This window comes from Leuresthes tenuis, unplaced genomic scaffold (assembly GCF_036924035.1).
Source record: "Leuresthes tenuis unplaced genomic scaffold, fLeuTen1.0.hap1 SCAF_21, whole genome shotgun sequence".
NCBI classification, from domain to species: Eukaryota; Metazoa; Chordata; class Actinopteri; order Atheriniformes; family Atherinopsidae; genus Leuresthes; species Leuresthes tenuis.
This window is the reverse complement of record NW_027325375.1, coordinates 11,652,924-11,797,102: the sequence shown is the minus strand read 5'-3', so window position 1 is coordinate 11,797,102 and position 144,179 is coordinate 11,652,924. Positions and strand designations below refer to the sequence as shown.

General features: G+C 40.8%; 1 protein-coding gene across 1 annotated transcript; it reads left to right on the top strand.

Moving 5' to 3' along the window:
• Nucleotides 1-25,019: 25,019 nt before the first annotated feature.
• galnt10 (polypeptide N-acetylgalactosaminyltransferase 10) lies at nt 25,020-138,227 on the top strand. The gene is made up of 12 exons (XM_072374894.1): nt 25,020-25,416; nt 67,969-68,071; nt 76,965-77,103; nt 84,517-84,683; nt 101,306-101,491; nt 107,699-107,882; nt 121,412-121,529; nt 124,384-124,491; nt 127,242-127,463; nt 127,764-127,880; nt 131,897-132,046; nt 132,643-138,227. Exons 1-12 carry the CDS (start codon nt 25,258-25,260, stop codon nt 132,805-132,807), a joined length of 1,818 nt encoding a protein of 605 aa, XP_072230995.1. The 5' UTR covers nt 25,020-25,257; the 3' UTR covers nt 132,808-138,227.
• The last annotated feature ends 5,952 nt before the right edge of the window (nt 138,228-144,179 follow it).

Here is a 144,179-nt window from a genome sequence, read left to right as displayed (position 1 = left end):
GCTTCCGCTTTTGATGGTGTATATTCGGGCATACGAACCTTTTCTTACCCGCTTTTTACAAACCATGGTCGGACTTTCACACCGTGTTACTGCCGAACACCTCCGCTTCCGCTTTTGATGGTGTATGTTCGGGCATTCGAACCTTTTCTTACCCGCTTTTTACAAACTATGGTCGGGCATTCAAACCTTCTTGTAGCCGAACACATCCATTCGTGCTTTTGATGATGTATGGTTGGGCATTCGCACCTTTTCTTACCCATTTTTCAGTAATTATGGGTGGACATTCACACCTTCTTGCAGCTGAACAGCTCCTCTCCCGCTTATGATCATGTGCGGTTTGATATTCGAAAATTTTCTTTCATGTTTTCTAGCAATTATTGATGGATATTCAGACCTTCTTGCAGCTGAACACCTCCGCTCCCGCTTTTGATTATACATTGTCGGGCATTCGCACCTTGTCTTACCTGCTTTTTACAAACTTTAGTCGAACATTCACACCTTCTTGCAGCTGAACACATCCTCTTCTGCTTTTGATGACGTATGGTCCGGCATTCTTACCTTTTCTAACACATTTTTCAGCAATTATGGTCAGACATTCACACCTACTCGCAGCCGAACACTTCCGCTCCCGCATTTGATGGTGTATAGTCTGGCATTCTCACCCTTTCTCATCAGCTTTTTGCAAATTATGATTCTGACATTCACACCTACTTGCAGTCGAACACCTCCGCTTCCGCTTTTGATGGTATATATTCGGGCATTCGAACCTTTTCTTACCCACTTTTTACAAACCATGGTCGGACTTTCACACCTTTTAGTAGCCGAACAACTCCGCTCCCGCTATTATTTGTGTACAGTTGGGTATTTTAACCTTTTCTTACCCGCTTTTTACCAACTATGGTTGGAAATTCCCATGTTCTTACAGCCGAACACCTCCCCTTCCTCTTTTGATGGTGTATGTTCGGGCATTCGAACCTTTTCTTACCCGCTTTTTACAAACTATGGTCGGACATTTAAACCTTCTTGTAGCCGAACACATCCACTCCTGCTTTTAATGATGTATGGTTGGGCATTCGAAACTCCTTGTTGCCCGCTTTTCATTAATTATGGGTGGACATTCACACTTTGTCGCAGCCAAACACCTCCGCTCCCTGTTTTGATAATGTATGGTTTGACATTCGCACCTTTTCTCACCCGCTTTTTAGTATGGTCGGCCATTCACAGCTTCCTCTCCACCATACTTGTATGGTGGGATATTCACACCCACTTGCATCCGAAGACCTCCGCCCCCACTTTTGTTGATATTTAGTCGGTCATTCGCACCTTACCAGCTTTTGGCAAACTATGGCCTTCTTGCAGCCAAACACCTCTGATCTCGCTTTTGATGATGTAAGGTTGGGCATTCAGACCTTGCTTCACCTGCTTTTCACCAAATATAGTTGGACATTCACATCTTCTTGCAGCCGAACACTTCCGCTCCACCTTTTAGTGTTCTATGAGGCATTCACACCTTTTTTTTCAACGCATTTTATAGATTATGGTTGGAAATTCTCACCCACTCTCATCCGAAGACCTCTCCTCCCGCTTTTGTTAATATATAGTCGGGCATTTGAACCTTTTCTTACCCGCTTTTTACAAATTATGGTCGGACATTTACACCTACTTGCAGCCGAATACTTCCGCTCCACCTTTTAGTGTTGTATGGTTGGCATTTGCACCTTTTCTTACCCTCTTTTAATACTGATTGCTGAAGATTAAGTTGTTCTTTCTCAAACTACAACATTTTTTTAATTGTTGAAACATGATTTGAAGTGATTAAATAAGGAGGACAAACAGTTTTAAGTCAAGCTGATAGAAGGAATTCATTTTATAGCAAAATCTGTATTTCGTCATATGTCGAGAGATTCTTATTGCTGAAGAAGTTCTTTCTCATTCTACAAAGTACAACGTTGTTTATCTTTGAAACTTGATTAGACATGAATAAATATGAAGGACAAAGCAGTGTTAACTTGGTTTGAGTTAAGAAATTTGTTTTATAGGAGAATCCGAATTCGTGCATAACTCGTAAAATAGAGCTTATTTTCGGATTCCTGAAGAATGAGTCTGGTTCTTTCTCATAATACAAAGTTTGTTGTTTATTGTTGAAACTTCATCAGAATAGAAGAAATAAGGACAAACCATTTTAAGTCAGTTTGATAGAAGGATTTCATTTTATAGCAAAATCTGTATTCCTTCATATCTCCTCGAGAGAAGCTTATTGCTGAAAATTAGGTCTGGTTCTTTTTCATACTACTAAATACAGTGTTGTTTATTGTTGAAACTAGATTAGAAGTAGATAAATATGAAGGACAAAGCAGTTTGAACTTGGTTTGAGAGAAGGAATTAATTTTATTGCAAAATCCGAATTCATGCATAACTCGTCAAATAGATAGTTTTTATATGACTTGGGAGTAACGAGTTGTCTCAGTGAGTGATTCGTTCATTTTCATGCAGTACCCTTCCTCACCATATGGCAGGCGGCAGCTTCATAAGCTCAGTCAGCAGGACAGGAAACAGTATTGATTCGTTCACGACTCAACTCCTCGGGTGACGGGTCCTCGCACAGGAAACAGTATTGATTTGTTCATGACTCAACTCCTCGGTTGACGGGTCCTCGCACAGGAAACAGTATTGATTCGTTTACGACTCAACTCCTTGGGTCTTCGTTCATTTGTCACGTTTCAAATTCTACATTTCACTTGACAGGCTGAAGAGCAGTAGGCACAACAGTTCGTTCACAAACCGGATCATTAATCTCATAGACTATTCTACCATCAACAACTTGGAAACCACAATCGACTCTCTAGATGCAGAGAAAGCATTTGATGGAGTGAACTGGAAATTTTTATTCGCAGCATTAAACAAATTCGGGTTTGGGTCACACTTCATTAACTGTATAAGAATATTATATATCTCCCCAAATGCAAGTGTCAGGACAAATTATCAAACTTCTCCAAGCTTCAGTCTGCAGAGAGGTACAAGACAGGGTTGCCCACTTTCTCCCTCACTTTTTGCTATTTTCATCAAGCCTTTAGCAGCTGCAATCAGACAAGATAGAAATATTAAAGGTATCCAACCCCAAAATATTGAGCATAAAATAAGTCTTTATGCTGATGATGTATTACTTTTCCTTCAGAACTTACAGACGTCTCTCACTCACACGATCACACTCATAAATAAATTCTCAGCACTTTCTGACTACTCTATCAACTGGTCTAAGACCACAGTTCTGCCCATTAACTGTAGGGTCCAGAGTATACCTGTGATCACTTTACAGTCAGGAAATATTAGATATTTAGGCATAAACATTTCTTCCAGGCTCTCAGAGCTAACAAAGCTAAATTATGTGCAATTATTAAAGAGAGTAGAGGACGATCTCTCTCGTTGGAAGTCCTTACCTATATCTCTTATGGGGAGAGTTACAACCATTAAAATGATGATACTACCAAAAGTTAGCTATTTGTTCTCAATAATCCCCATAAAACCATCTGCTACTTGGTTTAAGTCACTAGATTCATGCAGCTCCAAATTTCTGTGGAAAAACAAACCACCACGTATTAGTTTAAAAACCCTACAGAAGACCACGGACAGTGGTGGATTAGATTTACCTCATTTTCAGCACTATTCATTAGCCAATAGGTTACAATATATATCAAAATGGTTTAAACCTTGTTGTTGTCACAGTTCCCAGAGACGTTGTAATCGTTGAGAATTCTATATTCCCCCCGGATTAGAGGCACGTGTTGCAGATTGATGACACTTAATCTTCTTCTCTGTTTGTTGCTGGCATCATTCCCAGCATCGTAAGTGTTCGTGGCATTGTTAGCCTCTTCTTCTGGATCTTGATATCGAGCATCCTTTTGTATTTCTGGTTTGTCAGTCCTCTCTCTCCGTTCACCGGAGTCTTCGTCTCTTTGTCCTTGAGTTTGGTGATTTTTTCTTCTTTTGATGCCTTGACACAGTGTGACAGGTGATACCACGTGGGAGATCCTTTAACTTGGACTGCTGTCCCTGTACTGCGAAATGGCTGTGCTGCTCAAATGGTCTCTCCTTCATCATATACACAGTTATTTATACATCACCTTCCACCATGAAGCGTTGTCCCTTTTTGTTTCTCTCTTTGTTCTTAAAATGCATTTATGCATGTATAAACCAATCCATTAAATTAGATCATTTTGGCAGTAAAGCGATCTACAATGTGTTTGGTCGCAAAGGCATTCTTCAATTGATTTCACTAATTGTATGTATTAATTTTGTGATTTCCTACAAAACTACACTTCTTCTCCCATCTGTCTGAATATTTAATATTGTCTGGGTGCCGTTAAAACATGTATTTTTCCCATCTAATTCCTTGTTTGCTTTGAAACAAGTATTCCCCATTTTCTATCCCTTCAGTAGCCAACCAGTTTGTATGGAGTACACTGGAGCAACTTGACTGATCAGTAAAACACTGCTTTTGTTGTCACCGCAAGGCTTCCCCCGTCGGTTGTTTCACTGAGACACTACTGAGTAACTACAACTCAACACAGTTTATACACATAACATTCATATACATACTAACAAACAAACAAACAATTATTTATCGCAATTTTCTCATCTCTGTTTGAACGTACACCCAGGTAAATATTCCTGTAGTCTTCTCATACCGACTATGGACCCATTCATTGTTTAACTTCACTGTTTTGCAAATCCTAATTGAATATTACACATTGACATTGAACTTTACTGGATAAGCAGGTCTTCATTGCATTCAGCAGCCTATATGTGAGCATCTATGTGTAAGCTGTTCTTCTTTGCATTTATCAGCAGCAAGCAATTCTTCATTGCACATGCATATGAAAATAGTAAAACAATTCCAATGCGTTAGCGAAACCTTCTATATCAGGAGTGTCCATCATGATGCTGGGAATAGAACCTCTTTCCCAGAATAGTTCAACCTTCATTACTCAACTGATCATAACTCCGCAATGAGCATATTTCAAAGTATCATTCCTCTACATGTATTCAAAAATCTATGTGTAAATGTTTAATATTTCTTATATTTGTTGATGTCATTCTGTGTGCATGTGGCCTAAACCCAATCTCTGTGTGGCAATTTTAATTTAAACAAGTTGAATTCTGCCTCTGATCATTTAAAAAAGGTGTGTACCAATATCAACCTTTCTCAGGTAATTACTGATCCTACAAAATCAAACTTAAGAGATCCTTCAAGGTTGTCCCTGATTGGCTCAATCTTAAGAAATCAAAGGTAGAAAATCCGCAGTATCTGAACTTGGTGTTAGTTATCACTGCTTAATAGCCTGTATCAGAATTGCAAAAATGAAAACATTAGGTCCACGCTTGGTATCCAGATCCTGAAACATCTCCATGAGCAGGCTTTTTATTAACTCATCTGTTGAATAGTTATACTCATGACACTGTTAAAATCCCAGATGAAGATCTAGCACTTGACCATTTTTGTAAATCTTCTAATTCCATAGTTGATAAACACGCCCCTTTTAAAAAGTATAGTAAGTATAGTAAGTTTTTTTTTCCCCTTTCCTGTTCAGCATTATGGCAGCAGAATTGTAGTCTGAATACCTTTGATGCCGAACAGATTTGCTTTGCCAAGGGAAGTTTTATAAATGTAAAGCTCCCCTTGATGCCCATTTATTTATTTCTGTTTACAATATATGACATGTAATAGAACTGAACCGGACCGGGGGACAAGGAAAGAAGAAGAGGAAAGAAGAGGAAACAGAACAAAAATAGAAACAAAAACCAGACAACCAGCTGCTACACCTGTAAAAAACAAAACAGACAACAATCCATGGCCTCTGAGGGGATTCCAGCCTTAGCGCCACCAGGAGCACCTGAAAGCCGACAAGCAGAGAAAAAACAAACACACAAACAAACAAAAAAAAGCACAAGAAGCGGCAATCGCATACAACACAGCTGTGGATATAGATGACCTGAGACGACATGATAATACATCAACTGCTTAGCGACCATGCTACTGGACTAATGAATGTGTGTGTGTGTGTGTGTGTGTGTGTGTGTGTGTGTGAGAACATGCAACACCCATGGCACAGGACCTACATGATAACCGTGCTTAGTTATGACTGTATAAGCATACAGGGCCACAATCCACAGCCCCCCCCAAGCAGAAGCAGGCAGAGAGGGCCACAAGACCCAGGCCACCAGCAGCCCCCACAGAGCATAGAACCCAGGAAGCCCACCGCAGGGGCAACCACGCATCCACCCAGAAGACTGCAGAGGAGCCCCCATAAGCATAGGGCAGAGGCCCTCCGGGAGCCAGGGGCAACAGCCCACCGACCCCGCCAGGCTCTAGCCGCCCAGACATGGGCCGTGCACTGGACCTGGGCCCCAGGAGCCCGAGCGCCCCCAAACCCCCAGGCAGAGGCCCCACCCAATACCCAGGAGGGCCAAGCGCCCCACACAGCCACACAGTGGGTCAGCGCCTGCCCCTGCGCCCCTGGCCAAGTGCCCTGGGAGTCAAGACGTGCCCACAGGTGGGTGAAGTCGCGAGCAGCGGGGAGACGCAACGCCACCCCCCCATCGGGAGAAGCACAGGCAGGCCAGGCGACAGCAAGTCCCAGATCCAGGCCCATACATCCACACATCCACACGTCCTCCCTCCCTCGACTCCGCTGGGGTGTAGTGCAGCGGGCACACCAGGGGGCCAGCAGCCCCCCAGCCACCACAGACCCTGAACCAGCAGAACAATTAATTAATCCTCCTGGCCCCTCCCGCCCCGAGCAGCATCCAGGAAGCAGGGATGTGGGAAGAAGACCCCTCCCCTCACCCTCCTGGCTCTTCAATATTTTCTAATAGTGAGCGATTAAAATTGAGGGGCAGCCAAACTTGTAGAACTGGGAGTGCGGCCCTCTGGGCAGCCTACATACCCAAAGAGCCCCGCCCACCAGATGCCACTCAGTGTAACCACCCCCCAAGACCTAATGTGTGTGTGTGAGTGTGTTTGATAAGTAGTAATGTCTAAGGTGTAATTAAAACAGGGGCGGGGAACTGCAGAGTGCAACCCGGTGGGTTTCTTTGCTCAAGCTGCTGCCCCCGCGACCCGACCCCCGGATAAGCGGCAGATGATGGATGGATGGAAGAAGCGTATTGCTCAACCATCAATGTGGTACTTTCTCATACAATGTTATAAAAAGAAGTTTATCCTTGAAACCAGCTTAAACATTTATAGATATGAAGGACAAAGTAGTTTTAACTCAGTTTGAGTGAAGCAATTCATTTTAGAGCAAAATCCCAAATCGTTCATAACTCCTCATAAGAAGCGTATTGCTCAACCATAAGTGTGGTACTTTCTCATACAATGTTATAAAAAGAAGTTTATGCTTGAAACCAGCTTAAACATTGATAAATATGAAGGACAAAGTACTTTTAACTTAGTTTGAGTGAAGCAATTCATTTTAGAGCAAAATCCCAAATCGTTCATAACTCCTCATAAGAAGCGTATTCCCATGGGGCTCGGTCGGGCATAGCCCGAAATCATGACGTGGGTCCCTCTTCCGACGGGCTCACCACCCGTGGGAGGGGCCAGGGGGGTCGGGTGCCATGTGAGCTGGGTAGCAGCCGAAGGCGCAGGCCTTGGCGGTCTGATCCTCGGCTACTGAAGCTAGCTCTTGGGACGTGGATGTCACCTCTCTGTTGGGGAAAGAGGAGCTCGTGCGTGAGGCTGAGCGGTTCCGGCTAGATATAGTCAGACTCACCACGACGCACGGCTTGGGCTCTGGAACCAGTCCTCTTGAGAGGGGTTGGACTCTCTTCCAGTCTGGAGTTGCCCATGGTGAGAGGCGCAGAGCAGGTGTGGGCATACTTATTGCCCCCCGGCGTTGTGCCAGTACATTGGGGTTTACCCCAGTGAACGAGAGGGTAGCCTCCCTCCGCCTTCGGGGGGGACGGGTCTTGACTGTTGTTTGTGCCTATGCGCCAAACAACAGTTCAGAGTACCCACCCTTTGTGGAGTCTCTGGGGGAGGCACTGGAGAATGCTCCTACCGGAGACTCCCTCGTTCTGCTGGGGGACTTCAATGCTCATGTGGGCAATGACAGTGAGACCTGGAGGGGTGTGATTGGGAGGAACGGCCCCCCCCGATCTGAATCAGAGTGGTGTTATGTTGTTGGACTTCTGTGCCAGTCATGGACTGTCCATAACGAACACCATGTTCAGGCATAAGGGTGTCCATATGTGCACTTGGCACCAGGACACCCTTGGCCGCAGTTCGATGATCGATTTGGTGGTTGTATCATCGGACTTGCGGCCGTATGTCCTAACACTCGGGTGAAGAGAGGGGCGGAGCTGTCAACTGATCACCACCTGGTGGTGAGTTGGCTCCGCTGGTGGGGGAGGATGCCGATCAAACCTGGCAGGCCAAAACGTATTGTGAGGGTCTGCTGGGAGCTTTTGTCAGAATCCCCCGTCAGAAGGAGCTTTAACTCCCACCTCCGGCAGAGCTTCAACCATATCCCGGGGGAGGTGGGGGACATTGAGTCCGAATGGGCCATGTTCCGTGACTCCATTGCCGAGGCGGCTGATCGGAGTTGTGGCCGTAAGGTGGTCGGTGCCTGTCGTGGCGGCAACCCTCGAAACTGCTGGTGGACACCAGTGGTGAGTCAACACTGTGTACAGTGGGGACGGGGCTTTGTTGACCTGAACTAGGGATGTTGTGAGTCGGTGGGGGGAATACTTCGAGGAACTCCTCAATCCTACCAACACGTGCTCGGAAGAGGCAGAGTCGGAGAGCTTGGAGACGAGGCCTCCCATTTCTGGGGCTGAGGTTGCCGAGGTGGTCAAAAAGCTCCTCGGTGGCAAGGCCCCGGGGGTGGATGAGGTCCGTCCGGAGTTTCTCAAGGCTCTGGATGTTGTAGGGCTATCTTGGCTGAAACGCCTCTGCACTATCGCGTGAACATCGGGGACAGTGCCTCTGGACTGGCAGATCGGGGTGGTGGTCCCCCTCTTTAAAAAGGGGGACCGGAGGGTGTGTTCCAACTATAGGGGTATCACACTCCTCAGCCTCCCTGGTAAGGTCTATTCGGGGGTACTGGAGAGGAGGATCCGTCGGATAATTGAGCCTCAGATTCAGGAGGTGCAGTGTGGCTTTCGTCCTGGCCGTGGAACAGTGGACCAGCTCTATACCCTCGGCAGGATCCTGGAGGGTGCATGGGAGTTCGCCCAACCAGTCTATATGTGTTTTGTGGACTTGGAGAAAGTGTTCGACCGTGTCCCTCGTGGAGTCCTGTGGGGGGTGTTCCGGGAATATGGAGTGCCGGACCCCTTGATAGGGGCCGTTCGGTCTCTGTATGACCGGTGCCAGAGTTTGGTCCGCATTGCCGGCAGTAAGTCGGATACGTTTCCGGTGAGAGTTGGACTCCGTCAGGGCTGCCCTTTGTCACCGATTCTGTTCCTAACTCAACCATAAGTGTGGTACTTCCTCATACAACGTTATCAAAAGACGTTTATGCTTGAAACCAGCTTAAACATTGATAAATATGAAGGACAAAGTAGTTTTAACTTAGTTTGAGTGAAGCAATTCATTTTATTGAAAGATCCGAAATCTTCACTATCTCGCGAAAAGAGTCAATTTCGGATTCCTGAAGAATAAGTGTGGTTCTTTCTCATACAAGATAACATAAAGAAGTTTATAATCAAAACGTGCTTAAACATTAATAAATATGAAGGACAAAGCAGTTTTAACTTGTTTTAACTGAAGGAATTCATTTTATTGCAAAATCCGAAATCTAAAAGGTATTCAGAGTACAACTCTCCTGCCATAATGCTGGACAGGACAAGGGAAGAAAAAAAAAAGTCGATGTATTGTTGGGCATTCGCACCTTTTCTTGTCCGCTTTTTGCAAACTACAGTTGGACAGTCACGCCTACTTGAAGCCGAACACCTCCGCTTCTGCATTTGATCATGTATTGTCTGGCATTCGAACCTTTTCTTACCCGCTTTTCAGAAACTATGGTCTGACATTGACACCTTCTTGCAGGAGATCACCACCACCCCCTCTTTTTAGGATGTATGATTGGGTATTTGCACCTTTTCTTACCCGCTTTTTGTAAAGTATGGTCGGACATTCACAGCTTCTTGAAGCTAAACATCTCCGCTCCCACTTTTGATCATATATGGTTGGGCATTCATACTTTTTCTTACCCGCTTTTTGCAAACTATGGTCGGACATTCACATCTTCTTGAAGCTGAACACCCCTGCTCCCGCTTTTGATGATATATTGTCGGGCATTCGAACCTTTTCTTACCCGCTCTTCGGAAACTATGGTCGGATATTCACACCTCCTTGCAGCCAACTACCTCCACTCCCGCTTCAAACATGTATAATTGGGCATTCGCACATTTTCATACCCACTTTTTGCACACTATGGTTGGACATTCACACCTTCTTCAAGCTGAACACCTCTGCTCCTGTATTTGATGATGTATGGTCGGGCATTCTGATCTTTTTTTACCCACTTTTCAGCTATTATGGTCGGACATTCAAGACTTCTTGCTGCCAAAAACCTCAGATCCCGCTTTTGATAATGTATGATAAGACATTCGCACCTTTTCTTACGCGCTTTTTGCAAACTACGGTCGGACATTCACATCTTCTTGCAGCCAAACATCTCCGCTCCCACTTTTGATCATATATGGTTGGGCATTCGTACTTTTTCCTTTTCGCTTTTCGCAAACTTTGGTTAGACATTCACATCTTCTTGCAGCTGAACACCCCTCCTCCCACTTTTGATGACGTATAGTCGGGCATTCACACCTTTTCCTAACCGCTTTTCGCAAACTCTGGTCAGACATTCACTCATTCTCACAGCTGAATACCTCTGCTCCCGCTTTTAATCATGTATAATTGGGAATTCCCATCTTTTCTTTCCCGCTTTTTGCAAACTATGGTCGGAAACACACACCTTCTCGCAACCGACCACCTCTGCTTTTGCTTTTGATCATGTATGGTCGGGCAATTGCACCTATTCTTTACTGTTTTTCAGCAATGATGGTCGGACATTCACACCTTCTAGGAGCCAAACTGCTCCGCTCTCGCTTTTGAGGATGTATGGTCTGGCATTCGCACCTTTTCTTACTCACTTTTTGCAAACTATGGTCGGACATTCACATCTTCTTGCAGCCAACTACCTCCGCTCCCGCTTCAAACATGTATAATTGGGCATTCGCACATTTTCATACCCACTTTTTGCACACTATGGTTGGACATTCACACCTTCTTGAAGCTGAACATCTCCGCTCCCGCTTTAAATGATGTATGGTCGGGGATTCGCACATTTACTTACCCGCTTTTTGCAAACTATGGTCGGACATTCACACCTTACAGCCGACTACCTCAGCTCCCGCTTTTGATCATTTATAATCGGGAATTGGAACCTTGTCTTTCCCGCTTGGTCGGACATTAACAACTTCTAGGAGCCAAGCACCTCCGCTCCGGCTTTTTATTATGTATGATAAGGCATTCAAGCCTTTTCTTACCCGCTTTTTGCAAACAATGGTGGGACATTCACACCTTTTTGCAGCAAAACACCTCCGCTCTCGTTTTTGAACTTGTATATTTGGGCATTCGCACCTTTTCCTACCCGCTTTTCGGAAACTAAGGTCAGACATTCACACCTTCTAGGAGCCAAACACCTCCGCTCTTGCTTTTGATTATGTATGGTCGGGCATTCGCACCTTTTCTTACTGGCTTTTTGCAAATTATGGTCGGACATTCATACCTTCTTGCAGCCAAACACCTACACTCCCGTTTTTGATGATGTATGGTCGGCCATTCAAATCTTTTGTTACCCGCTTTTTGGAAACTATGGTCAGATATTCACACCTTCTTGCAGCCGAACACCTCTGCTCCCGCTTTTGATGATATATGGTCGGGAATTCGAACCTAGTCTTTCCCGCTTTTCGGAAACTATGGTCGGATATTCACACCTTCTTGCAGTCGAACACCTCTGCTTCCGCTTTTGATCATATATTATCGGGCATTCGTACCTTTTCTTACCCGCTTTTCAGAAACTGTGGTCGGATATTCACACCTTCTTGAAGCCAAACATCTCAGTTCCCGTGTTTGATCATGTATGTTCGGGCATTCGTAGCTTTTCTTACCCGCTTTTTGCAAACTATGGTCAGACATTCACACCTTCTTACAGCCAAACAGCTCCGCTACTGCTTTTGATCGTGTATCGTCGGGTAATCGCACCTTTTCTTACCCGCTTTTCAGCTATTATGGTCGGACATTCAAACCTTCTTGCAGCCAAACACCTCCACTACCATTGCTGATCATGTATAGTTGGAAATTAACACTTTTTCTTACCTGCGTTTTGCAAATTACGGTTGGACATTCACACTTTCTTGCAGCCGACCACCTTCGCTCCTGCTTTTGATCATGAATGGTCGGGCATTCAAACCTTTTTTTACCCGCTTTTTGCAAAGTATGGTCGGACATTCACACCTTCTCGCAGCCGACCACCTCTGCACCCGCTTTTGATAATTTATAATCGGGAATTCAAACCTTGTCTTTCCCGCTTTTCGGAAACTATGGTCGGACATTCACAACTTCTAGGAGCCAAACACCTCCACTCCGGCTTTTTATTATGTCTGATAAGGCACACAAGCCTTTTCTTACCCGTTTTTTGCAAACAATGGTCGGACATTCAGACCTTTTTGCAGCAAAACACCTCCGCTCCCGTTTTTGATCTTGTATTTTTGGGCATTCGCACCTTTTCCTACCCGCTTTTCGGAAACTAAGGACGGACATTCACACATTCTACGAGCCAAACACCTCCGCTCTTGCTTTTGATGATGTATGGTCGGGCATTCGCACCTTTCCTTACCGGCTTTTTGCAAATTATGGTCGGACATTCATACCGTCTTGCAGCCAAACACCTCCACTCCCGTTTTTGATGATGTATGGTCGGCAATTCAAACTTTTTCTTACCCGCTTTTCTGAAACTATGGTCGGATAATCACACCTTCTTGCAGCCGAACACCTCTGTTCCCGCTTTTGATGATGTATGGTCAGGTATTCGTACCTTTTCTTACCTGCTTTTAGCAAACTATGGTTGGACATTCAGACTTTCTTGCAGCCAAACACCTCCGCTCCCGCTTATGATCACTTATGGCCAGGCATTCGAACCTTTTCTTACCCGCTTTTCGGAAACTATGGTCGGACATTCACACCTTCTTTTAAATTTTCTTGGAGCCAAACACCTCATCTCCCGCTTTTGATTATATATGGTCAGGGATTCACTGGTGTATGTCCTTCTAAACATTCTTCCACATGAATAAATATGCTACCTAGATAATAAGTTTCGCCTTTTCCCTGTTTTTACGACATGTAGTCTTCAAGAGGTATTTTATTTTTAAAATCCACCAGATTCTCCTCACTTTGTCTGTCTCTGGCTTCCGCCCTCTTGGTTTGAAAGGCTAACAGGATCGCCAGAAATTAGATGGCGTAAGCTTTTGGGATGCCAGTTTCAGAAATAAAAATAAACTTGCTCAAAAAGTAACTTGAAAGTCTGCATCTGGGTCCTCCCTTCCTGCACCATCGTTCCTGACGGCCAAGGGGGCCGACATGTGGGACCAGTAGAGGGTGTCTGGTGACATCTTGGACATGTTCCGGCGGGGGCTGGTTCCAGAGATCCTGCACTCCAGGAAGTCTGGAAGGCGGCGAGAGAGATCCACTATGAGGCTATGGTGGACATTTGTGGTACGGACTCGGTCGAGGTATTGGCTGCGCTCCACCAGACTTTCACCTCTCCTTTTGCCTCCCCAGTGTCTTCTCTTGTGTTGCCGTTCCCACAGCCCACCGCTATGCCCAAGCCTGCTGCTGCCGCTATACTCCAGCCTGCTGCTACCTCTATGCTCCAGCCTGCTGCCGTCATCCTGCTCCAGCCTCCAGATGACCTAGTCTTTTCCAATTTAGTCAAACAGTTGAGTGAGTCAAACCCAATTAGCACAGCTTTAAGAGCTGATGGTCCTCTTGCCACATCTTACAGAAGAGGGGAGTTTTATAAGAAGATTTTTGTTGTGGTTGAGCCAGTTGAATACATTCTGCCCAAGATGGAAGGTAAAGCATTACAGTATGTTCCCATTCTTTAGTCATTATCACAGATATTGAGCCTAAACGACATACAAGAGAAAGCTTTCAATTCTTCATACACTACTCACAAGGGCAGATACGAATCATTTCTACGAATATACGAATTATAACAATTTATCTCCTTCTCTATGTTGATGATTTTGAGGTTTGCAATCCTCTGGGAACATCTCGAAAAAACCACAAGATTCAATTGGGTATTGGCAAATGTTCCACCACAGTTTTGCGCTACACTGAAGTCAATTTATTTAGCTCTGCTTTGCAAAGCTGCGGATGTAAATAAGTATGGTTATGAGGCAGTACTTCAGCCACTGTTGAAATACCTTGTCCAGCTGGAAGAGGAAAGACTCTTTATCCCTGTTTTTTGGAAGGAAAAATCAAAGGCACTACAGTTAGTCTAATAGCTGATAATTTAGGTGCCCATTCAATTTGTGACTTTTTGGAAAGCTTTTCTGGATCGCATGTCTGCAGGTTTTGTTTGGGGCAGCTCTCCGAGTTTCAGGAAAAATAAGTGAGAACTGGATCCTTCCAAGCCAGAACAAAACAAGAAAATTTACTTAATCTGCAAGCAGTTTTAAAAATTCCCACTCTCACTCACTGCTTTGGTGTGAAAAGGCAATATGCCTTAACTGATAAATTGAAATATTTTCATGTTTTGTCAGGGTATCCACCAGATCTGCTTCACGACCTGGTCGATAGAATCGTACCTCTGGAGTTGACTTTGTGCCTTAATGTTTTGATCAAGAAAAAATAGTTTACGTTCATTCAACTCAAAGACTTAATCAGACAGTTCCCCTACAAGTGGACTGACAAAGCTGACCTGTACCACTGAATTTTGCCAGCCGGAAGAGCATAGGTGGAAATGCTCATGAAAATTGGAGCATCTTGCATTTGCTGCAACCAACATTTCATCTTCTAATGGATCTGAAAGACGTTGTGGAGCTAGTGTTTCTCCATTTCACACAGATGACACAATTAGATACTTGGACACCAAGATAATAGAACACAGGCATAGATACTTGCAAGTTTTCCCAGAGGCAAAACTTTTGCCAAAGCACAATTTTCTGGAGCATTATCCTTAACTGATCAAGGCATTTGGACCCCTTGTAGCTTTGTAGACGATGCGATTTGAAGCAAAACATAGATTTTTATTTTTTATTTTAAGCGAGTCATTCGACATACCAGCTGTTTTCGCAACATTTTCTCTTGCTGTCAAGCATCAGTTGATGCTGGCTTACCGATTGCCTGGCACAGACATACTCAAACCTGCCTTCAGTGTCTCAAATCTGTCCACAGTGCCTTTGGATGTCCTCAAGTAAATGTCCTTACAGTAAATCCGTGCAAAAAAGGTTTCCAGGAGAGACTTGTGTTCAGGTGGCTAATAAAGTGACTTGTTATGACGCTAGTTACTCAGTGGGAATGATCTTGACCTATGGATCCACAGGAGGACTTCCAGATTTTGTTGAACTAAGTCTAATCCTTATTGTGCAAGGCCTGCCTGCATTTGCTGTCAAATGTCTTTAAAAATACCCCCAGTTGTTTTCCTGTACATGCCATGCTTGTATGAGTTTTGTTTACCTTGCATGGTTTACCTTACAAGTAGTAGTAGTATGAGATTCTGACGGTATGATAACCTCAAGGAAAAATATCACGGTTTCACAGTATCGTGGTATTGTGATTGCAGCTCTAAAATGCTCGAAATATATGTTGTGTTATTTTGAAATGTCTGGTTTTAAAAAAACAACAACTTTTCCATTGAACACTACTTCTTTTTAGCAACAACATATAGAACATGGAACATTTCAGCAATACATCACGACAGGCTGTGATATGTGCTCATTATATCACAGGTAAGGGGCGTTGTTCGGCCTGTCGCATAGTGGAGGTCTATTGCATACACTGATGATCCACAACATTAAAATCACCTGCCTAATGGGTTGTTTTAGTGTTAAATGTAATGATTTACTTACCTGAGAATGCCTCTTATGTGTTTTAATACTTTAATCTCTCTGTAATAAGATGTACATTCATTGTTTGCATGCCTATATTCAACATATTTTTTTTGGCTTTTTGTCTTGTTTTCCTTCTACAGAATCAACATGTCTGTCAGACTTTGAGTCATATTGCAAGAATATATGGAATCCCTCAGACTGTGGGGGAATTGAAGAATATTTTACAAAAGACATTTGCAATTGAACAAGATTTTAATATTCAGTTTCAGAACCAAGATTTTGATGGTCAGTTTGAAACTAAGGACATAAAGGACAAAGACACTATCAAGGTGGTTCTTATTGAACCAGTGATCACACTAACATTTGAGGATTCTTTGAATGCTAAAGGACTCCAAGAGAGCATTGATAGCAGTTGTGCAGAGTCATCGGAAGATGTCTGTTCAACAGCATCCACCATAATTCTGTCTTCTCCAGAGAGCATCTCTGAGTGTTCTGAGTCCTGGCCAGCTCAGTTTGAGATACCTACCTTCTCCTTTGACACTGAACTCATTCTACAAGCTCCAAGAAGAAGCTTACAGAAAGGATGGAACCTTACTCAACAATTCTGCAGTAAATTCCAACATTCTGGACAAACTAGCAGATAGCATCTTTGTCTACACTGCCTATCCTTCACAAGCACAAAGGGAGCAGGTTGCTGAGGCCCTGGTTGCAAAGCACCCATGTTTAAAGGATCCAGTATCCTTCAATGGTTTATATAGTTGGCACAATAGCTTGAAGTATAAACTTGGCAATTACAGAGCAAAGATGAGACACCTTGGACCACCAGAGCTAAATGGAAACTCCCGAAAGAGAAAAACGGCTGCAGACTCCAGCACTCCAAGTAGAAACTTTAAAAAGGCGAAGAAATCTCCCACTTCATCCTCAAGGGGAAACTGATGCAATGCTTCAGAAGGAGCGAGTGGAGCTTCTCCATGAGTACAAGAAGAGAGACGATAACAAACTCATAAATGAGAAGATGGCAAAAAAACTTCTCATTGCGCCAAAATGATGTAATCCTCAACAAACCACCTGTGATTAACTTGAAAGCTTGATGGCCTACCTTGTTTGAGTTTTCCCAGGTATGTTGAACATTTTAATCATATCTTCTCCGATACACGTTGTTGTGTGGCAAATTTTCAAAGCGAATATTGCTATTTTGAATTGATAATTATTTCCTTGTTTGACAGTATCACTGCCATTTATCCTGTAACCCACGTGACAGTTTCTGGAGTGAAAGTCAGACATCTTCCTGTTTTTTTAAGATTCAACAGGGGATGAGCAACATATTTACTTGATGAGGCTGCCAGAATGAAAGCTATTCTTACCTGATTACCTGTTGAAAAAAATAGCAGTATTCTTGCTCTTCTGGTTCAGCATCCCTTATCACTTAAGTGTCAATTTCAGTGTAGTCTTTGGATAAAATTTTCTGTGTCTTATTATGTTTCTCTTGTGTGTCTGTAATACTTTTCTCCCCCATTATCTCATTATGTTTCCACATGTTTCTCTCTTGGTCTCTTTCAGATCGAGGAGGAATTACGCAGGATCACACTAAAGTTACTGCAGTCCACATTCCTGGGCAATTTGGACCAATACACACTCAAGCTGTTGAGCCTATACAGGAGGAAGGGTGGAGCCGTTGGGAAGAAACTTGATGAGATCCTTGACATGTTAAATGAGGCATGTATTTACAACAGTGTAGTAGTAGTTAGTTTTATGTAATTCCTTTCTGATGTCTGTAATCTCATATTTTATATTAATCTCATACTAATGAGTAATCTAATTTCATATTTTTGTAGGACAGCAGCATTGAGTCCCGAAGAGTTGTGATCAGAGGCCTCATTCTCTACCTTGGTGAAAACACTGGAGAGTTAATCAAGGACTACCAGGTAAATATAACTCTGACTCATAGCCCTGTCAATATTAGACAAGTGCAAAAATAGCATTTTGCTGATGATAATTTGACAAGATTTTTTAGTATATTTTTAATAATGTGCAGATGTAGAAATGAATGGGATTTGATTTGATTCATTTAATTGTTTCAAAATTGCCTTACACATGAAGGACACAAAGTACAATTGAGGATAAAAAACATTAAGTCCAGGACTTATTTCTATTGTGGTCTTCATAATATTTTAGCATCTAATTATTAAGAATGCTGCAGTGAAACATGAAAAATCATCACAGATATCTAGAGACTACTTGTACTCTATGTACAGCAATATCCTGGGGTTTGCTGATAACTGCTGCTAACAATTGGATTTGATTATTTTTTGGAATTTAGAAGATTGGAATCTATTGGAATATGATTTCACTTTGCTATATGATTATTAAAAATGCTGTAGTGAAAGAACAAGTAAGTAATGAAGCTAACAGAACAGATATGATACTTTTTATATAAAGCTGCATTGCATTATTGAATGAATGGAAGATTTCTCCAACACTATGTCTTAAATGGCAGTCTAGGAAGCCATTAATACATTTGTCCTTGGCATCTTTGTAGTCAGCAAAGCCAGGAATGGTCTCTCCAAGCAAGCTGGAATAGCCATCGAGGGAGCAGAAGTCCTTTTTGATATCCCAGATGTGGCACATGCTTTCACCTATCTGATGGGCCTTATCTATGCCTTGGAACTAAGGTACCCTAATAAACTTGAAATACACATTTGAGGTCTTTCAGAAGATCTTTCTGGAGCTGGAGGATGCAAACCAAAAAATGTCCTCTAAAGTCCATGATCTCAAGATCTGTTTGCATGCTTAAAAGCCATACAGTTGGTGTTGGAGGTGTACCCTACCCTAACCTATTTTAAAATTTTGAGAGCTGCTGGATTTTGATTTTTCTTTTTTGCCTCATCAATGTATCTGAATGTAGCTGTGAATTTTAATGTAGTTGTTTTGACAGCTAGGATTTAATTTTATTATGGTGGTCTGACCTATAAGAAAGACTGTCAGTGGGGTTCTGATAGCATGTCTTGTGCTGACAGCTATTATCCTTTCAGTGTTTATGACTCTGTGGAATGGAGGTCATATTTTATTGTTAAATAAATTTGTTTATTTGAGCTTAACGACTTCCAAGTCTTGTTTTGGGTTAAGATGCATAATTATATCTGAGATTGTTTGACTCATGTGGGTGTTGTTCATAGTATACAGTCTGATAAATATATTTGTAGCAACCTAGCAACCGCAACCTAATATGTCTTGTTTTGTCCTGATCAACAGTCCACAATTTAAAACATTCACATCAGAGAATCTGTGAAAAAATGAGTCAAAGAGAATTATCAAAATTGTTGATGAATTTAGATGTTACCAACTAATAGATTAATCAACTAATCGTTGCAGCTCCTGTCTATTTACCAGTATGGTCAACACTTGGCTCCACGGCAGCACATCTTGACATGTGATAAGAGGATTGTCATTTCCAACACATAGATAACACTTACTCAACTTTTTAAGTAGACCAAGCATGATACAAAATAATAAAACTATTTTCTTACATTCAAGAAATTAAGTAGCCTATACAAAGACTAGCCTTGCATTATCTACATAATAATCTGATGCAAAAAGTTGCCTTACCTTTTTTAAGTAGATCAAGCTCAATATTTGTATCAGTGTTCCGAAGAACAATCTCCAATATCTTGCTTATAAGCTTATGAGACCTGCCTCATCTGACATGGTTCAGAAAAATAATTAAAATAAAATAATTAATACAATGGTACACTTGAAAGATACATTTTAATGTGCATGGGTGCATCTTCATCCTCGCCTTCGCCAATGGTGGGCGCATCTTTGTCCTCGCCTCACGCCAGTCCTCGTCTTCGCCAGTCAGCGAGGGCTGGCTCACGTCTGCCCTCGCCTCTCTTCGCTACCCTGAAGGGGCGTCCGGGTCGCCGGAGGTCTGGCCGTCCGCCAGACAGGACCCAGCACTAGGCCCTTCAGAGCCCCTCCCTCCCACCCTTTTTGGATGTCTGGTAGCCATCCTTGAGAGGTCACAGTTTGTGTTTTAATATTCTTATTTTCAGGTCATTTGTTATGTTTTCAGGTTCTTATGTTTTCAGGTTTCAAATCATGTTTTTTCCCCTGTCACGTTAGATTCACTCATGTTACCTGTTTTCCGTTTCACAGCCCCACATCATCACCAATCACCTCCCCACAGCATTTAGTTTCCAGCTTCAGTCACAGTCTTTGCAGAATCCTCACTTTCCCTTCATACCATAATCACGTTTTGAGAAGTCAGTTTTTGCCGCTATAGTTCTATAGCCACAGTTTGTTCATAGTCTTGTTATAGTTTCATTGTCTTGATATTCATTCATTCATGTTATTCATGTTTTGTTTCACAGTTGTAAAATGCTTTGCTCTGTTCACTAGGGCTGACCGATATGGAAAAAATAATCTAATTGCTTTTTTTTTCAAAAATATTGCGATTTAATAAGTGATTATCCTTTAAGTTCGTTGTCTTTTGTATTTTTCAACAAATATAGGGATTATATTTTTCTGTTATAGTAGACAAGCTCAGCTGTTTTCAACTCTGCAGTCACTCAATGCGGTTACATGAGTGCCATCGGATCAGATTAATGGCTAAATTACAATAAGATTGAGTTATTCAGGTTATGTAGACACCTTGATCTGACAAGAAATCGAATCGGATTGGGTTACTTGCGATCAAATTAAGACCCCGAGATAACTCTATCCATATACCCACTGAACGTGCATGTAGGCGACAGTGGATCCGATCGAGCATTCTGCGCACGCTCCAGATTTTTTCTCGTCTCGCCAAGGAGACGATATTACTGTTGTTGTCGCCACTGTCAGAAAGAAATAAACAACGCGATGGAGAATGCGCCGTTGTGTATCGCGTTTGTGCCATAACCATGCTCATCACAAATGTAGAGGGACGTAGCTTCATCTTGCTCTTCGTTCGCCATCTTTCTCGAATGCCTTCGTTTTGTTGTTGGTGGTGGTGAAGACGTGCACCGGAAGTGGCTCTATTAGCGATAGTTGAAATGGGTACAGCGCTACCCATCGTACTGCGGTATGGCATGCTTTGTACCAGTGATTCGATTAATTCACCGCCATATATCCAAGGATAATTACCCTTCCTCAGATAAGGAGCATAACCCAACTATAGCTATAATCGAGTTAATATCATCATGTAGACCCACTGAGTGTTGCATTTCCGGTCCAGTTCGCTGTCCAGGTAAACCTCTGGGTATCTGTATTCCTCAACCACCTCCACCTCTTCTCTGAGGATGAAGACACTGCTTGGCTTATTCCCGGTCATCTTAAAATTGTCAATGATCTATTTTGTTTTGTTTGTTGAGTGAAGACAAACTGTGCGAGTACAGGCTCCTGTAGTGCTGACCATTTTTTCAGGTACACAACTCTTCAGTCTCACAAACTTTGGTCTGTGTAGTGTACTCACTATTAAATTAAAGAAATCAGGGCACCATCCTTTGACAGAAGGAACAATATTATAATTAAACTTAAATCATTCTCACAGTGTTCTCATTTGAATTGATCAAAGTTACATAAACAAACAGTGGTAACAACTTATAAAACAGATGCTAAGTATTGATTCCCGATTCAGTCCATACTGACATAACAACACACCGCACCCACTTCAATAAATCATTTATTTAATTACCAGTCTTTGTTATGGTCTGCTTAAGAGGCCATTTAATTGTGGCTTTACAAGCCATGACACTCGGTTCTTCCACCAGTATGTGTATATGTTTGTGTCAAATTTGTCACTGTAAATCGTTTCTTCACAAACCAACTTCGCCACACGTGTGGTTTCTGCCGCTGTGTCCACAAGCTTTGCACTGAAGGGGTGGGATTTGGTACCTTTAACCGTTTTTAACGTAGCCGTTTTAAATGACAACGTTTGAGCTGATGCTGTTTTCTATGAGAACTTTTGAGCTGATGCTGTTTTATATGAGAACTTTTGAGCTGATGCCGTTTTAAATGACAACTTTTGAGCTGAAGCCGTTTTATATGAGAACTTTTGAGCTGATGCCGTTTTAAATGAGAACTTTTGAGCTGATGCCGTTGAGTCTGACAACCTTTTAGCTGAAGCCGTTTTAAATGAGAACTATTGAGCTGATGCCGTTTTAAATGACAACGTTTGAGCTGAAGCCGTTTTAAATGACAATGTTTGAGCTGAAGCCGTTGAGTCTGACATTTGTTTTTCTGAGGCCGTTCATTGTGAAAAGTTTTTTTATGAAGCCTTTTGGTGCGAGTGTGACACCTTTTCATCTGAGGTATGATGCTGAATTGCCTGATCCTGAGGATGTCCTAAAATGTACACCGTACCGCTGGCACAGAGGAGGGGGCGTATCTGCCTTTGTCCTAATTGATGCGCCAAAACAACAGCAGAGCATTATGGGATTTGTAGTATAAGCGGTGAATGCGGTGTTACAGCGCTGCCGCCGTATAATACTGGCGGGCCAGCTCTGATATTAATTTGAAATTGCCTCGCGGGCCAAATATAATTACACTGCGGGCCAAATATGGCCTGCGGGCCAGAGTTTGACACCTATGCTTTATAGTTAAAAAGATGAGTATTATGAATACCTTCAGTGCTATTCACGACACTAGGTTTACAATATATTACTCTTTAGCTATTGTTGCCTCAAAATAATTCAACTGACCATCCACTGATGGTCAATTAAGATCTGCTTAGCAGAAATGTTGAAAAGTGATGTGTCAATAAAATAATACAAGTAAGGCAGCCAAAACTGCAACCAGGAAAGAGGTGGATGGGTAGATAGTGACAAAGTTAAAACATACAATACGCTTCTATGTGGAACTTTTTACACATTCGAAATCCACTTCAATATAAAAATAGATGACTATTTTTTTTCATACAACTCTTTCAAAAACCCATACTTGAACTATAAGTAGGTTTATGTTTTTCTCAATTGGTATCTCAGCTTGGTTTCCCTGGTAACACACACCCTTGTTTGTTTCACAAGTAAGGGTCTTGTGAAACTTTGGGAAATTTCCTATTTTTTCACATAATTTGTATAGTAATAATATGTTCAGACCCTCATTAAGAAGATTAAACTTAGTTACTTCTACTTTATGTGGTTTAAGGCTGTGATGTTTCATTAGAGACATTGGTGGCCAGTTAGTTTAATGAATACGGTGTCAGAGATAAAATATGCAAGTTGTCCCCAGTTGGACCAGGACTTGCACGGTGAGGATAAGTATGATTCCCGCTCAGAAAAAGACTTTCTTACTGCTCTCCTTGAAATTATGGACAAATAAACTAAAATGAACAGATCTTTAAAAATGTCATATTACTCTGTGTATTATGAAAATAGCTTAGAGGGGAAAGTTGTGTTCACGACATATTTTGACACTGCTGGGTAGTACATTTAGGATGTTCAATTATCATATGAATGTGTAGCATGGTACAAATTGAAGTTGTCCTCCACTACACATTTGATTTGAAAGTCTTTTATTTTTGTTCTGCAAAAAGCCAAAAATATATATTATTTATCGCGTTACGCCACACACATCTTCACACTCAGGTGTGTGTTCCCGTTCTCCCAGCGTATTTACATAACACAGAAAAATTATGAACATCTGCAAAAAACATCCAAACAATAATCATGACGTTACATTGCTATTCCAGACCAGTTGTCTTATTTTGTACATTCAATATCAATTTGTTTCTCCAATACACAATCAGCCATTCATATCTACCAAAATTATCACATTAACGAAATCAATTATGTATCTATCCTAACTTATTCATTTATCTATTAACAATACACGAACAGTCCGGGCTCTTTACACCGGCTCATAGCTTTCTCCAGCCTTACGCTTGCTCGCGGTTGCTAGGCAACGAGTACTATCAACTGATAGACCGTTAGGTTTTATAAACAAGTAAAGTTTCTGAACAATATGATCTAAAATCCAACAGAGAACATAAACTTACACTTAACACATTCACCCATCAACCACACAATTACCACTCTCCTCTCTTACCTGCAAAAAGCTAAAAATATATATTATTTATCGGGTTACGCCACACACATCTTCACACTCAGGTGTGTGTTCCCGTTCTCACAGCGTATTCTCGCGATATTTCCCTCGTCCCTGTAAGTGTAGCGAACGCGCTCTCTGCTGGTGAGACTTAGATACTGTATCACCCCATTTGACAAACAACAAACGAACCTTTCCCGATCAGACAACACACAGACAATTTTCAACACATTCATGACCTTATCTTAATGCAAATGATATTAAACCTATAAATAATAACAATGTTGGTATATCACTGATGGCTCTGTATACCACAAATGGCGTAACAGTAGCTACAATGACTTCAGATATATAATGTACAGTCTATTGTTTAATATCACAAAGTTGAAATGGAACCTTTCAAAAGCTGATTTTTTTTGGTGTAAAATCAATTGTTGTGTGAAGTTGAAAAGATTGTTACCAAATGTAATGACCATTTATTTCTCTAATTTGTTTTCTCACTCCAAAAACGTTTTTTCCAATGGTTTTCAGCACTCAGGAAAGTAATTAACAGGTTTTGTATCAAAGCAACTTGAACAAATGAATCTGATATCTAAGGTCGCTAGTTTCATAGTTTGATATTCATAAAACAGTGTCTTTAAATGATACAAAACAACTGAAAGAAGGTGATTTTCATACGCAAAAAAAGCTAATTTAACAAATTATTACAACATCGTCATTCTCATGAATGACTATGGTATTAATCCGAAAAAAAAGGATTTTTTCCGAGGTACATATAAATGCACCATGATAGTCACCTGGTCAAAGAACGTTCTGTGACGATTTTGTATCGCTTCAATGGTTGTGATTACGCAATGGAAAAATACATTTGAATTCATTTTTTTAAAACTTTCAATTCAAATATGATATTAAAAAATATTGTCTGAATCTCTCCGCCTCCCCCCTACTGGCTTGACTGGTTTATTCCTCCTAGCGGCTGATTTCGCAGCCACGAAGCGTCACGGCGTCGGTGTCTGTCCCCACAGTCTGAGTGAAAGTTGTCTCCGCTGGGGAAAGCGGGCTTTCGGGACTCGCTAGTTGGTTTCACCGCTGCTTCAGACGCTTTATACTGGAGAAATGAGACGGAAAGAGAAGAGGTTGCTGCAGTTTGCCGGGCTGCTCATAGCTGCTCTTCTATTTCTCCCCAACGTCGGGCTGTGGTCTTTGTATAGAGACCGAGTGTTCGACAACTCGCCCGACACAGTGGACGGTCCTGGCGGCATTCCCCCAATACAGGTAAGGGAAGCTTGGGTGAGTGTAGCTCTGTTTAGAAGCTATTCGATGCTTGTATAATGTCTTCTCTTGTAATGTCGATGACTGTTCCCGTTAGAAATACTTCAAATGTTAGTTTGATCATGCTCACTAAATGTGGGCTCGGACTGGTGCTTTACGGAGACGTAATACAATCTCCAGTATCTCTGCTACTTCCGTGTTTATGCCACATTACACATGCTAAATTCCTATTCTGTGTGTATAACATGATTTGCACACTGAGTCGCGTTGTAACTCTGTTTAAGCATGACGGCTGCGACGAGGATGAACAGGGAGCCACGTAGCTAACCCGCAGCTAGGTATCACAAAAGTTACAGTAACACTGAAACCAGAACGTTGTTGAAATGTCAAACAGGAGCTGCTAAATTCACGTTACAAGTGTCAGCACACACTTAAAACTACAAACATGCACTTTACAAGGTTATGCTATGCAGTCACTGAAGCATTTCGAAGAGATTGTTCCTGTTGCAGTGTCCCAGGGTCTTTGCTCATCTTGTAAGACATGTTGCTTCACAAAGTATTGATTTGTTTGTGTTACCTGTGTATATTAGCGATGTAAAAGCAAACAACACTCTTGGTTTGGTATGTCTTTAGGACACCTAAAAAATAATTTATTATTAGAGTTGTTAGTAAACAAAAGTTACCAGGGTTTTAGTGTTTATATTTTGGGTGAGTTTTTATCTGTTCTGAACATTGATCGAAACCTGTGAGTTAATTTCGTGCTAAGTACTGAGATTTTATTATTTATTTTCTGTCTAGTTGTTGTGCTACCATTTACGGAAATGTGAGAGCTCAATCTACAGAATTATTTTGCTGATGAATGTTTGTAGACAGTCTTTGTCTCAAGGAATGTACAGAAAAAAAATGTCATGTATCAAAAGGTTGAGGACAATTACATATATCATTACCATTTCTTAAGAAAATGTTTGTGGTTTAAACTGGAATTACTTCAAAACTCTTAAAAGTAAAAAAAGAAAGATGAATAAAGTTTTTGTTCATCATCTTACCAAAATGGAGGCCTAATTTAAATGAAGCAAAATGTGCTGATTGTATATTCATTCATTGATTGTCTTTGTGCATAGTTGTGAGTTTTGGTTGGGTGTGGTGCTTGTTTAAATTCAGCAACTTGATTGACTTGAGTGAGTATAGAAGTGGTGAGAATGGCTATATGAGTGACAAAGCCCTCCTCCACCAAAAATTAGTTTTCAATCTTGTTAACATGTCTGTAAGATGCTTTTTATTTGTTACAAAATAAATCGCAAGCAAAATCCGGCACACATTCTATGGCTAAGGGTTTCTGCTTTGAATCTACTGAGCACTACCTGCAATCTCAGAGAGGTAGAAGTCACACAGGCCAGTTGCTCCATGTAAAATATTTAATTAACCATTCCTGAGAACTTACTGGGTGGAGTTTTTTGCATGAGCTGCTGGGAACTGATTAAATGAAATACAAGAACACGACTAGTTTGAAAACAGGATGGTGTTTAATAACTGCTGGATTGGGACTTTAAATTAAAATGCTTCTTTTCTAAGTGATTGTAGCATGTTTCTCTTTGAGGAGAATACATCTGGAATAAAAACTTTGTAAACAATTATGTTTCGTATTAGTTCATGGTTTAATTAGTAAATGTATTGGATTCCCTACTTATGCTAGCTGGTCAAAGATTTCAACTTTTCCCATCCAGGAGGTGTGGCAAATTTAAGCACTTAATATTGTCTGATCCTTTTTATGTATGTTGTCAATATTTTTGTCAATGCTTTAATACTCAGGTTACACTGATTGTGAAATTGTGGGGCAATATCGATGTTGGGGGAATTTGGCCAATAACTGATATCAGTTGTTTTGGACAATTTTTTTCCTTCCTTTGATATCAGTAAAACAATGACATATGCATTTTAAAGATAACGGAACAGTTAGCATTTCAGCCCTTCATGAAAATATCTCTGACTGAGTACATACACTTTCGTACAAATGTGTTAACCAACCTTTACTATAACATTTCACATGTTAAAACCATTAGTGTGAAAAAAAAACAGCTGCAAAGTCCCTTTTTAGCCTTCTAAGCTGTTACCTGCTCAAAGACATTTCATTACTTGATTGGCCTTACAAAATTTCCTCATTAAAAGTAAAGTGCCTGTTATTGAATTAGGCTGCCACCTATTGGGTGTTTACCGAATCTGGAGCTGCTAATTCCATCAGTTTCAGGTTGAAGTCAATGCAACATCAGATAAAAATCGGTTATTGCAATTGGTTTGTGCCTATTTTGCTGATAGGCCACAGTAAACAAGCTGAGTATCAATCGATACCGATACTGGCCCAATATATCTATAACATTTTAGTTTTTCAAGACTACATATACAAAATTTGACAAATCATTACAAATTAAATGAAAATGTAATTAAAAAATACCATGTATGTGTATATGTGTGTGTGTATATATATATATATATATATATGTATATATATGTATATATGTATACATATTCAAAGGGAAATAATAGAATTAATAAAAAAATGTGAATGTTTTTCCATTGCTTATAACAGTTGTTTGCTGGAAAGTCATTGTCCTACATTATGAATCTGAACAACAACCAGAGTTCAAACAAGTTACTTAAATTCCTAATCGAACAACCAAAAACAAAGACATTTAGAATTGCTCAGGTTGTAGTAATATTTTATGCAGTACAACTGGCTGGCAAATATTATATTGTTCCAAGTTAAACATGGAATAACAAGGTTTAAGAAATGGAGGATAAAGTTTTGAAATGTTATAAATTCAACCTTTTAGGTTTTACTTAAATTGATGTGCATGATCTACAGGATGGGATTACCTTGTGCCTGGTTCAGTTAGTTGAGTTAGTCTCATTTCATCAGTCCAGAAAATTTGCTAACCACAGAACTAATATAGGTTTTCTCAAATCGTTCTGTTGAAAAAAGTGGCTGTGTGACAAATTTAGGTGGCATAGTTCATCAGCATTGATGTTATTGTGAACAGTTGGGCTGAACGATTAATTGCACTTGCGATAAAATCGTGATGTGAAAAAATTTGATTTTCTAATTGCATATGTTGCAATTTGAGTCATGTGACTTTACACATGCAAAGGGCAAAAAACACCCAAAAAAACAAAAAACTGAGCAGACGAAGATGGCCGTAGGCACAACCACGACAGCAGCCGACACCAAATAAACTTAAGTGTCTAAGAGGAGTAGTACTCCAGTTGTGTGGAATTATTTTGGTTTTAAGACAGGATGCTGCACAGTGCCAGGCATTGTGCAAAAGATGTCTTGCTACTGTTGCTACGTCGCGAGGCAACACGACAAACTTGTTCCAACATTTAAAAAAAAACCAAAAACCTAAAGCCTTATATGATAACTGCAAGGCTCAAATGGCGATTAGCAGTGTATCACATCATTAACACAGCACCCGACAGCACAGGCGCCAATTCCGGGGGTGCTTTAGGCTGGTTGATTTAGCCAACAAAATGGACAAATTTGTCACAAAAATATCCACCGACCCAACACCATCTTCCAGTGAGAACTCTACCGTGTCAAAGACTGAGGACAGTAGCAGTGCAGATGTTAGGCAGAAAAAAGGTCGGACTTTTCAAGCTAGCTGGAAAGGTAAATACTCATGGATAGACTACTAAGTATTTTGTTTGGTTTACACTGTTGGATTGTGGATTTTGTTTTTCCTTTATATTCATCAGAGCCTTTTTGTGTTAGGTTACATTGACATTAACTTCTCGTATGCATCACTAATGTGTAGACTGTGTGTGTTTGTGAAAGAGTGTGTGTGTGTGTGTGTGTGTGTGTGTGTATGTGCGCACGCGTGTCAAAATAGTAACGAGTCATGCAAGCACGGTGAGAACCTACCAGCAGAAACATAAATCGGCGCCCCTGTCCGACAGGGCTTGTTAACCGAAATATTGGAAAGCGTGACTCCATATGAAACTTAATCAAAACGGCACGGAGAAATTAGAGAGTCTTTGCCTTAATTAACACACTGAATAAGCGGTACAGCATGCCAACCCGGATATATTTTAGCCAGGTTGCTATACCGGAGCTGTATAAAAAAATGTAAGCAAAGAGTCAGTGGGTCTACATGATGAGATTAACTCTATTATAACTATATTTGGGTTATGCTCCTTATCTGAGGAAGGGTAATTATCCTTGGATATATGGTGGTGAATTAATTGAATCACTGGCACAAAGCATGCCATACCCCAGTACATAGGTAACGCTTTACCCATTTCAACTATCGCTAATAGAGCCACTTCTGGTTCACGTCTTCACCACCACCAACAACAAACTCAGGTATTTGAGAAAGATGGCGAACAAAGAGCAAGATGAAGCTACGTCCCTCTACATTTGTGATGAGCATGGTTATAGCACAAACGTGTTACACAACGGCGCATTCTCCATCGCGTTGTTTATTTCTTTCCGACAGTGGCGACAACAACAGTAATATCGTCTCCTTGGATTTCTAGTTGACGATCGCGGGAAAAAATTTGGAGCATGCGCAGAATTCGATTTCTTGTCAGATCAAGGTGTCTACATAAACTGAATAACTCAATCTTATTGTAATTTAGCCATTAATCCGATCCGATGGCACTCATGTAACCGCACTGAGTGACTGCAGAGTTGAAAACAGCTGAGTTTGTCTACTATAACAGAAAAATATAATCCCTATATTTGTTTAGTTCTTAGTAAAGCTGGGAACGCAGATGCAGGGGATGCTGGCAGTTTGAAATGCTGAAAACCAGCCTTTAACACTTTGATCACTTGACATGTTAAATCCACAGACCTAGGTACGCACAAAAAAAGTGGCGTACTCACTTTTTCACTTCTAGGATCAGATATATCAAGAACGAAATGACCGTGGAAATGTGCGGTGCCTCACACCAACTTCAGGCCTGGCGTACTTTTCTACAGCTGTTGATTCTTTGGTGACACTTAGAGCTGATGTTCAGAAACTGTTATAATAATTAAATGTGAACACAATTTGTCCTCAGACTGAGTGATGTGCACATTTGAGACACATGAACAATTAACACACCCATGTGTCTACTATTACACGAATGGATATTAAAGCATGCGCAAAGTGGTGCAAATATTAAAAACAGTGGCTGATTTAGCGGTATTAGAAGACATTGCAAATGGTGCAATTCGAAGAGACTGTGTTCAGAGACAGAGAGGATTTGCTGGCACATGATGACAACTGGTTCATCAGCTGTTTTGAGGGCAATCCTCCTGTAACTGTGTGAAGAGCTGCGGCCAGCGTTGGTGCACAACAGCGATGAGCCATGCGCTGCTTGTGCCCACAGGTGATGTGAACACTGGGGTTCTTGGCAACTGGGGCATTCCAGAGGGAGCTGGCCAACCGATTGGGACTGTGCCAGTTGACCCTGAGCCGAGCCATGCCAGCGGAGTGAGACAGAATTATCCGCATTTCAGCCAGGTATATCAAATTATATCAAACAGCCCAACATTAAAGTGCAATTTGAAGTGAGAGCCGGTTTTTCCTAATGTAAATGGAGCTATCGACTGCACACACATTGCTATAAAAGCGCCATCACATGATGACTTGTATATGTCAACAGGAAACATTTTCATTTGATCAATGCACAGATCATATGTGATGCGCAAATGCAATTAACCAACATTGTGATGAGGTGGCCTGGTTCAACGCACGATTCATACATTCTGAGTAACAGCATTGTTGAGAACAGACTACAAGGTGGCACTGTGCACGATGGGGGACTTCTTGGTGAGTAACTTTATTCGTGTAATTGTCCTAATATTAATCCCCGTGAAGTGCATTGAGCATGTGCGCCCCCAATTTCTATCCCGTCTTCACAACATCATTACTAGTTAAAGCATCTGGTTAAAGTTAGTAACTTGCTGTTTTTTGCTGGTTAAACTACAGCTTAAGATATTTCAAGCCCCTGATTGTGCATAAAGTGTGAAATGTCTTAATCAGCCTCCCCTTTTCCCCGGCGCACTTCTGCACTATAGGTTGCTGTATGAACACGTTTGTTGTGAGTTACACAAAAACCTATACAAAAAACATGTGCTCCCACCACCCCTGAGAGAGCCACAGCTATAACGACTCACTCAGTGCGGTTACATGCGTGCCATTGGATTGGATTAATGGCTAAATTACAATAAGATTGAGTTATTCAGTTTATGTAGACACCTTAATCTGACAAGAAACCGAATCGGGTTGGGTTACTTGCGATTGAATTAAGACCCCGAGATAACTCGATCCAAATGCCTACTGAACGTGCATGTAGACGAGAGTGGATCCAATCGAGCTTTCTGCGCATGTTCGAGATTTTTTCCCGCGATCGTCACCAGGAAGTTGAAGGAGACGATATTACTGTTGTTGTCACCAACGTCGGAAAGAAATAAACACGCGATGGAGAATGCGCAGTTGTGCATCGAGTTTGTGCCATAACCATGCTCATCACAAATGTAGAGGGACGTAGCTTCATCTTGCTCTTCGTTTGCCATCTTTCTCGAATGCCTTTGTTTTGTTGTTGTTGGTGGTGAAGAAGTGGCTCACAGCATTGATAGCCTTGAGCCTTGCACACACTCTTGCACCCACTCCTCTTACGTTTGCTGATGCCGGAGGACAGCGTGCCAAAGAGCACATTTTTGCGGGCCTCCACTTCAGAAAGTAGCATCTCATCTCTCTTTCTGTGAAGTTCTTATTTTTTCTTGTCTTACTCATTCTTTTTTCTTTATTTTCTGATCGTGCAGAGAGGGGAATCGCAGGTGCACGGCTCATTTAAATATGATTTGCATATTTAAGTCGGGCATGGAAAGGGAGGAGTCCGGTAGTCCAGGGACTATTAGGAATGTCTTCCAGATTTTCGGGACACTTTCCAGCCTAGAAGCGGACATCTTAGCTGTAAAAGACAGAGGAGACTTCTTGAGGCAGTTGTGCCAACCACTGCACCCCATGCTGTTGTAATGAAAGCTTTCTTACCTCAGATTACTTTGATGTTTGCATTGATCCAAGCTTTGTTGGGGAAGCAGCAGACATGCTATGTGGGTAACACTCTCCTCACAGAAGCTGATGTGCTTAGCCACACACCCTGTGAGAGATTTATCGCTGTCATCCCTGTTATCATTGTGAAACCATTCCCATTAAGTTCTCCCATAGCACTCCCTGAGGGTCTGTTGTTTTTGCTGAGATTGCTTCATAGCCCTGCTGGTGCTAGACAGACTCACGTCTATAGAACTATGTGGCCTGTGTAACCTTTACCTTTTCTTTATTTTAATGTTTTCCAATTTTAAAGTGTGTAAGGAAGAGATACATTAACAGTTCAATGTGAGTTTTGTTAGTGAAATTCTCTGGAAAAACAATATTCAGTCCTGCTCTAAGAATCTGTTTTCAGAAGAAAAGCTATTAATGTCAGCTCCTGATGCAAGCTCAAGATGTGGACGAGCTATGCTGCTAGACTAGGACATAAGATTTTATCTTTAATGTGTTAAGCCTCTGGAAACAAGGGAGACTGAGAGGTGAAAGTAATTTACAAAGACAATTGGAGTTGTTCTGTAAAGACTTAAGTCGTAGCATCTTATCACTCAGAGCTGTTTTGAGGAAGGGTGGTCATTAAACGCCTCAGGAGAAAAAGACAGATCAAGTGGGCAAAAGAGGTGTTTGTTCACAGTCTGACTTTGTTGGAGAGCATTTCCTCCCCAGGTTCCTCATACAAGACCGACGTTGACTAGCTGCTGGCTGCAGCACAAACTGAGCGCGTGCAGAAGCTGCTCTGTATGCCTGTCAAGGATCTTTTACCCCAGATCAGTGCAAGCAGCCAAATGAGGGACAGGTGCTGCAGACAGCCTGAGGATACAGAGGAGTGGGGCTTTTAATTACAGCCAACCCACGTGGCTGTAATTAAAGGGCTGCTTTTTTATTTTATTTTAATGTTGTCATGATTACCGTAAATTCCGAACTATTGAGCGCACCTGAATATAAGCCGCACCCTCTAATTTTAAAAAGAAAATCCATTTTACACTTGTATAGGCCGCACAGGATTATAAGCCACTGGTGTCCACATTGTAATATAAGATATTCGCAAAGAAAGATGTTATTTGCACGAAAACCATCAGTCATCTTCTTCAGTGTTTAAATTGAACAGCCTCAGAAATTTGTCACTCACTATTGAATTTTATTGGTCTAATGTTAGGAGGCAACATTTTTTAGCCGCATTGTATTATAAGCCGCAGTGTTCAAAGCCTGGGAAAAAAGCAGAGGCTTATAGTCTGCAATTTATGGTAAGATAATCTCTTGATTATACTTAAAGGCCAACTCTGAGATTCACTGTGCTGAGACGTGGAGAGAATCGGATGCATTCCAGTGTTGAACATTAATTTCTTTTTAGTGGGACTGTTTCCCGCTTAAATCAACTCCAAATATACAGAGGAGTCACACAAACGCACGGTCAAATAATAGTGTTTCTCAACTCCAGCTGAACATGCCCGGTAACCTTTCCTTTTAAAGTCCCCTAATTATCAGCTATTTACCTGGTAAATGTATGGTAATTCATAGCATCTTCTTGTGTAATTACCACCAGTATAAGAAGGTAAATACACAGAAAGTATAGATGAAGTACAAAGTATTTATCTGGTAAAATATTTTACAGCGCACTAATTACCAGGTATTAACCCGGTAAATGTAAGGTAAAACATAGAATATTCTTGTGTAATTTACACTAGTAAATGAAGGTGAATACAGGGAAACTACAGCTGAAGTACAAAGTATTTACCTGGTAAAATATATTGAAATTTCAGTGTATTATTGGGTAATTACTGCTGGTAACAAGTAGGTAAATACTGAGAAACTACAACTGAAACACTAAGAAAAAAGAGTACCATGTAGTTGACAGGTTTAGGTTGGTAAGTTGTCAGATTTAATTGTATAAAATATGGAATTGTTTCTATTTAAATTGAACAATTTTACCTGTTATCATCCTGTGTAGGAAAATTTTTTTCTCTGGTGTTGTGGCCCAGTATATCTTCTTAAATTTTGGGTACTGTTACATACTGTGGATATGGATGGATATGTGTGTGTGTGTGGTGCTCTCTCTTTTCCAGTTCCCAGCTGCTGCTCGTTTTCCCCAGTCTGCATCTGGGCATAATGAGTGATCAGCCCTACAACTTTAACTTTAACTTTAAAGGTGAGGCAGGATGGGTTTTTCTTGTGGAGGATGGGAGAAAGAAGCTTGTGTGTTTTCTTCAGTTTGTTCTTCTCTTTCTGCTTGTAATGGCTACATTTGATATAGGTGAGTTTGTAGCAAATCCATTGCTTGCCCAGCTGGATGCTTATAGAAATAAAGATTTAAATGAGGTGGTATAATTTTTTGGGATTAGTGTTTCTACAGGCCTGCGTAACGCTGAGTTGAGATGTGCTGTAGTGTCTGGCTTGGTGGAGAAAAATTTTGCCACGGTCTTCCAGTTCAACTGGTATGGCTGGAGATGGTGTGGCATCTCAGCCTATAGCGCCTGTTGGGTCTACCTCTATTGTTCAGAGACCCCATGGGGGCAAGCCAATGACACTACCACAATTTGATCTGCTCTCAGAAGGTTCTAAGTAGGATGCTAGGCTAAAAGTCCGTTTTGCACGTTTCCAGGTGGAAAAGGAGAAGTGTGACAGTGAGTTCCACCTGAAAAGAGAGTTGGAACTTAGGCGTTTGGAGGCAGAGTTGTCCAGAACCAGGGAAGTTGAGTTGAAAAAGGTCGAAGCAGAGACTACTATTAAGCTGCGACAGTTGGAACTCCAACAGGGTTCCTTTCCTGTGGCGGCTACTGTTCTTCAGCCGGTGACAACATTTGATCTAAGTAAGAATAGTTGGTTAGTCCCGGTGTTTTGTGACACTGAGGTGGACACATATTTTGAGTAATTTGAACAAATAGCTACATCTTTGCATTGGCCACAGGATGCATGGGCCGTTCTGCTGCAATGCAAGTTTATAGGTAAGGCTCAAGAAGTTTGTTCGTCACTGTCAGCTGAGGACAATCTGGACTATGATAAGCTGAAAAGTGCTATTCTTCTGGCCTATGAACTGGTTCCAGAGGCTTATAGGCAACATTTCCGGAGTTTGAAGAGGGCACAGGGTCAATCCTACCTTGATTTTGCGAGAGAGAATGGTAACCTTTTTGATCGGAGGTGTATGGCCTGTAAGGCTACCGATCTGGCCTCAGTGTGGGAATCGTTGCTTGTTGAAGAATTTAAGAAATGCGTTTCAGAGAGCATGACATATATCTTCATTAGCAGAAGGTCTCCTCACTCCAGCAGGCTGCAACAATGGCTGATAAGTTTGTCCTAATCCATAAAACCAGCATCATGAAGCATGGCCCACATGTTTTCCCAGGAAGGTTTAGCAATGTGTCAGCAGTGCAGAACCAAAAGGGTCAGACATTTGTTACTAGTCCAAAAACAGAGAGGAAGTGTTTCTTTTGCTTCAAGTCTGGTCATTTAATAGCAGATTTTGAGGCATATAAGCGGAAGCAGTCAGTTGCAGTGCTACATAAGCAAAAACTGTGCTTCATGATGACAGAATCTACAGCCCGAGACTCCTGATGAATGTTTTAAGGCCTTCATTTTTAAGGGAACAGTGTCTCTCACTGGCAGGCCTGAAGATGAGCATACAGTGGCTATTCTATGTGATACTTGTGGCTTGCAGTCCCTCATTCTGGCTAATGTGTTAACCTTTGATGAAAGAACTGCTTGTGACACAAGCAGTGATTGTGAGGGGTGTTGGGATGAGCTTTGTGCCAGCTCCCCTTCGTTGCATTTGGGTGCAGAGCAATTTGATCAATGGTGTTTTCCCTGTGGCTGTGCGACCGTGTTTCCCCATTAGTGGTGTGGACTTTAGTATGGGAAATGACAGTGGATGGGAGGGTTTATCCTACTCCTGAAGTTACCAAAACCCCTGTTACAGTACCTGAGTTGGATGTCCTGGTCCTGGGCCAGCACCACCCCGATGTGTTTCCTGTAAGCGTTGTTACTCGATCACATGCCCATAAAAAGGGTAAGGATGTTGACTTGTCAGAGTTGGAGATAAGCTGTATCTTGGGGGATGATGTGATACTTATGAAGTGGATAATGGTGCCTTACATCAGGCTCCAAGTGTGGTTGAGCCGGGTCAAAACAAAAGCAGGTAATCAGTTTTTGCCGACTTTAATGTGTGTGTCCACTAGGTTTCCCAAAGCAATACCCCCATGGAGAACAACCACAGCAAACATTACCAGAGCGCTAATCAAGTTTTTCACCACGTTTGGTCTCCCTAAAACTTTACAGACAAATATTACACATTTTTTTTGTCCAGAGCTTTTGAACTGACTTTACAATCCCTTGGAATCTCCCATTCTGTGTCAAGAGCTTACCACCCAGAGTCACAAGGTGCAGTATTGCCATGACACAGGTAAAAACTGGGATGAGGGTATCCCTTTCGTTTTGTGTGCAATTCGCGATGCCAAGCAGGAATCCTTGGTCAGTCCAGCTAGCCTTGTGTTTGGCCATGATGTGCAAGTTCTAGGGATGCACCGATGCATCGGCCGAACATCAGTATTGGCCGATGTTCGGCTCGTTATGCCATCGGCAAAAAAAGATGACATTCACCGATGGCAGTGGCCGATGTTTATGTTGATCGCTGTGCACAGGAAGCTCAGGAACCTTCCTTACTTAAGAAGATGGCAACCGTGTGGGAATATTTTACCGTTTTGGAGGAAAATCCACATCATGCAGTTTGCAATGCGTTTCATTTCACGTGTCATTTAACACGTCAAATCTCATTGGACATTTGAAAAGCAGGCACGCGGGGGTGTACAGCTATTACCTGCAAGCTGACCACAAACGGAAAAATTAAGCTGCCAAGTAAGCGAAAACAGCCACTGCCGGCAAGACTCAGACTTTAATTTACACGGCCTTTGAGAGAGTCATACTACTGGCTCCAGACAGAGCCAGAGCAAAACAAATAACAAACAACAAATTCCGGCACGCCTGCCAACCATAAATTACAACATAAATTAAACAAATATCTATGTTGTGCAATACAACTGTGCTGCTTTTATTTTGAAAGCGCTACATTTGTGTTACTTCTATGTGGACGTATGTGCGTGCGTGCGTGCACGTGCGTGAGCGGTGAGTGAAGGTGAACAGCCAAGTGATGCTAGCCAGATTACCCCAAGATGTCAGCTCACGCTAAGAAAAGAAAAGTTGATAACGAATGCTGTGTTTTCAACAAGACATGGACTGCCAAGTATTTCTTTACAGAAATTAAAGGTAACGCTGTGTGCTTAATTTGTGGTACACAGGTCGCTGTGTTTAAAGATTATAATTTGAATCGCCACTACACCACCAAGCATGAGGATAAATACAGAATTCTGACTGAGAAAGAGCGCGCAAGGGAGTCTGATGCGTTGCTAGCAAAACTGCAAACCCAGCAAGGACTTTTTACCAAACTTCACACCCCCAGAGATGCAGCCGTCAGGACAAGCTATGTAATTTCTCACAAAATCGCCAGAAAAAGTAAGGTGTTTTCTGACGAAGAGTTCATTAAGGAGTGTTTATTGGACTCTGTTGCACTGATATGCCCGGAGAAATAGGCTGCGTTTGAGAACGTGTCACTCTCCCAACGCACTGTAACGAGGCGGGTTGAGGACATCGCTGGGAACTTGGAGCTTCAGCTGAAGAACAGAGCGGCCGACTTTGACTATTTTTCTCTGGCTTTGGATGAGAGCTGCGATGTACACGACACCGCCCAGCTCCTCATCTTCTTACGTGGGATAACTGCAGACTTTCAAGTCACGGAGGAGCTGGCAGCCATGCAGTCAATGAAAGGGACAACCACTGGTAATGACTTATTCACAGAGGTAAATGCATGTTTGGACATGTTAGGACTGAAATGGGACAAGCTGGCAAGTGTGACAACAAGACGGTTGTCCAAATCTGACAGGGAAAAATGTTGGACTTTTAAAGAGAATGCAGGATAAAGTGACAGAAATTAACCCTGTGCAGAAATTGACATTTTTGCATTGTATTATACATCAGGAAGTGTTGTGCAAGACAGTGTTAAAAATGAAACATGTTTTTGATGTTGTAACTAAAACAGTTAACTTCATCAGAGCGAGAGCATTAAATCACAGGCAATTTGTTGGACTTTTGGAGGAAAATGAGATTGGACGTGGTGACATAAGCTATCACTGCACCGTCAGGTGGCTCAGCCTAGGCAAAGTGATGAAAAGTGTGTGGGACCTGAGAGACCAGATTCAGGAATTCTGTGTGAAGAAAGGACATGACAACTTTCAGATGAAGACTGGGTGGCACACCTTGGATTCACTGTGGATGTGACTGCACTCATGAATGAACTAAACGTCAAACTGCAGTGCAAGGGCCTTTTTGTACATGAGATGTACAGTGCAGTGAAGGCTTTCATGAGAAAGTTGCAGCTTCTCTCAAGCCAAGTGAAGGACAACATTCTGACCCACCTGCCAACACTAAAGGAAGCCACAAGATCAGCCGATCTCCTACACAAGTACTCATCCATGTTAGAAGCACTGCATGGAGAGTTTTCAAGGCGATTTCAAGATTTCAAAACTCTTGAAAGTGAAATGCACATGGTTTCTTCTCCCTTCAACTGCAGTGTGGATAATGTACCAAGTGATGTTCAGATGGAACTCATTGACCTGCAGTCTGACACACTTCTGGCAGAGCACTTCAGGTCAGTCTCACTGCTGGACTTTTACTCCTCCCTCAAAGAGGAGAACTTTCCACACCTGAGGAGGCATGCTCAGAGGATTCTAGTCCTACTTATGTATGTGAACAGACATTCTCAGTGATGAAGTTCAACAAATCCAAACACAGATCCTCTATCACAGATGACCACCTCTCAGCTGTCCTTCGCATAGCCACCTCAGACATTCAGCCAGATTTCAATGCCCTTGGTCAAGCCCAGAACCGACTGGATTATTCTCACTGAAGAGTTAAATGAGAAAACATTACAAGTTATTGTTTGTTGTATTGCTGTATTTCTATAAACTTGTTCAGATACTATATTTTAGTGCATTTTACAATGGAGTAAAGTTGAGCAGAATTAAGTTCAAGTTATCATCTGTGTGGCCCTCTGACACAATTCAGGTTTCTCATGAGGCCCCTTGTATAAATTAATTGCCCACCCCTGCTCTAGATGACCAACCTTTCTCCGTAGTATAGAACGTGGGGTTTTGGAGTCTGATGAAGTTTATGGAGCCACGCTATACGGTGCCTAGCCGACGTCACTTCGCCGAGGTCTGTCTCCCAGAAATCCACAACATTGTGGTCACACACATTCATGAGCTACTGGCCCGTGACATCACCGCAATCCGTTTTACCACTGATATATAGATTTCAGATGTCAGCCCTGTGACCATTCTTAGCCTTATGGTGCAGTGGATTGACAAGGATTTCAACCTGATAAAAGCAATGTTACATTCTCAGGAGTTCACTGGCACCCATTCAGCAGCTGCCATCTGGGAGGCATTTGAAAAAATGTTCCAGACGTGTAACATTGACAAATCCAAAGTGCATGCTGTGGTAAGAGATAATGCTAGGAATATGACGAAAGCTATGATGGACAGTGGTCTGGCTAGTTTTGGCTGGATGGCACATACTCTGCAGCTTGCGGCCCATGATGGTGGACATGAAGGCTAGAGCAGGATATTTCCACTCGTTGGAATAGTACATTTTACATGTTGGAGAGCATGCTTGAACAAAAGTATGCACTTGCTACATATGCAGCAGACTAGGACCTCCCCGCCATTCTCATTGTGCATCAGTGGCAATTAATTGAAATCTTTATAACACTGCTCTCCTCGTTTGAACAATTGACCAGAGAAATGAGCTCATCAGAGGCATCAGCCTCGAGGATGAGACACGTGATGGAGAGAGTACACACCTACAGTGCAAAAGGCAACAACCAAGCAGAGCAGGACCCTCCCTGCATGATATGTTCGAGGAGATTCTGGAGGAGAATGAACCAGAGAGGCCAAGTACCTCTGTATCCCAACAACTTGATATGTTCTTGGCAGAGGCCCCCATCCCCAAAGGTGACTGGAGAAATAATCACCTGCGTTTTCCAGGATTGGCACAAATGGCACGCAAATACCTTTGTGCACCATTCACAAGTACAGAGAGTGAGAGGCGGTTCAGCTCTGTGTCTCATATCTTGGATGAAAAGAGAAATAGACTTTGCTGCGAAAAGGCAGAGATCCTTTTCTTTGTAAAGAAAAGCATGCATCTTACTAAGAAGTAGGTGAGAGATACATGCATGTATCCTTAATGTTAAGAAGGGTAGGCCCACTGGGACTGTTGCTGAAACTCTTTGCCACTTCCTTGTCTGGAGGATTGCATTGGCAGTTGGGGATTCATCACCAAGTTAGACCTCCTTAAGGGTTACTGGCAGGTCCCTTTGACCCCTTGTGAGAGCTTATGAGATTTCTGCATTTGCCACTCCTGACCACTTTATGCAATATACTGTAATGGCAGTTGGCATGAAAAATGCCTCGACAACATTTCAGCGCTTGATGCATATGGTTTTGGGGGATGTGCCTCGGTGTAATTATGTATCTGGATAATGTAGTGGTATATACAGACACGTGGGCGGACCATATATCAACCCTTGAAGTAGTATTTTAATGGCTAACCCAAGCCTCCTTGACCCTCAACCTAACCAAGTGTGAGTTTGGTAGGGCGATGGTCACGTACCTGGGTAAGCAGGTTGGTTTTGGGCAGGTCCGTCCAGTGGAGTCAAAAATCGAGTTAATATTGAACTATCCGTTTCAAACGAATAGGAGGGAACTGAGATGGTTCCTGGGCATGACTGGATATTACCGTTTTTTTCTGCAAGAACCTTTCTGTGGTTGTAGCTCTTTTGACCAGGTTGTGTAGCCCAAAAGTACCCTTTAAATGGTCTATGGAATGTTAACATGCATTTGACTCAGCGAAATCCCTTCTATGCAAATTGACATAACATATACAAGCAGCAGCTAACGTTAGCTACATAACTCAGTCCCAAATGTCAAATTAGTCAAAAGGCTCCAGCACCATTCATGATGCATACTCCCCTCTTCTTTTACTGAAGAAATGTATGACTTACTTGCTCACTAGTAGTCCTCTCTGTCTTCTCTCAACACTCTTTTTGAGAGCAGTGACTGGTCATGTGCTCATGGTGAGCTGTTGTTGTCGGGGCGCAACTGCTGCCAGGGGGCTGGCTGGGGGCTATTGTGAGTAATGGAAAGTCTATGTGACTGGCGAGTGGGGTGACCAGTAAATTTGTTGGGGGGTCCTTCATTCTTCCCAGCTATATACATTGTTCCTTCCAAGGGTTACCGGCCCATTGAATCTTGAAAGGCTTTACAGCAGTTGCCTTGGTCAGAGTTGTGATGTCTGAGTTGCTGGAGCTTCTGCTCTGAGTTTATCAATATGTTTTCCATTTTGTTTAACACAGTGCCGTTTGTTAGTTCAATATTAATTTTTACATTAACTCAACACGTTCTGAAAATATTCTTGATGAACAGTTTTGTGTGATAGCGCAGCTTCTCATTTTTCCAAACTGATGGTGGAGACGTTAGATGAAGTACCGGTAATCACATTTTTCTCATGGTGATGCAAACTACACTCTTTATGCAGTGTAGTTAAATCCTCATGAGTATAGAAACAACTGTAAGCTTGCACTTTTAGAAGAAAAAAATTGGCATGTTTCTGGCATGCTTCACACAATCATTGTGTGCTCTAAACACAAATATGAATTGTTATGGTTAGGATGAACTGGAATATACTTACTGGATATACTTTTCCATCCTATGCGAATGGCAAGAATCTTGTGTGCATAGTGGCTCTTTCCATCACCTTCACAGGCATGGCTGAATGAAAAATGAGGAACATTAATGTTAAAATGACTAATGCCTAAGTAACTGAATCGGTGAAGCTATTAATGTTCTGTACTTCGCAGAGCTTAAATCTATTTCTCTGGATAGACGCAGCATTTTGCTGGTACTTGTCTCTTCTTCTTTGACTGTGATTGTTTGGCCTACAACCTTTGGGATAAGGGGGTGTAGACACCAGCCAATGACATCTTGCTGCCATGAGAATTATGAGCCACCTTTTCAAATCACAGTCACACATGCACACACATAAAAGGAGTAACAACTAAAAAGTAATAAATTATAACTTTAAAATATTAAGAGCTGACATTTACATGGTTAACATTTTATCAATGTTCACCTTTATTTAATTTTTTTATAATGATAGATATCTGTGGACAGTCAGCATGTCCTTATTTCAAAGAGTGTTCCTTTTGTGTCCTGGGAGAGTAGAAAGTCGAGAAATCAAAGGAGCCTCGGAAGAGGGTTCTACAGACTACCATAGTCCACAGTTCCTGTGTTCCTAGTGTTTAAAGTGTTGACATGAAAAAAAACTTTATACAACAGTTATAAGACTGTTACTTTTGTTCCAAAGGTGTCTACAGAAATAAGGCATATTAGTATAAATTGTCAAACTTTTAGACTTTTAGACTTTGCTAAAAAAGTCTAGAAGGATAATTGTGTAATATAACAAGGAATTAAGTGTCACACATTTTAAAATGTATTTGTAATGATTCTCAGGAAGTAATACTTTTTTGTTGCAGTTTTTCAGACTGCAATGCTTCCCTTTTGCTCTATGACGTTTCTTCAGCAGCATTTTGTATTTCATCCGGTTTGTCACTTGTACTCCTACTGTGCCCCTTATCAGGTTAAAATAATTGTGCAGAAATTACAGGTCATCCATTGTTAACTGCTGTTAACTGCTATTACTGTTACTCATCAATTGACTTTGTCTTTGACTCCAAAATGTTCCTGATTAACTATCAGCATTGCAAATCTTATCAACTGTTGGCTTGTGAACTGACCTGAGCTCCTCCTCACATTGTGTTGTCTTTGTGTATTGTTAGAATACATCTGTAGCAATAATGTGTTTGACCAAACTTGTGTGTTTGAGGCACATGACCGTCTGACCTGTGAGTTTATCATTGTCAAGGGAAATGCACCAGCATCGCTCTCCTGGAAATGTTATTCTGTTTGTCCTCTCCCATGCTTTGCTTTTGATTGCAAGAGGCAGGAGTCTTTCTTGGGCATCCACTCTTGGAGACCCGACTTACAAAGGCACTCCGCAATGGGCTGGAAGGAAATCATATTCCTAAACCTAGAAATTCATAAAAGTAGAAGTGGAAAACCTTGCGCCAAAATCTACAAAGTTTGTTGCAAAACCAGAACATATGTGCAATTGTACCATTGGACTGTTTTTACACATAATGGTGAAGTGGATGAAAAGAATGAATGCAGTTTAACGTGTGAGTAATGGAGTCTGTGTTATAACCTTATACCGAATTAGCTGGTGTCTTGAGTTAATTGAACATGTGTGTATGCTATAAAGACATTTACACCATGCATCTTCTGAGATGACGGTTCCTATTTCCCTTGCCCAACACTCTGATGTTGTGTACTTGGGGCAGTTTGAGCTGTAAACACATTTACAAACATGGACACCAGCTTTTTGGTCTCAGGTTCCTTTGCTAGAAGAGAGTAGACTTTGTCTGGCGAGTTATAAGTTTCAAATCTTAAAATATTTAATCTAGTATAGTTCCTGACTTGCAAATACCTGAAAAAGTAAGATGGTTGTAACTCAAATTTGCCTTTAGGTTGGTCAAACGAGGTGAAAACATTGTCAATATACAAGTCTTTCACAGTAAAAAGGTCTTTCCCTTTCCAGATCGAGAAAACAGGATCTGACTGAGAAGGATGAAATGCATGATTGTGACAAATAGGGGCAAAAATATAAGTGTTTATTAGATTGAATGTTTTTTTTTTTATTTGGTACTACACCTTTAATGAGTGTTCTACTATAAGACCAATCCCTTTAAATGGTCCAGGACTTCTCTTTGTTGTATTGAGTAGTGCCAGGAGGGATGTTCCAGTGATGTCCTGTTCAATGGAAGTAACTATCTTCTCTATCTTAAACCAAAGTCCCCCCTCCACTTTACCCCTGGGTGCCCCCATGAAGAAGAGCCAAAATACCTTAGGCAGCTTCCTTAAAGCAGCAAAAGGCCATGAGGCACCATCCCAGCCTGAGCAAGATGTTGCCTCAGAACTGCAGTCATATTTGCTCTCAAGTAACATTGATAGTGAAGCAGACTCCTTTGTCTGGTGGAGGGAACATTTACATTCCTGCCACAAGTTCCCCTTCTGAAAGGGTGTTCAGCACTGTGGGGAACATTGTAACATGTCTCCGTTCCTCACTGAAGCCTCAAAATGTTGACCGACTTGTGTTCTTGGCAAAGACCCTTTAAACAGCTGGTTACGAAAAAAAAAAAAAAGTAGTGTGTTCTCGGTTGTGATCCTGCCATGGTCAACTTTCATGTTTCAGGTTTACATTTTAAGAATCATACCTACCTCCCTCATAACCTTACACATGGAAAAAATAATGCTCCAAATTGTTATTATTGTTAAAATTATTCAAAGGTTGTGTATGAAAGAGAAGACAAGAGAGACATTTGTTGTTTTTATGTTCAATGTCAGTTGTTGCAAAGTTGATGTGCTGCAACAAGTACAATGAATATTTATGTTGGAAAAAATCATGAGAATCGTGATCTCAATTCTAAGCAAAAAAAATCGTGATTCTCATTTTATCCAGAATTGTGCAGCCCTACTTTGTAGTGTATAAAGCTGATCAGATTGCTTGGGAATTGTAGTTCCAAGATATTTGACATGGGTGGTCACTTTTACCGGTAGATTCCTGAGAAAGTTGGGGTCTCAGAGGCATGAATTCACATTTTTACCAGTTTATGGTATATCCTGATATCTTTCCAAAAAAAACTTTCCAACATTTTTAATTTGGTCCAACAATGGAGGGATGGATTTTCCAGGCTGCGATTAAAAACAGGATTACATCATCGGCTACAATGCTATATATTTATCCATTTTGCCCAGATGTGGAGGGATAATTTTTGGGTTACATCTAATGCTTAATGCAATACACAAAGCAAACAACAGAGGGCTCAAAGGGGAGCCCTGTCTAATACCACGGTACAGACTGAAAGGGTGAGATCTATCTGAGTTGGTGAGCACTGATGCAGTTGGGTGCGCATAAAGCATTTCTACCAATGAGCTAAGGCTTTCACCCAGGCCAAATTCTCTGATTGTTTACAGCATATATTTCCAATCAACCTGATCAAATGCTTTAAGCGCATCAAGCCTAAGTACTGCCGATTTTTACTTGTTTTGTTTGCTATATACAATATCTAGTAATCTACCAACATTAAAAAAGGAAAATCTCCTGGGAATAAACCCCTTCTAGTCTGGGTGTATTATAGTTGCAACATGTTTATTCAATCTGTTTGCAAAGATTTTGGTGAACACTTTATCTTTTTTCAATATTAAAGAGATGTTAAATAATGAATTTGGTCGGTATTTATTCTTTATTAATTCTTTAATCATTCTCGGCAAAGCGGGGGCCACATCGTCAATGAATGCTTTATAAAAATCAATGCCAAGGCCATTGGGACCAGGTGACCTTCTATTTGGAAATTCCTCTATGGCCGTGACAACCTCCTGTAATGTAATTTCAGCCTTAAGTTCATTTTGCGCATTGGAGTCTATTTTACGAAGCGGGAGGGAGTGCAGGAATTGAAGAATATCTTCTTCTGCTGTGATGCTTTGGGATTTGTATAAGTTTTCAAAAAAGTCCCTGAAGCACTTATTTATTTCAACAGGGTCTGTATCAGCATGCAAATAGGCTTTCTTGGATGGGTTATTTAAACATCTGACATTCCAAGAAGTTATATGAATAATATTATTCACCATATGATTATTCTTTGTGCCGCTCATGACACCCCTACAACATAGAAATGCAAGATGCCATTGTATACAAACAAAATATGATGAGTACAGCATGAACCAAACTGAAAAGAAATACCCCCCAAACTCCCTGCTTTGTCTTCCCTAAAGAAAAAGGGTAATGTGAACCCCACATAGCGGCAAAGATGCTGAGAAAGGAGCCTATGTATGCAGTAAAGAAGCACAAAAGCAAAAAAACAAACTTAACACCTTATGCCCTGTCCCAGCCCCTTACCACCCTCCTATTAATTGTTAACGCTGTTTTGAATCAAGCAATTAGTAGCCTATTTTTAAGTTTTGAAAAGTAAACTTGAAAAGTAAAAAACATTGTCTCCCCCCCCCCCCCCCCCCCCCCAAGGGCAAATAATGACTTTGTCAATCATAGTGAAAACAATCTGAAGTAGCCAACAGTGACGTTACACAGACGTCGTAACGTTAAGGCAACATAACTAAACATAAACTCTCAGTTCTATAATTATTGCAAAAATATCGGCTTTTGCTTCATCATTCCTTTTGGTCCATTTGTCCATAAATGAAGAAAATATATATATACACACAACAGTGCAGGCAAGCCTGCATGAATCATACCATATCCCATCACGTTGGTGTTACCCAGATCATTCGGTACCTTCAGCTGCAGGAGCTGTATGTGTTTATCACCGCCTCTGTCGGTGATTAAAATATTTTGGTTTGACCGGTATGAGTAAAAATCAGACATGAAGAAAACCGAAACCCATACCTCCTTAAGTTTCAGTCGAACTGCATCAAACTCTTTACGGCAGAGATGGGGACTTGAGTCGCACAAACAAACACTTGAGACTTGACTTCAAACTTGCCCTCAAAAGACTTGAGACTTGACTTGGACTCGAGGTTTGGGACTCGTAAACAATCTTCATTTCATGAAATTATTGTTTCTGATCTTTATTTAATTAATTCCTATGTACGACAAGGCTGACGGCAGGCTGAGCGCAACATAGCCTCACGCATGCTGATATCAAAACTACCGTAACCATGGCAGTGTCAAGCTCAGCTGGAACTGTGCCATATGTTGTCACATTTGATTATAAAGCATTCACACAGACCTAAAACAAGCAAACGGCCACTTGCAAAGTGTGTAGTATCAGGATAAATGATGCCGGCTCAACTACGTCCAACTTCGTCAGGCACCTAAAAACGGAAAAGGATAGGTCAGTTTCTTTGTAATGTGAAAGGGAAACTTAGCACGTATCGACAGGTACTGCTTGCAAACTAATAAAAGTAAACAGTGTTGTAAACGATATGCAGGTTATAGCTTCATTGTTGGCGTTGCTGATTTCTCTGCAGCAGCCTGTGAAATTTGGGAAGGACTTTGGTTAAGTTGCCTAGGTTAACAGTTACCAAATTAATTGCTAAACCAATGTAGCTTAACGTTAATCTAATTGCCGTTTTAAAATAGCCTGCTTTTACAATTTCAGGGACACCTGATAAAATTCCAGGTTAACACTGTCAAAAAACTGAAAAATGCATTGAAATTGTGCTGAAAAATGTTATGCATTAGAAGTTCAGGCTACACAGCCAGTTATTAATATGTCTATTAATGTAGCCTGTGGTGCAGAGCAAGCACACATATTTCCAAATACATATACTTCAAACAAGCTTTCATGATGTTTCTTCACATTGGATTGAAATAGCCCTCTAAAGTGACCATGCTCTGATCAATTTTGATCCTGTAATGTACAATGATATTACATATATTGATAATACAGTACATGCTTTCATGCCATAACATAGAGAAATGCAGTCTTATCTAGACCAAATGGCATGTGTCTAATGATAGAACGTTCATTTCAGTCATTTGAGACTTGAGACTTGACTTGGGTCAAAAGTCTTGAGACTTGACTTGTTATTGGTCCTCAAAGACTTGACACTTGACTTGGACTCGAACACAAAGACTTGTGACTTGACTTGGACTTGGAAAAAATTACTTGTGAACATGTCTGCCTTAAAGGCCCCACATGGTTAATGGGATGGCTCGCACGAGCGGTGTAGTCACCGTCACCTGTCGTGCCGGTCATATACAGTGGCATGAGGCGATGCGCCAGTAGTTGCAATCTTCTCTGTCACAGAGGTGTCGCTGGTACGTGAAGGTTACCGCTAACTACTCAACGACGAAAGTGGAGAAGGAAAACAATGCCCCCGTCAAGAGCACGAAGAGTACCACTGTCATCAATGATCAGCATTCTCACCTCTGCTTATATAATAGCTGATGAGCCTAGAGAAGTTGAAATTTTAATAGGCACGATGACGCCCATCTCACCTCCAAATTCCTGAGCATTCTCACCTCTGCTTACATAATAACATTTGATTCTACAGAAGCTGAAATTTCAATGGGCATGATGATGCCCATCTGACCTCCAAAGTCTCTTTGCATTATGTTCCATGTGTTATCACCATTATAGTTTGTTATAGTACTTATAATACATATAATACGTTTCATTTGTTATCGGACTTTTAAGTGTATTGTGTTACCTTTTCTTCGGCTGTAGCACAGGAGGAAGAGCAGTTGCCCATCAATCGGAAGGTCGGTGGTTCGACTCTGGCTTCCCCGGGCTACATGTCGAAGAGTCCTTGGGCAAGACACTGAACCCTACGTTGCCTCCCAGTGTATCACTGGGGTATGAATGTGTATGAATGATTAGAAAAAAGCACGTAGTTAAGTATCTTAAGACCTGCTGTATGAATGTGTGTGAGTGGGGTGAATGCGGCATGTAGTGAAGCGCTTTGAGTGGTCAGTTAGACTAGAAAAGCGCTATACAAGTACAAGTCCATTTACCATTTACCATTCGTTTGTTTGTTGTGAAAGAGTGTGCTTCAATGGAGACACTTGGGAATTATCGTTGCCTTTCAGAATGCAATAATAATAATAGATCGGTTTTATATAGCACTTTTCATAACACTCAAAGCCACTTCCAGTGAATACCAGTGAATAAAAAAACATCAAATTCCCCAAAGTTCTGCCTGTCTCCATCCATGAGTTCTGGGAGTTGATGTGGTTGCTATGTTGTTTCAGTGCAGTGTCGTACAGGTGTCTGTAAAGACACACTTCCTGGTGCACGACTACGCACCACCTTTTCATGGCGTGCGCCAGGCGTAAAATGTCATTTTGACATCACGCGTCGTTCATGGCGCTCACGACGCGGCAACCATAAAACAAGCTTTACGGTGTTTGTACGGTCCGGAAAGATGTTGACGCACTGCCCATCATAATTTAGCAGACCTTCGTTAAAAGCCACACAGATTATCTTTTCTTTCACTGCGTCGTGGTGTATCCTGGCGACCAATATTCGTGGCCGGTTGCTTGGTGCGCCGATGCGGTGGGCACGGTCCACTTCAATTCCCTGGGGACATAAATGTAGTTGGAGAGCCCCTTTCAATTTTCTCTGGCAGGCCCAGAATTTTAATATTTTGTCTCCTCGAGCGGCCCTCTAAATTGTTCACTTTGACTTCCAGAAATTTATTTTGTACACACAGGTCAACGTAACTTTTTTCCAGCTCGGCAAGGCGTCCGTCAAACTCTCTGTGCCATTCTTCCAGGTTCATAATGCGGGAGATATTGGAGGGGACGGCATTTTTAACCCCTGCTAGAGTTGTCTCCAAGTTGTCAAACCTCACGTTCATGGAGTTTTCCATCTGTCTAATGGCCCCATGATGGGCGACGTGGGGGCATCCTCCTGAGATGCATCTCAGCATGTTCGGGGCTGGTCGAGCCAGGTGAGCTAGCATTAGCAGGCTTAGTCCAGATTCTGCAAACTTTTTGATGATATAGCGTAAAATGCTGAATATAACTGAATTTAATTGATTTGAAAAATACTTTATAAATCCCCAAATAGAAATTTAATGGCTGAGATTTGTTGTTGTTATAGGTAACAAAATAAAATCATAAAAATAAAGTGACAAACATATGTACAGTTGAAGTGCAGTAGAGAGGTGTTACAGAAATCCCCACAAATTGAGTAGGGTGTTGTTTTCCTATCGTGGAAACCCCTTTGCAGAATATGTCAAACATCAGCTGGTAACACGTGAAATCTGTCAGTAGATGACATGGACAGGAACTCAAAGCTAGCAGTTCTTCTCAGTGCTATGTCCTGGTCCGCACCTCTCTGTCTGTAGTCTTTGTCTGCCCATACTCTTAAGGATCAGTAGTGAAGTGTTAAGAATTGTTCATGCAGCCATTTCTCATTTATATGTTGAGGAAAATAACACTGAAACTGCTCCACAATTTTTTGCAGATTGATGAACATCTTTGCATCATAGAGGCTGCCTCTTGAAAGTGTTCTTTATATACCAAGTCATATTACTGACCGGTTGCCAATTAACATAATTATTTCCTCCATGTTACCCCCTACCAAATTTTTTTTAGATATCTTGTGGCCATCGATTTTAGGATGAGCTTCTGTATTTTTCATGAATACTAAAATGTCTCACTTTCAACTTTTGTTTTTCTGTGTTCCATTGTGAATAGAAAATTACAGCGTTCAGTTACATCTTATTCAGCGTCCCATGTTTTTATGGAACTGGGGTTGTCTTAAAGGATGAACTGACGTTTAACATAATTTTAGTGTTCATTTCTAGCAATGCCGATGAAATCCAAGGAATTAAATGGTGAGGAAGGTGTAGGAATACTTATATTGCTCAGAACTATATCAGCCTCTTTGTGAATTCATGTTAAAGTTGAAATGAAGGGATCTCTTTTCTCTTTCTATGCCAGCAGATGCGAGTTTTGTTTTTGTCCTCTTGTCCTCCCCATTCTCATGATTCAAACCACCAAGTTCCAGAATTAAACATTTTGTTAGGGTTTATGGATTTGTGGACTTTGTCTTGATTTTCTGGACGTTGGCTTAGTTTTTCAGGTTTTGTTTTTTCTGTGGTTTGTTTCTATAGTGTTTTTTCCATTTTTTCCATTTGTTTTCCTCTAGTTTAGGTTGATCATTTTGTTCTTAGTTCCTCCTTAGTTCCATTCTGTTCTTGAGTTATTGGTTTCAGCATTTTTTTTACATTTGTTTTAATCTAGTCTTGAGTTGTCTTTCAAGTATTCAAGTATACATTCATGTTTGTTCTTGTCATTTACTTGGACGTTTTCTGTCTTGTTTCAGGTTCTTGTTTCGTCTTCTCAACCTTAGTTTTCTCAGTCCCCTTCTGTTCTGGTCATTAGCTCCTCTTCCATACTGGTATTTAATCATCTCAGCTCATCTTGCCTGTATTTAATCATCTCAGCTGCAACCATGCACTAATCAGTTCTCCACAGTATTTAAGCTCTCCTGTTTCTCATAGTCATTGTTATGCTAGCTGTTATTACTCATGTTTGCTCTTTATTGTAAATTCATGTTTATAGTCACAGACAGGTTTTGGTTATTTCTTAGGTTTTTGTTTCTCACAGTTTAGTTTTATGGTACTCTGGCCTGGCTGCTCTTTTTTGTTAAAGTTTTTAAATAAATAAAGATTGGTTCTTCTACAACCTATTTCCTAATCTGTGTTTGCATTTGGGTCCTTCTCGTCTCTCCACTACCCACCATGACACATTTCTTTTTTCACCATTACGCTACTGCTATCCTCTCTCCTCATGAAGTGAGTCACTATTGTAGCTGCTTGTGGAAATGTAAGATGCTGTAGCAACCCACTAGTATATGACTGTCAATGAGAATTAAGCTCATGACTAATATGTAAATGTTGGAAAAATTACCCACTTTCCTAGCTGTCATGAAATTCAGTTGTCGTTTCACTGAAGATACTTGAAAAGTCACCAAAGTAAAAAAAAAAAGTAAAAAAAAAAACCTTTATGTTGGCATCTGGGATGTTGCAGGAGTAGCTTTTGTTGACTTTTGCCAGTTTTTAACTTTTGTTCAGTTGAGCTGCTTTTTTACACTATTATTTGTATTATTTGAAAGGACTGGAAGCACATTTTTCACTTTGAAACCATGTCTCCCTTCAACACTTGAGTAAACCAAGTGACAGAAAATCTACTCAATAGTTAATCGTAAGGTGCACATAAAAGCCTTACATTTTCACAAAAAACGGCCGTGCGCCATACAATCTAGTTCGCCTTATGTGTGCAACGGATTCCAAAATATGTCACAGATACCGCCATTTTGAATTTACCGCAGTGTGTGCCGAGCATTCATCGGGGCATTAAGCCCCCTCCGCATCACTCACCGCTCTCCTTTCATGCCGCTCACTGCCACGTTCACTTTTGCCGCGCCTCTTCGCTCTTGTACATTGGAAAAGAATGGCAACTGGCCACTTCCGTCGCTCGCTTTGCGTTCGGTGTGAATCCAGGGTTAGGTGGATCCCAGCCATTCACTCTGAATGGGGTGAAGATTGTATCGAGTTCGTACTTGGCAACTGAATCGTGTCATCATTAATGCTTTTGCCCATGTTCCAATGAGTGCCTGTTCTTCAGTCTGAGATGGGAGATGTTTATAAGTTTATAAGTGTAAAAACGACCGATGATGTTGTCTTTGACCGCTGACCATTTCTCGCTGACACAGGGACGTAATACGTACGCCTTATAATCAGGTGCGCCTTATGTATGGGTTAAGTACAGAAATGGACTCCATAATTAAGGGTGCGCTTCATTATCTGGTGAGCCATATAGTGCGGAAAATACAGTAAATTAGTCACCAAATACTGGACCTCAGCTGGACACAGGACCATCTTCAGCCCTTTTCTTCAAGGACTGAACATTTCCAAGGGCTGTGGTAACGACAAATCCCTACTTTTAATCAAGAGCATCTGTTTTAGATTTGAGAGAAAAATACACTTACATTGTTTTTTTAATTCACATTAATCAAACAACAAAGTAAATGAATGAACCAATTAAATTCTGACTATCTTTACAGACCCAACTCAGATGTCCCATTTTGCGACTCTTTCATTCTTATGCTGTAGCTAGGGGCGGCTTTGGAAAAAAAAATGTAAACGTATCCAGTTAAAGTGTATTTTATTTGGGTTAGTTTTTTTTTGTTATTGTAGTTCTAAATTGGAAGATTATTGTGATCATGAAATATTAAAATAAAATTGTATTTTATTATTATTATTTTTCGTCGCTCAAAATATGCGTCACACTTGCTGATAGCCTGGCATATGTCCGCCAAAACGCAGTTCATTTATTGAGACTTTCAACCCCATATAGGCCAAGTATGGAGAGATGTAAGAAAAGCAAAAATATATAAAGAAAATAGAACATTTAATGATTCTTGGGCAGATTCATTTGCTTTTACCTCTGATGAGAGTGGCTTACCAGTATGCCTAATTTGTAGTGAGAAAGAGCCCTTCAACTCGGCGTGTTTTTTTTCTTCTTATTTTTTAAGAGTTCAAAATGTGTTCATTACACAGATAAAAAGATAAAATTTCATTTTTAATTAAATTTTCTCTGATTTCGTAAGAAACACACGATAGTTGTTTATAAAAAGCATAAAGATAAAAAAAAAACAATATCTTAATTTTAGATGTCTAAAAGTATTTGCAGCTCCTAGTGTTTTTTTTTACGTGGAAACTGGGTCCAAATGGCTCTTTGGATGTTAAAGTTTGCTGATCCCTGGTCTAGACTATATTCACTCTATGTGTAATCATGAATTGGTCCTAATTGAGGCAGTGGCAAAATACATAGATTTGTTTCTGCCGTATAGTAAATGGTTTCAGGCAGCTGTGCAACCTAGTTCGGTTTCAAGTGGAGAATCAGGAGCCTGTTTCATCTGTTATATTAGAAGCAGTGCAGGGGGAAGGGGGTGGCCTAAATTCCACATTCAACTGGAAAAGTTGAAAGACTTGATAGACACCGTTAGAATCAAGTGTGCTGGAACAGGGAAGCATGGAAAACTTGTAGGACTGTGGGCCTTGAGTTGGGGTTGGGGAACACCCGTCTAAAGGGCTAAATAGTCTATGCACAGCTCTATCAAGACTCTCCCATGTTACATGTAGATATCAACTCTGCAGTAAAAACTGTTTATAGTTTATTTAAGGTGACATTGTCAACATAGTCGCTATTTGTTTTATGTTACGGGAATTATTAGTATAGTTCTGAAATTGACAGCATTAGCAAACTCTATATTGTGATCAAGATTGAGATAGATCAATATAGAAAAAAAATATTCTGAAAATATCTTTTGCAATATCTTCCAGCCCTGCTTACTATGTTTTTCAAGCAAAATAAAAATCAGAATCGGCTTATGATACTTCTGCCTATGATGTGTTTATAATTTGGTCTTGTGAAAACAGCTGATTTAGAATAGTTTTCATGTTACTGCTGAGGCAAGTAGACATTTAAAAAAACATGAATAAAAGTTATTGCAAGTACTGAAATCCTTAGAAGACATCTTAAGACTGTACTGACCAGGAGTAGCAGCAAAAGTGTCCAGAAGTTTCAGAACCTAAACTAATTAATCATATCGCTTTAAACCTTCAATCAAATCTAAGATGAAATGATAAATTAATACATAAAGCATTGTATTTTATCTTTTTTTGTGATTTAATTTGAAATCTGACCATTTGTGCTTCAATTCTTGGCTATCTTTCTTGCTCAGGTGAACTGGTGCTTGTCATTAGTCTTTGTACCCTACTCTGATGTGTGCAGCAGGCTGAAACAAATTAGTAGATGTATGGCTTCTTATTGTATTATGACCCAGTTGCAGTAACAGTTTACAGTTTGCAAAGCGGTGCCTCTCCCTTCTTTGTTTCACAACATGCCCTTTTAATGGACTGTTGTCAGTTGAACCCAATGTGATGGGCTGATTGTCCCCTTGCTGATAAATATTGGTAATTGCTTTCCAGGAGTTATGAAAGCTCTCCCACATTGATTTACTCATCCACACCAGTGGTGGCAAGAAGGGGCATGCCTCGGGCTCTCTTACTTGGCATGACAAAGCAAAGCTTGGTGCAGCAAAATGAGGCAGCTGTAGGGAGCTGCAGGGAGGCTTGCAGGATTAGGGCCACTGAGATTACCGATTTGCTAATCATTATGTAAGCCACATCTGTCTTCTGTCCCCTTTGTGAAACCCTGCCTCCCACCACGCCAAATTAAGCCAAACCCAGTTGCAACATAGGGACATGAGGCTTTGACTTCTGCTTATAAAGGGCAAACCAGTGGATAGGGCAAGGGAGGGGAAGTTGAACTTTTCTTGCTGTCCAAAAAACATGATGCAGATGATGGTGGAAAACTATTGCCATATGATTACAGAAATACTGGCATGGAAAATGTGTTCAATTCAGAGACAGACACCTATTTACAGATACAAAAAAAAATCACATATGTCTTGGTCCCTGAGCTGTAATACAGGCTCATATTTTGTTGTTATCTTGCGAGAAGATTTAATAGTACAGCTTGATTTATGACTAAAATGATAAATGGATTGTGAAGACTTTGATTATCTAACCAATCTCCAAAGCAGCTTCTCCTATTCATTTATTGGTATATTTGAGTGTGTTAATAATTCAAAAGAGACCTGTTCTGACCTTTCTTACAAGTTGGCACAATTTCCCAAGGTCTCAATGAAATATCTGTCATGCTTTGGACAAATTACCACAGGACTTCTGTTGATAGCAGAAAGTTAAGGGGACAAAGTGACCCACTTGAATCCATTCAACCAATTTATTTTGCAGGTTGATGCCCTTTTGAGATCATTGGTATAGCGTTGCTCCACCATGCAATTTGGACATTGCATACACTAAATACCTCAGGTTGTCATGTGCATTCTCATGTCATGGGATTGACATGATCAAAGCTAAGATTGACATGGATCAAAGCTAAGATTTGCTAAGATTTGATCCATGTGTTTGATCCATGTGTTCTTAAACCTTGCAACTTTTAATGAATTTGCATTTCATGAGTACAAGTTGAATAAACTGTGTTGAATTGGACTATCTTGAATTTGACATAATTTGATTATGATTAAACACAGTTTGACTGTGTCTAATTGCGATGGTATTAAATTGAACCTGGCAAATTCCACTTTGATCTAGTGTGTCTGAAATGAGGGTTGCAAATGTGAATGGCTCACTGAATTAATTGTTTTCAGTTGGCGATGTCTCCAACCAAAGTTTTGTGAGTTTTAGTTGCGCAAGCACAGAAAAATGATCCTTTTTAATTAATTTTTGTAATTTCTTATAAGTATTATGATACAGAAAGCTCTTTTTCATTAGATTCAAGGACAAAGGTACATCAACATTAGCTCAAAGAATGGAAGAAGTTGCTCTTTGAGCTGGAAGCATTGTGGTTCAGCATTTGATAGCCACAATATTTAACTTTTTCTCCCTCAATAGTTATAACAAGCAGCGAATGACAGTTTTCTTTGAAGGATTTGTAAAAGAGCCTGCAAAAGCTGAGATCACAGCTTCAAGTTACCACTGAAGCCTCTTAAAGAATCATCACACTGTTTATCATCACACTTCATCCTAAACGACACTGTTGTATGATGTTTGCTGGACTGCCTCAGTGGGGTGATGTATGCTCTGTCATTCACATTTTCTTAGTTCTAGTAATGGCTCTCTCTGTGATGCTCATAGATTCTTAATTATGGGATGTTAAGATTTGTTCTAGCTTTTTGCGTTATTTTACCCAATATTTATTTTTAATTTCTTAAAATATATTTGCGTTGTGATGAAATGAATTAAGATAAATGCCATACTACCAATCAAAAAGTCTCAAAAATCCTCCTAAAACATTTGATACAGTACTTTCCTTTTGTTGGCAGGCGACAGGTTTACATATGGCAAGGGCTTTTTCTGCTGAACAAACATCCTGCAAGGGGTGATACTCTTCAAACAACATGCAGGTCTCTGTATTGGCATTTTATATTTATGTATTTTCTGTATTTATTTTGTATGGTAGTCAAGAATTCTGCATCCTGCACAAGTCAGAGAGACAGCCATCTGTCATGACCTCTGTCCAGTCATCTGCTTGGTATCTCTCATTGCAGCAAAACTGTGGATAATGACTAAAGACTGTATCATTGCTTACTGGGTTTCTCTTCCATGGATATCTCTATGAATAAGTGAGAATTTGAAGAGATTCACAGTAAAAATTCCCAACTGGCTTTTCAGTTTCCAACTCTTTTTTTAAGAGAAATGTCAAGCAACAGCAGTAATGTACTTGCTGTCCTTCAGGTGGTATCAAAGGTTTTTGTGATTTTTTTATTTTTTTATTTTTATATTTTTATTTTCACTGCACTTCCAGTTGTTATCCATCAACTGAATCGAATCACCACACTTAAGGCTTTTTTTTCTGAAAACAAATCATAACTGTGTATGATTGCCTCTTTTTTTGCCTTCTTTATCACAGGGATTCTTGCTACCTAACCTGTTGGTTGGAGGTGATACCTCAGTATTAACTCATTGAATCTGTTACCTTAGGATGTGTAGACTGCTGGTGGGTGCAGTGGCAGCGTGTACTGTTCAGAAAGTGTTCAGAAAGTTTCTGTGTGATGGGATAGGATAGCAGTGGCTTACTGACTTGCCTGTAAAGTGGTTGAGGAGACAAAGAAGCGGAGGTCTAGTAGCAAATGGTGAGGTTGAATGCAAAAGACAGGTACAGTAATTGTGTCTCTGGATTGAGATGGATCTGCCTCTGAACTGAAAAAACAGTAAGGAGAAAAACAAAAAAATTCTCACACAAAGCTTCTGTTGGTTCTCAGTGGGAGGACAGGAAACAGAAAAAGGAAGTATTGACCAAAGGTGGTGGGATTTTCTCATCTCAGAGAATGGACAGCTTTGTATGTATTGGGCACTGCACTGAGTATAATGATGTCAATAATGGCAACAACAATATGATTTTTCTTTATTTATTTGTCAAGGGTATGTATAACAGCCTATTTAACTCAGGTAGGATTGGAAATAGATTTTTTATTTAGAAAATATGGGATATCAACACAGGGTTAATGTTACATCATACAGAGTAGCCAATGAATAATGATCCCGAAAATTTAGAAGGCAAGAATTCACACAGGCCTATTTATAGAACTCTTTATTTTGAAAATATTAGCAAAAATCAAAAGTCTCTAGTTCAATCTTCTACTGTGTTCTTTCTTATCAGGCTTTCCATCATGTAAGTTTATCCACCATTTTCCAAAGAGTACGGTTTGACTGGTACTCTTTTTGCATCTCATTATGCTGTCTTCCTCGGCAGTCCCATCTATGGTTTATCTTGATGAATCAATCTTTACTAATCATATAACAAGTGTGTGCAAGAACACACAAATTTTATTTTATCTGCACATTTTTTTGCAAAATTGATGCAGGCCAGCCATCCCTGTGAGTCATTAAACATACATGACCTTTGAGATATTTAACTGAGAGAGTTTGAAAGAAACGGCAACTTAATGAGCATCTGTTGCCCATGTCAGTGCTGTTATTGTGTAACATCCTACAGCAGCTGTTTAGGGTCTAAACCCAATGCCACAGAATCACTCCCGCTCTCTGACCATATAGCAAACACAATCTGCTGTTGGCAAGATTAGTAGAGGACCACAGCAGCATGGAAATGAGGTTAGGCAGCGAGTGTTTTAGAAAGATGTGCCATAATCTGCAAATCCACCCATCGAGGTTACCAAGAACAAAACTGGTGGACCAATAACTACTATTTCACTGCTGCCATAATGTCCTAACTCAGTTGGTGTTCACATTCAGTGCTGGACCAGTGGCGGCTGGGGCACCAACCTCCCGAGGGGAAATGTAAAATATATTTTTACAAATTCAGTTAAAAATGTTGGTTTAGACACTGGTGTGTGCCGACATGCAATATGAATTATATACACTACATTTCCCACCTACTGACATTCATTCACCAGTGAATTTCCACAGACAGACTCGTATTGTTTCTGTCAAGGGGAGCGGTGAAGCCAAACAGCCAATCGTGTACTATTGCCAGGGCAAATTGATAAATATTTGGCCAATCAGCAGAATTTTATGGTTTTTGGGCGCTGAAAATATCGCTCCAGGTTTTTTTTTTGTTTTTTTTTTCCCTTTTCCTGTTCAGCATTATGGCAGCAGAATTGTAGTCTGAATACCTTTGATGCCAAACAGATTTGCTTTGCCAAGGGAAGTTTTATAAATGTAAAGCTCCCCTTGATGCCCATTGATTTATTTCTGTTGACAATATATGACTGTAATAGAACTGAACCGGACCGGGGGACAAGGAAAGAAGAAGAGGAAAGAAGAGGAAACAGAACAAAAATAGAAACAAAAACCAGACAACCAGCTGCTACACCTGTAAAAAGCAAAACAGACAACAATCCATGGCCTCTGAGGGGAATCCAGCCTTAGCGCCACCAGGAGCACCTGAAAGCAGACAAGCAGAGAAAAAACAAACACACAAACAAACAAAAACAAGCACAAGTAGCAGCAATCGCATACAACATAACTGTGGATATAGATGACCTGAGACGACATGATAATACATCAACTGCTTAGCGACCATGCTACTGGACTAATGAATGTGTGTGTGTGTGTGTGTGTGTGAGAACATGCAACACCCACGGCACAGGACCTACATGATAACCGTGCTTAGTTATGAGTGTACAGGGCCACAATCCACAGCTCCCCCAAGCAATCAGAAGCAGGCAGAGAGGGCCACAAGACCCAGGCCACCAGCAGCCCCCACAGAGCACAGAACCCAGGAAGCCCACCACAGGGGCAACCACGCATCCACCCAGAAGACTGCAGAGGAAGCCCCCGGACAGAGCCCCCATAAGCATAGGGCAGAGGCCCTCCGGGAGCCAGGGGCAACAACCCACCGACCCCGCCAGGCCCCAGCTGCCCAGACACGGCCGTGCACTGGACCCGGGCCCCAGGAGCCCGAGTGCCCCCAAACCCCTCGGCAGAGGCCCCACCCAATACCCAGGAGGGCCAAGCGCCCCAGACAGCCACACAGTGGGTCAGCGCCTGCCCCAGCGCCCCTGGCCAAGTGCCCTGGGAGTCAAGACGTGCCCACAGGTGGGTGAAGTTGCGAGCAGCGGGGAGAGGCAACGCCGCCCCCCCATCGGGAGAAGCACAGGCAGGCCAGGCGACAGCAAGTCCCAGATCCAGGCCCAATCATTACCACACACACTTTCACGTCACATACATCCACACATCCTCCCTCCCTCAACTCTGCTGGGGTGTAGCGCAGCGGGCACACCAGGGGGCCAGCAGCCCCCCAGCCACCACAGACCCCGAACCAGCAGAACAATTAATTAATCCTCTTGGCCCCTCCCGCCCCGAGCAGCAACCAGGAAGCAGGGGTTTGGGAAGAAGACCCCTACCCTCACCCTTCTGGCTCTTCAATATTTTCTAATAGTGAGCGATTAAAATTGAGGGGCAGCCAAACTTGTAGAACTGGGAGTGCGGCCCTCTGGGCAGCCTACACCAGATGCCACTCAGTGTAACCACCCCAAGACCTAATGTGTGTGTGTGAGTGTGTTTGATAAGTAGTAATGTCTAAGGTGTAATTAAAACAGGCTTGTGCAGCGCGGTAAATCAGCGGGATGATGGAGAACTTCACGAACAAGGCGCAGCTTCCACCGAATTCGGTGATATCCTTATTAAGGAGCTGGGACTCAACAAGCCCGACCTCATGATCAACTAAGGAGAAAGATAAAGTCAACAATCGGAGTTTTTGCTGGAGTTGGTTGGAGCGGAAGTCGTGATTTACAGAGAGAGACAGCTAGCTCAATTTGTGGCAGTGGCAACCAGCAATGGCACTTCCGGTGGCAACCTGAGGGTGCCACAGGGAGTGCCAGAGGGTGCCAGAGATGCCTTGCCACGTTTGTGGAGGTCAATCCTGATTTTCCGCCAACAGGTTGTCAGTACAGTTATTAGATATTACCTGTTACTCAATAATTAATTTAAAAGGGTGATGCAGTTATTGATGGTTCTTTAATAAATAAACCCATGATTTTTATTTATTATTTTCTATTTTTTTATTATTTTTTTTAAACTATTTTGGTATTTAGATTTTTTTTATTATTGTTTTAGTTGTATCTCTTGCTGCTGCAGTGTGGAAATTTCTCCACTGTGGGACGAAGAAAGGAATTCTTATTCTCATAATACAATGTCCCTGCATTTACTTGAAATGAAAACTGTCTTGCATAGCGTCATGTATACAATATATATTGTAGCGTCCGGCAGGACGAGCTGAAAGAATGGCGAAGAGCTATTCCACAAACATTTGGTGTATTATATGAATGGTTACCGTTGGCCGTAACCACGAAAATACAATATGATTAATTTTAGAGACACTGGCACTCTGCCACCCTGCCACGGGGTGCCAGAGGATGCCAAAAGGTGCTGGAGATGCTGCCGTGCCTTGCCACGGCTGCCACTGCTACGAATTGATCTCGGTCCTGCTGCTGACGGGCTGTGGAATAGTCTATGCACTTTTTTGTTCTCCCTGCATTCTTTGGGAAAAATGGGATTTAACGTGGACACAGTCAGGACAAACCGACTGGAAGCACCTCTCCGAACGCATCAAGAAACGTGAACGCTCAAGAATTCATATGGGAAAACTGCCTCAAGCTAGCTGTGCTAGCAAACATTAGCATAGCTGCGCAGCTGCATGATTGACATCGTGTTGCCGTAAGCCTTATGGCGTTGGTAATGTGAGTTGACCAGAAAAAAAAAAAATTGTGACTGCTGACTTGCTACTTATTGAAATATCCATTAAAGGGGTCACTTTAGTCATAATCGCTACTGTTGCCCCCCATGACAAATTTGTCAGGAGCCGCAATTGTGCAGGACATGTCTTCATGACTTGGCACTGGTGTCCTATTCCATTTTCCTCATATTATTCAAGAGATGTTGATTCTCTTGCATGAGGCTGTGATATTTTCTGTGTTTTGTATGTAGGTCAACTGAAGGCTGAAATTAATGTAAATCATGTTTTCACCTGTATGTGGAATTGTACATCAGAATTATATGCCCCTTCTTTGATGTTACATTGTTTTACAAGTAAGAACAAGCAAGGACATTTGTATTTATTTGTTAGTTTATATATATATATATATATATATATATATATATGTGTGTGTGTGTGTGTGTGTTCAATTCAGTTCAGTTTATTTATATAGCGCCAAATCACAACTAATGTCATGTCATGTCGTAAAATCTTATTTAAAACTTCTGGCGTAAATACAGTAAAATAGTTATTCACGTCGGCGGTAAGTACAACCGGTTACGTTTTCTCTGGACCCCTGCCAAATCTGATCAGAGATGACATGTTTAGCCGCATGTCCTCCTTCAAACGCTGGTTGTCTCGATGGTGTCCAGCAGACAACGTGGGCTACATAGATAATTGGCAATCTTTCTGGAGAAAACCTGGTCTGATGAGGAGAGACATCCATTCTATTTTGGCAGGAGCGGCTCTAATTTTTAGAAATGTGAACGAATTTATTAGTCACCAGAGGTGTCAAAAGTATTCACATTCATTACCCAAGTCGAAGTATAGATACTAGAGTTCAAAAAGACTTCTGCAGAAGTTGAAGTATCAACTCAAGCTTTTTACTCAGGTAGAAGTATAAAAGTACTGGTTTCAAAACTACTTAAAGTATAAAAGTAAAAGTAATGTAAAAAAAAAAAAAAAAGCCATCAAATGCATAGGGGCCTATAGCGCACTACACTACCCCCCCTCCAAAAAAAACACATAATTTTTCTGAAGGCCGTAATGACTATAATGTTATCTTACAATATTAATTTAGAAAAAAAGTGATGCACTAGGCTACCTGTTTCAGCTTCATATATGCCTAATGAAAATGAATGCATTTTAGTATAATGCAAATACATTAAAGAACCATATATGTGTGCTACTGAGCATTAACATGTGTTTCATGGAGCTGAAGATTGGGACATATACGAAATGGAGCAGGTGAGCCTGGCAGGAGGACGAAGCACTAGTGATGGCAGCGGATTTGTAACGTGCAGGGGTGATGCATCGCGTACAGACCAATAGTGTGTTGGAATATGTTTATACTTCTCATCCAATTGCAATCAAATTCACTCTGTTTTGAAAATGTAAGGAGTAGAAAGTACAGATAATTGCGTAAAAATGTAAGGAGTAGAAGTAAAAAGTCAGCTGAAAAATAATTACTGCTGTAGATACCCAAAAATTCTACTTCAGTACAGTAACAAAGTATTTGTACTTTGTTACTTGATACCTCTGTTAGTCACCCAAAAACATGACAACCCAGGGTTGAGACCAGGATGCAGTCTTACACACTTCTCTGCAGCTTCCCACTGCTGCTACACTCCCAATCAATAAACACAAAAGGAGCAAATCCTCTTCTGCAAAAAAATTAAATAAAACATTAACTGAACAATGTTTGCTGAATATTAGATCTCTCCTTTCAAAGTCTGTTTGTGAATGACTTGATTTGTGATCATCATATTGATATATTTTGTCTTACAGAAACTTGGCTGCAGCAGGAGGATCATGTTAGCATTAATGAATCAACTCCCTCTGACTATTTAAATGTTTACTTTTAAACACAGGCAGAGGAGGAGTGGCAGCTAGCTTCAGATCAGGATTACTAATCAGTCCTACACCCAAGATTAGTTTGAGCTCTTTTGAATCTCTGATTTTTTCCCCACCCAAAGTGGAAATCACAAAAACCTCTTGTGTTTGTTGTTGTTGTTGTATTACTAGGACATCCTTACAAATTGATTGTCCTGGAATATGTGAATGGCCACTGCAGCATCGTACTTTCAGGCAACAGTAAAATCAGCGTTAGTGTGGCTGACTCTTTCAAAAGCTACCACAAATCTACAAAAACATCCGTTGTGGGGCTGTAGACAAATTATTGTAGATATTTACCAGAGCATCGAGGCTGCGTTTTACTTCTCTACAGGTGTGGGATGTAATGTCTACCTGGGCTGCCCTGGGGTGTCACACCTTTCAGGTATTATTTTTTAAGAGCATTCTGGGGTTTTGTAGGAATAAGATGAGCTCCCTAGGTTTAACACTTAAACGTTTGCCTGTGTTTTCCATTCAGATGAATTCTAGCTGTTTTTGTAATGCCATGACGTTAAAAGTCACAAAGTTAAAATTTGTTCAGTTCTAAGTTCTCACCACATAACTGCAAAATTATTGAAATTTATAGCAATCACAGCTATGTTCACAGCTAAACTATCGTGTCTGCTTTCTAACTCAGCCACATCCAAAATAAGGCAAGTATTATTATGGATTTGATCATGAATTTGATGGTGTGTTTTTATTAGTGTGTGTTGTCTGTTTGCACCAAATCACGATGACATACTCTATAGTTTTGCTGGCTACAACTTCTGGTACAAAAAGAGAAATCACTCTTGGAGGATGTTTTATCAGCTTTTTTATTTTGTAGGAAAGATCCCATATATAGAAATAGAAAAATACTTTATTAATCCCCCAGTTGGGGAAATTCAAAATTAATCAAGTAGCTCAAATTTAAAAAGTATAATAATATTAAATTAATACCAAAATAAATACATTTTAGAAAAACATGTCAGCAGTCACTCTTAAAAAGCCTTATCGCTGTGGGGACAAAGGACCTCCTGAACCTCTCAGTCCTGCAGTTAGATGATTCTCACACTGCAGCTGCTCCTCTGTCCTGCCAGGATGCTGTGGAGAGGATATTTATTGTTCTCCAAAACAGAATATAATTTCCCCCTCATCCGTTGCTCCATCACAGCACTGAGAGGATCTAGCCTTCTGCCTTCTACAGAACTGACCTTTTTCACCAGTTTGTCCTGGTGCCTGCAGTTTTTGTCTGTAGTACAACTCCCCCAGCAGACAACGGCATAGAACAGTGCACTCTCAATGACGGTGTGATAAAACATGCACACATCTTATGACCCAAAAATATTTGAAATGGATTTGGATTTGGATTTGCATTACGAAAGAAAATGAAATGACATGTACAAGTCTAAATATGCAAGAAGTGATTTTTTTCCTGTGGTTGAAGGCTTCAGGGCCAACACAGCTTCTGAACTGTGTTTAGACAGACTATAGAAAAACTGTTTCCGTTTCTCTTTTCCCTGAGAATTGAAGGGATGCTTTTGATACGAAGAAGTTGAACGTCATGCAGTTTGTTAAACAGAGTTATAGGAGCCTTATTGGCTCAGGAAAAAAATGTCACCTTTTTGTCCATAGCAGTGGAAAAGCACACCATGCTAAAGCTGTTTGTTTAAGAATTGTCTTATGTTAATTTCTTTACATACATTTGATTGCATCCCCCATTTGTTCCTCAAGATGATTTTATATTTTTCATACTTGCCCTTTTACTGTCTGTCTCAATTTCTATTATTCATTTCAGGACCCACCTACATTCTGCTTCTACAAAACTAAACATTTGCACACATTAGCTGAAAAGTTTCCTTCTTTCCGTGTATTTCAAGGTCTTATTGAGTAGTGAAAAAGCCCCAGAGGAATATCTCAGCGACGTGCACTGAAATTTTAATCAGGAGGAAATGGGATGGCACAGTCTTGCTTCTCTTTAGTATGAATTTGCACAGATGGACCCCTTCTGCTTGTCAGATTCTTGTGACACATTTAGGGTGTTGGCTTGTGATGTAGAAAATAAATAAAGGGGAGATGAGAAGAGAAGAGAGGGCAAAAGAGGAAAAGAAGGGAAGAAGGAGTAGAATTGAATGGATTTTTATACAGAACTCCTACCATTTCTCTCAGCAATCAGAGAAATTATAGTCATTGATCATACAAGCAGCAGTTTTCTTCTAAGTGTCTGGTTGATTTAGACAGTTGGGTACTGCATGGAGAAATGGTAAAGAGGAACACATAAAACCTAAATTCTTTAGCACCTAAAACTTAAGGTTGCTTCAGCCTTTAAAGTTAAAACATGTTTTATGATATGAGTGTTAGAGGTGCAACGTTTGTAAAAGTAGTACTTCCACCTTATTTATATCTCATATTTTATAGATGAAAACATTAGGAGACAAACTTGAGTAAATAGTTGTTGTTGTGGACTGGACTTATTTTTTAAAGTTATTAATTTTTTTATCTGGTTCCCTTAGTGTTGTCTCTTAAACAGTCGCAGTGTGAGGCCCGGAAAGTGTCTCCAGCTGCACTGTACATTACTCTGTTATTCAGTATCATATTCTTCTAAACTACGACCAGTTGGATTGATAATTCATGGTATTTGATGCAGTCAGTGATGCCATTTGTATTTAAAGTGTTTCACTAATTACCTCCTCCCATTGAGCTTATTATTTCTACATTGTGTTGTGATTCTGTAATTGACGATGCAGTCTTTGAACGTCACCCAGTGGGTAGAATGACCAAGTAGAAGAAGTAACAGCGTCTGTCTTTGTGCTGAGCTACAGTTTATCTGTCTGTATGTGTGTGGTTGTGTATAGAAAACCTCTGCAGAGTTGCATGTTGAAGCATTGATATTCTCCTCACAGGCTTGTGAGGCATGAAATAGAAAAGTACGCTTTCTGTGGATAAACTCTAGACAGAGTGGTGTTAGATAGTGAGAGCTGAAGCTCTGGAGAAATGGCATTGCTGAAACATATGCTTACTAAGGCCCAAGGAAAAGAAAACATGGAACTAATTTTCAAAATTGTTTGTCTTTTCACCTTATTCTGACCATTACTGTGTTTCATAAATGTTGAGATTTCCTGGGTTGTGGCTGAAGCTCAGCAGGTTAGACTGTTATGTGTTGGGGAACTAACTGAGCTGCAGTCAATTTTACAGACTATAAAACATGCAGGGTTCCTATATTGTTTTGAAAATGATCGAAAAGTATGGAATTAGATTTTTAGGGGTTTTCTAGATCTGGATGAGAATGAAGCACAGAAAAGAGGTTTCCAGGAAAACATTAATGTCTTAATGTTTATCACCTATTTTCCTGTAAATTGGACCACCAGTTTTACAAAAAGAACATGATGTTGTGTTAAAGAAGACTTGAAACTACAGATTAGATTATCAGGAAACTGGGTAAAAAATCAAGTTAGAGGTGAGCTCTATAAATGTTTTTAATCAAATCCTTTGTTTTTTTAAATCATTAGTCTGTCTTTCGTTGTTTACAGTTTGTCATGGTGTTTATTGCAAGCAGTTAGTAAAGGTCCACCACTGTGAGGGAGAGCTTGGGTCAGAATGAGTTTCATGTCAATTGTCAGCGAACCAAAATAGATGAGATATATATATATATATATATATATATATATATGTCATATCATATATATCATATTCAATATCATGAAGCAAACTTCCAGAAGTATAGGTAGTGACAGGTAGTGTACTTCCACTTTGAGCTGAGATGTTTTTGCCATTCTCTTTCCAGTATCAGTTTTTTTGTTTTTTTTTGCAGCTTGAAAAAAATGTTTATATCTTTAAAACATTTCAAATGTTTTGCCACTGAAAGGCATACATAATCGGAATGTAACATATGTGTTATCAGCTGATGAATTTGTCTGAATTGTCATATGTCTGAATATCTATGATTGCAGTCCTTTAGTCGGAACACATAATGAATTCTTTATGTATTTGGACTACTATGGAGAGATATATAATTCAACCTGGAACACAGTTATAGTTTGTTGAACTATCTTTCAGTTCTTTGTTTTTAGTTTTTCATAAAAATCTCCGTTGTGATTCTTTACAGGGGGTGAACCGGATGGGGAAGGACACTCAGGTAGGACGCCATGGGGTGCGAAGGAAGGACTGGCACAACTATGAAGCAATCAGAAGAGACTCTTCTCGATCTGGCAAGTCCACTTCTCCTCATTTCCCCTCCTCATGTTGCTTCCACCTATGCATCCCTTATTCCATTTTCCATACTCGATTCCCCATGCCACAAGTCCTGGTGAGCGCCTCAGTGTTGGAATTCTCCCTATTGAGCGGAGGGTCACCTCACTATGGCTTCAAGTCGCAGGAGGAACGGTTCTGACTGTTGTTTGTCCATATGCACCAAACAACACCTCAGCCAGCCTTCTCTGAGTGGGATCCTGGAGAGGATGCCACCTGGAGATTCCAGCCAGCCTTCTCTGAGTGGGATCCTGGAGAGGATGCCACCTAGGGATTCCATTGTTTTTCAACTCAAGATTCAAGAGATTTATTGTCCTTGTACAGTGCAAGGAGAAAACAGTGGGTTTTTTTTTTTGTTACAATGAAATTCTTGTTTTGTTTTGTCCCTTACTCCTTACACTTTTAAAAATAAACAAACAAAAAAGAAAAATTCACCTAATAAATGGTAATTAAAATAGGGCAGTAAAAAGAATTGCAGTTTTAAGAAAATAAATAGTCCTGATTTGTTTAAAGTGCACTGTGCTTTGTGCAACGCTCACACCTCCAGAAGAATTTTTCTCATCTACCAGGGGAGGTTTGGGACATGGAATCTGAATGGACCATGTTCAGGACCTCTTTTGCGGATGTGGATTCCAGGAACTGTAGCCTGAAGGTTGTTGGTGTCTGTCATGGTGGTAACTGGAGAACTGTTAGGGAAGCCGTCAAGTTGAGGAAGGCTGTAGCGTTGGTGGTTGCTGAAACTAAAACTAGGGCATGGGAGGAATTCGGCAAGGCCATGGATTGTCCGAGTTGTATCTAAAGTCTGATGGGTTGAGGGTGAAGAGAAAAGGAGCTAAAACAGTACCCTGTGGAAACTCCCCATCCTGATATACTGTGGTCTGGCAGTCAAATAGTGCATTATAATAATCCATGATGTCAGGGAGGGGGCCACCGCCATACCTAGAAGCTTGTCTCTCAGTATGGGAGGCCGTATGGTGTTGGAAGGCACTGGAGAAGTCAAAGAACATGACTCTCATATATGAACCAGGCACATCTAAATGATCATATGTCCGGTGCAGCATGTACAGAATCTTCCACTTCAACACGCGTCTTTCACTCCTATGTTTCTGGTAGGCAAACTGGAGAGAGTCAAGATCTTCAGCAACCTGCAATCTCATGCAATGGACAAGGAGCCTCTCCAACGTCTTCACTATGTGAGATGTCAAAGCCACTGGTCTGTAGTCATTCAGTTCCACTGGTTGCCCTAATTTGTATGCGTAGGAACCTATGAGACCTTCCATCTGAAGGCTCATATTGAAGAGCCTCTGAAGAGTCACTGCTCATTGTCCTGCACAGTCCATCAGAAGCCTTGGACACACTCCATCTGGACCTACAGCCTTCCCTGACCGAAGTCTCCTGAGCTCAACTCCCACCTCCTACATAGTTAGAGACAGGGGGAGCTGCTGAGGTTGTAGTGGAGGGATGGCAGCAGAGGTGATGTTGGTGTCAGTCGCAGAGGTGGAGGTGCGGCTGGACAGAGGAGGCCTGATGATGGAAGCCGCCGTAGAGTTGGATGTGCAGCAGGGCAGAGGAGGCAGTATAGAGGTAGCAGCTGGAGTGGAACAAAATGTCCCTGATCTTGTCCCTTTATAAAAAGGCTTTCCTAGTCCGTGGCTGCCTGCCATCCCAATGAAATTAGATAACCTTACGCATTTTGGCATAAAACCTTCATCAGAGCATATTCAAGTCTGATAAGGTCAATCATACAGTATTCACAACAACTCTAAATACTATAGAGGTGTTAGCTTCATCTAGTCATTTTCCAAGTATCTTGTTAATTTCATAATGTTAATTACACAAGCTATTTCCAGCTACATACCACTTTTCCCAAAAATGAAATACAGCACTGTCAATAGCCACTTCTGAATAAACAACCTTGGGTCAAGAAAGATGTAAGACTGAAGTTATCATTAAGTCCATTTGACATCATGGTGTTTAGTGTCCAATACATCCAATACAAAAACACCTACAATTATAGATATTGTCATATACAAAAGTCTCAGAAAAAGAAAGCATGGCTAACAACATGTATGTATAGAGGTAGGAATTGTGGTTGTTGCAATAATACAACAAATACTAAATATCATCTTCATACTGGAAAGAGAATTCGAATTAAGGACTTTGTAAATTGTAGATCTGCCTATGTGATCTACATGCTATCATGTCCCTGTGGTTTAGCATTCTACTACCCTCCTCATTAAGGTTTTGTGGAATTGGGGGGGGGGTTAAAACATCAGCCAGAGGAGGTGATTGTTTTTAGGAACTAGCCCAAAAAGAGATGTATTGAATGTTGGGGCAACAGGTCCCAGAGGGACACCCAATCATCCCTCTTCTCAGCTCCTCCTGGGGGATCCTGAGATGTTCCCAGACCAGAAGGGATATGTAATCCCTCCAGCAAGTTCTAGTTTTACCCCGGGTTCTCCTCCCATCTGAACATACCCAGAAAATCTCCAAAGGGAGGTAACCAGGAGGCATCCTAATTAGATGTAATGACATTCAGTGCGGATGAGTAGCGATTCCACTCCAAGTTCCCACTGGATGTGTGAGCTTGTCACCCTATCTCAGAGGCTGAGCGCAGACATCCAACTCATTTCACCCGCATGTATCCACAATATTATTCTTTTGGTCTCTACCCAAATTTCATGACCATATGTGTGGGTTGGAACAAAGGTAGACCAGTAAATCGAAAGCTTTGCCTTTTGGCTCAGGTCCCTCTTCACATCAACAGACTGGAGCAGTGCCCTCATTACTTCTGACAAAGCCCTGATTTCCTCCTGACGATCTCCTTCAAAAACATTTTGACAATCTCCTTCAGATGCATTTCAGGAATTGAAACGTACCTCAAAATATTTGGCCATGCATGATTTCCAGGTATCAGGCAGAAGGATGGAGATGAGAAAACTGAAATTAAGCAAATGACATGAGCCTTAAGTGTCCTTCCCCTGTGTTGAAGAGTGTTGTTGCAGTGGAGTTAATATGTCCTTCAAATGTGATTATGTTGTCATGAATAAATATATAAAATATAACATACATACAGTAAAAAAAAAATACAATACAATAAGTATCATCGGCAGTAGTTATCAGCTGGGTTTAATTTCCCTCTAAGGAAAATCAGATATCATATCCAGTGTGAATTTGTCACAATTAGATTATAACTGAAATGAGTCAAAGACTTTTTAAATTATTCTCTGAGCTAATTACCTTAAAAGGAGATAGAACTAGCAATTTCAACTTCATGAAACGTCTGTAGATAATAAGGGTTGTTTCGTTCTTTCAGTATCTATGTGGCCTAATTTTAAAATTACATTTAATATTTTTAAAAATATTAAAAAAAACAACATTTTCAGCAGTTGAACAAATATGATTCAGTCATGAGTGAGTGGATTTTCTTTTGCACTGAAACATTTGGAATTTATTTATATAGAAACAAGTTGTAAATAGCATGTTAAATGTACTGCATTTATATAGCACTTTTCTAGTCTTGTTGGCTGCTCAAAGCTGTTTTAGCCTTCAGGCCACATTCACACACACACACACACACTCGTATAGCACTCTTTACTCTGTACAGTGTTTTTTTTTCGCAATCGTACAGTATAACATGCTGATGACTGCATCTGAGGCAATGTGTTGTTCAGTGTCATGGTCAAGAACACTTTGACAAATGGTCAGGGGTTGAACCACCTATATTCTGACCGGTAAAGGACCACTTTACCATTTGATCAACAGCTGGCCCAGCCACTGATGCCAGTTTCAACAAATTGTCATGTTATTTTAGTTTTCAGCTTTAATCAAGGTGAATACTGCATTTTTTTTCCTTTTTTATGTCTTAACATCTTATTTTAGTCTTTTTACAGATGGTGTGCAGACAGACTGCTGAATTGTGAATGTTAGATATTTTTCAACTTTGATTGGAGGTCCCAATAAAAAATTATTCTTAAACTTTTCCCAGTGAAAAAAAATGTATCTGTTATGTCACCTCTGTTTTTTCAATATTGTTATTAGCACTATTTTCCCTTGATGTTGGCTTTAAAAAGTCATTGATATTTTGAAACTTATCTTTCTTCCTAAAGAGTAGCCATGTGTCTGCTGTTGTGCATCAGAAGTTGTTGTCTCGTTCTTCTCCATGACATAGTTGCTCCCCACTAACGTACGATGAAAAACCTCCGTACGATGAAATTTGGAAAAACCTATATGTTAGGCCCAAATTGTGATGGTGCTCAACGGCCCAAAAGGCCCAAAACACGGCCGAAAACATGAAAAAATAAGGCGATTTATTAGTATCTAGAAAAGTTTCCCTTTTCTTTTTATGGGCATGCCAAGAAATGGCATGACCATATTGCAATTGTGCAAAACGTTTTTATTATTATTATTCCACACACTTTTTCGTCCGTTAATGCGGCTTGAACCGCAATGTGAAGCCACGCATGGCATACATCAATACGTCCGTCTACACGATGCCTCGATGGGCATTACTTTTATTGTTCAAAAGTGTTACCGTGGCAACGCTAGGTGCACATCACCGGAAAAAAGGTAGAAAATTTGCGCGCTTATCGCTCGGCTATACTTTATTGTAGAGACATCGTTCAAACTTTCAAAGACTCTTACAACCTCATTATGCGAATTATTGCGCTTTTTGAGATTTTGAACTTTGAATTTTTAAAAACCGTCATTTTGACTTTGGCCGCTTGTTGCTAGGCACCAGGTTGTCATAGAGACATCATTAATATATTCCACGACTCGCCCCACTGTGGACTACAACATATTCAAATCTCATGAAGCTGTGATTACATTTTTTTTTTGTTGTTGTTGAGTCATCCCAATGCATTTCTATGAGGATTCTGAACATTTTGTTACCACGAAAACGAAAAAAATGTATCTGTTAATTCGGCCCGAACCGAAACTCGCAACCCACGTAATGCATATGTCATTACGTGCGTCTCCATCGTGCCTCGATGGGCCTTACTTGTCTCAATCAAAAGCGTCACCATGGTAACGGTAGAAGCCAGGAAGCGAAGACATTTGGACGCTTATTGCCTGGCCGAACTTTATCGTAGAGACATCATTCGTGCGTTCAAACACTTGGGTCGCTTCGTACTAAATGGTCATTAAGCATCATTACGCTAGGTGTTCCGGATTTTGCGATAGCCAAGTTTAAATAAAAAAAAAAAAGTGTGAATTTGATTTTGGACGCTTGTTGCTAGGCAACAGGTCCTTGTAGAAAAATCATTAAAATGTTTCCCAACCCGGGACGCGTTGTACTACAACATATTTCAGTCTCATTACGCTGGCTATTACGGTTTCTGAGAAATTTAACGTTAAAATTTGCCCAACCGTTAACATGAGGCTTGTTACCGTGGCAACATAATCCTATGCATTCCTAAGGGGGAGCCTAGTGAATGACATGCTGATTTTGGAGAGGTTTTGCTTGGCCAAACTTTATCGTTAGGGTGGCATTGACAATTTTTGAGAATTTTCAACATTAATTCAATCGTAATTTGAATGCTAATGAATACACATGCTGATTTCGGAAGCCTTTTGCTTGGCCATAGTTTATCGTACACACATCGTTCAAACATTTAAAGACTCGGGACGATTTGGACCACAACATATTGTAACCTCATAAGCAAAGCAGCAAGGGGGCAGAAATGGGCAGTAGGGCATGCCCATATCAAAATTTCAAAATATTATTATTATTCTTTGCACTTTAATCGCATTTTTTGAGGGCTTTGCCGTGCGTGAAAACTCACCAATTTTGGCATGCGCATCAGGGATGGTCCGCCATTTTGTCTTAATGTAGTTGCATCATAATTGCTCGATAGCGCCCCCTAGAAAAATGAATAAATATCTGTGAGGTAGGACTTAGTTTTGAGTAGCCGGACGAAATTCGGTACATGCGTTCGTCAAGCCCAGACGCACAAAAAAGCCTCAGGACATCATAGTGCCACGTCCACAGGAAGTCGGCCATTTTGACATGCAAATTGGTGCCATTTTGCCTTTTTCCACACCTCGCATTTGAGATTTAATGTTGACGGCTTCAAACTTGGTGCGCTTACTCTTCAGCCATGGGGGATCAAACGTTGTGATCACATTTTGAAAATTCTAAAATGTCTGTCCGTGGCGGGGCGGCGAAGATCGTGTTATGGCGTTTGTATGTCATAAGTGATATCATCATCGTGGTGTCATGAAACTTGGCACACATGTCCATGCTGACGACCTCATATGTATGTAAAGAATATCCTGTGTGGACAGAGGAAAATGGCTCTCTAGCGCCCCCTACAAATTTTTAAAATACTCCTGCCATTGGGCTTAGTTTTGCGTAGGCTGGTGAAATTTGGTACACGCCTTCGTCAAGCCCAGGCGCACAAAAACGCCTCACGATATCATGGCGCTGGGGCCACAGGAAGTCGGCCATTTTGAACTGAATGTGCAAATTAGTGCCGTTTTGCCTTTTTCCACGCATCTGATCGAACTCCTCCTACAGATTTAATGTTAACGGCTTCAAACTTGGTGTCGTTACTCTTCAGCCATAGGAGATTAATGGTTGTGATCAGATTTTCCAAATTCTAAAAGGTGTGTCCGTGGAAGACCCTCAAACTTTGACGACTCGCCTCTGCTCGTCACAAAACACAAAGTCACTCATAACTTTTGCATACATTGTATGATCTTCACCAAATGTCATAGGTGAAGGTGAATACATATACACATACTGACACTCACCTATAGCACCACCTGTTGGTGGTTTGAAATGTTACTGAGTTTCCACACCTCACATATGATCGAATTCCAACTACAGATTTAATGGTAATGGCTTCAAACTTGGTCAGATTACTCTTCTGCTAAAAGTTAGGAGAATTTTTTCCAAAGTCTGTAGGTTGTGGCCGTGGCAGAACCTCAAACTTTGGGGACTCGCTACTGCTCGCCACAAAACACAGTAACTTATAACTTTTGCATACATTGTCCAATCTTCACCAAACTTCACATGCTGCACTTGGCCTCCACCCAGAATGCATACATATGCCATAAATCACACATGCTTGTAGTGCCACTTACTGGTGGTCAAATAAGTCACTTATAACTTCTCCATATATTGTCTGATCTTCCACAAACTTCATAGGCTGCACTTGGGCTCCACACAGAACGCATACATATGACCAAACTTACACATGCTTATAGCACCACCTACTGGGGCCAAAAACGTCACTTTTTACACCTGGCGGTACTATTCCTGGCTGGGATTCTCACATCCTGTTCTACACTTGAAGGACAGCTGTGCGGTGCGGATCGGACTGAATCCAGCGCACACCTGTGAGGGCCCGTTCATGGCTGCTTGCAGCTTTATTTGTGAGAATGCTTTAAGGCATTCTCACTGTTTTCCTGTTTCTCTTTTTTGGCACTTAACTACTCCTGCAATCTTTCACCGATTTCAACAATTTTGGTATCAAAACGTTCAGCTTGTTCAGCACATTCCGGCTATGACTTTTGGTGTTGATATCTTTTACACTTTTTAAACTATTTGAACTTTTATTAAAATTTTCCCATCATTCAAATGAATGGAAATTTCTTTCAACTCAAAAACTTCCTCCTCTTTCCAACCTAACTAGTTCAACATACATTCAGCTGGAGACACCATTCAAACTTTAAAATGTTCACAAGACATTCAGCTATTACCAAATGATTCAGATTTTTAAAATATTAAGTCAATTTTGAAATATGACAGTTTAAAAAACATGAACATTTTTGCTCCTTCTTGATTTTTATGAATGAGAAGAGTAGAGTGGCACACATCATTTTAACTTTTTCTGATATTCAAACAAATTCCTCTAACTTTCATACTGTTTAACTCAGACATACAAATTATACCTTATATGTAGGTACACTTGTCCTCTTTCAGCTGATGTAACTACTAAAGAGCTCACATTTACAGAATTTCAGCTATGAGCCTTGAAGCGAGAGAAACCTTTCAATTTCTCTCACTAACTCCAATGAAAATTTGATCTGACACCAGAGACGGGTTCAACTGTGTTCAACTCGCTGCCATTTAAATTTTTTTCACTCCATTGAAATAAAAACTACATTGCCACGTTCCTTCAAGCCTTCTGCTTCTTACAGTCTTCAAATTATTTTCCTCACTCTTCCAGTTTTATCACAGGAGGTCATATTATCCAAAAAAGCAATTTCTGCTGGTTATACAGGGAGAGAGCTCGTTAAGCTGCAGCTGATTACAAACATTCCTATCACTGATGACATCAGTCTTCCACTCCCCTGCTGTATATTACACTGAAGCCGTTTTAACTATTACTCACTTGATTTCTGCAAAATTTTCACTAGATTCAGCTTTTTGAGCATGTTCAACTAATGCCATTCAACTTAAAAAGCATTCTCACTGCTGTTTCGCAGGAACAGCTTTTTTTCTAGTTTTTTATTTGTATCTTAATCAGAACATGCAAACTTGCACTTGCAAAAGGCCCCAGCCAAAAATAAGACCTGGAACCCTCTTGCTGTAAGGTGATGGTGCTTACCACCACACCACCGTGCAGCCTGCCCGCACTGCATCTGCAGTGATCATCCAAGATTCCAGGTTTTCAGTCTGTGTTCTTTGTTTAGCCTTTGAGTAAAAACTTTTATTTGATTTTTGCTTTGTGAAGACACTCCCAAACCTCTAAGCACACTATTACCAGGCTGTAAGGTAAACTGTTAGGCTGTTTTGAAAGGTTGAGATAACTGCTCTGCATCAGTAGTGGCAATGCAATGACACCTAATTGATGCGCTTAGGTAGTGTACTTTTCCTGACAGTGTAATCTGTGTTTCATTCAGGTAATGGTGAGCAGGGAAAGCCATTTCCCATGACAGATGCTGATAGGGTGGACCAAGCCTACAGGGAGAATGGCTTCAACATCTACGTCAGCGACAGGATCTCCCTAAACCGCTCTGTTCCTGATATCCGTCATTCAAAGTGAGTTGAGTTTGTGTGTGTGTGTGCGTTTGATGTGCAGAAGATAACAAGAAACATCAAGAGTAACATTCTTTTTTGCAGAATGGACACAAATCTGCGAAGCCACAGCCCATAGAGCCAGTGTTCTTATCATAGTTTCTCTACGTAGTTTTTTTTTTACATTTGATGATAAACAATAAATTGCCTAGAAATTATTCTCAGCAAAGATAAAGTAGTATTACCAGTCTTGCTAAGCTTGTTAGTTTTTAAGGATGACTCTTGTCCTCATTAGATTTGCCGGAAAACTTTACATGGCTCTTACGACTCAGTTTCCCCCCACACAAAGACAGGAAAGAAACAAACAGAAAATATATATATATATTTTTTTTTTCAGTCTTAGTTTTCATCTCAATCTGCCATCTAGGTCTAGGAATTGGTGAAAAGAAAAATACATCTGAAACTGGGCCAAGGTTTTCATTCCAGCCAAAGACTGTCAGGTTATTTCATAGATTGGCAATGGGTTTTTAGGTTTTTAGGTTTTTAGCTGGATTAAAAACTGGATTAAAAACTGGATTAAAAACTTTACCTTCATGACAGATAGTTGTTATTCCCCCCAAAAAGTTAACTGATTGTTACAACGGGGGCAGCTGGAGTGCAGCTAACATGGGAAATTTAAGAATTAGATGTAGAAACAATGTCTCCAAAAGCTAGATTTTGGCTGAATTTTGGTAAGGCATTTAAGATTTTGACGTTTAGATGGTCAAAAGCACAGAACTGTCCCATTGCTTACTTTTAAACTTTTTTGTGTGGGTTAGTGTGTGATCTTGCAACAGAATTTGTTGATATCACAGAGCTATCAGAGTGCATTTGTTGTTTTGAGTCACAACTGATTAGCATCAGAAAATGCCGGGCAGCCATAGTGCACCATTGAGATGCAGAGCTGCAATTGGATGAGAAAAAAGTTGCAAAGTAGACAACAGTCAAATGCAATACTGATTCATTGTAAAACATTGAAAGACAAAAGTCAATCTAAAACAGCTATTTTGTCACTGTTGTTGATAGCTGTTAGCTTCGCTCTCCCATTAGAATTCCTCCCTGCCTCCCCAAACAGAGGTCTCTGTAACCACTGCCTACTGCTGTAAAGGTACTAAGTACTCATAAGTATCTCAAACAATCTCACAAAAGCTCTGAATTATCCCTTTAACTAAACTTTTATAAGCAATAGCTTTCAAGTTAAGATTTTGAGATGAAGGAATCCTGTTGTCTTGTTACAAAATTATTGTGTTATCTTGGGACAAAATTGATCTTAAGGAGAAGCTGAGACAGGCTGTATATCCTTTCCTCCTACCTAGCCACTGCAGTTGATGTAGACAGGGATTGGCTTAGTAAATTGCCAGATCTGTTTTGGAGTCTTATTGCTGCAGGTTAATTCATTATGAAAGATATGCTATTTTTGTATAAAGATAGCAAAATATACTATATATTAGAATGTTATACAGTAATATTAGAAAGCATGTCACTGCGAAGGAGCATTTGCACCCCAGATTGCTGTGAATTCCCATCCATGTTGTCGACTAAAAGAGTTCACCTGTGTTACCTGCCACTGCTGCACATGTACTCATCAGCGAAAAAACCGAAGCACCTATGGTGTTAGTAGCTTTTCCTATTATTGGGGGCCCAGCCGCGAAGCTTCCGTTTGCCCATACCAGCCAATCAAACTTGGCAGTGACGACGTCAAACAGGAAGTTAGGTCATATCTCGGCAACCATTTGACGTTTTGATTTCAAACTTCTGACACAGATTCATAACCACTTCTTTGAGAGACCCAAGAATTTTGCTGACCTTTGACCTTTAGGGGTATATATGCTATATGTAGCAAAAACGCGTATTTGCTCATATCTTTGGACCCGTTGGTCCAAATTTCACAAATGAGGTACCATTGGAATCCCTGGATCAAGACGAGGTCAACTCACCCTATGACGTCATTTGCGCCATATTGGATTCTCCGCCATTTTTAATTTTGTCAAAAACCAGCTGTCATGATTACACTTGGTTGCTATGGTCTTCAGGCCACCTCTGGTTGCTGGTTTAAGTTTGATGTCTGAACTCTACCGCCACCAACATGTCAAAGTCTGAAGTGCATTCAGCTGAATAACTTTGGACTTGTTGGTCCACATAGGGGACTCCTATGTGAACAAGTAGAGAAAATTCTTACTGCTCAGCTCCGTTCACATTTGGTTCAAATACATCATGTGAAGGACATTGGTTTTAGGAAGCTTGTGTAACTTGTCAATGATGTATACCAAATACCAATACTCAACTCGCCGTCTCTTTAATGTGAGGACCCAAACGCAGACGCTGTAGGCAGAGGTGGAAGTGATAACAAAGTTTGAGTAAAAGTAGTGTTTGTAGATCTTCGGGGGGGAGTTCAGGAAAGGAGATGCTTTGAGTTCAGGAAAAGACGGTTAGGAGGGTTGAGAAGAATGATCAATCCACTGATGATGCAGATAGTCCTTACTGTGTTAGATGAGAATCCAGGTAGGAAAGGAGGGTGCTGGCTGAATGCTGAGGCTCTGAGTCCACAGTGGGGCGAGCAGGCAGGCAGTGCAGTGGAAGGCGGTAAGTGATCCAACTGAGAAGCAGATTCTGGCACGGGCAACCTGAGCTTGGAGATCAGGCAACAGGAGCAAGACTGGGGGAGACAAAGACAAAATGTCACACTCAGAAAAGGTTCTCTCTGGAGAGATAAGAGGGATCCATATTACCACTCAGGAAGTGAGATAATCTGGCGAAGACTGGAGCTCCTGCAGATCCTTAAAAAGGGTGTTCTGACGAGAGTAGATGAAGAACAGGTGTGATCCAGCCTCCGCCCCAGACTCCCAGGAAACCTGCCCCGCCCTCACCTAAGACTCAGAAACCAAACAGCAACAACAGCCAAGCATGATCGTGACAGTGAGTTGATAGTGAGTTATATAATAAACTTTCTTTCTGTGCCAGTTGCTTGCCCTTTGAATGTGAAAGTTTCATTTTGATAAGATTTTCACTTAAAATGTTTTAGTCTGCAAGAAAAGCACAAAATTCAGGAAATTTTTCAGTGTATGTTTTTTTTTTAATTTGTACAGCAATTGAAAATATCGCGATAATATCGTTAACTGTCATCATTTGGTCACTATAATCGAGATATCAAAATTTCCGTATCGTTACATCCCTACAATGGAAGCAAAATATTAATTATGTTCCATTTCAATGGATTTTCTGAATTTATAGAGGTGTTACAAATAGATTTTGTACTTGGATTTGATTTGAAAAAGGGACCAAATCTCAAAATGGATAATAATCCAAATAATGAATTCCCTCTACAGCACAAATTGCGTAAATTCAGTCGTAATTTCCTCTCCTGTCCTAGCTTTGCAGGGATGATGGTGCCCAAAATAACTAATATACCCTAACCATATTCATAGTGTTGTTTAGACCTTTTTTTTCTTTTTCACAGGTTGGGTCTGTCCCTCCTTATTTCAGCAGCAATATTTAGACTTCCAATTTTCTAACCTGTCCAGAGACTGAGATTTACACAAACACCATGGTTGTGACAGTAGCTATTGGTGTCATTGATGTCCCCATGTCTGTGCAGGGTGTGAAGAAGGGACAATAAGTGTGTTATGTTGTTTTACTGGGAGCCTTTAGCTTTTATTATGACTGCAGTGTAACCCACTTTATTTTTCAGTTAGGAGTTCCTTGGGGAGAAGAGCTTAAGTCTACCTTACAACACCTGCACCAATATTTTAACAGTTGGATTGAATGAATAGCATGAATAATTTTGCAAATCTAGGTTGCCTTCCAGGAAGCAAATCTTCAAATAATCTTATTATAAATTACCTTATATGTGTAGTTTGGCCTAAGAGTTGGTGCCTTCAGTTGCATTGAGTTTGATTATTTTATTGAATAGCGACATCCATATTAAGGTTAGAGTATTAGCAGTAAGTGCTTGGATTTAGCTTCAGGGGTCAGATTCATTTGCTGTAATTTTTTGTTAATACACCCACTGATAGAATAAAGCTTATAACCACATATCCCAACAAGAAGCCATGGATGAACAAGGAGGTGTGGCTCCTGGTCCTGGTGCGGGTCACTTCTCCAATTCCAATCCCAGATGCATGTGGCAAGGCATCCAGGCCATCACGGACTATAAATCCGGCAAACCCACCCCCACAGCCACGGACATTTCCTTCGAGAACAAGCTTAACAACTTTTATGCTCGCTTTGAGAGAAACAACAGCGGCACCACCACCAAGACAACATCCCCTACAGACCACAAGACCTTCACACTCTCCTACACTGATGTCCATAGAGCACTGAGACGGATCAATGCACACAAGGCTGCTGGACCAGATGGGATCCATGCACGCACACTTTAAACAAGCTGTTTATACAGTACTATGTACAGAATATTGCACTAGTTTAGTTAGAAGGTAGCTACTGTATTATTAAAGCACTATTTAATCCTCACCCCATCTGTATCACCGAACTTACCATCTGCCTATTTCCTTTATTGTAAATCATGCTATAGTTCCTGTGAATAGTCTATCTTCACAGCCATACGAGCAAATCGTGACCATAGTACGAGTGGTAAGTGGAAAGGCGGGGGTGTTATCCTGTTTTTTAATCAGAGATGGCGTTCCAGAATGGGGATGGAGAAAGGCGGAGGGATGTACAACAGGAGCTTAAAAAGACACTACATTGAGCTAAGGTGGAGTACAAGAAAAAGGTAGAGAGACAGCTGGAGAACAATAACACCAAGGAGGTGTGGAGGGGCATGAGGACCATTACTGGATACAGACTGAAAAACTCTGTCTGTGGAAGGTGATGTGGACAGAGCCAATACTTTTAACCAATTTTTCAACAGGTTTGATAGTGTGGCTTTTTCCCCCCTGCTGCTGCTCCCTCCACCCCCACAGCTGCTTCCTCTACACTTCTTCCATTGCCCAGCTGTACCTCCACCTCAATGGCAACTCGCATCGCCAAGCGTCCTCCTCCGCCTGACTGCACCTCCACCTCTGCAGTAACTCTCACCAACAGGCTTCTTCTGTCCAGCTGTACCTCCACCTCTTCGGCAGCTTCCACCGCTAGGTCTCCTGAGCCAAGCTACACCTCCACCTCTGCGGCATCTTCCACCGCCAGGCCTTCTGAATCTAGCCACACCTCCACCTCTGCGGCAGCTCCCAGCACCAGGCATCCTGAGCACAGCTGCACCTCCACACCTGTGGCAGCTACCACATCCAGGCCTCCTGAGTCCAGCTGAAGCTAATAAACTGTAGTGGTCTGCCAACATAGAAACAGTGAACAGGAGGGGCCAGAGTCCCCTCTTCTTCCTGAGACGGCTCAGGTCCTTCAATGTCTGTAGTGATATGATATGCATGTTTTATCACACTATCATTGAGAGTGCACTGTTCTATGCTGTTGTCTGCAGGGAGAGTTGCACTACAGACAAAAACTGTAGGCGCCTGGACAAACTGGTGAAAAAGGCCAGTTCTGTTGTAGGTAGAAGGCTAGACCAATGGATGAGGAGGGAATTATATTCTGTTTTGGAGAATAACAAACATCCTCTCCACAGCATCCTGGCAGAACAGTGGAGCAGCTGCAGTGGGAGGCTCATCTCACTGCGCTGCAGGACTGAGAGGTTCAGGAGGTCCTTTGTCCCCACAGCCATAAGGCTTTTTAACAATGACTACTGACATGTTCTTCTCAAATGTATTTATTTAGTCATTGATTATTATTATTAGTGGCAGTAGTAGTATCATTGTTGTTGTCGTCTAATATACAATCATTGTAAATATTTATAATTTTTTTGAGCTACTTGACAAATTTGAATTTCCCCCACTGGGGGATGAATAAATTATTTTTCTATTCTATTCTATTCTACTGGAACTTGACGGTATGTTTCTAAACTTGAAGATGTGTGTCTAAATTACTAGTTATGATTTAAAGTATATGGTAGTGACAGTGGAGGTAGTTTTAGACTGTAACAGAAAAAGCTTCTTATTTATAAGCTAATTGTATTTTCAGCCTTTGTTTGTATATTTGGGTGGAGGCCAAGTGAATTAAAAAAAAACATCATCAGCCTAAGCTCTTTCTCATTCAGCCATGGCCGATGTGATAACGTGGGTACACTACACACAGGGTTGGTGAGTTGACTGTTGTCTCGCAAATCTCACTTGATAGGGACCTAGGTGCTTGATGTTGGAGGGCAGATTCTGTATCTGTTTGATTGGTCAAAGTGACAGGAGAGTGACAGGTGTCTGACAACTGTGTGCCACCTCAGTTCCCAGCAGGCCCAGGTCTTCTCACAGCATTTATTCATTCATCTCATGCTCTCCCACTAGCCGGATGACATGATGGACAGACGGAATAAGAGAGAGCCTCTTAGATAATTACTGTCTCTGCAGATCCCTGACCTAATCTCTCAGGGAGCATGTTAGAGAGAAAGAAAGAAGGAGAGGACTGAATGACAAGGCAGCAGGTGGTATGCTTCATTACAACATATTAAAGGAGCAACACATTGTTCAGGACTGAACACAGTGCAGCTAAAGGGAAAGAATACTGGCACCAGTTCCAGAGTACTTTATTTTCCATAAATCCATAAATGATAACGTTAAGACAGGAACATGTTAGATGTTCCTAAATATACAGAAATGCCATCCTAATCGTCCATCTGTCAACCGCGCGGCTCTGATCACAGAGGATGTCTCACGATAATTCACTACATGAAGTGGAAAGTCCTACCTGTGTCCCTCCTGCCTTCAGCTCAATTGATTATGTAGCATGTAAAATGTCTGGACCCATACCCACCATCATCGCTACAGTTAACCGACCCAAAAGGTGCTTTTATATAAAATATGTTATTTTTATTATTAAATTTTATGGCCAACCCAGCATTTCAGTTGGGTGTCCTTCACCATCTGTGAAATGACAAGATATGGATCTTTAGAATGATAGACAGATTTCTATCTGAATTTGACAAAAATTTATTTATGATCGCACAAAAAAGAAAGCAAAGGCACTTGAGTCAATGATTAGGGACACATATAGAACCATGCTGCTCACAAAAAAAAGACATGCACAACAAACATCTTGAGAACCACCTCAAAGAATTCACAACAATGCTTCTTTCATACTTCTTTCATTTTTCTGGCCCCTGCTAATCTTCATCTCCTATTATTTTTTCTGTTTACAGAATGAATTTGTGCTCCAATATGGGTAGTGCTATGAGAGTCATTCCAATTGTGTCATAGCCAATCACCCTTTTGCTTAGTTAACAATATGAGATTGTTACATAACCCACCTCTTATCTTATTATGACATGCTGTAAAGATAAAGTTGACAAGACTTCGCCTTCTCAATTATTTTATTTGTTATTGGTTTCATGTGTTTGTGCAGCTGTAAACAGAAGCTATATGCTGAGAAGCTGCCTAACACCAGCATCATCATCCCGTTCCATAATGAGGGCTGGTCGTCGCTGCTTAGGACTGTTCATAGTGTGCTCAACCGATCTCCTGCACAGCTCATCGCAGAGGTCATCCTAGTCGACGACTTCAGTGACAAAGGTATGAAGGACACAGAAAAGACACCTGTGTCAGTGCACACACACATGCTCACACACTTTCATTAGCACAACTGCAGTTCGTGGGATTGGCTGGGATTATTTGATCAAAAAAGGATTTCATGAAAAACTTAAACTTTAAACTCTTTTTTTAAACCTTTTTTTCGATTACCATTTTTTTCTTCTAATTGTGTTGTTACACAATTAGAAGAAAAAAACTATACTACTTTCACAGTCTTTCACAGTCTTATTTTGATTGAAAACAAGTACTAGGCAGTTTAATCAGTGTGAACTCTGGAGTTAAACTGCAGCTTTGAACCCTTGCATAATACATTGAGGGACAAGTGCAATGTTATCTGCAGGGCCTGAGTGGATGTGCAAGCAAGATATTCATCATAAAGCCCTGATTCATGGCCACTGTGAGACGTATAATTTCCTGTCAACTTTTTCATGTTCTTAGATATTAAATAATGCACTGAGGTTATATGAGGGAGAAGAAGGATGGGGTAAGAGAGTGTTTTTAAAAACAGAACAGAAGGGAATTGCTGCTGTTAGATGTGCTTATTCTTCTAAAGTTTCACTGGATATTATAAGGTGATATATATGCTTACATTAGATCAAACTATGTCCCTTAATTTCATGCTGTTGCAGAATCTCTGCTCAACATCAATGTGCTGTTTTATTAATTGAAACAGTTTTGTTTGGTACCTCACCACTGATTTAAGGAAAATAAACAATTGATTAGATGTTTTTCTTAGTGTATATTATATCTGAAGTGCTAATTAGTAGTAATTTTCTATGTTGTATGACTACAGCTGTGCTGCAGAGCACTATTTTACAACATTAATATCATAATTAAAGCAGCTATTCAGATTTAACTCTGGTGGCAGCTGAAGATTTTTATATGTCTCCATTCTTGCTGTGCTCTACTGTAGCTCACTTTGTGTTTTATTGCAAAAACACTTTCTCCTTTGAGTTAAAGAAAGGCTTTTTTCAGAGAGCTTTATGTCCATGTTTTGTCATTATAATTTTACTTTAAATGTAACCTGGTGGTGTGGATATATTGTTTTTATATACTCTGTTGTGTCTCAAACATAAGCAGCTTTAATGTAGTTTAGGATCACTATGTGGTTGAGGGTCATCGGGCTCAATGCGGAGGTCAAATAACCTTTTATTTGGAGTCAAATATACCATTTTCAGATCAAAATTGGAAAATATTTACTCAGTAATCTCTAGATTGAGTAAACCTTAAAACAAAGGAAAGAAAAATTGCAGAAAGAGCTACAGAAAAAACACAAATAACTTGGCTGTCAGCCACATATGAGATATACCTCCCTTCACTGGCTTTCACTGATAAAGCTAAACACGGTAGCTGATAAATGGAATTTTATTTGTTAGTATACTGTATTTTAAAGTTTGACAGAAGAGAGACACTACAACTTGTGGATCATAAGTAAAGCAACTTTTATCTAGTTACCTGCTGTTATCACTGACAACAATATATGTGAACTTAAGATCAATTTTACACACACACAAACACACATATATATATATATATATATATATATATATATATATATATACACACATATCAATCAATCAATCTTTATTTAAAAAAAATGCAATACAAAGTGCTCTACATAGCTAATAAAGTATAAATTAAAAAAACAAACAAAAGCCACTTTACCAATCCAATTCCTCAAACCACATGTCCCACATAGACATACACACACATGCTCACAAATATACACAGAATGATTTGAGCGCTGTCTCAACCCTCATTGACAGTATTGGGGAAACAAGAACACTGGAAATTTTAATAAAAATGATAAGATGAAAAACACTACTAGAATGGAATGGAAAAGACGTGGGTTAGTAAAATATTGACTATGAATACTAATAAAAGATATTCAATTAAAAACTTTACCAAAAAGGTAGGTCTTAAGCTTTCTTTTAAAAATATCAACACTTCCAGCTGCCCTCAGGTCTCATGAAAGGCTGTTCCACAAGCAAGGACCATATTAACTAAAAGATGCTTCTCCATATGTTTTAGTCCCCACTTTAGGAATAAATAAGAGACCAGCCCCTGATGACCTGAGGGCTCTAGGAAGCTTATAAACTAAAGCAAGTCAGATAAATACTTTACCTTTTAACCATTTAAACCATCTTTAAACCATTAAGAGCTTTAAAAACTAGTAAAAGAATTTTAATCAATCTGGAAACACACAGTAAACCAATGCCGAGATTGTAAGACTGGAGTAATATGAGATATCTTTCTGGTCTTCGTCAGCAGACAAGCAGCTGAGTTTTGTAGTAGCTGTAGTGGATTTGTAGTCTTATGTGGAAGACCAGAAAGAAGAGCAATACAATAATCTATTCTACAGATGATAAAAGCATGGATCAGTATCTACGCATTGGCCTGAGAAAGGAAATGTCGCACTCTTGCAATGTTCCTTAGATGAAAGAACCCTGTTTTTAATGTGAGAAATACAATTTGAATTTGTATCAAAGATAACTCAGAGGTTCTTTTCTTCTTCAGATGGATGAAAAGAAATTTATTTCAGTTTCAAACCTGAAAATTGAGCCTTGAGTTCCATCAGTTTGTATCTCCTGGGTGCTAATAAAAAATTATCTGTCAGTAACATAAGGCCCAGACTAATTTATAAAATATATATATATATATATATATATATATATATATATATATACATTTTCACAGGATACCTTATTTAGAATGTATTTGAGCCACATACAGGAATTGTTTACAAAATTAGCAGTGGTTCTAAATACAAATATTTATCACCAAGAGCAGACGTGTATACAGAGAGATTTGAGTAAAAGACAAGGTTTATTTAAAGGGAGGTGCAGTGGTGAGTCGGTGAGTGAATCCAAGGGAACAGGTGACTCTGAGAGGAGAGGAATATGATTAGAGTGAATCGAAGAGAGTAATTTATCCAGGTGGTGAGAGTTTTTTCTTACTGAATCTAGGTGGGTTTCCAGAGTGGAGGGGAGGATGCTGTTTGTGGTGTAGAAGGTACTGAGTCAACAATGGGGCAAGTAGGTAGGTGGTGAGCAGACAGGTGTCTCAGAATCCACAGTGGAGAGAAAAATCCTTTAGCTTGGAAATCCAGAGTGCGACGAGCAATGGTGGAACAGACACGAAGAACATAGGAGGAAAAGGTAAGTACACGTAGGGTTTTCACTTGGAAAGAAGCACAGAAGTAAGCTGAATTTCCACAGTAGCAGTGAGAACAATCTGGTGAGTACTGGTTGCTCCTGCAGATCCTTATGAAGGCATCTTGACATGCGCAGATGAAAAACAGGTGAGAGCGCAGGAGCTGAACCAGACTCTTCCCCGAGCTTCCTGGAAAACCTGCTCAGCCCCACCTAAGACCCAGAAACCAAGCAAACACCACAGCCATGCATGATCACAAAAATATTAGGTCATGGTTGTAAAGTAGAACTGCCGCACTGGTCACACAGCAGCCTTCAAAGCAGTCAAACCAGGAAGTATGCTTCAGATAGATTAACTCGACCCCTTTGTTCCACCTTTCTACAAGTTCTAGATGTGTTTATTTTTTCTTGATTCTTGTGATTTGAACATTTGTACTGTAAGGCAGTTGGTGTCTGATCTTTACTTGTGCAGATTAACTGTCTGTTTTATGATTCACCACTGTCTCTTCTCAGCAGATTGAAGCTCCACCACTGACAAAATTTCAGTTTACATAAAATTTACATGGTATAGTGGATTAAATTTGAGAGGAGTAATAGGGAAAAGCAGAAATAAAACATTTGGGATACTCGACCATTGCTCGACACAATGTCAACCCCGTAAGCTGTTCCAGGTAATCACTTACTTACTCAAGAATTGGGACATTTTTAGGGGCAGAATCCCCTATATCTCCCCTGGTACTTTACAGCCTCTGTGTCCTACAGTGGGAATGGAGAGGAAAGGACTTCCTGAAAGATCCTACCTACGGTACTTGAAAAGGTTCAAGTGATCAAAATGTCTACAAAGCTCCTAAATCTGATGTTGTTTGATCTGTCAGCCTCAGTGACTGCTGCCGCTACTGACTTCCTTTCTCCTCTCGCTGTTACCTGGAAACCTTTACTCAATGGAAGATGGTTTGCCCCAGGTTTCAGTCTTTGTCTCTCAGTCAAAGAGCAAGTGTTTTCTCTTTTGTTTTTTCTTGCCTACTAACATTTAACAGTCATGGAGCAAGAAATTAATCAGATAAAAGACAGAATTTTATGATGCAGCTGCAGCAATTGCCAAGATTTGATTAAGGACGAGAACAGTGGAAAAATTATTGCTGGAACATGTCCAAAATTAAACATTTCATCTGTAGTTCATAGTATATGTCAGATGAGCCACCCTTTTATTCCTGATGTTTATTACTGTTAGCCGGGTTTCCATTTACTCACAGTGCTAATCTGAAGCAACCTTTGATAAAATGCAAACAAGTAATGTGAATCAGGCACATTTACATACATTGGTTTAGAATTAATAATCTAGGCTGTGGAGTGTAACCAATGGCAGTTGCTAGTGGTTGTTATTCAATAGTTGAATAAGTTGTCCTAACCAGACTAGGGAGCTTAACTTGAGGGGGAAGAAGACAACAAACACAATTATTTTCCAGTTAAGATTGGAAATAACATGATAACCACATCACTTTAATTTTGGTCATGTTCATCAGAAGCTACTTAAAGTGTGTTTTTTTTTTTTTTGTGCATTAGTGTAAGACAGCACAAGGTGAGCTGTATCCATCATTGTTAACTGTGTCAGAGTGAAACCCTCTGAGCTGGACCCCTGAGCCACACTGCAGCATGCAACAAAAACCTGTCAGCAATTTGCGATTTATTGTTCAATTGTTCCATCCTGTGTCCGATAAGATCAATTAGATAACTGTCTGAGAAACAGTAGAATTTTAATATGAGAAGTAAATAGACATTGGGAAGAAAGTTGATATTATTGTGTTATCATGAACAGTAATAAAGATTTATATTTTTACAGTGCCCTCCATAATGTTTGGGAAGTCACATTTTCCTCTTTACTCCTCAGTGTGAAAATTCTTAATCAAATATTTCAGATGTGATTAAAATGCATTCTAGTCATTTTCATTTGCAAACCACTAGTTAGCCACAAAAACAGGATGGCCAGTTTACAGTTTGTGAAAAAATATTTAAAGGAGCCTGCAGAATTCTGGAAAAAGGTGTTCTGGACAGACAAGACCAAGATTAAGTGGTATCGAAGTGATGCGAGAATATTATATTATATTTTTTACATGTAATAAGTAATATTGATTAATTTGGTTGTCATGTTTTTGCAGGAAAATTTGCGAGCAGTGCAGTGAGGAGGCAGATGATAAATGGGCATGAGAAATGAATTTACTCATATGAAGCAACATTCAAAGAGCGGCAGATCAGTGAGCTGGATCCTTTAAATGGAATAAAGTAGTAGTTATAAAGTAACTTTAGTTATAAAAAAAACTTTTATTACCCTTTGTTAGTGAATTAGGATGACATGTAGGAGTATCGTATTTGTCTGAAGGTGACCTGTAATAGACTGGAATGTAAAAGACACCTTCACAGTGAATGAAAAAAAATTGCTAATTAGGGCGTAGATTCAGGCTGAACGGTGGTGTGGTGATTAGCACCATCGCCTCACAGCAATATGGTTCCTGGCTGGGGAAACCTGGCTGGGTTCTCCAGCTTCCTCCCATTGCCCATGGTGGTCAAGTTAATTGGTGACTGTAAATTGTCTCTATGAGTGAGTGTGACCGTCCATGGTTGTTTGTCTCAATTGTCTCTATGTGGCCCCCGCCTCTTGCCCAATGACAGCTGGGATAGGCTCTAGCCCCCCCCGTAACCATTAGTTGGACTTGATTTATTTACCCATACTGCATTCTGAGTAGGCAAAGAAGCTGAACTGCTTGTCTTGGTAGCAAAACAAGGAAGAAAATTAAACTTGGCAAAATCATCAACATGAAAGCGAAAACCCTCCTTTTGATGCTTTCATCCCCAATTATATTCCTCTTTCCGCTCATCCTGTGGACCACTGCACATTCTCTATGAAGAGGCTGGATTGTATTGAAATTCAATATTCCTAGAAGTGGTATATCGTTGTTAGAGGGCAATAAAAGGAAGAAAAAAAAAACATTTGAAGTCTTATATTTACCACATGTAGGTTTGACAGTTAACTCTGAAGATAGCTTGGCCGTTCTGCGTTGCTACTGAGTAAATCAAATGTCAGTCAAAGTTTTGGCTTCTAGTAGTTACGATTCAAAATAAACACAAGAATCTTGTGCTAAAGAAATGGACCAGACTGGTCCATTTGGTGAGAATAATTGGGGATACAATAAATGGGGATACAAACCCTGCTTCGTGTAGGGGGTATTGGAAGTAAAGGGGGTCCCAGAGGTGGAGGCAGTACAAGACACTGCAGATTCAGCAGACAAACTCACCTAAACTGCCCTACAGTCACTAAAAATGTCAACAAAAACAAGGCCATATAGGCCAACTCACCAGAAATGGTCGCCTGGTTTCAAAAGGCTCACTTGGGCCACATCCTCCACTTAAATATATCCTGGATTTCTTCTGTGCTTCTTCCTGGAATCTGTGTACCCTAAGTGCTCCCCCTGCTGGGCCACCAGCTACCAGCAAATAGACTCTCATTCTACTCCTGGACTATAAGACTATATCAGCCCTTAGATTTTTAGAGGCTATTTCCTGGGGAACAACAAGCTTTCCTCCTAAATCTACCTGCATCTTCCAATCACAAGCATACTCTAAGCTGCCTTACCTCCTTATTGTCCTATTAACTTTGTGCCCCTCTTGAATAAAATGAATTGCCACACTCTTGACCTTAGACCCTCCTAAATTTACTTTCCTCCGTTTAGCTTCAATACCTGCAGCTAAGATTCTTGATATTTGGTTTTGTTGCCACGTATGGATAGGCCGGCCTTGTGACAGACTAACCTTACAGCCTGACAAAATATGCCTTTATGTTGCCGTACCTGAACATAATGAACTTACTCAGAGTTTTAGGTTCTCGGGAGTTGGCAGTACATCATATGTTGCCCCTATCAAAAATCTAATACTCCATTCCTCTATAGTCCACAGCTCTTTCCAACTAAGCTTTTTCTTCTCTACACCTTCCCAATTCAACCACTGTCCCTGCTTAGCCTGAGCCACTGCCTTTGTACCCCTTAACATTTCCTCCTGTCTACGATCCTCAACAACTAGCTTTCTGTTCTCCTTGGGACCTGCTCTAAACTCCTCTACTAGACTAGATACTGGGAGCTGAAGTATGCGTTTCCCATACAGTGCCACAGTACTTAAGCATCTCGGAACACATAGTCACTTCCTAATGTAAAAGCTAACTAATCTTTCCATTTTTTTGCAACAGATAATGGAATCTCATACAAAGATAGTGGTCACATCAACTTAGGAAATTCAATTCAATTCAATTAAATTTTATCTATATAGCGCCAGATTACAACAATTGTCATCTCAAGGCACTTAACTAATATAGGCCAATTCAAGCCAATTGGAATTCAATTCATTGTAATCATAATCCAATTCATTCATATAGAGCCAATTCAAAAATTAATATCCTAGCTAAGGAAACCAACAGATTGCACCGAAACTTGTCTTCAGTCCAATCTCCCGTCCCGAGCGTACCTGTGGCGACTGTGGAAAGGAACGACTCCCTTTTAACAGGAAGAAACCTCTGGCAGAACCAGACTCAGGAAGGGTGGCAATCCGCCTCGACCAGCTGGGGTTTGAGAAGACAGAAAAGAGGGAAAAGAGGGGGGAAAACACCATAACGCCATTCAAAGGATACCTGTTGGAACAGGGAAACACAAGTTAATAACCACAATAATGTCACATGTACATAAAATCAATTGTGAAATTAAACAGAGGGAAAAAGAGAGCAAAGTGAGGAAAGGTGTGACAGATGAGGTCCCCCAGCAGTCTAAGCCTATAGCAGCTTAACTATGGGATGTTTCAGGATTACCTTTATCCCTAACTATAAGCTTTATCAAAAAGGAAAGTTTTAAGCCTAATCATAAAAGTGGAAAGGGTGTCTGCTTCCCAGACATTTACTGGCAGCTTATTCCACAAGAGAGGGGCCTGATAACTGAAGGCTCTACCTCCAATTCTACTTTTAGAAACTCTGGGAACAACAAGTAAACCTGCAGTTTGGGAGCGAAGTGCTCTGTTAGGAAAATATTTTACAATGAGATCTTTAAGATATGATGGAGCTCGGTCATTAAGAGCTTTATATGTGAGAAGAAGAATCCCTGTTAAATTCAGAATAGAGCCAATGAAGAGAAGCTAAAACTGGAGAAACATGATCTCTCCTGTTAGTTCTCATCAGAACTCTGGCTGCAGCATTTTGGATCAGCTGGAGGCTTTTCAGAGAATATGTGGGACAGCCCAATAATAAGGAATTACAGTAGTCCAATCTTGAAGTAACAAATGCATGAACTAGTTTCTCTGCATCACCCTGAGACAGGATGTTCCTGATTTTAGCAATATTACGAAGGTGAAAGAAGGCAGTCCTAGAAACCAGTTTTATATGTGCGTCAAATGATAAATTCTGGTCAAAAATAACTCCAAGGTTCCTCACTGTAGAACTAGAAGCCAAGGAAATACCATCTAGAGTAACTATATAACTAGACAATTTCTCCCTGAAGCGCTCAGGTCCAAAGAGAACAACTTCAGTTTTGTCTGAATTTAAAAGCAGACAGTTCTGAGTCATCCAGGTCTTTATGTCTTTAAGACAGGCTTGTAGATAAGTACAGCTGAGTATCATCAGCATAACAATGGAAATTTATGCCATGCTGTCTGATAATGTTACCTAATGGAAGCATGTATAAAGTAAAAAGAATCAGTCCAAGCACAGAACCCTGAGGAACTCCATGACTTACTCCAACGTGTGAGGAAGATTCTTCATTTACAAGAACAAACTGGAATCTATTAGATAAATATGACTTAAACCAGCCTAATGCAGTTCCTTTAATCCCAATAACATGTTCAAGTCTCTGTAACAGAATGCTGTGATTGATCGTATCAAATGCAGCACTGAGATCCAACATGACAAGCACAGAAACAAGTCTGCTATCAGAGGCTAAGAGGAGATCATTGGTAACTTTCACCAGTGCTGTTTGTGTGCTATGATGCACTCTGAATCCTGACTGAAACTCTTCAAACAGATTATTTCTATGTAAATGATCACAAAGTTGAACTGCAACTATTTTTTCAAGAACTTTAGACAAAAAAGGGAGATTGGATATAGGTCGATAATTAGCCAACACTTCTGAATCAAGAGTAGGTTTTTTAAGTAAAGGTTTAATTACAGCAACCTTAAAAGTCTGAGGTACATATCCTATCAACAGACCGATTGAAGACCGATTGATCAAATCCAATATGGAAGTGTCAATTAAGGGGAAAACCTCCTTGAACAGTCTGGTTGGGATTGGGTCTAACATACAAGTTGACGGTTTAGAAGAGACTATTGCTGTTGTTAGCTCAGAAAGATAAACTGGGCAGAAGCTGTCTAAATACAATTCAGGTTCGAAAGATACTTCTGAAGCTGCTCTACTTGATGATACATCAGTGATAATAGTGGGAAGGATTCCATTAATCTTCTCTCTGATAGAAACAATTTTATTGATGAAGAATCTCATGAAATCATCACTGCTGAGAGTTAAAGGAATACATGGCTCAACAGAGCTCGGACTCTTTGTCAGCCTGGCAACAGTGCTGAAAAGAAACGTGGGATTATTCTTATTCTCTTCTATCAATAATGAATAATAAGCAGTTCTAGCTTTACAAAGTGCTTTCTTATACGTTATTAAACTATCTTTCCAGACTAATTGAGACTCTTCTAAATTAGAGGAACGCCACTGTCTCTCCAGCTTTCTTGCAGTCTGCTTTAATGCACGCAGCTGTGAATTATACCAAGGAGCCAACCTCGTCTGACTGATTACCTTCCTTTTCAGAGGGGCAACATTTTCCAGTGTTGTACGCATTGAAGCTATAGTGCTGTCAACAAGAGAGTCAAGTTCTACTGGAGTAAAATTTAGGTAGCCGTCCTCTGTCATATCAGCACATGGCAGTGAAGAAAAGGATGATGAAATCAACTCTTTAAATCTGGTTACAGCATTCTCTGACAGACACCTTCTATATGTAGAATTCTTCTCAGAAGCCGTATAGTCAAGTAATGTAAATTCAAAAGTTATTAAAAAATGGTCAGACAAGACAGGATTATGAGGGAACACTGTTAACTGCTCAATGCCATAAGTCAGCACCAAGGTCAAGGGTATGATTAAGGCAATGAGTAGGTCTGTGAACACTTTGAGAAAATCCAATAGAGTCTAATATAGAATTAAAGTTAATATTTAGGCTGTCATTTTCAACATCTACATGAATATTAAAGTCACCCACTACATTGACTTTATCTGTACTCAGCACTAACTGGGATAAAAACTCTGAGAATTCAGAGAGAAACTCAGAATAAGGGCCAGGTGTACGATACACAACAACAAACACAAGAGGTTTTTGTGATTTCCACTTTGGGTGGGAAAAACTGAGAATCAGAGATTCAAAAGAGCTAAAACTAATCTTGGGTCTAGGACTGATTAGCAACCCTGATCTGAAGATAGCTGCCACTCCTCCTCCTCTGCCTGTGGTTCGAGGAACGTGAACATTTAAATAGTCAGAGGGAGTTGATTCATTAATGCTAACATGATCCTCCTGCTGCAGCCAGGTTTCTGTAAGACAAAATATATCAACATGATGATCACAGATCAAATCATTCACTAACAGATACTTCGAATGGAGAGATCTAATATTCAGCAAACCACATTTAATAGTTTGATGTTTTTGTTTTAAATTTTTTTTGCACAAGAGGATTTGCTCCTTTTGTGTTTTTTGATTGAGGGGGGTACAGCATCAGGTGGGAAGCCACAGAGAAGTGTGTAAGACTACAGCTCTGCATCCTGGTCTCAACCCTGGGCTGTCATGTTTTTGGATGACTTATAAATTCATCCATATTTCTAGAAATGAGAGCCGCTCCTTCCAAAGTGGGATGGATGCCGTCTCTCCTCATCAGACCAGGTTTTCTCCAGAAAGATTGCCAATTATCTAAGTAGCCCACGTTCTTTGCTGGACACCATCTAGACAACCAGCGATTGAATGAGGACATGCGGCTAAACATGTCATCACTGGTCAGATTTGGCAGGGGTCCAGAGAAAACTATGGAGTCCGACATTGTTTTGGCAAAATTACAACATTAATTTTAGTGACCTCCGATTGGCGTAACCGGGTGTCATTACCGCCGCCGTGAATGACTATTTTACCGTATTTATGTTTATCCTTAGCCAGCAGTTTTAAATAGGATTCTATGTCGCCCGCTCTGGCCCCTGGAATACATTTGACTATGGTCGCTGGTGTCGCTAATGCCACGTTTCTGACTATAGAGCTGCCAATTACCAGGGTTTTGTCCTCAGCGGGTGTGTCGCTGAGTGGGGAAAATCTATTTGAAACGTGGACAGGTTGATGGTGAACCACGGGCTTGACTTTAGGACTATGACTCCTCTTCCTGACAGTCACCCAGCCACTCTTAAGACCCGGCTGCTCGGGATCTGCTCGGGGACGACTAACAGAGCGAGCTACGCTAGGTGGCTCCGCACTGACTAAAGGGGCCAGGCTCGCTATCGGGTGGTTTTCAACAGTGCAGAGCCGAGCTTCCAATTCAGATAACCTTGCCTCCAAAACTACAAAAAGACTACATTTGTTACATGTACCATTACCACTAAAGGAGAAGTAGGGAGAAGTAAGGTGATTATTAGTAGTTCAAGAGGAGCGAGAACTGTCACACTGCACACACAAAGCAACAGGAAGTGATGCAATACGTCTTACGCAAAGCAAAGCCGTCAGCCACTCCTTTCAAAAAGGAGAAACAATCCAAACTGCAGACACCACAGCTTCAGCTTTCCTGGAAGCCCTGATTTATCTGTTCTATCAGTCATGTTTCAAACATGCATTCATTGCATAGTCAACATTAGTACATTCTTACTTTGTTTTTTTTCCACACATTTTTGGCAAGGAAGACAAGCCTGTCTACTACATCTGACTTCAGGCATGTGCTGTGTCTTGTAACAATGCCCCCTCCAAAACTAAAAACCCTTTCTGATGGGGCACTGATGGGCAGGAACAGAGATATTTCTTGGCCAATGTACTGAGCTTTGGAAAGCTGGGTTTGTAGCGCTTCCACCACTGAAGTAGATTGGTGTCTGGGTCTGCCTCAGGGGTCAACAGGTAGGTTGCCAGCTCAGTCTCTGTTTTCACAGCCTCTGATTGGTGAGGAGACGGCACTAGCTATGTTTCTTTAAAGAAGGCACATATGCACAGCTGGACCAGGCAGCTGTTGTGGTTCTCTTGTTTCAGCAGACAGAGTCATCAGTTCAGTCACAGCTCTTTTTTATGTATCCCACCCTTTCTGGGTCAATGTAGGTTGTCCAGAACCTGGGGTCCATCAGTGAAGTCATGTCTAAGAGTTCATCCTTCACATGGTCGCTGTATTTATCATTAAGGTACTGCTGTATGTTTTTTTTTATTGTTTAAGTGAGCTCAGTGTCTTTCTCTGGTGGCTGTAGGAGACTGGTTTTGAACAAATGGAGGTTTAATGTAGGTAACACTGACATAAGCCTCACTAGACATGGCATCAGTAAAGTCTTAGAGTAGTCTAACAGCCTTATTTACAGACTCCAAAACATCAATGTCTTGCCAAGTGGGCGCACGATGCTGACTTTTCTTGTCTGAACCCAGGACACACGCTATCGCCTTTTCCTGTTCCAGAAATCTCTGTATAATTTATTGGTGTGAACCTAGTCGGAGAGGTGGGGTTCTTTCTCATTTCTTTTGTTTGACTTGAAGAGATGGGCTTTACTGAAGCTCATTTGAAATACTTCACAGCAGTGTGAAAAGAAAGAAGGATGAAGGGGAGAGTGGCAGGCAGAGATGAATCTCTGGATTTGCTTCCTTCATGGTAGTAGGTTTGGTTGGTTCTGCTTCTGATCAGTGCCTCTGCCATCCACAGAGATCATGACCACTTCTAGCTACTGCCAAGCAGTATTGAAATAGAGGCTGAATAAGAGAGGAATGAAGGGAAGTAACAAACGAGGTGCAGAATGTAAATGGTCAACAAAGCACAGAAGAAGCAACGGTGTGCAATGACATTAAAGACACTGTAACATTATTAGCTACTGTTATTTATACTGTAAAGGTGCCTTTCCTCCATCCCGTCCTCTGATATTCAGAATCCAGTTTGTGGTTGTGTAGGAGGAGTGAGCCATTTGTAAGAACTTGCTATCAAGGAAGAAAGACTGGCTGTGGTGATATTTATTAATGTGAGGCCCGTCTCTCCTCTGCAAATAAAGATTTTTTTTTTCAGTCATTGAAGCTTTTATTTTTCAGGTTTTAATAAATGCGTTGAAAAAGATTAAACAATTTGTTTGTCTTATTGTTGGAATTTTACTGATGAACATTACGTTTAATTTAAAGTTTTGCAACTTCCCTTCATGTTCTATTGTTTAGCTACATTATACTAAGGTATAACACCATTATTGTTCAGTATGATGAACTTGGATCAGAGTAGATCAGACAAGCAGGACGTTAAACAGTTAATCACAAAGCTTGCTTCGCCTTTAATAGTTTGGTTACTAAATTACAGGATAAACTGATGTTATTTTTGTCAGTATGATGAACAGGAGATGTGGCATAAGCAGCACTGAATCTTCTCTTCAAACAAGTTGAGGCTTGAAAAAAAAAAAAAAAAATTCTGCTGTACTGGTGCTCAATATTTAACCAAAATCTTACATATGATTTACACTTTTTACCCAGCTCATCTGTATATCCTGTCAGTTACCAGGGGATTCAGGACGCAGATGCAGGGTCGTGTGGTTTCAAGGGGATTTTATTTAATTAAATAAATACAGATCACGGCACTGCAGGGCGCTCTCCCGGCAGCGCAAAAGAAACTGGCTAAGAAACTCCTAAGCACTCTCCTCTGTACCTATGGTGGAGAAGGAGCACGGCTATGAAAGTTAACAAACATAAAATCTCTCCAAACTGGGAGGAAAACAGAAATGCTATGAAAACTTAACAAAGCAAAGACTCGCTCTCGAAATGAGGCGGAATAAAACAAAAGCGCACTCTTAACAAAACAGAGGCTCTATGAAACTTTAGCAATAACGAAAAGCTCTCCTTTAACGGAGGCGTCTAGGAATGGTGACAACAGAAATCGCTCCTTGAAAACGGAGGAAAAACAAGGCTATGAAACTTACCGTTACAATAAATAAACTAAGGCTATGGACATCAATAAATTACAAAGCAAGACAGCACTGCAGGAGAGTCGCTCGCTGCAGGCTCGTTTATTCTGTGGGTTCAAGACAAGACAAGAAGAGTGGCTGGTAATGTAGCTCAAAGTGAGACAACATACTGGCAACGAGACAAGGGAAATGCAGACTATTTAAACACACGAGGGACCAAGGGGAACAGGTGAAAACACTTGGGAATCAGGGAAGACAATCAGACGCTTGATACGGGAGGAAGGGCAAGTTACCTGAAACGAGAGGACAAGATTAGTGATTTTTCAAAATAAAACAGGAAATGACAAGATAAGACATGGAACGGGAAATAAACCGTGACATATCCCAGTGCCTCACCCTCTGGGCATCTAAAGAGTCTGAGAGTCCAGCCCTCTCCAGGAGTTTGGTTCCACAGCCAATGCTGTGTGACGAGGTGAGCCCAACTTTATATCGTCACCCAGGCCCCACACCTTTGCCTTACCCTTTCACCTGACCAGTCTACCTTAAGAGACCGTACTAGGGGCCAGGGCCCTTATCAACACAGCTCACAGTATCATGGAGGTACTCAAATCCTTCACTATGTTAAGGTGCTGATTCTTTGATAGGGTTCATCTAGATCTATTTAAAAAGTGTAAAAAGGAAACGCAGCTGAGTGTATATTATCATCTAGGCAATAAACCGATTAGATGTTAATGATTTTCCTAAATTACTCATTTATGGCATACACAAACTAAATTGAGAGCTGTTATAGAATTATATCACGCAACTATAAAAGCAGCCGTGGCTCTAAGAGTAGAGTGGCTACCCTCCAAGCAGAAATTTGATGGTTTCATCCCCGGTGAATCCATGGGTCCAAGTGACCTTGGGCAAGACAATGAAATATAGAGACTTTGTTGGTTGTCACAAAAACCGTATCAAAGTGCAACTTCCACTCACACAGCAAGTCTTTGTTACTATACAGTTAGCAATGCATACTTTAAGGTGTATGCTTTATCACCAAATTTTAAAATCATTTGAGAATTACTGATAAAGTGTGGGCAAGAAAGTATACTTGCATGTCTTTTTGATAGCTTTTGGGATATACATGACCAACCTAACCTTTTTTTTGGAGTATAAAGTTATGAAAATATAACTGCATCATCTGGGACATTTGAACATATTTTTTGACTGTATGATAGATGGAATGCTTTCCACTGAGTTAATGTAGACATCTGCTTTGGATGCAGTTAAGTAGTTTGTATTCCAAGATCAAAAAAGGCAGCTGAGCCTTATCTGTCAGGTTGCGACGAAGGTATTAGCATCAAGCCTGTCAAATTGATCTGTTTTGTGTTTACTCCTGGTGAACAACGTTGTGAGTGGAACCATCCTTATTGGATGTATCATATAGTTTGCACCATCTGGGATCTTTATCCAATCAAGATGTCATTAAATGCAAGCAGATTTCAGCAAGATGTCAAGGACTGAAACAGAGAATGAAAAGCAGTTGATGGAGATCTGTTGCATTATGGCTGGATTGATTGAATGATATTTTTACATTGACCTTTTAATGTGACAGTAGACAGACAACAAATATATATTGTCCCTAAATGTGGTTCCAAATCTAATTTAGTCACAGCACTTAATATTTGAGCAAAAACATTTATGGACTCCATTTTAGAGTTGAAATATTGAGAAATTGTGCATGTATAGGCTTTCTTTGATTGATTGATGTTTTTTTTTTAGATTTCCTCTACTTTAAAATTTTTTTCAGCTTTGTTGTTCCAGTATACCTGCTGTTTTAGCAAATGAGACGTGCATTTGTCTGATGTCTCCCTCTGTTTTGTGATTCATTGTGTTACTGTTGCTGGAAAAAAGATTTGTTAGCGGGTCGACGGGTCGGTACTGGAGGACACTCCAGTCATTTTGTGAAATTTTGACTGCTCATGTTAGGAGAGGTTGATTTAATTATTTTCTTATACTTCACAATAGAGTGTTCCTCTTGAGGCAACATTCTGCCTAATGGCTGCAGCAAAGGTAAAGGGTGGCAGTGAGAGATGAAAAGTAATGAAAAGTTTGATTTCTTTTTTCCCAGTATGGGAGAGTGTGTTGTGATGTAAAAGCCTAAAGGGGAACATGTAATTTGAGAGCATGTCGCAGAGGCAGATGTTCTCAGTTCTCAGTTCTCAGTTAATTGGCCTAATCCATTTACAATAATCTTGATTATTTCATCCTTTTAACTCTGCTGCCTCGCCTGTTCTCTTTTCAGAACACCTGAAGGTGGCGCTAGAGGAGTATATGGTCCGGTTGCCAAAGGTGCGCATCCTGAGGACCAAAAAGAGGGAAGGTCTGATAAGGACTCGCCTGCTTGGAGCCACTGCCGCTAAGGGAGAGGTCATCACATTCCTGGATTCTCATTGTGAAGCCAACATCAACTGGCTACCTCCATTGCTGGGTGAGGGAGAGTCCTGAGCATCACAGCCCTCTGATAAATCTTGAGGTGTGTTCACCATTGACGGGTTTAGTTAAGTTTAAACCAACTCTGGTGCCATGGCTCTGTTAGTGCGGATCATTTGAGGACATGTGAATGCTGTTAGCAAACCTTGATGTGGACTGGGATACCTTGGAAAGGGGTTATAGGTCTGCTTCCAAATGAGTCTTGGGGGTGCAGCTCTGATCAAAGACAACCAAACTTCAGGAATCAGTTCTTGATTTCAAGCTTGCCCTGTTGCTATGGACACTTGTACCGAATTGATCAGTACAAGTGATGGACCACAGTTTCCTTGCAGAATGTCCTCCTTAGTGGTTCCAATACAGGAACTTCTGGCACTGTCAGAAAATTAATACCAAATTAGCCTACTTAAATCCAGTGCCGGTAATAACAGTGTTGGAGTATAATAGCGTTACTAACGGCATTATTTTTTTCAGTAACGAGTAATCTGATTAATTACTATTCCCATTGTTGCAACGCCGTTGCCTTTACTGAGAATGTGAAGTGGCGCGTTACTGCAATTTGGTTGAATGAAACGCAAAGTGTCAGGTTTTGGCCACGCATCAACTGCCTGGAGAGAGCAGGGGTGGGGGTGATGATGCCGTTGCTAATGCGATGATGATTGGCTGTGTGGGCGGATTATGCTCTGCTCACTGCACACTCCGACTGCCAAACACAACAAGACAGCGACTATGGCGACGAGCCAGGGAAATTCAAAGGTAGCGTTCTCAAACTGGAAGTACCGGCACTACTTCTTGCTCATTTTAATCAAAGAATATTTATGTAACATGCACGCTATGCCCAATGAAAAAAGACTTTATCCACATCTGCCTCACGCAACCGAATCTTATGAAGCACCTCACATGAACACATGCTAACATGACACTTGTTGCTGCTGCTGCTAACCCAACCCATCCATCCATCCATCATCTGCCGCTTATCCGGGGGTCTGGTCGCGGGGGCAGCAGCTTGAGCAGAGAAACCCAGACGTCCTCCAGCTCTTCCGGGGAGAACCCGGGGCGTTCCCAGGCTAGCCGAGAGACGTAGTCTCTCCAACGTGTCCTGGGTCTTCCCCGGGGTCTCCTCCCAGTGGGACGTGCCCGGAACACCTCCCCAGGGAGGCGTCCAGGGGGCATCCTAACCAGATGCCCGAGCCACCTCATCTGACTCCTCTCAATGCGGAGGAGCAGCGGTTCTACTCCGAGCCCCTCCCGGGTGACTGAGCTTCTCACCCTATCTCTAAGGGAGAGCCAGACACCCTGCGGAGGAAACCCATTTCGGCCAATTGTATTCGCAATCTTGTTCTTTCGGTCACTACCCACAACTCGTGACCATAGGTGAGGATGGGAACGTAGATTGACCAGTAAACAGAGAGCTTCGCTTTCTGGCTCAGCTCCTTCTTCACAACGACGGGTCGGTGCAGAGCCCGCAATACTGCAGACGCCGCACCGATCCGCCCGTCAAGCTCAAGCTCCATTCGTCCCTCACTCGTGAACAAGACCCCAAGATACTAACCCCAAGCCCAAATATGTAAATATAATATTCTGTTTATTGTGCAGCAGGCCTGAAATACAGTTACAGAGATTTGTACTACTTAATGGCCAGATTTTGTTTTGTTTCGTTTTAAGTTTGCACGTTTCTTAATTTTGCACTTGAATTTTATTTTCAATATTTATTTTTTATATATTTTATTTCTATGCATGTCATATGGCAGGCTGCAATCTATTGAGTTTAAATAAATACTAAATGTTCTAAAATACTGTATATAGTGTTTTTAATTCTTCATTCAGTTAATATAAACAACTTTGATGTTGATAATGTTATAGAACGTAATAGCGTATAGAACATGAAAAATAACGTCACAGTTACTTTGCTGAGTCACTAATTACTCTGAGTTACTAACTCAATTACGTTTTGGGAGAAGTAAAGTAAGATGACCAACACTGCTTAAATCAAACTAGCTTTTTTATCCCGATACATAGCATTGTTCTGTCAACAAAATATAGGTCAGAGAAGCCTGGTAATGGTATGACCTTGGCCATCTGTTGGTTTCTAGTGTGAGAGGTAAAGCTATCCATAATTAAACTCCTGCCTTGGTCTGGACCAGAAAGCACAACTAAAAGTGTAAACACACCCTTACCATAAATCCCTGTTGTAACATCCTTAGTGTAGCAGTTTAGCAAAAGTGGCAGAGCAAATACCAAGTGTACTCAGTTTTGCAGAGAAAAACATATTCAGATTTTTTTGTTTTCGTGTGGTTTAGCAGAGATAAGGAAAATAACTATGTCATTCTGTTCTGTCCTCGCTGAGGTGTGATAACTCCAACTAGACAGTGAGCTAAACTCTCTCTATATTCATGAACATGAAGAATGCCGTAGTTTTGTTTGCAGATTTATTTTCACTCTTCACATTGTACTGAATCCATACAAAAGAAATGAGCTAAGAGAGAGTGAAACTAGGAAAAAACAGACAATATTGGAATTAGTTACCAAGCTTCATAAACATGAACTTAAATCAGAGATTTTCTAAATTATTCCTGTGCAAATTATTCAACAGCTTAACCAACTGGTAATGCTAACATGCCCATGAGATAATAATAACTCGTTTTTTATAATATGAATTTAACATACTTATGAATTAACTTATCCAGAACAAAAATGTAATACATACAAGCGATGCCTCTGCTGATGAATCAACAGGTGAGATACATTTCCTCTGGTGTAATGGCCTGCATGGATCACCAGCCTGCTGTCTTTTTTAACATCGTTAGCACGTTTTAGCGATCTTTTTTCTACTTCAGGTTTTAGCTCAGAACACAACTTCAAAATAAGAACCTGCGTGAAACGTCAAAATAAGAGTCTGCATAAAACAGAAAGTATACACTATTAATTGCATGAAAATTCAGCCTAAATGCCTGAGAGGCAGAACACTCTCCGTCTGACCTTAAAGGTCACTATTGACTATCAACTGTTTCTGAACCTTAAACATCAGTCTTTTGACAGAAGAAGAACGACTTCTGACACCGGTCTCAGGAACACCTTCGCAGAACCTTGATCCGATGTCCTGAGCTCAACCTTCCTCACTGTGCTGTCTCTCCCTGGGTACATGGCTGTAATCTTTGCCTTTGGCCACGTGTTGCGTGCGGCTTGACTGTCCCGTTGGGAATCTCTCCATTTCCGGCGGGCTTGTAGAGTGAGGAGGAATTCTTGACGCCAGCGACGCCAAAACCTGTCAGCGAGACTTGCACTTGTCTCCATTGTCTGCTGTAGAGATCCTTGTCTGTGAAGTCTCCATTTGGTGGGGCAACCCCAACCTTCTGGGTAAGTATCATTGCAGGTGACAATATGAAGGGTGACTCCGGGTCAGTGGAGACTGGGACGAGAGGTCTGGCGTTGATTATCGCGACCACTTGCGCCATGAGTGTGCACAGGATGTCGTGGGTAAGTTGTCTGTTCTCTTGTAACAGGATTGCATCCAAGATCCTTCTTGACAGGCCTATCATACGTTCCCACGATCCTCCCATATGGGACGCATGAGGAGGATTGAACACCCATGAGCACCCCTGCTTGATCAAGAAGTTCTGCACTGTCACATCAGGTTGTTGTTGGCTTATTCCCAGTTCCTTTGCAGCGGCCACAAAGTTTGTTCCACAGTCTGATCGGATCTGCTTTGCAGGCCCCTGTATGGCAAAGAAACGTCTCAGTGCATTTATACAACTGGACGTGTCTAAGGACTCTATGATCTCTATGTGCACGGCTCGGGAGGTCATGCAGCAGAAGAGCATAGCCCATCTCTTGCTTTGGGCTTGTCCACCTCTTGTACGCCTGAAGACAACTCGCCAGGGTCTGAATACATCGACACCAACATAGGTGAAGGGTGGTCCTGTGTGTAAATGGAGGTATGTCGGCCATAAGTTGTTCCTCTGTTTTCCGGCGTATCTTTCAGCACATGACACATTTGTGCAGGACTGACACGCTAAGCCTTTTTCCCCCTATGACCCAGAAGCCAGCTGAGAGCCCCTTCTGTGAAGTGGCGGCCCTGATGCTTGACATCCTCGTGGTACTGTCGCACCAACAGCAGTGAAACGTGACTGTTTTTGGACAAGATGATGGGGTTCTTTTCCTGTATGCTCAAGTCAGCATGTTTCAATCTGCCACCGACACAAATCAGGTCATCTTCGAGAACAAGTCTGAGCTTCTGAAGGGAACTGTCTTTGGTTACAGCCTGTCCGAGCTTGAGAGCTGTGAACTCTTTTGCAAAGACTTCTTCTTGAGCAGTTCTGATGATGACGTGTCTCGCCTGAGACAATTCATCCAGTGTATGTGGGAGGTTGCAGCGGTTCCATCCTCTACATTTGCTGGGCCCTTTGTTGTATCTGTAAGCTTTAGCTACATGAATGAGTAGTACAATAGCTCTGATGAGGGAGTGCATAGATGAAAAGCGCTGAAAGGTGCAGCGGAAAGACCTCTCCCTAGAGTCTGCGTCAGGAAACTACTCACTTCAGGGCGAATTTCCATGTCCGATTCCGGGTTTAGAAGTTCAAACGATTTGCTTGACTCTTCATTCTGTAGACTTCGTTTGTACAAAAAAGCTGGTCCAGTGAACCACGTTGTCTGAGTCAGTTGGTATGCAGGAACTGACCTGGATGCATGGTCAGCTGGGTTGTTCTCTGTGTGGACGTAGAACCATTGGTCGGGTCTCGTGGACTGCCTAATTCGGCGGACTCGATTGTGAACGTAGGCGTAGAAGTGTTTGGTCTGATTGTGAATGTATCCAAGCACGACCTTGCTGTCACAATAGAACCTGATCGCATCCAGCTTCGTGTCAAGTTCGTCTTGAATGAGTTCTGCGACTTCCACAGCTAACACTGCGGCACACAATTCCAGCTGAGGTATGGTAGGTTCGGACTGTGGAGCTACCTTAGCCTCAGAACACAACTTCAAAATAAGAGTCTGCGTGAAACGTCAAAATAAGAGTCTGCATAACACTATTAATTATTATACACTATTATTATACACTATTAATTGCAGGAAAATTCAGCCTAAATGCCTGAGAGGCAGAACACATTCTGAAAAACTCAATTCACAAATTTTTTATTTCAGTCAAAATAATAAGCCTTCTACTTCATGGACACTGTTTGACACAAGCTCAATAAAACAATGGGGGCTAAAAAGCTTGAAGAATAGGTACACTGCATTTTCTAACTCAGGAAATGATGAGTAGATAGATGATGCATTCCCACTATCACTTTTCAGTGAAGGTGCAGATTATTGTGTGAACATTTACATTTGGTGTTCATCTTTTTGAAATGGGTCTCAATATATTGTTGATCACAGCTGGCTTTGCTATATTCTTATCCTCTTGTACCACCAAACAAGCTTTAACAACCTCTAATGTCCTCCATTTGTTACAATCCTAACATCAGGCTTTTTCCCTATTTCAGCACCAACATTGGTTCATGAATTTCACAAAGCTCCAAGATGTCAGAAATTGGCAGGACACAGCACACACTTGCAGGATAGATTTCAAAGTAAGATAGTTTTTTATAAATAAACGTCTTAACAGGTCTCCGCTCAGTGAAACAAACACTATGAAACACTCTATGACACTGAACTCTTTAATTAAAGTAGAGACAGATGTCTGTATAAAACTTTATCAAAAATAACTAAACAAAACCTGAAGTGACAAGACAATGTGCAAAAACAAAAAGTAACCATGGAACATTACACAAGACAGGTTTTTGTGACTTTCAATTGGCCGAAGATCTGTCTGAGAACATTTACATGCTGCACAGAACCATGTTAACAATTAATTTTCAGTCCTACAAGGCCTGCATACCCAGCTTCGTTGTTAATTTTTCTCCGAGAGGGGCTAGAACTTACTAAATATTTATGCTTGTGTTGTATTGAGACTCGTTTAAATTATATTTTTCATGAGTTATTAAATTCAATGAGAAAGGTCACTTTTCAGACTTTCAAATAAACTTTTTTTAAACTTCTTTTTACTTTCATTTGAAATATTTAGGTGCCTTGTTTGAAAAGGTCCCAAACATCCGCAGTCTTTGAAAAGAGTGGCAAATATGCATTGTTGTTTTACTGTTGAAGGTCTAGACAAAGAAAAACAATCTGGTATTAACTTTTTGCCATGTGTACCTCCATCTATGTCTCTCAGACCGAATTGCCCAGAACAGAAAGACCATTGTGTGTCCAATGATCGATGTTATTGACCACGACAACTTTGGCTACGAAACGCAGGCAGGTGATGCCATGCGAGGGGCGTTTGACTGGGAAATGTACTACAAACGGATCCCCATCCCTGCAGAGCTGCAGAAGGATGACCCCAGTGAACCTTTTGAGTGAGTAGAGTTATTTTTGACACATCTGGTGTCAAGGTCTTTTATCAGCACTGCTTTACTCAGACACGCATTTACATGCATGTGACATAGGGCCCTTACTAACACCCACATTAAGCTGCTAGATCTGAAAATGAATCCTTTCTGTTACACTTTAGCCTTTTATCCACTGCGTCTCCCAGAATATATGAAGAAATTGAGCATTTTTAGATTAAGTCACATGTCTAAATTATGTTTTTACATTTCAGACAGAGAATTAAGCTTTTGCAGATGTCCGTGAAACTGTGTGGTAATGAAATTTAGAGGATTGTGTCTATCTTAACTTTTGGATTATTTTTAGTCATTCTTGATTTTTACCCAAATGCTAGTATGGATGTAGTATGTTTACAGATCCAACCGCTTTAGTGTGACTTTGACCAGTATGTTGCCACATTGTATTAACAGTAAAATTCAAATTTATTATTTATGTATTTACATATTTAAAGACCACTTTGACTGGAAGTATATTTGCTGTTAACTATGTGTGCATGTCTATCATTGCTGCTTTGCGTATACTACGCTTTTTGGGATCCTCTAGTAACAAGCATACTACATGGGCAAGTATATAAGCAGTTGCGCTGAGAACATTGCTTATATGAATGCGAGTTGAAACAGCAAGAATATTTCCAGCTGTATTCACCACAAGCAACTGGGCTTCCAGATTTGTCTAGGGTCATTAACAGAAAACTTCCAATACTTTGTTTGTGCACATTCCAGTAGCTGCAGTAAGCAAAGTAGCTGCTGGGTGCAGTACCGGAGCTTTGGAATGAGGTTTTTGCATATTGAAAGGCTTACTCAGTTCATGGAGGTATTAGTGGCAGGAAAATTACTTTCTATAGTGAATGGAGCACTTAACTGTTTCCTAGGATTTTGTTTGCATTTTTCCATAGAAACTATTTCAGAATGAAACCTGCAAAAAGTATAGCATCTTCAGTTTTAGTGTCTTTTGTAACAGAAATGTGCTGACACTAAGCTCTGAACAACACATCTATCATTTTATAATTGTTATGACCCTGCTTGGCTTGGGTTAGAGGGAACTATCGTAAAATATATCCAGATGGGAAGTTGAAGTTTAAAGGTTAATTGAGGAGAACAAAGAAATCAAAAAGACAAGATAAACCATAGGAACTTAAGGCAGAAAGGGCAACTCTTATAGAAAAATAATCAACACATAAAAGAATCTTTCCCAAATATTTTGAGAACTTAACTACTAAGAAAAAGAAAAACCAAAAAGTCTAACTAACTACAAGGCTAACCAAACAGAATTACACAAGGAGAAGCACCTCGATACCTAGGCTATGCAGAACTACTGAGCTCAACAAGATGCAAAACTAACTAAGATCTTGCCCAGCCTCTAAAGCAATTCAAGGCTCTTTAACAAAATCACAGCAACAGTTATCTCAAGGACCTTGGAGAGGAGTGAGAGGTTGGATACGGGCCAGAAATTTGCAAGGACTTCAGGGCTCAGGGTGGGTTTTTTGAGGAGTGGTCTGATTATGGCAGTTTTCAGATCAGGTGGAATGTGACCGTTCAGAAGTGACTGGTTGATCACTGCGGTGGTGAGGGGTGAGATGGTGGAGATGTGCGCCTTTACTAAAGCTGTAGGAAAAGGGTCAAGGGCACAGGTGGAGGGCTTCATCATCTTATTAATTTCCTTGATCTCCTGATGCGTTACCTCTGCAAAGGAGCACAGCAACCTGAAGATCCCAAACTGTGGGTTGGCAGGTGGGATCAGTGTAGCTGGGGGTCCAGAGAGGGCTGAGTGGAAGTTGTCAATTTTTGTTTAAAAAAATTCCATAAATTTATTCCAGTGGTCCTCTCTGAGTCCTGTGAGTGTGGAGGTCTGGGGTTTTGAGAAGATGATGGATCGTGGAAAACAGCTGCGTGGAATTTTCAGAATGTTTTTGGATGATGTTTGGGTAGAACTGTGACCGTGCCTCTTTGAGCGACTTTGAATAAGCCATGTTCTCGGTAGGCCAATCTGTGCACAGTGAGTCCAGTAGATTTGTAACGTCGCTCAATGACACAGCCAGCTGCCTTCATTCACCACTGTTTACTGGTAAACCAGGGGGCTGAACGGGAGAAAATGACTGTCCTGACTCTGACAGGCGCATGGATATCCAGGATTACACCCAGGGTTTTATTGTAAAAATCATTGAAGAAGTGTTTTTGGAGAGGAAATGCTGCATATCTCTCAGACAGTCTGAGTTAATGTTTTTTAAATTTCTGAAAAAAATTTGGCGTTTGGGCTTGTTGAGGAGGGATGAAAAGGAATCTCCATGGAAATGACTTTATGGTCAGACACCCCCAGATCATACACACACAGGTTGTTTACAGGAGTCAGTAATGACCAGATCAAGGGTGTGACCTTTGGTGTGTGTGGGGACATCAATGTGTTGTCTGAGGTTAAATGAGTCCAAGACATGCAGAAATTCGGCAGTAAAGACACCGTAAGGTTTGTCCACATGTATGTTCATGTCTCTCAGAATTAAGATATTAGAGGATGTTGTGCAGAATGTTGAGGGGAGGCTGCGCATCTCTGGAATGAAGAATGAATTTGATTTAGGTGGTCGATAGATTAGACGTATTGTCATGGACAATGGGGGGTTTGCATTTAAATCCAAGACATTCAAACGTGGACAGGTCTGAGAGGGAAAAGGGGGACAATTCCAGGTGACTGTAGTATGTTACAGGCAAAACGCCGCCGCGCCCTGTGGTAAAGGCTTTTTGAAGGTAGCTGTGGCCAGGAGGACAAGTCGCATTTAAAACAGAAAAAAAATCCGTTTGTTGCCAGGTTTCTGTAAGACATATGAAGTCCAAGCATTTGTCCTGGATGTGGCTGTGAATAAGGCAGGATTTGTTTGCGATTGATTGTGTATTAAAAAGTTAAATTTTGATGTAAGACAGCCTAGCGTTTTTGAATTTGCCTGAGCAGACTGAAATCTACTTTGCGTCTGTTGTCAAGTTGCTTGTATGTCCGGGACTACAAATTCCTAGAGCGTCGGCGCTCTGATGACGTCGGCGAGATGCGACTGGATGCACAGCTGATCAGAGGGATGGAACTGCATACCCAGACCGGGAATAAACAAACCTTAGACGGGATCCTCTGTGGATATAACAGGGCCGGCAAAGGAGTCCAAGTGCTCTGATGAGTGTTATGCAGGATGGGGTGGTGTAGTTCTTGTACTCCATCAGCTGGGTAGCGGAATATGACAACATGCCAGTTCCGCAGGCAGTGAGTCTGCTGTTAGCCGTTAGCCACTAAGGCGATGCGCCCACCCGGTACATGGAGGTCATCAGTGCCGTAGTTGGAGGAGTCAGACCCAGTAAAGATGGGACACGGTGGTCGCCAAAATGGAGTTGTGCCTGGTATCAAAATAGGGTTCTGAGATCTGCTGTCACCCACATTAGCCGAGTTGGTAGTCGTCATCCTTTGCTGCCTAGAATTTGATGGGCTATCGGTAAGATCCGACAATGCACACAGAACCGACAGAATTATACTTCTTTTTTTTTTTTTCCCCCTTGTCCTGTTCAGCATTATGGCAACAGAATTGTAGTCTGAATACCTTTGATGCCAAACAGATTTGCTTTGCCAAGGGAAGTTTTATAAATGTAAAGCTCCCCCTGATGCCCATTTATTTATTTCTGTTTACAATATATAAGATGTAATAGAACTGAACCGGACCGGGGGACAAGGAAAGAAGAACAGACAGACAACCAGCTGCTACACCTGTAAAAAACAAAACAGACAACAATCCATGGCCTCTGAGGGGAATCCAGCCATAGGGCCACCAGGAGCACCTGAAAGCAGACAAGCAGAGAAAAAACACACAAACAAACAAAAACAAGCACAAGAAGCAGCAATCGCATACAACACAGCTGTGAATATAGATGACCTGAGACGACATGATAACACATCAACTGCTTAGCGAGCATGCTACTGGGCTAATAAATGTGTGTGTGTGTGTGTGTGTGTGAGAACATGCAACACCCACGGCACAGGACCTACATGGTAACCGTGCTTAGTTATGAGTGTATAAGTGTACAGAGCCACAATCCACAGCCCCCCCAGCAATCAGAAGGAGGTAGAGAGGGCCACAAGACCCAGGCCACCAGCAGCCCCCACAGAGCACAGAACCCAGGAAGCCCACCTCAGGGGCAACCACGCATCCACCCAGAAGACTGCAGAGGAAGCCCCCGGACAGAGCCCCCATAAGCATAGGGCAGAGGCCCTCCGGGAGCCAGGGGCAACAGCCCACCGACCCCGCCAGGCCCTAGCCGCCCAGACATGGGCCGTGCACTGGACCCGGGCCCCAGGAGCCCGAGTGCCCCCAAACCCCCCGGCAGAGGCCCCACCCAATACCCAGGAGGGCCAAGCGCCCCAGACAGCCACACAGTGGGTCAGCGCCTGCCCCAGTCCCCTGGCCAAGTGCCCTGGGAGTCAAGACGTGCCCACAGGTGGGTGAAGTCGCGAGCAGCGGGGAGAGGCAACGCCGCCCCCCCATCGGGAGAAGCACAGGCAGGCCAGGCGACAGCAAGTCCCAGATCCAGGCCCAATCATTACCACACACACTTTCACGTCCCACACATCCACACGTCCTCCCTCCCTCGACTTCGCTGGGGTGTAGTGCAGCGGGTACACCAGGGGGCCAGCAGCCCCCCAGCCACCACAGACCCCGAACCAGCAGAACAATTAATTAATCCTCTTGACCCCTCCCGCCCCGAGCAGCAACCAGGAAGCAGGGGTGTGGGAAGAAGGCCCCTCCCCTCATCCTTCTGGCTCTTCAATATTTTCTAATAGTGAGCGATTAAAATTGAGGGGCAGCCAAACTTATAGAACTGGGAGCGCGGCCCTCTGGGCAGCCTACATACCCAAAGAGCCCCGCCCACCCGATGCCACTCAGTGTAACCACCCCCCAAGACCTAATGTGTGTGTGTGAGTGTGTTTGATAAGTAGTAGTGTCTAAGGTGTAATTAAAACAGGGGCGGGGAACTGCAGAGTGCAACCAAAGGGGACCACCTACGTGGCCCCATCCACTACACCCCACAGAACACACACGCCCCCAAAACCCTTCATGTGTGAGTGTGTGCTGTGTACAGGAGCCAGAAGGGAGAGGGGTATGGGGATATACACCGGAGAGGGCAGCCAGGGACTGGCTGCAATAGGCATCCCCGCTACCTGGGAGCCAACCCAGGGCAGGAGGGGCTGATGTCCACCAGGCTCGGGGCCTGCAGCGACCATATTCCGGGAGCCCCTGTACCCCCATCCCGCCCCAACCCACCCCGGAGGACCTCTACAAAAAACAAACAAACAACAACAAAAAACAAACAAACAAACCACCCGGTCACACCAGTCGCAGCAGCCCGGGCCTGAGACCCACCATCACCCAGGCCCCCCCAGACCCCCCCCAACAGGGGAAAAGCACCCCCCCCCCCACCGCACGCCCCAACACCCTGAAAAAAAAAAAACAACCATCTGCGGACACCTTGGAGGTCCCAGAGCAACAAGCCTGGCACCAGGACCTGCACCAACCCACCCATACTGTGGTGCGTCCAGGGTAACCCAGCCCCCCCAGGCACAGGCAGGGCCCCCCCCCCGGGCGCAAGGCAGCGCCCAGCCACCAGGGCCAAGGCCCAGCACCACTACCCACGCCAGAGCGGCCAGGCCACCCGGCATAGAGCCAGCAGCCACCACCCCAAGGCCCCTAAGGGACCCCGCCCCACACCGCAAGACAGTCCCACCCGCAAGCCCCCAAAACTGCCCTCCAAGCCCGACACACAGTCCCCCCCAGCAATGACCAACCCGGTCCCCACGACCCGAGAGACCACCAGACGCCCGAAGCCACACAGCCCCCCCCAGCACACACCCAACCGCCCAGAGCGACGGGACACCACCACTATGTGATAAAGCTAATCAGAGGGGACCAGAGAGAATTAAATTCAGCCAATTGATGTTTTGAGGAGGCAGACATTGTTTCCATGCTAATATAGTCTAAAAGAACATTTCTAAACTGGTTAATACACAGATTGTTCTTCACTTTCCAGTTCATGAGAATAGTTTTCTTTGCGATACATAACACTGTGAGAACCATGTGTGCTGAGTTAATTTCCATGTTGATGTTGTCTAAGTCACCCAGTATGCACAGTGTGGGGCATGCAGGGATGCTACACTTTAGCCATGTTGATAGGTCCTCACAGACTTCAAGCCAGAACTTCTGGACAGGCGCACAGAACCACAAAGCGTGTGCATAAACATCAGGTGTGTTATCTGTGCAATGTAAGCAGATGTTTGAGTGTGTTAGACCCATCCTGAACATCCTTTGTCCTGTATAGTGTGTTCTATGAAGGATTTTGTATTGTATGAGCTGTAAATTAGAATTCTGAGTCATTCTGAAGGTGTTCAAACATATTTGTGGCCAGAAGCTATGACTAGAACTAATGGATAAATCTGCCTCCCATTTTGAGGATGGAAGAGACATTGTGTCATCCCCTCTACAAGAAGTATAATTCTTGTAGAGGGGCCGCAATAATAACAGCACAATGTACTTAAAGTTGAACTATATCACTTCTTGAAGCTGTAGCAGATGGAAAAGCGGCGATCAGGACAACGTCAGCATCCTCTCCACCCAGATAACCCTGCTCAACCCAGCTCCTCGTTATTCTCTCATTTGTGACAATTATTGTAAATTGTAACTGTGGAAGATTGAATGCAAGAGAATATACAAGATTCACATTTACGCTTTTACTGTTTGTAAACAAACCATCTTGTTTTGATCCTGGTTGATCTTTTTTTGTGATCGTGTGCTTCTGTTCAGGTGTGAAAACGGGTCCTCTGCCACCCCCTGTGAAGTTGTCTTGCAGTCCTATGTGGAAAAAATATAGTATGCAAAACACAAAATTGAGTAAGATAAAATGTCACTGTCCCCCCCATGAGCTGACACCTTACCGTGGTGGAGGGGTTTGTGTGTCCCACTGATTCTGGAAGCCATGTTGTCCGGGGCTTTAAGCCCTTGGTAGGGTCACCCAAGGCAAACAGATCTTAGATGAGGGACCAGAACAGCTCACAAGACCCCCTAGGAAGAAAAAGACCTTCCCTTGGGGAGTCCTATGGGGGGTGCTCCGGGAGTATGGCGTGCCGGACCCCTTGATAGGGGCTGTTCAATCTCTGTAAGACCGGTGTCAGAGTTTGGTCCGCATTGCCGGCAGTAAGTCGGGGGTGTCACCAATTCTGTTCATAATCTTTATGGACAGAATTTCTAGGTGCTGCCAGGGCATTGAGGGGGTCCAATTTGGCGACCTCAGAATCGGGTCTCTGCTTTTTGCGAATGATGTGGTTCTGTTAGCGTTGTCGGGCCGTGACCTTCAGCTCTTACCTGAGCAGTTCGCAGCCGAGTGTGAAGCGTCTGGGATGAGAATCAGCACCTCCAAATCAGAGACCATAGTCCTCATCCGGAAAAGGGTGGATTGCCCTCTCTGGGTTGGGAATGAGATCATTCCCCATGTGGGGGAGTTCAAGTATCTCAGGGTCTTGTTCACGAGTGAGGGACAAATGTAGCGGGAGATGCAGTATTACAGTACTGTTAGATTACATACCTGTTCTATAGATAAAAAGTCTGAATGATAGAGGACACAGTTGTTCTCCCAACATTTGGCTGCATCCTCCGACCAGCCTTGGCCATTGTAAGCCCATGAGAACGTGGTCTACAAGTGTGGCTCTTATCTCATCAGGAATGCGCTTATGTCATCGGCCTCTTCTGCCTCTTCCTGTGTTTTGCTATCCAACTCTTCTGTCATGCGGCCTCACTCCTCTTTCTCTTCCTCCTCTTCTTCTTCTTCTCTCTGGCTGTTGAACCCGTCCAATCCCTTGTCCTTCCAATGTCAGACATTGTAACATTGTGTTGTGCTTCCGCAATATACAGTATATACTTGCCAGTTGACAGTTCATGAGATGCACCTTTGAGCTATTTCAGGAGACTGGTAGATCAGTGGTTGATCTAATGCTTCACACATTTCCCTTCGTTAGAGAAAGTCAAGATTCAATTGGGAGCAATTTACCAATTCAGGACAGATTTAGAAAAAAAGTTTTTTGTACCAAGGCATTTCCAACTTGTACAAAGAAGTGAGAAACTGCTTTTTTGATGTGCAAAAGTGACACAATGATGTAAAGATTGAGCAATTAGTTTTGAAAATTTCAATTTTGATATGAGAAATGTACCAAAGCAACTGAGAAAATTAGGCAAAGTAGTCAATTCTTTGTTTCATCTGATCAGAGGATTTTTCTTCTCATGGTCTTGATGTCAGTCAGGGGCTTTTTGGCAAAGTCCTAAGGTTCTGCAATCTTCACAGAATAAATCTGGATCTCATTCAGATAGACCATTGGTTAGTTGCTTATTTGTCTGACAAACCCCCCTCTTCCTCAATCTCGGTAGTCTTTTGGCAATTCCAAACTTAATCAGTTTTAGAATGATAAAGGCTGTTGTGCTTTTATAACATTTCAATCCTGAAGATATAGTTGTCGACTTCTCCAGATCTGTATTTCAGGTCTCTTGACAATTATTACCCAGCTTTGTTTTCAATCCAAGGTATGGGTATGAACTTTCCATCACATCTAGTTAGGTTAATTAAGCACAAGCAGACTGTAAAATTTAACAAATAACTCAAGGACCAGTGATGTAAGCACAGTACACCATAGCTCAGTTTGCTGGTGTCATAAGAAAATAAATTATTATCTATATAAACTAAACATTTAACTCACAACATTTGAGTATTTTCTTTATTTAAATGATTTGAAAACCATGTAACTACATGTCCCTTGTTATGTTGATATGATATAGAAATGAGGGCCCAAATAACTAAAAACACAACACAGCTAAGACCCGGTGTAGCATCTGTGAAACACATAGTGTCAGCTACATTCATATAGTATTGTAGCATTGCTTACTCAGTAATTTTTCCATATTTTCTATGTAGCACTTACAACAATATGTATATTTGATTGATAGAAATGATACAGATATTACTGTTGCAGATTTCCTGACCATCTGGTAAAGGACGTGTTGTTTCATGTATTTTCACTGAAGGAGTTGGGGCTTTACTAAAGTCAACATGATAAAATTTTCTTGAGTGAAAAATTTAATAATACCTGAGCAACATTGTCCACAAGTCTGTCAAGTTAATTTTTAGATTTTTCACTCAATGAATAATCTTGGTTCACAAGTGGTACTGAAAGAACCTGATGAGGGATCACTTATGACAGGGAAAAGTCATGTCTGCACAAAGCTATGAAGCAAAACCTCTAACTGTTGTAATATTTCAGTCTGAACAAAAATGGCAAACTTAATGACAGCTTGGAATGCATACAATGTTCAATTTACTTTCTTTTTTAAAACAGAATTTTGTTAAATGTCTTCTTACTGTTTTAATATTTCATTATTATTTCCCATACAATTTAAAAAAAAATTGTTACTTAGCATTGCAGGAGCTGCACTGCGAGCAGTGACTTTACATCAACTCATTACCATTTTACCTAACCCAAGATGCCACCCAACTCCTGGTGCAGGCCATGGTCATCTCCCGCCTTGACTACTGCAATGCTCTCCTAACTGGTCTCCCAGCCTGTACTATGAAACCTCTGCAGATGGTCCAGAACGCAGCGGCGCATCTGGTCTTCGATCAGCCTAAAAGAACACACGTCACCCATCTGTTCATTGAACTCCACTGGCTACCCTTAGCCGCCCGCATCAAATTCAAGTCACTGATGTTAGCCTACAAAGTGCTTAATGGAACGGCTCCCATCTACTTGAATGCTCTTGCAAAGGCTTATGTCACAACTCGTTCGTTCGTCCCTGAATTGTCGTCTAGCAGTGCCTACACCACGCCTAAGACAATCCAAACTCTTTTCATGTGTCGTCCCACGATGGTGGAATGACCTACCGATTAGGGAATTAGGGAATAGAAAAAAAATCTAATAACATATTGCAGCAAGGAACTTGTTCTTGGGTGCACCCATTCCTGGAACAAGCACATTGCATAGGTGAAAATCAGGTTACAGACTTATTCTTTGATAATTTTGGTTGTACGTTCAAGAAGTTCGTTCGTCCCAGGATTGTCGTCTAGCAGTGCCTACACCACGCCTAAGACAATCCAAACTCTTTTCATGTGTCGTCCCATGATGGTGGAATGACCTACCGAGCACTATCAGAACAGGGGCGTCCCTGTCTATCTTCAAGAAACTCTTGAAAACCCAGCTCTTCAGAGAGCATCTCCTATCCTAGCACTTACCTTGTACTTACCTACCCCCTCTATCTTTGCACTTTATTGCACTCTGCACTTCCTTCTATGCCTGCACCCTGTCTCTACTCTGTCACCTCTGACAGAGTCGGACTAGTGGGTTCCTTCTATATAGTTTATTGTTAGCTTTTTATATAGCTTGTTATATCTTCATTTGTAAGTCGCTTTGGATAAAAGCGTCTGCTAAATACGTAAACATAAACAACATAAACATAAACATTTTCAATGACGTGTTGTGAAGCTATAGGTGTTTGGTTTTGAGAAGTAGCTCACTGTTTTGCATTAAAAAGCAGTTTATGCTTTTATTGGTACTTAATATGATAATGACATAAATTGTTGATTGTCACATCAGCGCAAGTATTTGTAGAATAAACACTTGCCTAAATGAGTGTTCTCTTTTGAAAAGCACCAAAATTCAGACATGGATGACTTTGTTTATTTTCAATTGAATTCAATTCAGTTTTATTTATATGGCACCAAATTACAACAAATGTCATCTCAAGGCACTTAAATAATATAGTCCATTTCAAGCCAATTGGAGTTCAATTCATTGTAATCATAATCATACAATTTCTATTCTGACTATTCTGATTTGCCATCATATAGATTAGATAACGTTTTTATAATATTCATGATATGTTTAGACATCAATATACTACGAGTCAAAAGTTTGGACACACTTTTTCAGTGAATGTTTTTTCTTTATTTACATTGTAGGTTATCAGTGAAAACATCAAAACTATGAATGATCACATAAGGAAATATATAGTAAATAAAAAAGTGTGAAATGACTCCAAACATGTTTATATTTTAGATTCTTCAAAATAGTCACACTTTGCTTTGATTACTGCTTTGCACACTCTTGGCATTCTCTCGATGAGCTACATGAGATAGTCACCTGAAATGATTTTCCAACAGTCTTGAAGGAGTTCCTAGAGATGCTGAGCGCTTGTTGGCTCTTTTGCCTTCACTCTGCAGTCCATCTCATTCCAAACCATCTCAATTGGGTTTAGGTCAGGTGACTGTGGAGGCCAGGTCATCTGCCGCAGCACTCCATCACACTTCATCTTGGTCAAATAGCCCTTACACAGCCTGGAGGTGTGTTTGGGGTCATTGTCCTGTTGAAAAATAAATGATAGTCCAACTAAACGTAGACCGTATTCGGATGACATGTCGCTGCAGGATGCTGTGGTTTCCTTAGTTGTGTTTTTTTTAGCAGCTATTTGACCATAAATGCCTGATTCGCACAGTCTCCTCTGAACAGTTTAAGTAGAGATGTGTCTGCTACTAGAACTTTGTGTGGCATTCATCTGGGCTCTAATCTGAGGTGCTGTTAACTGTTAATTTCTGAGTGTGGTGACTCGGATGAACTTATCTTCAGCAGCAGAGGTGAGTCTTGGTCTTCCTTTCCTGGGGCGCTCCTCATGTGAGCCATTTTCGTCGTAGCGCTTGTTGATTTTTGAGACTGCACTTGGGGACACGATCAAAGTTTTTGCAATTTTCCGGACTGACTGACCTTCAGTTCTTAAAGTAATGATGGACTGTCGTTTTTACTAAGCTGTTCTTGCCATAATATGAATTCTAACAGTTGTCAAATAGGGCTGTCAACTGTATACCAACCTGACTTCTGCACAACACAACTGATGGTCCAACCCCATTATGAAGGCAAGAAATTCAACAAATGAACCATGACCTCTGAAGTGAAAACCATTTCAGGTGACTACATCATGAATCTCATTGAGAGAAGGCCAAGGGTTTGCAGAGCTTCTGCAGCGGTTTATTATTTGTCCTTTGATGAAAGTCTGTCTGGTGCATTTCATGAAGAACAATTACAGAAAGGGTGTATATTGTTAACCTTAGAACACTAAAGAACATTTTTGTTACGCCATCGCTAATGTTGGATGTACCCGATGTAATACCCCCCCAAAAAGAAAAATTAATAATCAAAATAATGAAAACTCAACAATAAGGCAAATTTAAGTACTCTTTTTTTCTTTTATTTCCAGCTATACAATACCACATAAAATAAAAAAGCTACAATAGGGGGGGCCCTATAAGAAGGCTCTTATAAGAAGACCCTATAAGAAGAAATTTGTGAAAAATTAGTGAATAGTATGGAAAATTAGGGAATAGAAAAAAAATCTAATAACATATTGCAGCAAGGAACTTGTTCTTGGGTGCACCCATTCCTGGAACAAGCACATTGCATAGGTGAAAATCAGGTTACAGACTTATTCTTTGATAATTTTGGTTGTACGTTCAAGAAGTTGGTATTCATTTTGATTAATTGTTAACAGTACAATAATTGAGCATTAACTCAGGCAGAGCGAGAATACCTTGTTATAGTGTTAAAAAGATGCATAAACAATAGAACAATAACTTTGTTTCTGACATGGTTACAGTCAGGTTAAGGACACGGTTAAATGGTTTTGTAAAAGAGTATTTCAAAGATCTAGTTTTATTTCAGAGTTCAATACACAAAATGCCTCTGGTTAAAATGTGTTCTACCTGACACTGCTTCTCTGATAGGAAGTTCTATACAATTCCATTGAGCAGAGGGTAGAGAGGTGGATGCCACTGTACTCAGAGATCAGACACATTATGTTGTTTGTTGAAAACACAGAAAAACATGAAAAAACAGTTCTGGGTGAAAACTAAATGCTGAATCATCTGACTTGAATTTGTCTGATTAAATCTTGTGTGGTCAAGAATAGCTTCGTATGATTTACGATTTTGAATAGGATTAAGTCGTTCACTGAGAAGCAGGTAGCTTCCTTTGATTTACCAGAAATTATATTGCTGAGAGCAAATTTGACCATTAAGTGGGTATAGAAAATGGATTGAACTGCTTCACATTGTATGAAACTCATACTATTTGTTGTGTAAGATGCTATATATCTTTAGACTTTTTTTTTATTTACTTGCAAAGTCGAACATTTCCCATATCTTAAAATCCCCTTTGTGTAACCCTAAAGTTGTCAGCTATGACACAGAATAATTCAGAAGTACCTGAGCTCTCAGTTAGCCTGCAACTGTAAAATAAACCGATATTCTAAGTGTATGTTGTATAGGTATTAGTGGCTGGTAGAATTATTTCAGACATAACCTCTCTTTTGTCACTGTTTTGAAAACATCACAATTTTACTCTTGGTGAGGCTGCCTTAAAAAGGTGTTTTGCCCTGTGTATTGTTTGTTTCTTCCAGGTCACCAGTGATGGCAGGAGGACTGTTTGCTGTAGACAGAAAGTGGTTCTGGGAACTGGGGGGATATGACACAGGTCTGGAGATTTGGGGAGGAGAACAATACGAGATATCATTCAAGGTACAAAGATTTTTTAAAAGCAATAAATAAGACCACAAAAACACCTTACAGAGAGCTGCAGTTTAGTGTTACAAATTATCCATAGTGTGACATTGGCATGTCAGTACTGACTTGCGTGTCGTTGTATGTGTTCAATATTTTATGTTTATGTTATATTATATATAATATTGAATGCATTCCAGTTACAATTATTACTTGATGAGATTTTTGCTGTTATCTGAGGTCATTTTAGTTGTTTTTTTATGATGGTTTCTTGAAGCTGTCTAAAAACAATCGGATGAAAGTAGGAAAAAAAGTTTTTCTCAGAGACATTACTTGTTCTATTATTTGGACCTGCTTCTTTTTTAAATATTTAAGGCACCAAATGTTTATCTCAAAATATTTAACTTTAGATTTTGGGATTATTGAATTTTGATGGATGTGATTAAATGTAAACATCAGGAAATTAGTTGCAAAGCCGAGCTTCACAGTATGGCTGTGAATACATTTTGTTGTCATGCCAAATAAAAAAGAAGAATCCAATGATATGAAGAAAGCTGTTTGTTGGATTTGCAACATCACATGTACCAATAAAAAAGGTTCAAACATGAGTCCCACTTTTGTTGAGGCCCACTGGCTGCTATGATTGGTTCCATATGGTGGCATGGGTCTGCAGAAATGTTTAGGTAGGTGGCAATTGTCAAAGTAAAATCCATGTAAATTTCACTTACTTTACCTATCAGGGATTTTAATCCATTATCGTCCACACTTACGGAGAAAGCAAAGTAAAAATGTTTCTTTGCATTTTTTTAATCACAAATGGTTGAGGTGACACTTCAGAAGAAGTAACAACATTTGAAAAAATAATAGCATAACAAACTCTTTCTTTTAGCATCACAGATACCCATATGTCTCTTGCAGTGTTTTGTTTATCGACAGGTCTTAATACTTGTTGAGTAATATAATAATATTCTTCATTATGGTTTCAACTCTTGAGCCAAATACAATTCAATGCATCAGCAGCTCTCAACATTAATCAAACTCAAAGTTCTATATTGAATATGTTTTTGTATGGTACTTCAGCTTGAATTATTTTATAACTGCTTGTGATTTGGCCAGTATTTTGAGTCTCCTGCCCTGCCAGCGAGCTCTGGACAGACACTGGCCCATCACTATAATTGAATTCTGGCTTGAATGAGTAAGGAATTTTGTCATCTTACTCAATTAAGTACAAAGGCCATTGTTGATGAGTTTGCTTTGATTTAATGAAGGCTACTATGATTGTTATTTAGAGACAGTTCTTCACCACAGTGGCTTGGTTGTTTTCCACGTAAATCTTATTAACTGGCAAAAGTCTTATTTTCTTCTGCTTCTTTCTAATGCATACTCTTTTAATACTTGTTGCTAACTAATACAAAAAAATCAGTGATTCAGCATATGTCATATATAGAACGATTTTGAATAGGATTAAGTCGTTCACTGAGAAGCATTTATCCTAAACAGAAGATGGGTTATAAGTAGAGGAACAACAGGGAGCTCTTGATAATTTTTTGCTGAGGTCACCTAAAAAAAAAAGATAGAATTTTTTTTCACATTTTCTAACTTTATAAAGAAAAAAACAGCAAACATTTGTTATCATTTCGTGTCGTCATGCTAACTCCAACAACTGTGGGTGCAGTGATCATCTGTTTTCACTGATATTGTTTATTAGAATTCTTCCTCAGCCAAACAGAAAAAAACTGGTTATTTTCACAACAGAGTTGCAACAGTGCTGCCTAAAGACCACAGCTAGTCATTATAGGTTGTAGCCTTGTACCTTTTGCACAGAATATTGACTGGATCCTCAGAGTTTTGTATTGATATAGAGCAGATGAATGAATATACAAAATCTTTGCAGTTTTACAGTGAGACCAATAGTACAATATATGCTGGGTTTTTGAACACAAGAAAACGCACTGGAAAAAAAAAACTGTGTTGTTCCTCATTGCCCAAAGATAAATGTTTTTGTCTATTTTCTTTATGCAGGTGTTTTGTTTGTTCATGATTGTTTCATTTTTAGAATGAAGCATTGAGGCTAGGAACAATCATTGTTTTATGTGCAAGTTGCACATTTGAAAATGTTGATAGAAACTGCAAAAATTTGACACAATATGAAACAACTTATGTGAAAATGCCAATGTTTTGTATAGGGTTTTTATCATCACCAATCTGAAAAATCTATGTACCAGTGACTACCCGCAAAATCACTGCATCTGTCCCATAGAACACAATTAACAGATGTTGGGTGTTCGAAGATTTTTTTCTCCAGTGTAAGAGTAGGTTGAAGTGTGCTTACAGCTTGACTGTCTCATCTTTAATTTACGATGATACACCACCCTATAAGATTCTAACATCCTGTGTGCTTGAAATGTGGCTCCTCTTTCCTTTAGCAGCAAAACAAGTCCAATTACAGTCTTCGTCATACAGCTAAACTGAAATGACTTGTCCCATTTTCTTTGCTGTGATTAACTCTCTGATCTCTGTGAGTTCTACAGAAGACAGATTAATCTTTTGAATTATGTCCACAGGATGATATTAACGTTTTCTGTTTTTCAAAATAACAGCCATGACCTAATTATTTTGTCTTCATCCATTGTTCTTTTGAATATTCTTTCCTATTTTGTTCCTTTTTCCCAGCAGTCACGATGGAGTCAGCTGACCCTACAAACCTGTGCATACAGCATGTTACAGTGTTACAATGTCACCCTCCCGATCTCCCTGTTTTATTAAAATTTTGACCCTGGTTAGTTCTTCATTGAATTGTATGTATCGTGTTTCTCTAGACTCATATCTGATATGATGACTCCTCACTGTCCCTCTGCTTGTGTTTTCGTAGGTGTGGATGTGTGGGGGTCGGATGGAGGACATCCCCTGCTCAAGGGTGGGACATATCTACAGGAAGTATGTCCCTTACAAAGTTCCGGGGGGTGTCAGCTTGGCCAGGGTGAGTCTCAGACCATTTCATAGCATTGTAATGTGCCCAGTATAATGGTGTGTTGCTTTTAACCCTATTCCTTTGTAAATATCTCACAATCAAATGTCCTCTGTGTTATCATCTGTTTCCACCCTAGTACAAAGTCATAAAAGTGTTTACAGAAAATATTTAGTACCTTTGACAACAAAATGCCAGTAGTTTGTGGTATGCCTAATAAGAGTAAGTTGCCATTGAGTGTTTCAGTTTATTGTCACATGCTGGGCTGGTTTCAGAGTCATTTGTAATTTGTCCCAAACTGGGACTTGCACTCAAATCTTAACTGTCAGAGACTTTCGTGTTCTTCACCTTGCAGCTCTAAAATACATTAAACTTCTTAGTACATGATCTATGTTTTACAGTAGTCTGATAATTAGCTCACATGGGAAACTTACCATTTCAACATAGAGGGAGTAGTGTTAAGAAATGTTTCTCTGGCCTGTAGCTGAATCATATCCATTATGCATGACTCATTCTGACACCTGACTCTGTTTTGCTCAGCTGAATATGTAATCAAACATCTTTACCTCTATTGTTGCCTTCTTTGTGTGATCATTAACCCCTTAGAGATTCTGTATGGATACTGATCAAACAGTCAACAGATTTAATCTCACATAAGTACTTCTTTTACAACCAGAAATACCTCTGGCTAAGGTGATCTCTGTCTTTTCCCCTTGTGCTATTTATGTACAGATTTAAACAAATCAATTTAGCTTCATTTGCCTGAGAAAAAAGTAAAGCTGTTTGTTGTCAGTCAAAATGTATTAATTTAGAATGTGAATTGTGTTACATCATTTACCAATGTGGAATAAACTACCTCGCCTGCTGTTAAATATACATCAGTCGGTCATCACAACTTGACCACTTGCCTGATTCAAAGTAAGTTTGTTTTTTGCCATCAAAACAGCAATGATAAGTTGAGGAAAGTACTCTGACACACACACTGTGTGCTCTGAGACTTTTCTGTCAGAACCAGAATTAATTTTTTTTAGCACTTTCAGCAACCTTAGCTCTTCTTTTATATCAGATAACACAAGCCAACCTACGCTTCCCGTACGCATGAATTAGCCAACTTCCCTTCCTTGGTGCACACCACTGCAGACCAGAAACAGGAGCTGCAGTTATGGAGATATTGTGAGATACCTCTGTCCAGTCATCACAATTTGGTCCTTGTCAGTCACTTTTTCATGCTTGACTATGTTTTCTGCTTCCAAGACATCAACTTCAAGGGCAGTGTCCACTTTGTACGGACATATTCCATCTAGTGCCAGATACCACTGTAACAAGATATGTGTCAATATGTGTCGTTTCACCTCCTTGAGGTTATATTATGGCTGTTCAGTGTACATGGACAAATAGTTGAAAAAACTGAGATCTTACTGCAAAACCTAAAGAGACACCAGAACTGCTTCAGAAGGAAATGTTTTCGAAAATTGTAAGCCGAAGGAAGCAGCAAAACATACCTGACACTCACAATAGAAAATTAATTTGAAACAAGCTTTGTTAAAAGAATATGGGGAGCAGATTTAGAGTATGTGAAAGTAATTTTTTGTTGAACGCTTTAGATGTGTAAAGGGAAGGTAGAAAAGTTTTTTTTTATTTTCTTGTATTTTGTTAGTGTAGAGGAAATAGATTATGAAAACGACTCAAAATTACACATCCGGACATGTTTTCACACTTGGAAATCATGCTGTGATGGTCTGTCTCAATGAGTGTGTGACACTGTGCATGTGTGTCAACAGGTGCCAACCTGGATGGGTTAAAAGCGGACAAATTTCGTGTATAGGACTGTATGCATGACAATAAATCTTAAATAGGTCATAGTGATTCATTTAAATACTTTACTCCTCTAATTTTGTTCTGTGAAAGGGAAAAGGTAAATTTTTTGTGCTTGCAAGGTTGTTATGGTGATACTTTTAGTCACAGTTTGTCCGACACGTTGTTACTTTTAATGCTTTTTCTTTTTTTTTTTTTTAAAGAAATTTTTTTCCAAGGACGAAGTCCCTCAGTTTTTAATGATGAGAAGAAGTTGGAAACGGTATACAGTTTGGCTTGTTTCAGAGGAAACGGACAGCATCAGATTATATCACTATAGATGACATTATCTGATTTCATATTATGATTGAAAAAAAATACAGATATATTTAAAAAAAGTTGGTATTGTGCGAATCATTTGCATTTAATATGGACATTTTGGAATCTCTAGTTTTTGCTTTTGACTATACTTTTGTACATGCACAACTGACTTGCTGGAAAGGGCAGTTGATAAAGAGTTTTTTTTTTCTCACCTCAGGTCGAGGCAGATGGTTTTTTGGTTTTGGTTCTGCCAGAGATTTCTTCCTGTTAAAAGGGACTTTTTCTTTCCACCGTCACCTCGGGCATGCTCGGGATGGGAGATTGAATAGAAGAGAATGCAATCTGTTCATGTTCTTTGCTAGACAACTTTGTCTTTTTCTTTTTTTTAATTAGCTTTGTATGAATTGGACTAATTTGGAATTTAACGAATTTGGTTTGCTTGTATTACAATGAATTGGATTGAAATTTGCTTCAGTTGGACTTTATCTTTACAGTGCCTTAAAATTACATTTGTTAGTTAGTGTTATATAAACAAAATGGAATTTAATTTGATTGGATTTAGTTTTTGTCTGAAAATGCAAGTAACTTAGATATATAGGATGTGATATAAAAGAGGGAAGTAAAATATAATTCCACTGTGATTTCAGAACCTAAAGCGTGTTGCAGAGGTATGGATGGATGAGTATGCAGAATACATCTACCAGCGTCGACCTGAGTACCGCCACCTCTCAGCTGGAGACATGACGATGCAGAAGGAGCTCCGAAACCAGCTCAACTGTAAGAACTTCAAGTGGTTCATGAATGAAGTAGCCTGGGATCTGCCTAAACACTACCCACCAGTGGAGCCTCCCGCTGCTGCATGGGGAGAGGTACAGTGCCCCTTTGTCTCTTTCGTGAAGATCTATTATCTACAAAATACCAAATTTTAGCTACAAAAGGCATGTTTTCAACTAGAATCAAAGTTTGGCCCATTTTTACTTGAAATAAACCAAACTAACAGTGTACCTCAGATTACATCTACTTCCACAATATCTGTTCAGAATATCCTTTGTGATTGTTGACCATCCAACTGTCGACCACCATTGAAGACTTTAAATTCTTGCTTAAATTATCTTTTCTGTTTACTAACATCTAAACATCTCAAGTGTTCTTTAATTTCTGTATTTTAGATCCGCAATGTGGGCAGTGGTATGTGTATGGAGAGCAAACACTTTGTGTCTGGTAGTCCTATCCGCCTGGAGAGCTGTGTGAAGAGTCGGGGAGAAATGAGCTGGAGTCATGGTCAGGTGTGCAACAAAAATTCCAAGAATTATTAATGTCCTACAAGCTTTTCAGGACTAATTTAAAACGGTCTAATCTATTATTTTTCTTTCTTTTTGCCATTAAATCACTGGTTGTTTTTGTGTCCCAGTTATGCAGTTCTGACTCTAATGAAATGCTAAATCAAAATTTATACTTTACTGTATCAGTGACCAATCAGACCTGAGTGCCCCCATCCCCATTGCACTTCACTCAGAGAAGACCCACTGGGATTCAAAAACTCTACTTGAATATTTAAAGTTCTCCACTGTTGGAAGCATGAAGTAAATCATGTATTATCTCGCGGGACAAATATAATTACACTGCAGGCCAGATTTGACCCGCTGGCCTGAGTTTGACATCACTCTATGCTCGAGAGTGTAAACACCCTTCTCATTCCACTGCCTTCAGACAAAGGGCTTATTACCAGACATTACAAACAACAATACATGTTGTGCCATAAAGGGATATGCCTGTGTCACTCGTTAGTGTAATGTAGCCTGTCTGTCTGCTTGAAATCAACTACTATGTTTGTGATGATAGGGCCATAGGTTAATATACACTTTTTTTAGACAGATACCGGCAAAGGCTAAGTCTTGCGGTCTTAGGGAGCGAAAAAGTTGTTGTTATTGTTGTATTTCTCTCCATGGGGCTGTAAATGATGGGTCCATCCATATTCTAAAGGGCATGTAACTGAAAGACCATATGATTAATTTTAAAGATGGGGACTCTGCTAGACCTCCATTGCTTGTGGTATGTTGCAGGGTAGTGAATTTTAGCCTAGATGTGACGGTTCGTGTACAGAGTGGACCAAAAGGGCAGGGGACCAGGTGGCAGTCCAAAAACAGAGGTTTTTTGAAAACTAAACAACTCAAAAGGCCGCTTCAGGCGGCGGTGCAGGCGGCGGTGGCTGGTGGCTGGAGACTGATTGTCAGCGAGGACCCAGGCATGGCTTCATAATGGAATCATCTGGCAGGGATGTGGTGAACCAGGCTTTTCTTGAGTAGAGTGGTGATTGCTGGATTGAACCCAGGTGTACTCTGCTGTGCTCCTTGCTCCTCAGGAAAAGTAGGTCAGTCAGCCCTGCCCCTGAGCCATTGCCTGCCCTGCAGGTGAGACAGGAAAAAAGGAAACAACCCAAACATAACTACAGCCATTACCTATATGAAAACAAAACAAAACAAAAACCCCAGTCCACAACACCAGGCTGTTTATTGTTCCTAAAGTACTGTTAAATTAAAGACTCAAGTTTCTTCCAGAATTTCATTGATGGAGGTAGTGGGATTATTGGGCCACGTGCAAGAACCGTTCGCACGAACAGATTTATTCTTAAGTCGTGCGTACAAGTTATTAAAGAGAATTTGCGCATTCACTAATGTTTTCGTATTTGAAGTTTTCTTTCAGGTACGAACAGAATTTACAAGTGGTCCAGACCTGTCGTAGGAGTTTCGTAAAATAGTCCGCTGTTATTCGAATCAAGTTTGCTTGACTAATGTATTGTATATTACCCCGCCTCTCACCCGATGACTGCTGGATCTTTTTGTGCCTTGATGCCATTCTCATGACTCAACACTCGAACACTTCCTGGCACAGGTGAGAGGAAGCGTAGCCTTATATGATATTATTTTGGGGCGTAGAGTATGCAAATTTACTATCCTTGTGCACGTGCACTTAAATAAGCATGGGTGGCATTCATCATTTACGCAGGTCGTTTACACACTTTTTCCGAAGTTAAGAGCATTTGTTGAATCTGCCCTGACGTGTTCGTACGAGACCTTCTTACGAAAAAAGTGAGAGAAATTTAAAATAAAAATACGAAAATGTTCTTGCATGAGGCCCATTGTACTTAAGATATTCCAAGGGGGCAGAATATTCATTTTAACAATGGCAATCCTTAACCGTAACGATGCTGGCAGAATGGACCACTCGGCCAGATCCCTTTCAGTATTAGTTGATATAGATTAATAGTTGTCCTGGACAACTTCCTATACTGATGTGTTTATGATGACATCCACATATGTAATTAGGCCCAATCACCAATTGCCTTATTGTATCTGTAGTTGTACAGGGCCCCTAAAGTGCAGCCCCTCTAGCCACTTTAACGAACTTGTATGGAAATTGGTAGGACATATTAGTACAAGCAAAACATCCTCTTAGAGGTATATACCAGCTCCTGAACTGAATTCTATGTCAAATTTTTATTGTCACAGTAGCCCCGCTCAATGGCAACAGGAAGTTGTTTCGCTCTTGGGACTTTTTACTTCACCCTATCTACTCCAAATGTGCTCAGAAGACAGATAACAAATTGAAGCTTCCTTTACAAAACTGTGACTTTTGGATGGAGGGTCTGTCCATGGCAATGTGACAAACTTTCATATCACACCATGACTACAAAACTCATTATAAATCATACATATTTCATCCCAACATCGCCAAATTCACAGGGTTTAATCACTGTTGGATTCTGAACAGATCTACACTATTTTGCCAAAATTTACCTCATCTGCCTTTACACGCATATAAACTTAAGTGGCATCCAATTCTTAATCCATAGGGTTCAATATATATATAATGATGTTGGCCCACACTTAGGGGACCTACGTGCAGCTGCTCTTTGTTGACTTCAGCTCTACATTTAACACCATCCTCCCCCAAAACTGGTGGGCAAACTGATGGACTTGGGTCTTCCACAATCCACCTGTACATGGATCAGGAGCTTCCTGTCTGGTTGCACTCAGAGGGTGAGAATGGGCCCACACACATCCACGGCCCTGAGCCTCAGGACTGGCTCCCCACAGAGCTGTGTGCTGAGCCCTTTATTCTACAACTACACCCTATTACACCGCTTACAGGGAGGAGATAGAGCCGCTGACAGTGTGGTTTAGGGAGAACAATTTGTTCCTCAACACCTCCAAAACAAAAGATGTCATCATCGGTTTCAGGAAGAAAACTGATATCCTTCCACTATACATCAACAGGAACAGTGTGGAAAGGGTGGTGGACTTCCGCTTCCTGGGAGTCCATCTTGAGCAGGACCTGACCCGGGGCATAAACACCTCGGAACTGCTAAAAAAGGCCCAGCAGAATTTTATAAACAGGAAAAATAAACTAAAGAAGTTAAAACTAAACTAAAGAACTAAAGTTACTTTTTTTTTTTTTTCAAGAGATCGATGCTATAATTGCATGTATGTGTTATTTATTCATCTGTTTTTATATACTTTTTTCCCTTTTTTTAATACACTGACTGGAATATACTTTTTAATTTTGTTGTACACGCTACAATGACAATAAAATATAATAGTAATTGTGTTGAGTTTATACACCTGTGGCCATGGAAGTGATTGGAACACCTGGATTTAATTATTTGGATGGGTGAGTGAATACTTTTGGCAATATATATTTGAGTTCAGAAATTTGTCTGGTTGCCTGAACACTAAATTTGATATCTAATTCCATTGCTAAGAGGTCATGTTCCACGAGAAAATCAAATAAATGCTTTTTTTAATGTTGACATCAACCATGTCCATGCGAGCAGTCTAATGATGCCCTCCGGATGCATTGACAACTGATCAGTAATTACATTATTACATTAACATGTTTTTCTTATGTAATGATGTCATCTGCAAACATATTGGACATAAGGTTGGACACCTTCCCCTTACAGTGATTTAAAGTTTTTTGTGTCTTTTTTAAGATCCATGTGGTCCACCCAGATTTTCTTTATCTGACCCTTGAAAACTTTGGTTTGAAGCCAAACTGCAAAAGGTGCACATATCATCATCATGGTACTATATCATTAGCTGGTTTCATAAAACTAAAAGAACATTTTTAATCAATTAAACTTTGATTTAAACAGCAATCATATATACATTTTTCAGTTTGATTTGATCAGACTTGAAGGTTTGCGTTTTCTTGTGACTGAGTCGTTCCTTATCTTTTGAATTAGAGTTTCCGAATTTGAACATGAGAATTCATGTAACTAGTACCATTGTGCTCCTCGCAGGTATTCACGTTCGGCTGGAGAGAGGACATCCGGGTGGGCGACCCCATGCACACTAAAAAAGTTTGTTTTGATGCCATTTCCCACAACAGCCCCGTCACACTGTATGATTGTCACGGCATGAGGGGCAACCAGCTGTGGCGCTACAGAAAGGTACACCAGGCTCACAGCCGGCAGTGTCAAGATCCCCGCGTGTCAGCCTCTCTTTTCACAACATTTTCTTCTCCGTTTCTTTAAACAGAGCTGCACATTTTATTGTTTAAAAATAAGTTACTTTAAGGCAGCTTGTTTGCTTGCCAAAGTTTTGTACATGCTAGCTGATGGATATTTCTAGGATCTCATTATGCTGCTGGAGTGCGCTTATCACACAGGAGCCACATTGAATTTGTATGACATTTTTGGGGTTTATTGTGGACACAAACAAGTGTTTGCAGTTATAAACAGCAAATATAAAAGCTTCCAAAAATAATTAATTCAGAGGAAGTAGTCCCTCAGCAAAACAAAACTTCCTCTTGAATAATGCAAGAGGACATAATAGTGGTTGGTGGTGGTTAGTATGCTTTAAATTGAGCAAATTTACAGGAGAAAAAATGTTAAAGTAGACACCAGCCAACACTCTTGTGCGTAACAGGAAAAATAATATTTTATTTAAGAAAAATCTAGCAAATAATGGAAACTAACAATGTAAGTATTGACAATGCAGCATGTATTTTTCCTTTGACCTGTCTGTTTCTATTATCATCCTCCAGGACAAAAGTCTCTATCACCCGGTCAGTAACAGCTGCATCGACAGCAACCCAAACGAACGACGAGTCTTCATGAACACATGCGACCACTCTGCCCCCAGCCAGCAGTGGCAATTTGAGAGAACCAACACTACCGTGCTGGAGAACTTTAACCGCAGCACAAACTGACGCCCTGCAGTGTCTGAGAGTGGATTTGTGCAGCCATGCAGCTGCTGCTAATGGGGGTGCTCCTGGTGATGAGATGACAGACGTTTCTTTTTGTGTGCTTAGCGAAGCTGGATGGGATGTGTTGGGGAATATGGTTGAACACATTGGCTGAAGAAATGACAGAGTTGGGGTTAATCTGTGACTGATCAGTTTGCCTTTAAAAGTGGCTTAGTTTTAGATGTATTTATTCTGTCTGGGTCTGTCTCACTTTCTGTTTTTGCTTTTGAGCGGTTATCTGACGTTACTCCTCATTCTTTTAGTCTGTTTTTCTTCCTTCTGTTCCCTTTTATCCCCCATCTCCCTCTCTCACCCCTCCCATCTGTTCGGTGTTCTCCTTCTCCATGTCTGTATCCATATACCTGCATGACTGCACCTTTGCCCACCCTCTCCATTCTCTCTCTGTTACCCTTATGACTTGCCAGCTCTGACAACCGCCCAGAGGGGTGAGAGAGGGGGCTCATGCTGAGTCAAAGTTGTACTGACACCCGGTGAAGCCAGCCAGAACCACTCTAAAAGTCACCCGGGTAATGGATTCTCCTAAACCCTAATCTGCCCTCTGTTCCGTCCCTCATGTGTCTGTGAGTATAGTGGCCTTGATTGAAGCTGGTTGAAGTTGACAAAGGAAGTAAAGAGAAGAAACCACCACCTTCTGTACATGTGCAGCTAATTTTTCTCCTTGTTCTTTGCCATTCTTACCGTATTTATTGATAAGTCATTCTCAGATTTGTCAGTGTGCAATGTTCCTCTTACATTCCTCAGAGGCCAGTGCTGTCTAATGCTAAAATATGTACAGTCTGACTCCTGTTGGCTGTGATGGTGCAGTCAGACCAGATGTTATGTCTGTGTGGAACACAGTGATACACATTTGTATCTGGATGCAAACTGACCAGCCTTCTGACTCCCAGTCACTCACCAGAATTATCTTGTCATAGTCGACTGAGCTATGATCCTATCATGTTGCAAAGTGGCAGGCAGCATCACAAACAGATGCCTGTTTGGCTGACTGCATGACTGACAGACCAGATGATTCATTGGCCAGCAGACGAGCTGGCTCTGATTACTTTAGCGTACAGTGTCAGCAGCAGGAGAGACGAATATGGGATGGACTGGATAAGCTCACCAATGTAGCTTTGGGATTAAGACAAATTTTGAGGATAAAATTGCATAAAGCACTTAAAAATTATGAACTTGAATGAAATGTAAGTGCCTTGCAAAAGGAGGATTTAATCTTGTGTATTTGTGCTCAAATGTGTCCACACTAACGATAGGGACAGTTCACTCAGTGGAGAAAGTAACTTTGCAGAAGATGTTTCAGTAACTTTTAAACAATCAAAACAAAATTGAAGCCGAACTGACTCATGGTATTGGACAGTGAATGCACTGCTGGCTTTGACTCTTTTGTGCAACTTTCAAAGTGAACACATATGTGACTACTTGCTGTGACAAGAGCTAAAGAGACTTTTTCTCCTCACCATAGTAGCTCCTGCCTTCCAAGGTTAGTTGTAGCCCTAAAGGACCTTTCCTGTATTGTAATCTTGACATAATGCTGGGTTGTTTTATGTCCACTTCTTAGGATAAGGAATGGCTGTTGTTTACCATGTCTCTTTCTGTTTTCAATTAAATGTTTCTTCAAATTTTTGTTCTGATTGTTGTGCATCAGCTAATATTTTTGTTGTTGTTATTTGTTGATCTTTTTCATGAGTACATGTTTGACACTTTGTTCTAGGATATTGTCATCTGTGTGTTTCACCCGTTCCCTTATCAGATTTTTGTGAAGTAAAACAATGTACAATTTGTGCCAGTTTGATCACAAATCACAAAGTAAACCAAATGAAAATGTCATATCTTCTTACATACCTTATTCAGGGTATTTTCTTCGTCTCTGTTTTGTTTTTTCTTTGGTTTTGTTTTTATGTTTGATACCCTTTTGCATTCAAATAGAAAGCTTTCCATACATGATGTATACCACAATGCTAGAGCTGAAGCAATATATCAAGAAACCCTAATACAGAACTCCATCTCTTACAGCCAAACCACCACAATGACAAATTCTAGTTGGACCATAAATTGCTCAGACAGAAATAATCAACGGTGACCCATATTTAGCTGCCAAAAGACCCCAAAAATGGAAAGCCTCATTGTTCATTTAGTTAACATAACATTTTTCAGACTAGAAGAATGATACTTGTCGGTCTTCCCTTGGCAAAATTTACTTGAAAACCCTTCTTCGAAAGCAAAATTCACTTCATGCTGTTTTGAATAGTTTCTTATCCATCATGTGGCTGAACTATCAAGTTCTAGGGAAGAAACTGACTTGACACTGTTAGTTAGATCTACTGTGAAAACTTAAATTCATGGACATAACCCTTGAATAAGTTTATGCTTCAGATAATTTAGTTAAAAGTTGTACAAAGGCAGTCAAGTTATTATTTACTCATCTAAAAAATATAATGTCTTTAAATTGTGAATTGATGTCTAAAGACCTCTTAGTAGTCTCTCACTTTATTTGTTTTGGGCACTTTTAAATCAACATTAATTTGTGTTAGTCTGTAAGAAAATCCTGATTTTGCTCTTCCAACAACAGAGCATATATTTATTAATTCGATCCAGATTTTCTGTGTTTTACTTCCTGACCTTCCAGCTACATGACTAGACAGCTCATTCATTCAGGGGACTGTTGATTCAAACCACCGAGTCACTACAGGAGGCTTGGTTATAACCTTATGATCCTGAAGGATCCAATGTGAACAGGCATCTGACCTTTTTACAGCCTGAATCCAGATGTGATTCGCTTCTCATTTTTGACGTGTTCATGCAGACAGACTTTTAAGACGATGTCCTGTTTGGGTCAGCAGTGCAAGATGGATGGGTCATGTGTTGTTAATGTGAAGGCCTAACATTGTGTTTGGTACATATGTTATTTGAGAGGTTGATGCAAAAAACAGCATTTTGGGATTAAAAGGAGTCACAAGTGCAAGTACGAAGTTTTACTTTGTTTTTAACAGTTTTAACTGTCTCAACCATTCTTTTGCCTTGGTTTTTCTTTTCTCATGCATTACACAAAACAATTTTACATACATTTCTTACAGAGAAAAAATTTCAGATTAAAGGCTAAAAGTTTGTACTCCACTGTCCAAGGAGAAACATGCTATGAAAATGTAGTTTTGCCTCTTTTAACTTGCTTTAAACAGCAGACATTAGTACACTTTTGTGTATTAATCATTCTCACTTAAATGAGAATGATTCCTGGATATATTACATGACAATAACTGCATTACCTTTAAGTTCAACAGTTGGATATTTATTTGTATGTAAAACTGAAAAGTGTCTAACAGTTTATGGTAGAAACATCGGCCCCACAGCAGGAACTCACTGAGTGCACTTCTTATTACTGAGACTCAGTGTTTTTATTGTTTCAGAGCTTTGTATGTCTTTTATCTTCCTCAATGTGGAACCAAGGTAAGAGCTTGTCTAGCTCTCTGTAAGTACATCCGGATGTTCACATGCCCATTAGTATCTTGGTGATGTGCATGTAAAATATTTTGAATTTCCGTTCAGAAACCTAGATACGGTACACTGATTTTGAGAAACCTTGATATGCTCCCTGACTTACAGTAGCTTACTTTATCTTACACCTTACACCTTCTCCTTTGCTAAGCTACTGGAGAGGCATCTTGCGTATGTTACGATCTCATCACATATAAATGTATTCCTCCCAACAACTTTAGCACTCCCGTAGCCCCATGTCCTCACACTCCCACCTCCAGGCTATACTGTCACAACTTTACAGTGTCTGTGTACACAAATTAAACCAAGCTAATTATTTTGAAAACGCATCAGATTCTTCTTTTGAGTGAAACTTTTTTCTATGCTCATTTTGAGCAAAGATGGAGACATGTAGACCAGCATAACCCACTAGTCCAAAAACAAGAAAGGTCTGATTTTTACAAGTCATTTTATGACCAAGTAGTTTGGTTAGACTTCAGTAGATGTCCTTGTTTGTCTGTGATTCCAAGTGCATTTATTAGTTTAGTTCAGTTTGTTGCATAAGTGTATACTTCAGGAGCCTGTACTTTAAATTTATTATTACTGAAGTCTTTGTTTACAAGAGGAAATACTCAAGTGATGAACTTGGAAATAATGTGGTTATAATGTGGAGGTGACATTTTTGTATTCTGGAAAAGTATATAATTAGATGGTCCATCCTACTGTAACATTTTAAATACGCTGCAAAGCACCAAGCTTTGGTAAATACACTGTGCAAACAGCAGACAGGCAAAGACAGTTGCTGTAGACAATGGAACAATTACCAGCTTAAGAGCTAGATGTTTTTTTAGGCATTGGTAGAGACCAAAATAGCTAGACAGAGAGTAAATATTGGACTGAAACTACATTGTGGACTTCTTCTCAAACATCAATCCCTGCTGTTTTAAGTACATGTCAGCTGAGGGGTATTTTGTGAAATACCACGTGCAGTTGGGCAAGCTCTGATTCACAGACAACAAACTTGGCTTTTTTAATGGTTGGCCTCCTTCTCGATTTCAGAGTCAGTCACCAGTAAAAGCTGATAATGACATTATGAACAATTTTGTGAGACAGGTGAGAAAACATGGTGATCTCAGTGTTTATTACTCTTGGTGCAACTTCTGTTTTCAGTCTTTCTTCTAAACAGTAATTTATCTAACAATTTGAACTAAAATTGAAAATGCCTCCCACTTTGTTCTTTGAAATAGAATAAGCTTCTGAATTTTTCTTTTTTTTCAAATTCTTTTTTGTGTGCTTTGTTTTCACCAAAGTGTGTTATACGTCTCCATTGCTTGTGCATTGTATATTTTCATCACACGAACCTGTAACTTGAGTAAGTTTAAATCTCTATGGTGACAATTTTCATTTAATCTATTCAATTTCTTTGCGTTGTTTTGATTATTTCCAGCTGTCCTTACCCACCTACATGAATTCCTCTTTATACCACAATGTGACAATGTAAGAATATGGTTATAGTAAACAAATATTCTCTGATTCAGTCAATATTGTCTAAGAGAGGGTAAATATCATGCCATTTATTTTTACTTCAATATCAAAATACATCTTTAACAAAGACCTTCCATAATGTTGTGTTCAGAACAGCATGGGAGAAGTTCAAAGGATTATTATGTCAAAAGCCTCTGTGTCAGCCCCTCACAGAATGTGGTATAGGTGTGTGAAGTCTGATGTATAGGAGATTGTAAATTTTGTATTTGAAAAAATATCCAATATTTTTTTCTACTGACATTGTAGCTGTAAGTGTATTGGGATATTTAACCAATTGTATAATTAAACTGGAAATGTATCATATTTTTTTCTGGACATGTAAAATAAAAATGTTTCTATATTTTTAGGAACATCAGTCTGTGGTTTAAGAGAAAAAAAACTTGATGAATGCCAACCACCATGTTGGACAGGGGTATCATTCACGGTTCGTCATTACATCTGAAGGGCTATGCACACTCACGTTTACTCCAAAGGTCAATTTAGGAACACCACTAACATGCATGTTATTGAACTGTGGAAGAAAGCCTGAGTACCTGTAGAGAACAGAGAACCCCTTTTTTTAGTTTGGTAAATTAACTAAACCATTAATAAAATCTATAAATCCAAATTTTAAATGCTTTCTCAAAAATCCTGTGAAATCACAGACAATCTGAAAACTCCTGATTTTCTCTTGCAATTTGTTTTGATGCATTGTCTGTCTGTAATATGAAGCAGCATACAGTCAAAATTTCTCTACTTCACTAAGTCTTAGCAGCCAAGATACTCTATATTGCCAAAAGTATTCACTCACCCATCCAAATAATCAAATTTGGGTGTTCCAATCACTTCCATGGCTACAGGTGTATAAATTCAAGCACCACGTCAACTTTCAGTGGTATCATAACAAAGTGGAAGCGATTGGGAATGACAGCAACTAAGCTACGAAGTGCTAGGTCAATTAGAATGACAGAGCAGGGTCAGCAGATGCTAAGGCGCATAGTATGCTGAGGTTCACAACTTTCTGTAGAGTCAACTGCTAGAGACGTCCAAACTTCATGTGGCCATCAGATTAGCTCAAGAACAGTACGTAGAGAGCTGCATCCAAGCCATACATCACCAAGTACAATGCAAAGCGTTGGATGCAGTTGTGTATAGCGTGCCGCCACTGGACTCTAGAGCAGTGGAGACGTGTTCTCTGGAGTGACGAATCACGCTTCTCCATCTGGCAATCTGATGCCAGGAGAACGATACTTGTCTGAATGCATGTGTAAAGTCTGATGGAGCGAGGATTATGGTGTTGGGTTGTTTTTCAGGAGCTGGGCTTGTCCCCTTAGTTCCAGTGAAAGGAACTCTGAATGCTTCAGCATACCAAGAGATTTTGGACAATTTCATGCTCCCAACTTTGTGGAAACAGTTTGGAGATGGCCCCGTCCTGTTCCAACATGACTGCACACCAGTGCACAAAGATTCTTACTTCCGGCTCTCAACGAAGGCGGTCTCATTTCTTCTCTCTCCTGATTCTGCCCTCTCCCATATCTCCCCTGCTTCTCTCGTCTTGTACTGTCCTGTCTCAACTTCAGTGTCTCTCTCTGCATTGCTCTCAAACTAAATCATGGAATTGATCAGCTGGTCTCTCAACACAACTGACAAAATCTTTGCTACGAAAAGCTTGGGTCCAGGGGAACCCACCTGTCCTGATGGAACGTTCGCCGCTGGGTACACGAGAGACTCCTGGGAGAAATGGAGGGTTGTGTGCCTATCTATTCTTTCTGTCGAGGACATTGAAGATCTCTACATATTCGGAACCATGATAATGGGCTTTCTGATGATTGGATTAGGCATGGCCCTGGTGTATCGCAAAATTCGGAAGTCGGAGACAGCGGTCAAAGGCCCCAAGCTGCCCGACATGTTTGAAGCAGTGGGCAGAGCTATTGGCGCTCAGACTGTGGTCATTAACCACAATATGGATAACATCTTGGAGAAGCTGGTGGCTTTGCAAAGGCGTATGGATCGTTTTTGTGACCAGGATGGACAAACGGAGTGAGTCGTGTCCATAAATACGACTACTCACCCTAACCACCAATCATAATCTAATCTGCATTCATGCTCTCCTGGCAACGGCCTTGGCCAGGGCTGCTGCTGAAACAACTCTCCTGAAATCACTGCTGTGAGACGTTCTGAACTACTTCTCCCCCCTCCCTTCTTCGGACACCTGGTGATTGTTAACTCCGACTGGGACCCAATCAAGAACTTCTCCATGTCAACCTGCTGTGGTATCACGTTGACATCTTGTGCTGAAACATTGGTTGAGAGCCAGACATAGCAACTCACTGGGCTTACCCCCATCTCACGCCTTCGTGGTGTTTTGTGTTTTTATGTGTGAAACGAGCAAATGTTTGTTTATGTTTTGAGTTCTATGTTGAATGGTGAGCTAATGTTTGCTGTTCTTGGTGTTGCTGAGGTTGTTTTCCCGGATCCACATTGTGCTCCTTTTAAGGAGCATAGTCTTGACGCAGGGTTTTTTCCCTCCCCACTCCTTTGTTTTCATCACCTTTCTCCCTCTCTCCCCACCTTTGCAACTCTTTAAGTTGGCGCATGCGTTTGCAAGCTGCTGGGAAATTTCGTTGTACTCATGTGTAATGACAATAAAGTGACTTTGATTCTCTGATTCTCAAAGCAAGGTCCATAAAGACATGGATGAGCGAGTTTGTTGTCTTAACTGGCCTGCACAGACTCCTGACCTCAACCCGATAGAACACCTTTGGGTTGAATTAGAGCAGAGACTGCGAGTCAGGCCTTCTTGTCCAACATCAGTGTATGACCTCAAATGGGCTTCTGGAAGAATGGTCAGAAATTCCCATAAACACACTCGTAAACCTTATGGAAAGCTTGCCCAGAAGAGTTGAAGCTGATATATCTGCAAAGGGTGGGCTGATGTCATATTAAACCTTATGGATTAAGAACGGGATGTAAGTTAATATGCGCGTAAAGGCAGATGAGCGAATACTTTTGGCAATATAGTTTATCTGTCATACTGGTTCAAGTTTATCTCCGCTTCATCCAAAGAGCACTTTTCCAGAGTTAATTTTGTATTTCTTATGAAGTTTTGTCTTTAACATGGGAAATTATATGTTTTCCTCCTCAGGCATGTTCTTTACGTGGCTGAATTCTTTGAAGACCTTTCTATTTACTGTGAAAATAATGTTCACGCACTGTTGTCTTCTGTGGACATTTAGGCTAATGAGCATTTTTTATGTATATTTTTAAATTATAGATTTAATCATACATTTTGAATTATTTTTCACAGAATCTTCTCAGTTTTTGTTGCTGCACTCCCAAGGTTCCAGGTTTTTCTGATCGATTTCCACAGATTAGGAGGTCCCAACTCAAGTGGGTTGCCATACGTAGAATCAGCATCAGACATTTACCCTTTAAACTTTTGAAAATATGAATATGAAAATAGTGAGTAGCACACATCTGTTCATGAAACAGCCTGAATTAATAATAATTTTACTTATAGGCGCTCTAAACTCAGTACAATATTCTCTGTTCATAGACCTTTGATTCAGTCAGTCACAATCTTTGTGAGTATTGGTCACCACTGATTATACGCTACCGTCAGCTGGGATTGAAGAAGAGGTAGGATCAATAAACAGGAGTAGAAAAAAAAACTGGCTCACATTATTTTAATGATGATAGCAAGAAAAACAGACAGATACTGTCCTTAAAGAGAATCTTTTAAAACTGAATACAGTAGAATTTATATCTTTAAAAGTTACATTGAATAAAAAAATTTAATAATTCTAACCCAGAGAAATTTCAAAATCTGTAAGATGCCACCACTCAACTTATTTTGACCAAACTGCCTTTTGTTTTTTCTTCTTAAGAGAGATAAGCCTTCTGTATAATCTCTTTGAGAAGGTGACCCCTCCACAGTGGAGATGAGAGCACCAAGTGGATGAAGCCGCTGCTCATACCAGCCTTTCACCTCTAAATAACTTTGGTTCAGATGTGAGCCTCTTATTGTATTCTAATAGCCTCCTTTTTTTCCCCTTAATTGCCTCTCTGACTGATGGTATAAAACACACTTTTCACAAACGTTAATCACATTTCCCCTGGCAACCCACTAACTCTGATAGCTTTTATGTTTAATCATGGCTGGGCCCTTAATTTTACATCAGCCTTTTTCCGACAGCTTTGTGGGACATAGCTTAGATAATTCAGGTTTGATATATACTGAGAACTCTTTATAGCTTCCGTTACTTGATCTTTAAAATCATCAAATAGTCACAGTAAACACAGTAATTAAGCGATAATCCCCTAATTAAATTGTGTAATTCACAGTAAATATAAAGAGTCGAAATGGCCAAAGAGAATTTCACTCTTGAGCCAATCTAAGCAGGAAATCCCTGTTTTATATTAATAATGACCATTACCATTATCATTACTGTCTAATTTTAGGCCCTTTATGGCCAATTCAGTCTAGTTATATCTTATTATCGAGTACATGTCCACAAATTGTGGCCCCTACCATACTACAGAGAGTAAGATATACCAAAAGTATTATAGCACCAAGGTTACAGGTAACCTACAATGTTCCATGGTCCAAAGACGTCGACACCTACATAGGTGAAAGGAGGTGCAACTTGTAGCCATTCTGCTGGCAGGGCTGCCATCTGTTGATGTTCGGTTTTCCCTCAGTTTTCTACAAGTGAAACATCTGTGAAGCAGACTGCTGATACAGTGTTCAGCTCCCACCAGCCAGAACCCTGCTGCTCGAATAGCACCTTCGGTGAGATGTCTTCCTTGGTGTTTCACTGCTTCGTGATATTGAGACACAAGCAGGGTTGCAAGATGGTGTCGACCAGCAATGATGATAGGGTAAGTTTCGTTCATGCTCAGACCTGACTGTCCGATCCGGCCTCCTCCTAGAAGTTGATCTTGGTCCAATGTGGGGTGCAATTTCCACAGTCTGCTGGAAGATGGAATGTTGGATCCTGAGTTTATACACTTCAGTTCCTCTATGTAGCACTCACTCTGGGTACTCTTCCCGATGGACACTTTGGCTCCCAGCAACTCCTCCTCTGTAGGAGTTCTTGGAGGTTTTTCATCGCATGCTCTGCTGCGACACTCTGTCACATGTCCTGTCGGCATGTTCTCAGCGTCCTCGTTTGAGTTGGTGTTTCGTACTGTCTATAGTCTGTTTACTGTTATTGTTCAGTCATGGACCCAGGATGCTGATCATATACAGGGCTTTCTGGGTTACATGCATACTGCTATGGATCTATGGATCCTCAACAACAACTGCTCGGCGCTACTACCAGAGGTCGGCGGGTACAAACAACTAACCCACAGCCGAGTAGAGCTTCTCCAACTACGTTCTTCCATCCTCTGCTAACGCTGTCGCTGCGCCCGTTCCACCTCCCGAAGGAATTCACCACCATCGTGATCAGCTGTGTTTACATCCCACCAAGTGCCAACACCGAAGCAGCAGCGGAGCTGGTAGCCGAGGGTGCTAGCCACATGATGGCTAAATATCCTGATGCCCCGGTGTTTATCCTGGGTGATTTGGGTGATGAAACAGCTGTAGCCTCGGCGGTGTTATGCCATCTTTCCACCAGTACGTGGATTTATGTTATGGGAACATTTATGATGCGTTTATCGCTCACGCACACCCACCACTTGGCTACTCCGATCACAGTGTTGTTTTCCTTTTACCGCACTACAAATCGGAACTGAAACGCATCAAGCCACACGTCCACCACGCCGCCCTCTGGTCGGAGGACGCCATTACACAACCACAGGTTTCACTTGGTTGCACAGACTGGGACATTTTTCAGGGTGATCTGGACCACAGGGTGTCAGTGATCACGGACTAGATTATCTTCTGTATGTCATACACAATCCCTATCAAAACTGTCAGGAGAGATCCCAACTCCAAACCCTGGATCACCTACCACATTAAAAGCAGCTTGAGGGAAAAGCATAAGGCTTTTCAACATAAGGATTGGACTGTTGTCAACTCACTCAATAGACAAATAAAAATGGATATCATCAAGGCCAAACACAAATACAAGGACAGATTGGAGCAGGACTTCAGTACAATGAACACCAAACAATCCTTCCATAAAGTCAAGAGTCTCACCCATCAATCACCCAGTAAGGCTCACTCCACAATCACAGATCCCACCACCTTTGCTGCCACTTTGAACTCTTTCTACACGGTTTCACACCCAAAATCATTCTGCCACATGCAAGGAACTGCTCAATGCCCTACCCCCGGACGTACCTGCACACTCAGCAGTAGCTGAGTAGGTGCAAAG

What these genes read in the sequence shown, in the direction of transcription:
- galnt10 (XM_072374894.1), top strand. Translation starts at nt 25,258, where the DNA reads ATGAGACGGAAAGAGAAGAGGTTGCTGCAGTTTGCCGGGCTGCTCATA. An exon ending in AAGAGACTCTTCTCGATCTG is followed by an intron (nt 68,072 to 76,964) that starts GCAAGTCCACTT and finishes TGTTTCATTCAG; the next exon opens with GTAATGGTGAGCAGGGAAAG. An exon ending in GACCCCAGTGAACCTTTTGA is followed by an intron (nt 107,883 to 121,411) that starts GTGAGTAGAGTT and finishes TGTTTCTTCCAG; the next exon opens with GTCACCAGTGATGGCAGGAG.